The 144,179-nt window shown below is 44.8% G+C and overlaps 1 protein-coding gene across 1 annotated transcript; it reads left to right on the top strand.

Annotated features, from left to right (window-relative positions):
- The first annotated feature begins 50,768 nt into the window (after positions 1–50,768).
- Positions 50,769–123,130, top strand: LOC148148159 (putative G protein-coupled receptor 139). The gene is made up of 2 exons (XM_087993991.1): positions 50,769–50,874; positions 122,220–123,130. Exon 2 carries the CDS (start codon positions 122,297–122,299, stop codon positions 123,128–123,130), a length of 834 nt encoding a protein of 277 aa, XP_087850117.1. The 5' UTR covers positions 50,769–50,874; positions 122,220–122,296.
- The last annotated feature ends 21,049 nt before the right edge of the window (positions 123,131–144,179 follow it).

The raw sequence follows: 144,179 nt of genomic DNA, 5'->3' as shown, positions 1-144,179 counted from the left end.
GAAACTGCTTCCCCAGCGACACAGCTTGTTGTGCAGCACAATCTTCAGTCCTATTGCAGGAATGGTGTCAGGGCCCATTGCTTTTGTCATATCTGTTCAGCTGTTTCTTCATGTCATGTGCAGCAAATCGAATTGGTTGAAGACTGGCATCTGGGATTCTGTGGGCATCATGAGGAGGGTCAGGTGGATTATCGATTCAACACTTCTGGCTGAGGATGGTGCAGATACTACATCCTTGTCTTTTACACTGATGTACAGAGCTGGGGATATTTGTGGAGCCCTCTCCTCCAGTAACTTGTTTATTAATCCATCGACATTGATGACTGGATGTGGCTTGACTGCAGAGTTTCGATCTTATCTGTTTGTCTTGGGATCATTTCCCCCTCTCCACCAGATGGTAGTTCTGCTGTTTGTAATGTAACCAGTCAAGTGGGGTAGCTTTAATGGATTGTCATCAGGTTTAGATACACATGTTTCTGACTCTGGCATGTTCACCCAAACTCGGCACTGATCCATCACTCGGCTTGATGATAATGGTGGAGTGATGGATTATCCTGGGGGAATTGTGATTGAATGCAATTCTTCTGCAGCTGCTGCTGTGATCTAGGCATCACATGATAACCCAGTGTGAGATGCAATATCTGCAAATCAATTCTACTGACTTTCCCCCAGTTCACACCGAGACCCATTCACCCATCAGCCCTGTACTCAGTAACCTAACCTGGTTTCTGACGTGCGAACACATCCAGTTTCATAGTCTCATTCTGCTGAGGGTCTCACACTGACGTCACACCTCCAATTTGTTACATTACTCAGGTACTTTAAAATATTAATCTGAATCATTGTCTTTCCCGTAATACCATCTGCTGTGTTTGACGCGAATGTTTTTTTACCTCTGTTTTTTCTCTCTGACCTCAGTCGTGTCAGCGATGTCAGCCTTATGTTGTTTCAGAGCCAATGAACTTGTGCACTTTGCGTTTTTGTTCCCTTCCCAATGTACAGCACTCTGTGCTGGACAGGGCGTTTGAGCAGATTCGACACACGTCTATGGAAAATGTTCAAAAACAGAAATTGCTGAAGAAACTAAGCAGGTCTGGCTGCATCTTTTGGAGTGAAAGCTGAGTTCATCTTTCGGGTCCAGTGACCCTTCGACAAAGCTCACAGTTTCTACAGCAATTTATGCATTTTCATTTGCAGTATCCGTAGTTATTTGTTTAATTGAAAATTTGTGCTGTGCCTATTTATTTCTGGAGAAACTCAGCAGGTCTGCCAGCATCTGCAGAGACAGAGAAACAGAGCTAGCATTTCAAGTCCAGTGTGACACTTGTTCAGAACTGAAAATGATTTGAAACTGGGCATTTTAGTCACTTGCCAGAGGTGAGGGATAGGTGACAGGGAAATGAGGATGTGACAACAGATAACCAGGCTTTTAGCAGTGGTGAACGAGAAGATGATGCAAAATGAATTTAAATTAAGATGTGAATAGGGAAAAGGGGTTCTCTCTATGGAGTGCAAGATAAAGAAGCCACAACCACATAAGGTCATACGGAGGCCAGGAGGGAGAATGTTGAACATGTGGGAATTATATAGATCTGGCCAGGGATACATTTTCACTGTAGAGATCATCACCACCATCAGACAAAGGAATTCAGGTTCTTGACGTCTTATTGGCACTAGGAAGATTTTCAGGCTGCCTTATTATTGGAATATAAAGAAGAAAACAACTAACAGTATGAAGTTTGGGCTGAGTGCTGTTTACCTGTCACTTTTAATATTGTTTCAAATTTACAGTGCTGATCTTTAAATGTTTGTTCTTGAAGTTAATATCAGATGGAGTGTAGGAGGTTGAGGGGTGATATTATAGAAATTTATAAAATCAGGGGAGGCATGGACAGGGTGAAAAGCCAAGGTCTTTTCCACAGGATAGGAAAATTAAATCATAGAGCCATAGGTTTATGGTGGAAGAGGGAAAATTTAATGGGAGGAAGAGAGAACTTTTTTTATACACAGAGGGTGATGCGTTTATGGAATGAGCTGCCAGAGGAAGCCTGGCAGATGCAAGTACAGCTCTAACATTTGAAAGATATTTGGACAAACATATGAATGTGAACCGTTTGGAGGCATATGTGCCAAATGCAAGGAGATGGGAATAGTTTAGTTTGGAAAACGTGGCCTGCATGGACAAGTTGGACCAAAGATTGTGTTTGTATGCGATATGACTGTATGAATATAGAAAGCGAAGAAAAGGGAAGAAAAGATGTGATGTAAGCAAATTGGCAAGAAATATAAAAACAAGCAGCACGAGCTTTTACATGCATGTAAGAGGAGTTCAAGAGGTGTGTGTGATCTGTGGTATAAAGAAAGTCAGGCAAGTTTATTGAGGACATTTGGTGGGTGTGACTGGAGAACTAGATACAGGGAACAGACAGATAATTTGCATCAGTATTTTACATCGTCCCTCACAGATGAAGGTGCTGTAAATATTTCAATGGTATAAACAAAATGTAATAGGAGGGAAGATCGTGAACTGTCTCTAACAGAAGGAATAAAGCATTTCTCAAACAGATAAGAGCAAGGGTACACAGGTCATCAACAATTTAGAGCTGGTTTTAAAAGAAGTGGTCACAGAGTGGCTGTGGCACTGTGTGAAATACTCCATAATTCTGGATTAAAGGAGTGACCCAGTGAAACTTGAGACCCTCCAATCTGGCTCCTGTCTTCAAGAAACGAGCGAGACTGAAAGCAGGAACCACTTAGCCTAACCATTATTGCTGGGAATCTGTGAAAGTCTGTTATTAAGGAAGGGACTGCAGAACATTTAGAAAAGCTTCACACAGAGTCAGCATGGTCTTGTTAAAGGTGAACTACATTTTGCCTGTAAAATCATGCAAAGTTTTTCTGGAAATCCATGAGAATGTAACTAGTGGCCTTGAGAAAGGGGGACTGGTAGACATGAGGCTTTCCAGAGATTTTCCACAACATATCACTAAATAAATGTTCTTACGCAAGACAGAAGCTCATAGCATGATGGATAATGCATGAGCATTGGATGACACTTGGTAAACTCTTAGAAATCGGAGAGTCAGGACTCATTGACCTATATGAAAAAATGTATCGACTGGAGTACCACAAATATCAGTCCGATGGCAAGAGCTGCTTACAAGAGCTGCACTCAGCTCCTGGCGGCGGGAGCTGAGTTCAATATATATTCGAGTTTGAGGACGACACTGACAACCATAAGGCAGCTGTTATTAAATGGAGAGAACTCCCAAAAAAGGCGCAGTGCAACGGAGTGGTGTGTTTCTGTGTCTGAAACATAACGTCAGCATGTTGATGCAGAAATGTTGGTTCATGAGACTGGTTCCTGGGATGAAAGGATTGAATTATCGAATACATCAAAAATGCTGAGGCAATTATTCGTTGTGGTTTAAATGAATGAGGGTGTCATTACTAAAACGGACAAGATACAGAGGGGGCTTGACAAGGCCGGCATTGAGAATATGATTCCACACCAGGACAGAGTCTAGAACTCAGAGATGTAGATACAGAGTAAGGAATATCGATTTCAAACTGAGATGTAAAGAAATGTCTTCTTTCAGAAGGTAGTAAATGGCTGGAATTTCCTAACCCCGAGAGTTGGGGAGGTTTGGTCACTGATTGTATTTATTGATGGGTGGATTGGTTTGTGACATATCAGCGAGTTGAGGGATGCAAGGGGTTAGCAGGAAAGTGGAGTTGAGCCGTGGAGTTGATCAGCCATGTTCTTATTGAATGACAACGCAGGTTCCTATTTCTTACATTCTTATTATAATTGATTATTTTCCTGGAAATCATGATGTAAAATGTTTTTTTTGTTTGTTTTGTTTTTACATTACAGTGTGGAAACAGGCCCTTCGGCCCAACAAGTCCACACCGACCCGACGAAGCGCAACCCACCCATACCCCGACATTTACCCCTTACCTAACACTACGGACAATTTAGCATGGCCAATGCACCTAACCTGCACATCTTTGGACTGTGGGAGAAAACCGGAGCACCCGGAGGAAACCCACGCAGACACGGGGAGAACATGCAAATTCCACACAGTCAGTCGCCTGAGGCGGGAATTGAACCCGGGTCTCTGGAGCTGCGAGGCAGCAGTGCTAACCACTGTGCCACCGTGCCGCCCCCTGAATGTTACATTCAGAGACAGCAGAGGATTGTGTGAGTTGACCTTGTGTGGGACATGGGGGCTGTATTCAATGCGAATCTGAGCCTGTAACATGACCTACATCAGGATCAGAAGTTACAGAGAGGAGAAGCCTGCAAAGAGGGATTGGGGGAGAGGGGTCACTGCCTGACACAGCCTGGATTTTCTAATACATTTCCCAAACTACACCAAACCATCAGAGTGGTCTCAATCTGCTCCTTCACAGCAGGACCGAAGGGCTGAATGGAACATCAGAACAAATGGCTGACGGACACGACTGGGCCATTCAGCACTTTGACACTATTCCACCAGTCAATAAGGTCATGGTTAATCTCATTGTGTTCCCAGCTGCACTTTTCTCTGATTTCACAATGATCCCCGATTCACCTGTCTATGGAAAAACAGACAAAGTCAGACTCGATATAATATGAAGATTCAGCCCTCCCAATCTTCTGGGTGAGAGAATTGCTACTTGAATGAATTCCCACTTTGTGAATTTCTCCTTACTGCGGTTCTGACTGTGGTTGATGGTGTCACTGTTTCCATTTCTAATCCCACTCCTCCACTGCTCACAACAAATTTTAAATGTTAACAGGTTGGCGATATGGCCGATAATAAAGGTCTAAGACTGGGTCAGGTTCATTTATCAGAACAAGCCAGTTGGATTTCTTCATTCAGCTACAAGTAATTAACAGAACTAACTGAGGAGTATGATGGATATGTGGCTCGCACTGCGGCCGCACATCACCCAAGGAGATGGGTTCAATTCCAACCTCAGGTGAGTTTGAACATTCTTCACGTATCTCTGTGGGCTCCCTCCCAATGGTCCAGTTTCCTCCCAGATTACAAAGATGTGCAGCTTAGAGTGGATTGGCCATGCTCGATTGCTCATTGTTGAGAGAGCGTCCCCTTCATGGTAACCTCTGTCTGTGTGGGGGAATTGAACCTGCGCTGCTGGCCTCCCTCTGCATCACAAACCAGCCGTTCGACCAATTGAGTGGGAGACAGTGTAACTGTTACACACAGAAACAGGCACAGGCAAAGGGCAAGAGAAAATTTCATAACAAAGAAAATGGTACAATTCAGATAACGGTCAAGATAACAGCTGAGGATAAAAAGTTCTCTGCTCAAAATTGTGTTTCATAACGGAACAAGTATTTCGAAACAATGTTTGGCTGAATACAACAAAGTGAGACAAAGTGAAATAGCCAGAATTACTAATTGTGATTGGATATAAAATAAGTGCATTTTTATGCAGGAACCCAGGGGGTTGAATGACAGCAAGTCCCTGCACCTGAAAATGGGAATTCTTTGGAACACTATCTGGAATGTTCCATATTAAAAGTGTGAGTGTGTGTGTGTGTGAGAGAGAGAGAGAGAGGGAGACCGCAGATACTGCACTGAGCTGGGTGGTGAGCTCAGACCATGCTCAGGCCTCCTCTGGGAAAAGAATAGAGCCCCCTGTTCTAGCCCATCCACTAGGACCTCTGTACCCCTGTTGAAAAACCGTGGTGTTAGTTCCCCTTATCTGCCATCCTCTTGGTCAACAGTGCAGGGTGGCTCTAAGCTGAGGAATTATAACAGTGTTCCCATTGGCCTTTGAAAGATGTCATCAGTGTCAGTGATCATAGACTAGCCAGGGACATCGGTGCGATGGTGAGTCCCTCCAGCCATGTTGGGTTGGAGAATCGGGGTGGAATTGAATTTGAGGAACACTATGAGATTGAGTGGGTAGTTAATGAGGTGATTTCGATAAGATAGCACCATGAAACTAGTTCAGTCTCGGACAGACAATCCCTCTGTCACACTCAATAAAAATGTCACTGAGACAAACTATTATTAGATTCAGCCCAATGAGTCGAAGACTCTGCTGAACCCACACCCAGTTACAACGTTGCAGAACAAATGTTCATCTAAAACTCTCCCTCATCTATATTGACGCCAATATCCTCTTCACCTATCATTCCTAGGAATACTGGCTCATGTTGCAGGATGCTGTCGAAATGTGTTCATTTCAGCATTCTGAAACCTGTGATCTTACATGAAATTGTCGCTCAATCTCCCTTTCGTTTTTCTCCTCAAAGTCCTTTTGATTGTTGGTAGTTAAACTGATTTCCCCGCCACTTCTCTCTGGCAGGAAGTAGGGAATACGGACTAGGCAATTTCACTCAGAAACCGTTAAGATTTATTTTTATTATTTCACTGATAGTCTTTGCTAAAGAAGTTTAATATTATTACCCAGTCTGAACTCAGTGTGACTTCAGACCCACAACATCATTGTTGGCTCCATTTTGTCTTGACTAATGGCGGTGTAGTCAAAGACAATTAGTGATGGACAACAAATGTTGCCCTTGCCCGTGATGCTGGCATTCGGAGAAATGTGAAAGATGAAATAAACCAAGGAACGGTGAGACCTAGAGATCGAAAATAAAATTCTCCAGCATCGGAAAGTGTTGGAGAGTCTCGAAGGTATGGCAGCCTCTGGCAGGAGAAATGCAGATAACGGTTTGAGTCCAGTCACCCTGCCTCACAACTGAAAGCAAACAGGGAAATAATATTATTTATCCTGGTATCATGGATGGTTGGGTTGGGGAGAGAGGTGGGGCCATGTTTAAATTGAATGGATGGAGAAATGGCCAGAAAAAGAGAGAAAATGAAATGAAAAGTGAGCAAAGGGATTGCTGATGATGAACTGAAAGGAAAACAGAATGGCAAGTTATTCTCACGTTTCCCCGTTTTCCCATATTCCTGATTGTCGCGTCCATTTAGATTTGTCCCTGTTTAAAGTGAGTTAGGTTCCCTGTATCTCTCTTCTCTGAGTGTGATGATCAAATCCATCAGCAATGCTGGTGCTGCCCTTATAGTTGCTGAGATATAGAGAAAGGTAATGTTACATTGTCAACTGCTTCTTTGGAGAGAGGAACTCTTAATGTGGGAGTGTGCAGAGATGCAACGGCTTTCTCGGCCAGGAAGAGAAACTCAGGATTGGAAATAATTTTCAACACTGAGTGCGTGCACGTTCTGTGTGGGGAATTGATTTGTTCCTGTCATTGGAAAATCAGTGGAGTTTCTGTGGATGCTTATCTCGGGTTTGTATTGTCAGCTGCGGGGTCTGGTGACCCCACTCTATACACTGCATTTACAGAGTGTCTGGGTCCATGGTAAACAAATGGAGATGAGGCTCCACAGAAGGGAAGCTCTATAAATAGGGAGGTGCAGGACAGTGCATTATCTCTCCTGGGATTTCCCGGGACATTTGTCTAAGCTGGACCAGGTGTCAGGTATGAAGCCAGTTTGTTTCAAAATTGAGGTGGTCACTGAGCTGTGTCCCCTCCTTCAGTATACTGTGCAGCCTCACATACCAGTGACAGGACTGTGCTGATGCTCACCATGAATTAAACTGGATTAATTCTGGAACTTTCCAGGCAGGAGTGAGTAACATATCCATCATCACCGGAGTGCAGTCCTCCGATATATTCACTGGCTGACAGAACCCATCTGTCCCCTGAGAGCAATATATTGTGTCCATCTCCCTGAGGAAGGTACAGAAAGAAACTTCCAGAAACACAAGGGAACAGAGTGATTGGTGAAAATGGGGAACAGCAGGAAATTAGAATTAATAAAAGATACGTCTTTCAAAACCTCATTGAATTTAAGGTTGGTATATTTCTGCAACTGATGAGCTACATCACACAGTATTGAGGAGTGGCAGCAAAGCTAGTGAAAGAATTACTGATTATTCTTCAAAGCTGGTTAGATTCTGGAAAGGATCCTCCGGACTGGAAAGCAGCGATTGTAAACCTAAATGTTTAAAACAGGACGGAGAGAGCAAACCGCAAGCTAAACAGTGGTTAGCTTGATGTATGCTGTGAGAAAAACATTTTAACCTTTGTAAGGAATGTGACAACTCGACACTTGGAAAATAATGACATGATTCAGTCGAGTCAATCTCGACTCAGGAAAGGGAAATGATCTTGATCTTTGATAAACCTGCTGGATATTGTGGAGGTTGTCCGTTGTAACATCGACAATTGAGAACCAGTGGGAATGAAGTATTTGAATTCTCAGCAGACGTTTGTCATGGTTGAATACAGCTGAGTAGAGAATGTTAGAGTCTATGGATAGGTAGGTGTGGAATACACCGAATATATTAAAAGTTGGATAATCGAGAGAATGAAGAGAGTAGTATAATTATCTGGAGTGAAGGCTTTGGGGTATCAGAAGGATCAGTGTTTGGGCAATAGCTCTTCGCAAGATCTAAAATATTTCGGATATGAACAACACATATCATCATTCACATTTATGTTCATTAAATAGTGAGAGGTTGGGAAGTGCTGTTGTTGAAACAGACCTGGAAGTGCTTGGCCATAAGTTACAAACAGAATTTTTACGCAGCAGGAAGTAAATGATATGTGGCTGTTCATGCAAAATGATTAAAGTACCAGAGTAAATGTATCTTTCCCAATGGTAGTGTTTTGTTGAGAGACTGTTAGATGTATTGTGTACAGGTTTAATCAGCAAAGGGTTTTCACCAGACTAAACCCTGGCATGATGCTACCATGAGGAGAATGTGAAGAAACTTGTGCTTAATAAAGTGTGTTAAGGTGTTTGTGAGTTTATATTTTAAAAAGTGATGAACCACATTGAATGTTGAATGTACAAAATTGCTTTATGAGACCAATTAAAGGAATGCCCAGGCAAATTCACATTTCCTATGCATTGGACTGCAAATATATCCACTGTAAATATATTGGCTGGTGCCTGTTCTAGTCGAGGAGAGAGCTGCACGGTAACAGCATGTAGATTGTGGTTTTTGAGGGTGGTGGTGGTGGGAGGTTCAGCAGGTTACAGTATTGCAAACGGACAACGCAGCAGAATCATCTAGCCTGCGATAAGAAACAATGCATCATTCTCCCTCAATACTAACTTCACGAGAGCAATGGGTGATGGGAGATGCGACCAATAGCCAACGGTGCAAACATTCAGTCCAGTCCAGTAGTTTTTGTGAACTGAAGGAACCATACTGAAAGGGGTTAAATGGAGCTGTTTGTTCAGTGACTGTGAGTGATGCCATTCTCCATGGATCCTAGTTGTGTCACTGGATGTTTTCCGTCTCCTATTAGTAAGGGGCCTCTTGCAATGGTTTATGCCATTGTAGCGGCAGATGCATCAACTTCGACTCTCAAAGGGATCAGCAGCTGCAGAGACAGAAAAGGGAGATTTAAACATCTGAGAATAGTCTGGAATGATCCATTAATGGATCAGAATCTGAGAACATTAGCCTGGAATGCTGCAACAATGGACAGGAGTTTATCCGTTGGTCTTTTCTATTTTTCCTGGTCTTGGTCAACATTATCAGATCGGATAAATGGTGCACTGCTGATTATCCAGGCGGGTTACTATCCTATCCTCGCTATTGTTGGTATTCCTGGTAAGTTTCTTCATCTCTATCCATTTATTAATCTCTTCAAATATGGCGAACTTCGTTGCTATTTCTGTTATCTATATTTGACAAAGACGGAAACTATTGTCTTCAGTTTCAAATGCAACTTCCATTAATTACCCACAAATTTCAGAACCGCCCACACCCCCGCCCTCACAAACATCGGAGAACAAGACTGTCTACAATACCGAATATAAATAAATGAAATTCATTTATGTCTCGTTATTCAATCCATCACAAAACCTATCCACTACCAGCTCGATTATATGCCGAGTCACCATCTTGGCTTCAAACTGACGCTTAATAAAGCATTATCTATGCTTTGATAAAATTCAGACGTTATGGTTCCACTTCTCCTCTAAGCACTCTTTCAGTTGCAAATATTTCGATCACAACTTTGTTCTTGTCTCTAAAATAACTTAATGACACGAACAGTCTCTCAGAACAATAATGTCGGAAGAAATCTAATTCAGATGCATAGGTTATTACACAGAAAGACACTGTTCCACATCCTACCACAGACGATGTCAGAAAGTAAATACAAAAGGCAGGAATTGGAAATAACAACCAGCATTTTGTCTATATGTTTATCTATTTCACTGATGTCCTTTGGTAAATAGATCTTGTGTTCTTATCTGGTCTAGCTTAAGATTGATGTGAGACCCACAGCAATGTGCTTGGTTCTGTACTGACTGAAAGAATGACCTCGCAGTAAATGACATTTGATTCGGTCAACAAATACTGCCTCCTTGACTTGCCCGGACTTTTCCGACCTGCCCAGCTCCTTTCCACCTATCCACTCCACCCTCTCCTCCCTGACCTATCACCTTAATCTCCTCCCCCACTGACCTATTGTACTCGATGCTCCTCTCTCACCAGCCCACCCTTCTCTAGCTTATCTCTCACGCTTATCTCTCTGCCTTTATTCCTGATGAAGGGCTTTTGCCTGAAACGTCGATTTTGCCTGTCCTCGGATGCTGCCTGAACTGCTGTGCTCTTCGAGCACCACTAATCCAGAAAATGCTGCCCCTGTCAGCGATGCAGACATTCCAAGTAATAAAAAAATTAAAGGTTAAAGAAAGCAAAGAATGATGCAACCGATCAGAAACAATAACGAACGAGAAAGTGCCAGACAAACTGAACAGGTGTGGCAGCCCATCTACCACATCGAGTCGAGAGAAAAATAGAATTGGCAATTCGATTCTAATGACCATACATCAGAACTGAACACAGTTGGGAAATAGCGTGATTGATGTTGGTGACACCGACATCTGTTATGAAGGGGAGAAGGACTGAGTTGAATAGATGGAGAAAGACAGAGATAGAGAGAAAGAAGCAAACAAAGGGATTGTTGATGATCAGCTGGGATGGAAATAAAAAATGAAATTAAACCTTACTTATGTTTCTCCTGTTCCCATATTACTGATAATTATGACCATGTAAGGTATATGTCAAAGTTCCTGTTTAAAGTTATTTATGTCTGTTTTTCTCTCTTCCCTGAGTGGGATCATCTTCCTTTATTCATGAATGGGATGCTGGGCCAAGATTTAATTCCCTTTCCTCATTGTCCTTGAGAAAGTTTTGGTGAGCTGCCTTCCTGACCCACTGCAGTCCATGGGCTGTAAGTATTCAGTGCTGAGGTCCATGCGGTTTAATTTCTTTGAGGCTTTGAAGTGACTGATATAACTGAGTGGCTGGCTTGGCTATTTCAAATTGCAACTGAGAGTTAACCACATTGCTGTGGGTCTGGAGTTACATGTAAGCCCGACCAGCTGAAGATTGTAGATTTCCTTTCCTGAAGGGCATGAGGGTGCCAGGTAGGACAATCAACAATGGTTTCATTGTTCCATTTGATTCTTAATTCCTGATATTTTATTGAATTCAATTTCCCAACATTTGCCGTTGTGGGATTCGGATCCGGTGTCTGGGTCATTACCTTATTCCCTGGATTAATATTCGGAGACAATACAGCTAGATCATCGCCTCCTCAGTATCTCCCATCAACTCCAATGGCAACAGTGATGTTGTGGTTGGTCTGACTTTGCTTCATAAGGCAAATAAATGATTGGCAAAAAATGCCTTCCTTCGCATTTTGTATATATGAGAAGGCGAGATGATGGGAAGTCCTTTTGGTGAAAAGGAGCTGGATGTCCTTGATCATGGGGCACTAACAGAATTCATACAGAGCAGTCGGGTACTGGCAGGTGGGACTAGATTGGGATGGGATATCTGGTCGGCATGGACGGGTCGGACCGAAGAACCTGTTTCCATGCTGTGCATCTCTATGACTCTATGACTCAGCAAGTAATCAGCAGAATAAATGAGTAGGAGTGTTCATTACAAATGATTAAAGTATAAAAGTGACGACACCGTCCTCCAGTTGTGGAATGTACTTGAGACAGTATTTTTTTTTCATTTATAATCAATGATCTCCTCGCTACAGAGAGACGGTGCATTGAAGTTTCACCAGACTAATCCCTGCAGTAATGATACCATGAGGAGAGTGTGAAAGAAATGAGAGTTTAATCTGTAACGCTACAAAAAGAATGAAACGTGATTGCATTAACACTGGAGTGTTATGAATCAACACTCATTATTTCCAAAACAAAATACGGATAGCATTGGATATAACCTGTTTTCCATGATACGTGCCTTCACATTTGGACAAATGTATAGATAGGAAAGGTTTAGAAGGATATGGACCAAGCGCAGGGAAATGGGGTTTGCATGGATGGACATTTTGATCAGCATGAATCTGTTTGAGATAATGTGCCTGTCTCTGTGCTGTGGGATTCTATGACTCGATGATAGTTTACAGAGATCTATGGAGCCCCCATGTTGGTTGAGCGAGAGCTCCAGGTTCTGAATGAAGTCTCACCATCTGGATGTACAGTTGGTATGTGACCCTGTATTGAACGTCATGTTGTTCACAAATCTGTCATAAGATAGTATTAGCCATTCCCAACAGCTCTGACCTCCACTCAGAACACTAGCCTGTCTTCTCTGACTTCTTTTTTGCTAAAAGCTGTTCAGTGGCTCAAGTAGACTCTGTCCTTGATGTTTTTCAGAGGGTCACTAAAACGGGGTCAGGCTGCGATTAGTCTGGTTTGGTACAGACACGAAAGAGATTTTCAGAGGCCTTTCTTGTTTATATGTAAACAGACGAATCTACATGGCAAAGTTGTCATGCTTTCGATGTAACCTGTATAATGAACGGGGAGTGATCAGCTCTTTTAGCTGAGCTAGCTGAGTTGAGCTGACCTGACCTGTAACTTTGTGAATAACGTTTTTGTCTGATTTAACATCATCCTAGCTAAATTACTCCGGGTAATTTTCATTGGATAATAACCAAAACAAACTGTGAAGTTATGCTCAGGGCTGCTTGCTTAAGAATGTTTTGAGTAGTCAAGCCTCTTCCATAACAGACCCTGGTGGCTCATTGCTGGATTTTCAACAGCGAGTGGGAGGTGCTAGTGTCTTTAATTCGGGTATTAGTTTGATTGGGTTGACAAAGCTTCGAATAGTAATGGCTATTTCAGTCGCCAAACATTTCCTGGATGTGCATGCAGTGAGTTTGGAAATTTTACGAAAAGAGAATAAGACCAAGTTGCAAGAATTCGCTGAGAAGCTGGAATTGGAACTGACTGCTTCTGTGAGGAACGGAGAGATAATTACAGCAGTAGCTCGTCAATTAAACTTACTGGAGAAACCACCAGAATCTACAGAGATGGCAAGAATTCAGTTGCAAATGAAACATCTTGAGTTAACGTCGAGAGGTAAGGAAAGGGCAGCCAAAATGAAACATTTTACTTTCGATAAAATGCAGAAGGTGGTTGGGGGGTGGGGGGTGGAAGAGAGTAAAAAAATTGGCAAAAGAGAGAGCAACAGGGGAGAGAGAAAGAGACAGCTTTTGAATAGCAAAAACTGACACTTAGAAAGGAATGTCAGTGTAAAAGGCTGGAGATAACGGCTGAGGGTGCGCTTAATCTGGAAGAGAGTGAGGATGAGCAAGCCCCTGGTAGTCAGAAGCCGTGTGAGAATTTGTTTGTACATGTTCAAGCGTTGCCTCAATTGGATGAGAAGAATGTGATGCCCTTTTCACCTCATTTGAAAAGTTGGTTAAACAAATATAGTGGCGAGAGGCAATGTGGGTTTTGATGATCCAAACGAAACATGTAGGTAGGAATGGTGAGGTATTCACATCCCGATTAGAGGAGTTATCTGGGGAGTCTGAAGAGGTTAAAACAATTGTCTGCTTAGGCAACCTTTCAGGAATCTAATGATGATCCTGGTCAAACCTACACTGAGTTTGTAAGGATCAAACAGACTAATTTCGATAGCTGGATAAGAGCTTTAAAATTCAAGCAAAGCTATAATGCCCTTAGAGAGGTTAGTATTTGGAGAAATTCAAAAATTCACTACCTGCAAACCTCAGTGGAAGAGCAGAGAAGGTAAACAGCAAGGTTAGCTGCTGAAATGGCTGGTGATTATGAACTGGTACATAAACTTGGTTTGCTTTCCAGAACCAGTTCTGGTGTCTGAGGGACAAAAATTGGAGCAAAGAGATGTTCTCATGTACAAAGGGAAAGGTAGATCACAGTGTAGATCATAAGGATAATTTACTACTGTAATAAAGAAAACCTTGAGGGGGACAAAGAAGTTAAAATACTATGGTGTTTTCATTGTAATAAAGTGGGCCACACAAAATCACAGTGTTGGTGGGCTGGGATGTCGGATAACCAGACAAGCCTGGAAGTTTCGTTGAACTAATAACAAAAAGCATAGGGGGAGTTAGGCAACAGCCTCAGAGTGTACAAGATGATCAGTGGACGTGCTAAATCTGCGTAAAAACATCTACATGGAAGGATAAAGTTTATTCACATAGGCTAGGAGTAATTGGTAAGAAGGTTCCAATATTAATTGACACAGGATATTTTTAGTCTGTAATGCTGAGGGGTGAGGCTTTGTGCACTCTTGCGAGACTATTGCCAGAAAATGTGCTGGGAACAGGAATTCATAGTGAGACAAAAAGTGCTCAGTTATGTAAAGTGAGGCGAGGGAGTCCAGAGAAGAGTTGAGAATGTATGGTAAGAGTACTGGACCCTTAGCTCTCAGCTCCAGGAATGAAATTTGTCCTTGCAAATAATATAGCTGATTCACTGGTATGCGTGCTGCCTACTCTAGTTGAAAAGCCAGTGGAGATGCAGGCAACTGAAGACCTGGAGAATGTTTATCCAGGAATTTTCCCTGATTGCGTGATCAGAAGATCACAGATACACAGGTTTAAGCAGAATAAAGGCACAAATAAGAAAGCTGACGTAGAGTTATCTGAAAGTTTCTTTTTAATCAGATAAGTGGAACAGAGAAGGAGCAAGTGTGAAAACATGAAAGTATTAGCTCTGCTAAGCTGATTGAATTACAGCAGAAAGATGAGGAGTTACAAAAGTTATATCAAACGATATTTAGCAAGAAAGAGAATTATGTGTTATTACTTAGCAAATGATGTCTTAATGCGGATATGAACATCAGCACACACTGAAGCAGATCAGGCGTGGACAGAAATTCTTCAAATTGTTTTTCCTGTTGGGTATAGAAAGGAGGTGCTGCGAGTGGCACATGAGCTACCACTTGGAGATCATTTCGGGGTGAGGACATTATAGGCTGGTATACAAAGATATTTTCACTGGCCTAGACTACACAAAGATGTAGTTGAATATTTCCAGACGTCTCAAACATGTCACACAGACAGTAATAAAACCTGCAACTTTAATACCTATTCCAGCATTTGAGGAACCTTTCACAGGAGTGTTGATAGATTGTGTCGGTCCCCTACCTGAACCAAAAAGTGGGAATAAGTATTTATTAACAATAATGGATGTGTCGACTAGATTTCAGAGGCAGACCCATTATGCAGCATTACAGCTAAAAGAGTTGTAGAAAAAATGCTTATTTTTTAACTAGGTACGAACTACCAATAGAGATCCTGACAGACCAAACCTCACATCCGAACTATTCAAGGAGATGATGGATAACTTGGGAAGAAAACAATTCAAATCTACTGCATACTATTCGGAATCACAGGGAGCATTTGAGAGATGGCAGCAAACACTGAAGACCATGTTGAGGTTTTATGGCCAGGATTATCCAAATGATTGCGATTAGGAAATTCCTTTTGAACTATTTGTGATCACAGACGCACAGAATGAATCGACCAAACTCAGTCTATTTAAAATTAATTTGTGAGCATAATGTAAAAGGACCATTAACATTGGTTAAGGAGAAATTAATAAATCAGAATTCAGAGACCACCTATTTGCTTGATGTGTCACATTTTAGGGAACGATTAAATAGAGCTGGAGAGTTGGGTAGACAGCATTTAAAAGCATTTCAGCATATAATGAAACAGGAAGTGGATCAGAAACCATAAATTGGCAATTTTGCAATTGGGAGTAAAGTACTTGTGTTACTTCCAGTAACAGTTGAGCCTTGAAAAGCAGGTTTTAGTGTACCTTATCAAATTGGGAAGAAATTGAATGAGGTGAACAATTTGATACGGACTCCAGACAGGATGAAATCTCACAGAGTGTGTCATGTGAATATGCACAAAAGATATTTTGATAGGGAAGGCAAGCAAGAGGAGAAGGTGTTCATGTTTGCAGCACAGAAGAAAGAACCAAGTTCAGAGGATTGTGAATTGGACATTCCTCAAATTAAATTGAACAATGAGAAAGTTGTCAAAAATTGGGATAAATTACTGAGTTACCTGACACATAAAAAAAAGCAAAGTGACCTGAAATAGTTATTACTATCTTGTGGAGAGATATGCGGAAATAAACTGGGATGTACGAACATAATTGTGCATGATGTCGATACAGGAGATGCTGTTCTGATTAAGCAACATTCTTTTAGGTACGACTCTCCAAAATTGGCACAGGCTCAGAAGTAGATAGAGCGCACACTCCAAAATGTCATAATCAAAGTAAGTTATAGTGATTGGAGTTCGCATATAGTCATGGTGCCAAAGCCAGGTGGTTCCCAACGGTCATGTGTTGACTATCACAAAGTCAATGCCGTTACAAAGACTGATGTATATCCAATTCCATGTTTGGAGAATTGTGTCGGAAAAAGTGGGAGAAGCTACTTACATTTATAAGTTGGACTTGCTTAGAGGTTACTGGCACGGACCTCTATCAGAGAGAGCAAAGGCAGTTTCGGCTTTCATAACGCCAAATTGACTATATCAGTTCAAAGTTGTGGCATTTGGTATGTAAAACGATCCATCCACATTTCAGGGACTGATAATTAGGTCATTGCCGGATTACCCAACTATGTGGTGTACGTTGATGACCTCATGGTTTTTAATCATTCATGGAGGGAACATTTACAGCATTTATCAGACTTGTGCGATCAACTTCAGAAGGCAGGCTTGGTAGTAAACCCAGCTAAAAGTGAATTTGAGAAAGCCCAAGTCACGTTCCAGGGTCACGTTATTGGACATAGACAAATGGCCCCATGAGACAAGAAAACGAAAGTAGTTGGGGAATGTTCCATACCGTCGAAAAAAAGAAATATGTAATACTACGGTTTCTGGGATTGACAGGATTTTACCGAAAGTTTGTGCGAAACTTTCAGCAGTACGGCTGCTCCACTCACCAAATTGTCAAGGGCAAGAACTCTCAATGGACATAGAACTGTAAAAAGGCATTTTATAGCCTAAAAACTGTGTTAACTACTGCCCCCAGTATTAGCTACACTAGATTACACGAAGACTTTGAAGGTGGCTATCGTTGCCAGTGATGTGTGTATTGGTCCGGTGTTGGAGGATGATAAGGGAATAGAAAGACCCATCGGGTATTTTTCTGGGAAGTCGAACGTTCATCAGCAGAAATGTCCAACGGTGGAGAAAAAGACGTTGAACTTGATGTTGGCATTACACCATAACAGTGTTTATATTATCAGCAATGCATCTGAGACAATTGTATACACTGATCACAACACCCTTGACATTTGTTGAAAAAATTAAGGACAAAAATGTCAGACTGTTTAGATGGAGCTTCTTGTTGCAGCCATTCAATCTGACAGTTGTGCATGTGGAAGGTCGCGAAAGTGTGAAAGCTGAAGAGTTATTGAGACTCGAATGAGAAACGGAGGTGTTCGGTGGTGGGTGTACCGCAGCCTGAATTTGCATGGGTTTGTGCATGTTTGAATGTTTACAGTTAGCATAATGAGTCTGTCTGTTTTGAGACTACTGTCTGGGTTTGAAGAGTTAAAAATGCAGCCATCTTTTAGCATTGTTGATTATTTATTTTATTAGGATGAGACATGTCACAAAGCAAGTCCCTTTTTTGTCAAAAAGCTGTTCCTTGGTTCAAGGAGACTCTGTCCTTGGTTTCTTTCAGAGGGACAATAAAACGGGGCCAAGCTCCGATCAGTCTGGTTTGGTAAAGAGATGAAAAGGTTTTTTAGAGGCCTTTTGTTTACATGGAAACAGATGAGACTTCAGGCCAAAGTGGTCATTCTTTATAATTAACTGGTATAATGAATGGAGAACGGTGAGCTAATTTAGCTGAACGAGCTGAGATGAGCTGAGCTGAGCAGTTTTCAGTCGAGTTTTGAACTGGGAAGTTCAACTGGGAGCTGTGTGGAAACTCTCTCTCTTTTCTGACCTTCAATTTCAACCTGGAAGTTTGTGTTCCGTTTTGATTGGGAGTTTGATTATTGGGACAGATGTGTACGCTCGGAACAGCATAATTCAGTCTAGCTGAATAGGTTGAATTCTGTCATAATTATTTATTCTGTTCTTTGTGTTTCAGTGTGTAATTTTATGAATAAAGTATTTGTCTGTTTTAAAGTCTAATAGTCAACCTAACTAAATTACTCCGGGTAATTTTCATTGTACACTTACCGAAACAAATTGCAAAGGCATGCGCTGGGCTGCCTGCTTAAAAATGTTTTAAGTAGTCTCGCCGAGTCCATAACATCTCGGAGATGGACGATCCCTCCTTGGGAATTGATACAAACCAATCACTTTCCCTCCTCATGGTCAGCAAACCACGTTAACATAACACGTGAGTACAATTAGCAATGGAGCCAGGAGGAGCAACATGGAGCAGTCTGTCAGTGCAGTCCATGCCTCATTGGTATGTAGTGTTGCAGCAACAATGACATCCTCCTGTTTCAGTGTAACAGTTTGGAGGGGCTGAATGGCCTCTTCTGTTCATGTGTCAGTGTCTCGATGACTGAAAGTCTTCCTCCTGGCCAGAGGGAAGGCATTCAAGGACTTCAGTGGGAAAACCGTGGTTCCTGCCTACCAGCCCGTTGTGCTGACTAGACTCGATCTTCCTGAGTTATAGGAGACAAACGGAAGGCTGAAAGAACACTGCAAGCCAGGCAGCATCATGAACTTGGAAAGTCAACATTTCAGGAGTAAATATCCTTCAGAACTGGGTTGGGGGGTAAGGGGAGCTGCAGATAAAGAGGGAAGGGAGTGGTTGGAGTTGGGAGATCGGGGGATGGTAAGTTATGGATATGTAGACACAAGTGGTGGGTGAAACCTGGTTGGGCGTTGGGAGGGATGAATCTGGTTGGGAGCTGGAAGGTAGGGTCGTTAGGTGGAATGGAAGGCCTCCCAGTCACTTCCTATTTCAATTCTCTTTCGCAATCACTTTCCGACATGGCCAACCTTGGCCTCCTCCATTGCCACAATGAACCAAACCATAATTTCGAGAAACAAGATCTCATTTGTCACCTGTGCAGCCTACCCTCCTGGGAATCAATATTGAATTCTCTAATTTCAAATCACCTCCATTTCCAGGCCCTCTCCTCCCTTCCATTCCTCTGAGCATGCATTTGTCCAGCTACCAACTGGATTCAGCCCTCCCATCACCAAACCGCTGATACCTTTTACCTGTGTTCACTTATCCCTCAACTCGCCACTCTGCCTCCTCATCCCTCACCCACCCCTTTATCTATAGACCCCCTTTCTCCCACCCACAGTCCTGACGAAGGGTTATATCCAAGGCGTTCACTTCTCAACATCTTGATGCTGCCTTGCTTATTCTGTTCTTCCAGTTTCCTGCGTGTGTCTTTTGGATTCAAACACCTACTTTTTAAAAATTGTCTCCTTGTGTAATACGCAGGAATGAGTGAACGCATTGTGCCTCTTGTTATCCAACAGATCAGATGGGCTGAATGACTTTCTTATATTACTGTGAAACCAGCTAGAGTTGTTGAAGGAGTTCCTTTTTCTTTTAACCGTGGAAATGTTTAGTGTCCAGCAGTGCTTTTGATTCATGTTACTTGTACATTAACAACACAGGCTTGAATGTTGTCCAGATTTGATTCTTGAGTATCTTAGGAGGTGACTCTTTGTTCTGAACATTGTATAATCTTCACAGAACATCCCCACCACTGATCGTATGACAGAGAGAAAGACATTGATGAAGCAGCTGAAGATGTTTGTGCCGAAGGAGCTACCCTGAGGATTGTCCAAAGGGATATCCAGGGACTGGGAGGATTGATGTCCACCAGCCCCATTGTGTTCTGAATGATTCAACCAGTGGGGAGTTAACAACTGATTACCATCAAGTTAAATTTTGTTCAGTCTCCTTGACATCTTGCTCAATCAAATACTGCCATGATATCAGGGCCAGTCACTTTACGCTGTGTTCCTATCTTCTATCCATGTCAATAGGTCAAAGTATATGTGTGGGGAGTGTTTCCTTCTCTCAGGAAGTAGTGATGGTTGGGACCAGACAGTGGGGAGGCCAAATCAATGAAATGTTTGGGGGGCGCGAGTGGGTGTCAGTGGATTTTGTCCCGTCAGAGAGTCGAGGGCTACAAAGAATTGTGCATAAAAGAGAAATTGCGGCCGAGTGCAGATCAGCCCTGACTTACTGAATGGAAGGGCAGGTCTGAGGGGCTATGTAGCCTGGTTTTATTCCAATATACCTCATAGTCCAGTCACTTTGTGGCCTCTTCCATTTCCTGTGTTACTGACTTCAGGTAACTGAATAGACTGATCCTGTTGCTGTGTAACTGGATACAAGTGCTGCATGATCTGGTTACAGTTATATAGGCCCTAAGGGTTTATTGGCTTCATCCTATAATTGTATATCAGGCTCCAGGAGCTGAAAAGCTTCATTCTGTTCTGGTGCAACTGAAATCCATATTGACTAAATCAACTGCCCTTGGAGAAAGTGAGCACGGCAGATGCTAGAGATCACTGTCTAAAAGTTTGGCAATGGAAATACACAACAGGTCAGGCAGCATCAGAGGAACAGGAGAATCGATGTTTTGGGCGTTCCTGGTGAAGATCTCCTGCCCCTCGAATGCTGCCTGTCCTACTGTGCTTTTCCAGCACCACATGTTTTGACGTGTACTGCCCCACCTAGGTCAATCTTCCTGGTCACATCATCCAATTACTTTAAGAAAATTGTCAAGCACAAAATTCCTCTCACAAAGCCACAGATACTATTCCCAAATCAAAGCCTCTCTTTCGAAATGCATGTACATCTTATCCCTCAGAACCTTCTCAATTAACTTACCTACTACAGATGTTAAACCTACTGATCTGAAGTTCCAGGGCTTTTTTGTGCAGTTCTCCTTGAATAAGGGTACAACATTTGCTATCCTCCAGTCTTCCGGGACGTCAGCTGTGGTCAATGATGATCAAAATTATAGGCCAGGGTCCCCGCAAATTACAAAGTTATGAGAGGAATGGATAGGATAAATAGGCAAAGTCTTTTCCCTGGGGTCGGGGAGTCCAGAACTAGAGGGCATAGGTTTAGGGTGAGAGGGGCAAGATATAGAAGATACCTAAGGGGCAACTTTTTCACGCAGAGTGTGGTATGTATATAGAATAAGCTGCCAGAGGAAGTGGTGGAGGCTGGTACAATTGCAACATTTAAGAGGCATTTGGATGGGTATATGAATGGGCCGGGTGCTGGCAGGTGGGACTAGATTGGGTTGGGATATCTGGTCGGCATGGAAAGGTTGGACTGAAGGGTCTGTTTCCATGCTGTATATCTCAATGAGTCTATTTCTTTCTCCTCGGTAAACATAGAGTAGAAATATTCGTTGAGGACTTCACCCATCTCTTATTGTTCCATATATACTTAGCCACATTGGTTTTCGAGGGGTCCTATTTTCTCTCCAATTATTGCTTTTTCTTTTAAAATATTTAAAGTAACTTTTTGGATTCATCCTAATCTTCTCTGCCAAGGATCTTTCTTGCCCCCTTTTCACCCTACTGATTTCCTTCTTCAGTAAACTCCTGTATCTCTTATATATCTCCAGGGGTTCCCTTGATCCCAGCTGCCTGGACCTGGGTCACGCCCCAAGTTCGAACATGAATCTGAGGACCAGTTTTGTCCTTCCCCATAACTATTTGAAAACTAATAGAACTGTGGTTACTGGTCCCAAAGTGCTCGCCACTATCAACTCAGACATCTGTCATGCCCTATTTACTAAGAAAATTTCGAGTTTTGCCCCTTCCCGAGTAGGACACATTAAGCTGTCAGTCCTATCCATCATTTAGCCATGTTTCTGTAATGGATATAATATCCCAGTCCCACCTACATATCCACGCCCTGAGTTCATCGGCCTTACCTGTCAGCCCTCTTTCATTGAAACAGATGCCATTTAATCCAAAATGCATTGCTTTCTCTCTGTCGTTTTCCAGCCTAACCTTACTATTTCTGATTACTGTATCTCCTTCCACTTGCCTCCCTGCTCTTGAGGATACGACCATCTGCCATTCTAGTTTAAACCCTCCCTTGTAACCCTAGCAAAACTGGCCGCCAAGATATTGATTTCCCCTCCAGTGCATGTTTCGGACTATAATCTCCCTCTCAGGAGATTATCACTGTCAAGGTTTGTTTTTAAAATGTTTCTCCGAGCTCTCTGTAATCACGCTGCAGGACATCGTCCCAATTTCTACGGATATTATTTGTGCCAACGTGCATAATGATTTCTGGCTGCTCACCCTATCCATTGAGAATGTTCTGCAGCCACTTGGAGACATCCTGGACCCTAGCACCCGGGAGGTAACGCACCATCCTAGATTCCCGTTTGCGACCACAGAATCTCCGATCAGTTCCACTAACAATCGGCCCTCCTATCTTTAATGTCCTGTTTACCTTTCCCTTTCCCGCTGTGCCCCAGACCCAGTGGTAGTCCCACCAACCTGGCTACTGCTGCTTTCCCCTGAACGGACATCGCCCCCAACAATCCAAAATGGTCTACTTTCTTTCGAGGGGAATGGCCACAGGGGATTCCTGAACTACCTGCCTACTCCCTTTGCTATTCCTGGTGGTCACCCATCTACTCTCTGCCTGTAACATGACAGGAAGCAAGTAACGTCTGTTGGATTAAATTGTGTTTATTTAAATAAAACAGAACTGAAATGTAAGGCTAATGAACTCAGGACGATAAACGTTGGACTGGAATATTGCAGTCATTAAAAAAACCATAACTAGGGGCATGTCTATGAATTTGCCAGTATCTTGGATAACCCTGAGTGCATCCGAGATTAGATTACCTACAGTGTGTAAACAGGACCTTCGGTCCAACAGTCCGCACCGACCCACAGAAGAGCAGCCCACACAGACCCACCCCCGTACACGCAACACTACGGGTCATTTAGCATGACCAATTCACCTAACCTGCACATCTTTGGACTGTGGGAGGAAACCGGAGCATCCGGAGAAAACCCATGCAGACACGGGGAGAATGTGCAAACTCCACACAGACAGTTGCCTGAGGCAGGATTTGAACCCTGGTCGCTGGTGCTCTGAGGTAGCAGTGCTAACCCATGTGCCACCGTGCCGCCAAGCATCTCTCCCTAACACGGTCTCCCAGGAGCTGAAACACTGTGCAGTGCCCACACGTGGAGCCATCAGGGCCGGTGGAATTCTCCCAGAGCTACCACATCTCAGAAGAGGAGCTTGCGACTGCCCTAAATGCCATCTCGACTGCTGAAACAATAAAGGTAAAAGGACTTTATTTGAGTTTACCTGTACATTTTGCTGAGCTGGAACTGTCCAAACCTCTCGTGTCAAAGACTTCCTGCTTACTCATCTACCAAAGCAATGTCTCTCTACCCCTCCATATTTAAGTTTGGTCAGGGAATTAACGAGACACGACAGTGATGTAGTGTTTAGGGCTTTAGCACTCCTTTACACCTGGCCCCTGACTACCTGCTTCTCAGTGCAGGTCGCTGCTTGGCCTTGGAGGGTGTCTTGCTGAGGTCTTCCTTCTGGTAGTGGTGACTGTGTCGATGCAAATCCTCAACCCGACAGGCAATCCGTGTTATCGCAGTCCTCTTGTACTTTCTGTATATTAGTATCGCGTTTATGAATTCCTTGAATCCCTCGATTGCATTCCAAACACTGTCTCAGTCCATAGTGAGAGGTTGATGTTCTTGTGAATACTGGGCTATTGGAAAAGAACACCATTAGACATAGGGACAACAATATGTCTGTCCGCTCACTGAGTCTTCTTTTCCTTCAATTAGGTTATATTTATTTTGTTAATCCCCTATTCCACTTTCCTGTGATTTCCTATAACACTTGTATAAAAATCTGTCTGTCTCAGCCTTGAAGATATTTAATGATCCAGCCTCGACAGCCCTCCGAATTTTCTACAATTGTTTACCTTTCCCTGATGTGAGACTTGGTCTTTAATCTGGTGATTTTCCCCTCGATCTTGCATAAAATTCCAATTCTTCCTCAGCTCCTGTACCAATTTGCTTAAGGGTCAAACGGCAACTCTCCCTGAATCCAGGAACTGCTTCTCCAAACTGAAGACCGATTCGTAGGATGTGTTTAACATATTCTCTGTCTCTGTGAACAGGCTGTCCCCTTCGTCCCTCATACTCCCATTCTTTCCCGCGTTATCCTCTTCCCCTTAATAAACCAACAAAAATGAATTTGGATTCTCGCTAGTCTTACCCGCTAAAGTTTTATCACCCCTCCTTCTGCTCTTCCACTGATTTTTTCAGTTTAGCCCTACGCTTTCTATATTCTTTTAGGACCTTCATTGACCTGCTCAATTGGTACCTGCTTTAAGCTTCTCTTTCCTTTCTCATCCTGTTCGGAATTCGTGCCGAAATCTGAGGTTCTCTGGGTGTGTGTTCCTAAATTTTATCTTCGGTGTAACATGCTGGGCTGACACTGTCATCAATTCAATTTTAATCAAATGATCCCCAAACCCCGCCCCACCTTGTTCTGCTACAGTTTCACCCAGAAGCAACTGCACTTTGCCCACATCCGGTCATTTGATTACATAAAATCTGTCTCCCCAATGCAAAAAGCTCTTATTTTTCGAACATTTTTGGGGTCTTTTCCTTAGCAAAGTCAAAATGTGTGATATTTTCTGACTGGCTTCGTTCCCCACAGTGAGGCCCAGCACTACACTGCCCATTGTTGTATCTGCTCTATGTTGATATAAGAAGCTCTCTGGAATAAATTTCAAAACACCTGCCCTCTCTTAAAACGTTATCACTGCCCTAATGAATGTTTGGAATTGAAATGCCTGAATATAAAGATCCCATTATTGTTTTTACACACGTCAATAACTTGATTATATACCTGCTCCCGTAGTTTCCTTTATCAGGGGGTATATAATATATCTCTAGCAGTGTTTCTGCCATGGTTTTGATCCTGAGCTCTAACCACCAATACTCATTAGAAGATCCTTTTAAGATATCGTCCCTTCTTACGCCAGTAACTGACTCCGTAATTAATAAGGCAACACCATATCCTCTTTTCCCCTCTCTCCTATCCTGTCTATAGCTCTGGTACCACAGAATATTGAGTTGTCAGCCCCGACCTCCCTCAAACACATCTCTGTAATGGCAAAAAATGTCACACTTCTACATGTCACCTCGTTTCCTTATCATATCTGTCTGTCTGATAATATTACCAGCATTAAGGTAAAGCACATCCAACCTGGAATATATCACCGGAATTCTCTGTATCTCGGAGTTCTTCAGTCATTCATTGCTCGTTATCAACCTGTCCAATCATGAACCAAAACTGTAACTCTGGGACTGAATGAATATTTGTTAAATTTGAATTTCGTTTTTAGTAAATGTGTTCATCAAATGCAACTTTCCAGAACTGAACTTTCAGCTCCAGATACAACGAGTTTCTGCTGATTAGTTCCCTGCTCAGTGTGCAGAGGGGACAGCCCTCAGTAATGGAGAAAGTGAGGACGGCAGATCCTGGTGTTCACAGTAGAAAATTGTGGCGCTGGAAAAGCACAGCCAGTCAGGCTGCATCTGAGGAACAGCAGAATCAAAGCTTCCCATGTTTTCCATTCCATAATATACACGATATTGGGAACCATACTTGCTCAGGAAGGCAGCACTGTACAGAGCCCTGTAAAGGAAAGCAGTCAATCAGTTGTTTGGACAGTGAGTAAACAAGTTGAGGTGAAATACAGACTGATTGAAGTACAAACATAAAGATAGATAAATCCCTCGGCAAGAAAGGAAACACCCTAGGTTACGATAGGGAGAGAGTGAATAGATTTCTGTGTCTTTGGCGATGGTCTTTGCGTCTTCAGTCTCCATTTGAGTAGCGTCGGATGATTGGAGGGTGGCAAATGTTAGTCCCTTGTTCAGGCAAGGAAACAGGGATTTTCCTTAGAATGACAGACCAGTCAGTCTTACTTCAGTATTGGGCGAAGTATTGGAGGGGATTCTGAAAAATCACAGTTTGATTAGGAATAGTCAGCATGGCTTTGTGAGGGGCTGGTCATACCTCAAAATTCTGATTGGATTCTTTGAGGATCGGATTAAGCACACCGAAGAAGGTAGAGCAGTGAATGCCGAGTGCATGGATTTTAACAAGGTGCTTGATTAGCTTCCCCCTGGCAGTTTCATTCAGAAAGTAAGGAGGCATGGCATACAGGGACACCTATTTGTCTGGATACAGAATTGGCTAGCACATAGAAGACAGAGGGTTGTGGTAAATGGGAAGTATTCAGTGTGGAACTTGGTGAGCAGTGGTGTTCCGTATGGGACCTCTGCTGTTTGTGATTTTGATAAATGACTAGGATGACGAAGTGGAAGGGTAGGTTCGTAAGATTGATGATGTAATACAGTTTGGTGGAACTGTGGATAGTGTGGAGGGCTGTTGTAGTTTGCAACAGGACATTGACAGGATGCAGGACCCAGCTGCTAAGTGGCAGATAATGTTCAATATGGAAAAGTGGGATACGATTCATTTTGGAAGGTCGAATTTTAATGCAGAAAACAAGGTTAAAGGCAGGATTCTTACATTGTGAAGGAACGGGGGATCATATGATCCATAGCATATCTCCCACAAAGTTGCTACCCAGGTTTATAAGGTTGTTAAGAAGGTGTTTGATGTGTTCCTTAGCCGAGGGATTGAGTTTAAGAGCTGCGAGGTTATGCTGAAACTCTATGGAGCCGTGGTGAGACCACACTTAGAATATTGTGATCATTTCTGGTTACCTCGTTATAGGAAAGATATGGAAGCTTTGGTGAGGGTGCTGAGGAGATTTATCAAGATGCTGCCTGGACTGGAGGGCATGTCTTACAAAGAAAATTTGAGGGAGCTAGAGTGTTTTCCTCATTGGAACTAAGAAGAATGTTAAGTGACTTGACAAGGGTGTTCAGGATGATGAGAGGCATAGATAGAGTGGATAGCCAGAAACTCTCTGCCAGGGTGAAAATTGGTCTCGAGAGGGTATGATTTTAAGGCAGTTGGAGGAATGTTTAAGGAAGATGTTAGAGGTAAGTTATTTACACAGAGTGGTGTGTGTGTGTGCAATGAAGAGCTCGCAGTTGTAGTAAAGTCAGCTATACTAGGGATATTTAATTGGAAAGGCACATGAATGATAGTATAATGAAAGGTATGTAGGTTAGTCTGATCTTAGAATAGGGTAAAAAGTCGACAGAAAGTCAAAGGCCGAAGGGACTGCACAATGCTGCACTGAACTGCACTGTTCTATGTTTCCAGTTTCACCCAGCTTGTGGATTCTCATCAATTGTTGAATGTGTGAGGCAATGATGTGTGTGAGATCAGGAAGCTTTGGAGGGTGTAAGGCCAAAACCTCCAGTTATGGTGTGCATTGTTACAGTCACCTGAAAGCCAGTATAATATGTGTGGTTACTTAAACCAGACAGGATCCGCCAGTTCAGTTATTAATGTGATTTTTGGATTGCCGTTTGCTGATGGTTACTTCACATAAATTCTACTGTGTGAACACGTGTACTCTCTTGGCCAGGCTCTGACTGAAGATGAATTTTAAATCTTGGTTGCTGGTCAGCCATTAGTATTTAACCTGGACAACATTTGTACCTACACTGAGACCAGTGATAGTCTGTTGGCGGGTTCTCCCCCTGCCAAAGGTGAATTCCAAATTGTTTGTTTTGAAGTAATGTTTGACTGACTGCTCTGAACCAGGTTAGAAGCTCAAAGCACAGATTGTGGAACAGGCCACTGTGTCTCTCTGTATCACAGGCAGCTGTGAGGTCCAATAACACTGTAAATGATTTCAGATCTATTGGAAATAATTTTCAGCGTAGCTCATTGCAAGGTGTTGAGTTTACTGACCCGAACAATAATCGGATGATTACTATATTTCATGAATTGGGCAAAAAAAAAAGACGTGAACGATAATTATTCAACTGAACTATAATCTCTTAAATCAATTATGTTGATTCTATATTTAATGAACTAAATTATAAACTCATGTCAAGATTTTCTAACAGAAATAAAACACGTATATTTTATTTTATCCAAGAAAGAACATGACTCTTGTGGTGATCAGAATTAGATATTCAATGTCAGGATTCAAAACAATGTTTTGCCACTCCAATATTTTTAAAGTGGTTGGCTTCTGAATGATCACATGTTCTGAGTGAGCAAACGATTGAACATAGAAATAGAATTAGTGTTCGTATACATTTATATATAAACAACCAGTTTAATTTCTCACTGAAATTGCCAGCAATTTAAAAATGGCAATAATTCAACGTGGACTGTTAATATTAAACTAAATAAATGATTTGTGTTATCAAATTTTAGTGAATACTAATTTAAAAACTTCCAATTTTTAGAATGAATGATGTTTAATATGAAATGTGGAGACTGAAACAAAGCAACGAACATAATATCGTGTCAGTGAAAAGTCAGAGCTTTCCAAAGAGTTTTGTGACAAAGCAATGATATATTTGTTTTAGTAATTGGAATACAACATGTAAAATATTCATGTTTTGAGTAATAATTAGACTTCATAATGATGCTGACCTTGCAATACTTGCATTTTAAATGCTTATGCCACACCAAATAATCAGATATTTTTGAGCATTTACACAGTGAAATAATTGGATACTGACTTTTATTCACAGCTGGCACATGATAGAGTACAAAACTTTAAAGTACAGGAGGAGGCCATTGGCCATTATGTATGAATCAGTTCCAAAAATGTCTCTAAAGCACCCCCATTTGCCAGCCCTCTCTCTGTTGCCCGTTAAATTCCTAATTTCCAAATATATATATAGTTCTCTTTTGAATCTTCATCCACAATTTTCCCAGCCAGTCAATTCCAATTCGTAAATAAAGACGTTTTTCCTTATTTCACTCCTGGCTCTTTTGCTGACAACCTTGAAATTAGAATTCCTTGATGCTGTAATACAGTATTCTTTTTCTACTCAAGCAGAAAACTAGTCGCCAGGATATATGAACATCAACTAACTTCAAAATACATGATCCAACACTAATTTCTTACGTACTGATGAGTAAGTACGCCACTTTGACTAGGTCTGCATATCCATTCTAGGACAGGCCAAACAGAGACAAGCACATGAATTCCTAGACACATGGCATCCCAACCGGAACTCCATCAACAAACATATCAATTTTGACTCCATCTACCATCCTCTGAGAAAAAGGGCCAGAAATGACATCATCGACAAAGGAAGTTACGTTAACTACTCAAGGAAACTGAAACATTTAAATACAAAGTGGGAGATAACACCAGCACTTCACTGGAGGCTCTTTTACTGTGTACAGCCAATGGGACAAACTAGGAACTGCCATTAGCTATTGCTTCAGAATATATCTGCGTGTTCGTGGCTGCCACCACATAGAACAAATGAATGAAATTACGAGCCTGCACCACCAAGTGCATATCAAAGGCTTTTTAAAAATGTTTGTGAGATTACCTGATCAATCACCCGCCTATGAAGTGCATTCCAGACACATGTCACCACGGGCAGAGCGGCAGCTTAGTGGTTAGCACTTTTGCCTTAGCGCGCTGGGGACCCAAGTTTGATTCCAGCCTCGGGTGACTGCCTGTATGGATTTTGCACATTCTCCCCGTGTCCGCGTGGGTTTCGTCCAGGTACTCCGGTTTCCACCCACAATCCAAAGATGTGCAGGTTAAGTGAATTGGCCATGCTAAATTGCCGAATGTGTTCAGGGATGTGTAGGTTAGGTGCATTAGTCAGGGGTAAATATAGGAGAGACGTGTTTGGTTGGTTACTCTTTGGAGGGTCAGTGTGGATTTGTTGGGCCGAAGGGCCTGTTTCCACACATATTATATATTTTATATTCTATGTTTGTGCCACCCGCTCAGTTCAATACAGACTCCACAAATCCTCTCTCAATCCCCTACCTTTCACTTTAAGTATGTTGCCCTTTGTTTTTGACCCTTCGAGTAAAGGAAACAGCTGCTGTCTGTTCATCCTCTCCATACCCCTTATGCTCTTGTACACCTGTACCAGGTTCCCTCCTCAACCTTCCCTGCTGCAAAGAAAAAAGGAGCAAGTTTAACCCCCGCCCTTCAAAATTTGAGTACTCACTTTTCTTGTTAATTCAGATATGAATCATCTCACATTTATCAGTGTTAAACTTCACCGGCCATTAATCTGGATATAGAAAACATTTGTTTATATCGTCCTGTAGCCTAACCCTTTCGTCCTCACTGTGAAGCACCCAGCTAATGTTTGTGTCATCCCCAACATTAGTTACCATTCCACTGCCATCCATCTTCCACATTCTCACCATCATAATTTATGAATATCACAAACACACCTTGATTTCCTTCCTGTTCTCCACATGTTATTCACATGAGCAAAATTAAGAATTCCAGTCTCTTGTTGTTCTTATTTTGGGGAATTTACAGATTGATGTAGTTAACACCTATTATGAGTGTGCTGCAAATACCATTTTCGACACAAAGTTAAATTCACCTTTTACACTCTGTCCCTCAGCATGTCATATTCATAAAGCTTGTAACTAATTTAGGATGAAATACGGTTTGACAACTTGCATTGGAACATTAGCCTTTTGTGTGGCACTGTGCTTTGTAACAGTAGTCCGAACTGAAGACATTTTTAATCTGCAGGATGGACACAGACTCATTGCTTGAATCAGCTCATGTCATGAGGATAAATATTCAATTAAATTCTATGTTATGGACTACAGGATATTAAATCATATTCTCATGTCTACCTTGAATTGGGAGCAAATACATACTGTTAAAAAATTCAGAAATGTTGAGACACAACACCGGGGAGAAAAAAAAAGTCACATGCGTTTATGGAGATACAAAACTACAGAGTGAATGTACAATCTGATAAAGAATAAAATGATAGAAAAAGAAGGGCATCAAATCTTAATTTTCAATCGAATCATTTCCAATTTTCCTGAACAGTGGTGGTTTTCACCCAACCTCACCTTTCCAAAAACAATCTTTTCCCAGTCACTAAAACTTCATTAGCCATTCTTCCTCCCTTTCCTACTCTCTCTTTACACACCTACTACCCTTGCATTACCCCTTCTGCTGCCACATACACTTCCACTGATGATATCTCTTCACACCCTTCTACTGCCACTCCCACTGTAAGTTACACCAGTTCCTTAGTTACTCCCACTTCTACTGGTCATCCCTTACCCTTTTTGCTTTCCACTGAGGTGCTGGGCGCTTCTGGCTTCTGTGCTGCTATTGGTCATCAGTGAATGATGATATTTGGATGATCAATGACCAATAGGAACAGACAATAGTGTATGTATGTCATTGTCCAATGCAATGAATAGGGTGTTTTTTTCCCCATAGAGCGTGGAACATTTTTCTGTCTCTCTGTCACAGCGCTTAACAAAACAACCTCATCCCAAATAGGGCAAACCTCTCCTCAGAATCAGAAATCCAAGCAGCTGTTTGTCCTTAAACGTTGCGAGGACAGTGGCCACATTGTTCAAATATGCCGTGTTCTACCCTTTTTCTCTTTAGAATTTTAACTGTTTTCCAATGTCAGTTGAGGTGAAATCAGAGTAACTTCCCTTGCCATTAAAGTAGAATTTAACTCACGTATCATATTGACCCTCAGGCAACTGCGCTCAACGGGAATCAGAGGAAATTCTGTGCTGGTAATTTCCTGAATGAATAATGAAACCTTCCCTAGAGCTATTGGGAACTCTGCCTTTGCTAGTGCCTTCCAAAACCATGGATGGATTCGTCTTATTAATAACATCAAGATACATTCTATTTTCACAGTTTGGTCTACCATCTCAGAAACGTAAGACCTTGCTGGATGAGTGTCACCCCAATGAAATCAGAGCATTACAATAAGATAATGATTCCGATTATTTTCAATCATTTACTTTCTGAGGTCTGGTCGTGCGGTGTCGTTGTCACTGAGATCAACATTTTCTCTGTTCAACAGCATCACATCACATTGGCTCAAGTCTGCACTATTCCCCAATTCTACTTAATTCTCCAGCTCATTCGCCATGCTCACCAGATAAAAGATGCCGAAAAGATGGAATCACTTAGTGATGCCTATGAGCCTCTGGAACCTGCCACCCCACCCATGCCCTGCAATCTGAGTCCATCCCCTCCCACAAGCCCACCTCCCGTCGTGTATTCACTATCCCTCCTAACTGTTCACGCGCTAATGCTGAATGTTCTGTACTCAGAAAAGGTCTCATCTTTATCCCTCTGTGCCCCCACTTTAATGAATTCCAGGCATGACATAATGTTGAACTCCTCTTCCACCGTCTTCTCCTCGGTGTCCATTTCTTTGTGCAAGAGTGCACTCCCCATCCCATAGACCCTTCTCCCAGCACCAACACTCTCCCTTCACATGGACCCATTACTCTGGCGTTTACTTGAACTCAATCTGTTCATTGAGAATGCTGCATGTGAGTTTGGTTGTCTTAAATTCTCTGTAACCCCCTCACCTATCCAACCTATCACCCTCTGAACAGACTGTACGCTGTATGCTTCGATCCAGCCCTGACTATGTTCCTCAGCCTGTGCCGATAAGGGTGGTGCTGCTGGAGTCTGGTGGACTGACCTCTACATTTCAGAGGCTGAGTGCCAGCTTTCAGATACCTCCGCATATCAACTGCTTGTCCATAACCCTAAAATGGCACATCAGGTTATTTTATTAACTAAATCTGACCACATTTCATCTGGAGGTTCCCACGCACTTGCCCCCACCCCCACCCCGGCAAGCACACACACACTCACTCCCACCTAACAGTCCCACAGCTGATAGTTCCCTGATAGCAGAGTTCTCTTTTATCTCCTCCTGAAAATCCACAAACAGAACTGCCTGGGCAGACCCATTGCTTCAGCCTGCTCCTGCCATGCACACCTGGGCCCAACTTATACCTGTTCCTTCATGGGGTACGTAGACCATTCCTTGTTCCAGTTCTATTCCATCCCCCATCCACAACTCTTTATCCGATACGTAGATTTTATCATCGCTGCTGCTACTCTCTCTTGTCCAGAATTGGAAAAGTTTATCGTTTCCAATTTTCAACCCTCCCTCACTTTCACCTGGTCTACCTCTGACTCCTCCCTTCCTTTCCTCGACATCTATGCTTCTATTTCTGGGGATAGACCGGTCACTGATATTCAGTATTAACCCAGGTAGTCCCAACGCTACCTGGAGTATACATCCTCACACTCTGTTTCCTGCAAAGATTTCATTTCATTCTCCCAGTTCCCCCATCTCCACCGCATTGCTTCTGATGATGTCGTCTACAAAAATATGGCCTCTGAAATGTCCACCTTATTCCTCACCCGAGAATTCCCAGCACTGTTATCGACATAGCCCTCAACCAGTTCCAACCCATCTCCTACACTTCTACCCTCAGCCTCTTTCTTCCCTCCTGCAACAGCGTTAGAGTTCCCCTTGTTCTTACCTACCATCCCACCGGCATTCACATGCAGAGGATCATCAGTCCGCATTTCCCCCACCTCCAGCGAGATGCCACCACCAGACACATATTTGCGTCCTCTCTCTTTTCTGCCTTCTGAAGGGCCATTTCCTCCAGGACACACTGGTCCACTCTTCATTCACTCCCAACACCTCTCCCACCTCCCCCACTCCCCACCACAGGTCCACTTCACTTTCCCCTGCCGGAGGTGTTACATTTCCCATATACCTCCTCCCTCCTCACTATCCAAGGAGCCAAATATACCTCCCAAGTGAAGCAGCATCCTACAAACATTTCCCACAATCCGGTCTACTACATTCGCTGCTCACATTGTGGTCAGCCCTACATTGGGGAAACTAAAGGTAGACTGGGTGACCACTTCACAGAATATCCAAGAAGTACCTGTGCAAAAGACACTGTCTCAAAATGGTTTGGTCTCACAATGCAATACGTCATCGATATTTAGAGCCCTGTGAAACGTAGGAACTTTGTAAGTTCTCATTTAAATTTCATAACAAATTACTCGAGATTCAACAGATATAGCAGCTTTGCTAATATCGTTCAGATCAGTCGATTTGTCACAGTTCAGAAAGAAAACGTAATTGAGAGGTGGAAACTCAGCAGAGATACACATAATTAACCTTTGATTCCAATATGACTTTTTCAGAACAGTGTCACATCATTTTCGATATATTAAACTGTTTCTCTCTGTAGATACTTACTCATCTGTTGCGCTTCTCCACCTTTTTCTGTTTGTATTTCATGTTTCCGTATCACTATATTTCATGTTTCTTGACAGGGTTACATATAGTTATATATGGACAATGTCGTTCTTTTCTGTTCCTTTTATAATTGGTGTGTCTGTGACACCTGTGTTCGGGCCGAAATCTGTTTCTTCTTTAAGATTCAAAGGAAAAAAAAGAATATTTTTCTGAATATCCTGTAAATCTCATGAACTCCACTTTGTTTGAAAAGACATTTCAGAGCCAGCTGAAATTTCATGAGATATTAGGAATAGATAATTGATGATGGATCACTCTGTATCCTTCATTGAACTAGCTTGTCTACCCCTTTCCAAAGGCTTTGATTACATATCACAGAATTATTTACAGCACAAGTGGGGGAAACTCACCCATTGTCTCTTCCAGCTTGGAATGACTATATTTCCACTGTTAGTCTTCTGTATTGTACCCATAGCTCTTCACATTTTGTTATTCGTGTCTGCTTTTAATTGTAAGTATCCTGCCAGATATGAACAATAAGATCAATGTCAAACAAAAAAAAAAAACAGATCTTAGAGGTCAAGCTGAGCAGGTCTGGCAGTACCTGTGAAGAGAAATCAAAGTTAATGCTTCATGTCCAGTGACTCTACTCAATCTGTATACCCAAAGATTAAATGGTGTGTATATTAAATATTTCTCATTGTATTACATTTAAAATTATCCTGTTCAGATCACATTGTCATACAGCATTACATCTCCCTAATGTTGGCTATTTCTCTGTTTTGCATTAGATTTAATTCTGTCTGTCAGAAAGAGTGATGGTGACTGGGGAATATCATTGTACTCCCCATGCAGTCTCCGCAGCCACTGCCCCCATTCCGCCTTATCTCGCAGCCAATGTCATGTTCATTCGAACCTGACTCATTAATTCATAAATCTTAATGTATAAGTTCATTGTAATTATCACCTTTGGTTTTGGACTGAGGCCAAAATGTGTAAAATAAATACTGTTTTACAGCAAATAAAACTCCACTTAGAAGCTTGTCAATTTGTATAAATGAATTACTGAAGTATATTCTCTATGGAAGTTCCAAAGAGGAACATTCAGAGAAGTCCACACTTCCTGTCTATGTTCAGGGCAACTGTGCCCAGTGACACTCTGTTCGCTAGCGTTTGTTCCCGTGGAGGAGAAATCAGAACAGTAAAATCATCCTGATTGTGATTCTTTTGCGGGATGGATGGATTGGCGGAGAGATGGTTACAGCACAGTAAACAGACAACAGAGCAGAATCAGCTCGCCTACCAAAAAAGCATCCATCATTCTCCCTCACAACTGACTTCACTAGAGCAATTGGTGATGGGAGATTTGACCAATAGCAAACAATGTCAACATGTAGTTCACTCCAGTTATATTGTGAACTGAATGTCCTGTATAGAAAGCTGGGACTGTTTGCTCAGTGATTGTGATTAATGTCAGTCTCCATGCAATGTAACTGTGTCACTGGAAGGTTTCCCTCTCCTATTGGTGAGGGGCTTAATTCAGTGTGCTATCCCACTGTAGTTGCAGATGCATCAGCTCCAACAGTAACAGAGATCAACAGCTGTGTAGTCAGAGAGAGGACAGATCTGAATGTGAGAATTGCGGATTGGAACACTACAACAATGGAGAGGCGATTTTCCTTAAGTGTTTTCAAGATTTTGCCCTATTAGGAATTTCTATAATATCGGATATCAGCAGTGCTGATGATTATTCTGGGCGTGGTGGAGGGTGTGCTACTAATCTATTCTCGCTATTGTTGGTGTTCTCTACCTCTGTCCATTCATTAATCCCACAAACAAATTTGAACTTCGTTGCAATTTCTGTTATTTATATTTGTCAGAGAAAGAAGCTGTTGTCTTCAGTTTCAATTGCAGTCTCCATTCATTATCCATGAATTGCTGACCACTACCTCACAACCATCTGCAAACAAAACTGTTCACAACCTCGAGATCGCTTTTTACCCTGAACTGATTTATGTCTCGTGTTCTCTCTGTCAACAAACCTGTCCACTACCAGCTCCTAATATCCCCAATTTTCATCTCTGTGTCAGTGTTGTTGCTGAACAAACCATTGGATGCACGTTGGTAAAATTAAGACTTAATGTTTAAAGCTCTCTGCTGACCACTACTCCATTACAAATATTTCAATCAAAAAATTATTCTTGTCTCGGATCTTACTTCATGATTAGGACACTGTATGAATGTAGGAATGTCGCTGGATGAATTTCAGAAGCAAAGCTTATTAAACAAACAATATTGTTTCAAGTGATTTGTTTCAAGTCCAACCACAGCTGATGACAGAAATTAAATAAAAATGATAAGAATTGGAATGAAAGTGAATTTCACGAAAAACAACCACAAAAACAACCTTTTGTCTGAAAACCGTCCTGTTTCATTGATCACCTTCGGTAAAGAAATATAATGTTATTACCCGGTATGGGTTAAGTGAAACTTCAGACCCATGATAATGTGCTTGACATTATATTGGCTTGTCGAATGGCCTCAGAATCAGGGCAATTCGTGATGGTAACCAAATGCTGCCCTTGGCAGAGGTGCCAGCATCCCACGAAATAACAAAATTGAAGGTGAAATCAAATAAAGGAAAGTGCTGAAAATCTGAAATAATGGAAAGAAATGCAAAGAAACGAACAGAAATTGCTGGGGAACTTTTCTGAACTGAAAGGCAGCTGGAAAGGAATGTGATTAATACCTTTGACAGGGAAGTCTGCTTTGAAGGGGAGAAAAAATCAATACAGAAAGAGATACAGAAGAAAAAAGAGCAAACAAAGAGAATGATGATCAGCTGGGCTGGAAATAATATGTAAGATTTTTTCGCATACAAATTAGTGCTACTGCTCTTTACACCGTATCATAGGAACACTCTACTTACAGATAGGGGGGAAACTTGTATTAATCTAAGATAATGTTTAAATCGATTTGATACCCCTGTCTTCCCAGAGTGTGGTCATCTTCTTATATTCATTAATGGAATATGGGTATCACCGACTAAGCCAGCGTTAGTTCACTTTACCATAAGCCGTTGAGCCACTGTAGTCCACGTGTTTGATCTGATTTGATTGGATTTAATGTAGTCAAATGTACAATGGAAAGGATTGTTTTGCGAAGAGAGCAGGCACATGGTGGTAAACAAGGAAACAGAGATCATAGGGTACTTAGACAGAATGAGGCATGCAAGGTTACAGCTTCACAGGAAGTGGGCAAAGCAAGATCTAATTTAGCAAGATTAATATTCTATGAAAAGTTAGAGATGTCAATTCGTCAGTCGAATAATGGTTGGGAAGGAAGTTCTCCTGAGTATCCTGGTTCATGTTTCCAAGCCTCTGTGTCTCCTCCCTGTTGGAAGAGGTTGTAGGAGATCATTACCGGTTTGGGAGAGAACTTTGATGTTGCCAGCCTTTCTGCGACAATGACAAGTACAAATGGATGGACGGTTGTCTTCCGTGATGGTCTGGGCTGTTCACACAACCGTCTGTAGTTTCTTATGGTCTTGGGCAGAGCAGTAACCATGTAAGTCCATTATGCACGTGAATAGAAAGCTTTGAGTTGCCCGTATACTGAGCACTGGCAGACGGGCGGTTCCAAAATAGTTAGATGGAACAATTGGCTGTTAAATGGATACCCACGTTCTGGTTGCTGTATTGACAACAATTTAAATGTAACCGATAAACTTACATTATGTCCACGATTCCAAAACTCAGTTGAGTTAATTGTATTGCCAACATTGAACCAATGAGCCATCACCTGCGTCAAACTAATAGAGAAGCCATCAACATCACAATGCTGGAGAAAGAGACAGACACGAAGGGAAGGAGAGAGAGAACACAGCGAGGGAAACTGATGGACAATCTGGCAAAGAGAGATCGGAAAAAAACAAGGTAACAAAGAGTCACACGGGCTGGGAGCAAGGGAGATAATGTCATGGGAAGAAACAGAAGTCAGGGACAAGGAAAACACAAGGAAAGAGACAGTGTGAGAGAAACAGTGAAAGACAAAGTATACGGGGAGCTGGGGATAGAGTCACGGGGAGCTGGGGGGAATGGGAGAAACTGTGGATGAGGACCGGAGAGACCTGGGAGTGAGAACTGGTGGGAGCTGGAAGGAGGGAGGTCAGGATTTACTTTGATCTGTACCAAGGTGTTCAGGCAGATCATACTAAGCAAGGATGTACAGAACGATGGCTGTAAAACATATCTGAGAGGCAAATAGGTTGCGGTGCACATGGTGTGCACTGGGCGAGATCAACATGTACAAGATCAGCATTATCTGATATTAGAGTCCATTCATCAATCTAATAACAGCCAGGAAGAAGCTGTTACTGAACCAGCTGATCTATGTTTTCAAGCTGCTGTATCTTTTAGCCTGATGGAAGAGGTTGTGGGAGATCTTTACAGGCATATGATGGGTCTTTGATAATGTTAGAACTGAGAAAGTTCCAGGACATGAACAGGCCATTCGGCGGTCCAAACCTGCGTCGATCCAGATCCTCTATCTAATTCCGTTGTCTATTTTCGAAGGTCTGTATCCCTTTGCTCCCGGCCCATGCATGTATCTTTCCAGAAACATCTTAAATGGAGCACCACTGGTCATAGTTCTCTATTTTGAGAAACTCCCTTCTTCTACTACGCTTTGTCCCCTATTGCCCAGCCAGTTCTTTATCCTTGTAGCCAGCACACCCTGAACACTATGTGAGTTTACGTTCTCCATAACCCAACCATGGAAAAACTTATCAAATGCCTTCCTGAAGTCCATGTACATGACATGTACAGCCCCACCCTCATCAATCAACTTTGTCACTTCCTCAAAGACTTCTATTAAGTTGGTAAGACATGGATTTCCCTGCACAAAACCATGTTGCCTCTCACTGATAAGACCATTTCCATCCAAATGAGAATAGATTCTATCCCTCAGTATCTTCTCTCGCAGCTTCCGTACCCCTGATGACAGGCTCACTGGTCTATAATTAATTGGATTATTCATGCTACCCTTTTCAAACAAGGGGATTAGCAACGTTCCAGTCCTCCGGGACCTCAGTTGTGTTCACGGATGCTACAAAGATATCTGTTAAGGCCCCAGCTATTTCCTCTCTCCCTTCCCTCAGTAACCTGGGATAGATTTTGGCAGTCTTTCTGCGGCAACAAGCCGTGTAAATACAGTCAATGTTGGGAGATTGGAGTCCGTCATAGTCTGGGCTGTGAACACAACATTCTGAAGTTTCCTATGGTCCTGGGCTGAGCATTGATGTGTGAAGCCGTTACGCACCCGGACAGTACACTCACAATGGTGCATCTGTAGAAGTAGTACATGCTGAATTTCCTGAGCCACCTGAGGAAGGAGAGGCGTTGTTGAATCTTCTTTACGGTCACACCTATGCAAGAAGACCAGGGTAGGTTGTCAGTTATTGTCACTCCGAGGGAGCTGATGCTCTGCACTTCCTCAACCATTGATGTCGATGACGGCGTGTTCCTCTCCTTTCTTTCTGAAGTCAATTATCAGTTCCTTACTGTTGCCGAATTTGAGAGAGTTATTGCCATTACACCATGCCACCAAGTTCTCAATCTCCTTTTAGTATTCTGACTGATTGTAGTTTGATATCCGTCCTGATTTTGTGATGTCATCAGCGAACTTGTGGCTGGAATTTGACAACACAGCCGTGTGTGTACAGAGAGTTCTGTAGGGAGCTGAGGACACAGCCATGGGAGTACAGGGAGTACAGTAGGGGACTGAGGACACAACCATGGGAGTACAGGGGGTACAGTAGGGGGCTTAGGGCATAGCCGTGGATGTACAGGGAGTACAATAGGGGGCTGAGGGCCCAGATGTGGATGTACATGGAGTACGGTAGAGGGCTGATGGCACAGCTGTGGGTGTACAGGGAGTACAGTGGGGGGCTGAGGGCACATCTGTGTGTGCACAGGGAGTACAGTAGGGGGCTGAGGGCACAGCCATGGGAGTACAGGGAGTATAGTAGGGAACTGAGGAAACAGCCGTGGGTGTACAGGGAGTACAGTAGGGGGGTGAGGACACAGCCATGGGAGTAGAGTAGTGGGCTGAGGTCACAACCATGGGAGTACAGGGAGTATAGTAGGGAATTGAGGAAACAGCCGTGGTTGTACAGGGAGTACAGTAGGGGGCTGAGGGCACATCTGTGTGTGCACAGGGAGTACAGTAGGGGGCTGAGGGCACAGCCATGGGTATACAGGCAGTATAGTAGGAGGCTGAGAGCCAACCGTGCGTGTACAGGGAGTTGGTATGGACCTGAGGGCGTAGCTGCATGTAAACAGGGAGTACAGTAGGGGGCTGAGGACAGAGCCATGGGTATGCAGGGAGTACTGTACGGGGCTGAGGATACAGCCTTGGGTGTACAGGGAGTACAGTAGGAGTCTGAGGGCACAGTCATGGGTGTACAAGAAGTACAGTAGGGGGCTGAGGCACAGCTGTGGGTATACAGGGAGTACAGTAGGTGGTTGAGGGCATAGCCGTGGGAATGCAGGGAGTTCAGTAGGGGGCTGAGGATACTGCTGTGGGTCACAGGGAGTACAAGAGGGGGCTGAGAACACATCCTCTGGGAGTTCCAGCGTTGTGTTTTGTTGTGGAGAATGTGCAGAAACCTATCTTCACAGATTGTGGTCTGTGTGTCAGAAACCGGGGGATCCAGTTGCAGAGGGTGGAGCCATGATCAAGGTCACGGAGTATTGAGATAAATCTGGAGGGGATAATGATGTTGAAGGTGGAGCTGTAGTCAATGACCAGGGGTCTGGTGTAGGTATCCTAGTTGTCCAGATGTCCCAGTGATGAGGGCAGGACTCGGTATATGGCATCCGTTGTGGACCCGGCACATTATAGGCAGCAGGTCAGGCTGGGAGACTGGAGGTGATGTGGGCCACAACCAGCGTCTCAAAGCACTTCATGTTTATTGAGGTCAGAGCCACTGGGCGGTAGTCATTAAGGAACGTTGCATGTGCTTTCTCGCTTACAAGTATCATGGTGGGCTTCTTGAAGTGGATTGGGACTTCAGCTTCAGGAGGGAGAGGCTGAAGATGTTTGTGAATACCTCTGCCGGTTGGTCCTCACAGGATCTGAGTGCTCAGCCGGAAACTATCTCCAATCCTGTTGCTTTCCTTGACTTGTCCTGCAGGAAGACTGATCATGCCTGCAGTGTGACAGCGGGCACAGGTACATCCAAGGCTGTCAGGGCAGGTTTCATGCTGGCAGTCACACAGTCATTCATCATAGACATTCCCTCTACCACATCCCTCCGTCATCATCAACACACAGCGACATTGGTTGTTGTGAGCAGCACACAGTTAGTGTTGAGACAGAGTGACATCATTAAATTGGGATTGTGCGCCATCAAGTCCTTTGTCACCATAACGGGGTAAATTCACAACACATCGGGGACAGGGTGTGCTCCTACTTGGTGTCAGTGGTGCAGGGAGTGAAGATATTACAGGTATAATTCCAGTCAACTCACTGCTTGAACCTGAATGGAGTCAACCACCTTGAGTGCTGTGCCTTTTCAGTGGTGGACAGTCCTTAGGGAGTCAGGAAGTGCCATTTACATGAACCACCTGAACAAAGGATCTGAGGGCGTTTTTGCTAAGCTTGGAGAAGATACAGTGATGTTTGGATGGGCAGGCGATATTCATGAAGTGGGGAGGCTGCAGGAAAGCTTGGACAGTGGCTGATGGAATACAATATGGGAACGTGTGAGATTATGCACTTTGGTAGGCGAACTGGAGACAGACACTATGTTCTAATAGGATCCATTAAATCTGAAGCATAAAAAAGATTTTGAAGCACTCACCCTCTGTTATGGTTATTGTGCAGGTTTTTTAGGCAGTTAAGAAAGTAATTGCAATGTTAGCATTCATTTCATGGAACCTAGAATACAAGAGAGGAGGCATACCGATGAGAATGTAATGGGCAATGATCAGTCGGCATTTGGAATATTGGGAGCTATTTTGGGCGCTATCTCTGGGGAAAGATCAGTTGGTGTTGGAGGTGATCCATCCTGGGGATGGTGGCTTGTCATGAGCGGCAGTGTGTGTACTCGATGGAATTTAGAAGAATGGGAGGCGAGGCATCTGATAGAAACTGATTGATTACTGCAAAGATTGAGACAGTCAGTGTGTAGAAGATATGTCTAGTAGTTATAGAGACTATGACAAAATGGTACAGTTTCACAGTGAACGAATGGGCTGAATGGCCTCAATCTATATCAATATTTCATGCTCTTATGGTCATGTGGTCGATTATTCAGTGCAGAATTGTAAGTCTCTGAGCAGCTCTTGTAACCCTTGTATTTGTATGTTGATTTGACTTCACGTTCTGTTCAATGGTAACCCCTGTGAGATGGTCGATGGGAGGATTCAGTGTTGGCCAGTAGTCCATTAAACATTGAATATACACAGCTATCTGTGAGTCTCATCTGGCGGGAGTACATTGTCTCTCCGATGACAGTCATTTCCAGTCTGGTATTTTCGAAGGATCGATCCTGTTATGCCAGTGTTGTTGAATTTGACCAAACAAATGAAATTTTTCACAGCACATGGCAACAATATGTCATCGAACACTGAACACCCATCTAATAACAGAAACGTCTATAATTTTCTGTATAAGAAACACTGTTTTCCTGTTCGTGTTCAAGTCAGATAACCTGCTCCATCGAGATGCTCAACTTGGAACTATTTTTAATTTTTTTTTGGCTGCGGGCATCGCTGGATGGGCCCACCATTTCTTGTCTGTCCCTCGTTGCCTCCTTGAGAAAGTGGTGCTGAGCTGCCTTCTTGAACCGCTGCAGTCCACCTGCTGTGTGTTGACCCACAATGCTATGAAGGAGGGAATTCCAGGGTTTCTACCAGTAACAGTGAAGGAACGGCAACATATTTCCACATTAGGATGTTGATTGGTTCGGAAGTGAATGTATAGGTGGTGGCATTCCCATAAATATGCTGGCCTTGTCATTCCAGATGTAAGTATTCATGGAATTGGAAGATGCTGTCTGAGGATCTTTGGGGAATATCTGCATTGTGTCTTGTAGATAGCATACACTTCTGCTACTGGGCGACGGTGGTGGAGGGAGTGAATGATTGTGGATGTGATGCCTATGAAATGGACTGTTTTGTCCTGGATGGTGTCAAGCTCGTTTAATGTTGTTGGGTCTGCACTCATTCAGGCAAGTGGGAGAATTCCATCTCATTCCTGACTTGTGCCTTTTAGATGATCGACAGGCTTTAGGAAGTCAGGAGGTGAGTTACTCGCGCAGTATTCCTAGCCTCTGATTTGCTCTTATATTTATGTGGTGAGTCCAGTTGAGTTTCTGATCAATGATAACCCCCAGGATATTGATAGTGGAGAATTTAGTGATGGTAATGCTGCAAAATACCAAGTTGTTATATTGTTAATTATTGGTGATGGTCATTGTCTGGCATCTGTGTGGTGCAAATGTTACTTGCCACTTGTCGGTCCAAGCCTGGAGAGGGTCCAGATCTTGTAGCATTTTGGCATGGACTACTTCCATATCTGAGCATTTGCGAATGGTGCTGCACATTGTACAGTCAGTGTCGAATATCCACACGTCTGACCTTATGATGGCGTGAAGGACATTGATGAAACAACTGAAGATGCTTGGATTTAGGTCTCATCCGGAGAATCACTGAAGGTGTTGTCTTCTCTGATGATGAAATGTCTGATAATGAAACTTGCAGCTCAGCGAGCAAACCTACATCCACTTTATCCTGAGGGACTACTGCAGAAATGTTCTGGAGCTCAAATGACTGACTTCCAACAACAATGACCAACTTCCTATCTGTCAGGTATGACTCCAATAGTGGAGTATTGGTCGCCAATACCCTTTTTGCTCGGGTTTCGTGAAGCAACGTTTGAAAGAATGTAGCCTTGATGTCAAGGGCTGGAATTCAGCTCCTTTTTCGATGTTTGAACCAAGGCTGTAATGAGGTCAGCAGCTGAGTGTCACTGGTGGAACCCAAACTGTGTGTCACTGAGCAGGTTATTGCTGAGCAGGTGCTGCTTGATAGCACTGTTGATGTCCCCTTCCATCACTTTACAGATAATGGGGAGTAGACTGATGAGGTGGTATTTGGCTGGGTTGACTTTGTCCTGCTTTTTCTGTACAGAACACACTTGAGCAGTTTTTTTTTCCCCATTGTTGGTTTGTAACCATACTGGAACAGCTAGGCTAGGGGAGCGGGAAGTTCTGGAGCACAAGTCTTCAGGACTATTGTCAGCATGTCGTCAGGGCCCATAGCCTTTGCAGTATCCAGTGCCTTCAACCGTTTCTTGAGACCAGTCAATCGAATTTGCTGAATACCGCTATCTGTATTGATTGGGACCACGGGAGGAGACCGAAATGGATCATCCACTCGAAACTTCTGACTGAAGAATTCTGTGAAAGCTTCAGCCTTATATTTTGCACGGATATGCTGCGCCCTTCCTTCACTGTGGCTGGGGATATTTGTGGAGCCTCCTAATCCGGTGAGTTCTTTTATCATCTACCACCATTCACGATCAGATTGGCAGAACCACAGAGCTTAAATTAGATGCGTTGGTTCTGGGATTGCTTAGCTCTGTCTGCTCCTTGCTTTTTATGCTACTTGGCATGCAAAAGGTTCTCTTTGGAAGCTTCAGCAAATTAACATTTTATTTTTATGTATGCCTGGTTCTGCCCCTGGCTTGTACTCCTTCACTCCCTTTTGAACCAGGGTTAATCCTATTGGTTGATGGTAATGGTTGAGTGGGTGATATGCTGGGTATATGAGTTTACAAGTTTCAGGGACTCCCAGAGCATCTACCGCCCCACTGTATCGCACTGAGCTGCCTCCTGTGCTGGATCGTCCCTGCCTTTGGGACAGGACATATCCAGGGATGGTGATGGTGCTGTGTGGTTTATATCTGTAAGGTAAAATTCAGTGAGTCAGACTGTTATTTGACTTGTCTGTTAAAGAGTTTTCCGATTTTTGGCCCGAGTAATCATTTGTTAGTAAGGATGACTTTGCAGGTTCGACAATGATGTTTCTAACGTTCAATTTTCCGTTGTCCAGGTCAATACATCCGGTTTAATTTCTTTGAGATTTTGTAGCACATATGAATGACTCGCTAAACCATTTCAGGGGCGATTGAGAGTCAATCACATTGCTTTGGGTCTGGAGTCAACGGTCGCCAGTCCAGGTGAAGAATGGAGGATTCCTTCATTGAAGGATATCAGTGAACCACATGGATTTTTCTGACAATCGGCAACGATTTCATTCTCATAGGTAGATTCTTAATTCCAGGGATATTTTTAAATTATTGAATTGAATTTCCACCATCTGCAGTGGTGGGATTCGGACCTGGGTCCACAGAACCGGAGCTGATTTTCTGGATTGATAATCTCGCGGTAATACCATGGGGCCTACTTGGAACCACATGTTGTACTCAACTGCTATCCATTGTGTTTTTCTGTTTTTCTATCATTGTTATGTTATTCAGGAACCTCATCTTTCATTAAATCCTGATTGAAATACACGGTGATGAAAGTCATCCCGACTGCTCGAATTTGATTCTGTCTGTTTTGTTTGAATAGACATGTCAAGGCAGCTGCACATCAGAGAAGAACATGAAGAGATAATGGTAATTGTGCACTGTACCTGTCACTGGACCAGCGTGTCTGTCCAGACACCGAAAATACTTATTGTGGGTCAGAGAACCGCGAAATTATCATAGCACAAATGGGAGTCAGTCAGCCCATCGTGGGATCACAAGCTTTCCAACGGCCCAATTGGAGCTAGAGAGAGTGTGTGGAGATAAATTGTGTGAGAAAGAAAGTGAAGAGAGATAAATTGAGAGAGAATAGAAAGGGGAGCGACAAATTGAGTGGGAGATGAAAAGGGGTTAAATGAGGGTGAAGTTAGATAGATCAGAAGACAGCATGAAGGGGGGATAGGTATGGACAGACAGAAGTTAGAAATCTTATTTAGAAATACCTCTGGATTGCAAGCCCTTTGTCTGGGTGTCATACACTGTGAGCAGTGTGCTGATACTGGCTATCATCCCAGATCACTTATTCCCAATAATTTCACAGAGCTAGGTTACTGACAGATAAACAAAATCCATTCGGCCAATAGATTAGTATCATGGAGAAGATACATGGAGAAGAAAAATTGACTATGCCAAGAACAGCAGGAAATGATAACACCCCCTACTGTGTGAGAGACTGATCCAGAGAATCTCAGTCAGGTGGATCACTGACTGTCGTGGAAATTAAACTGACTGGACTTAGATGCTAACAAGAACAAAGAAAAAGCTTTATTTTTACCCACTGCATGGGGCCAATACACTTGGCAAAAACGCCTTGTGTATGGGCCCTGAACATAATTTACGTATTCCTTTTATGCTTTTCCAATCACACGCTCAAGGACAAGGGCTGGGAAACATTCGACTTCTTATTTTCTCATCCCCTTGCCATGGACATAACTGTCTTTATGTTTTCTCAGCTTTTTCTGCTGAATTCGATCGCTCGCCAGGCCAGGTTGAATGTTTAAAAAGCTGGGTGGTAGGCACAGTGTTGTCGCATGTTTATTCCCAAATAATTACTGGTCTGCTGCAAGGCATTACTGATAAATGGTGTCCATTTGTCATGACAAAGGCTTTCAGGGATGCCCCATCATGGAATTATTTCAGTTAGAAAAACCTAGGCACTGGCATCCTGTTTTGACATGGATAACGCTTCCAACCATTTGGAAAACATATCAACGATAATTAGACAATATACGTTCCCGCCGCTTGGAGTTAGTTCAAAGAAATCCATCTGTAAATGCTCAAAGTGTCTTTAGAATTGAGGGTTGCTGCTTGTCTAATCTGTAATCCCCTCCCCACATTATTAGTAGCACAGATAACACATCGTTCATAATATTTCTGGGATTAATGAGTAAATCCCTGAGTGTATCAGTGTGCCGAAATACTATTGTGCATCCCCCTTTTTAACACATGGTCCGTACTGTGTGTCAGTTTGGCATAGAATGTAAATAATGATTGTTGTAGACAGGCTTTATCATTAGGGCCAAAACACACCCCTCCCCTTTCTGCACACTGGCCTTGTCCACTCACGGTTCTCCTCGAGCGTTGCCTGTGACTGTAACTCCCGTTCGTCTGCTGTTGGGGTGCAAATAATTGTCATACACATGTCAAACTGATCACTTCGTGGCTGCTGTGTCTGCCGTCGCATTGCCTTAAGAAGTAGATTAGTTTTTTTTTGTGTCGGGTTCAAATTTACATACATAAATTGATTTGGGCAATAGGACCACTTCCAGGAGGTCAGAAATCAGGTCACGGTGTGTGATGGGCTTTCCGGTGGAGGTCAAGAAGTCTCTGTGTTTCTAAGGAGTTCCAAAATCATGTATAACCCCGAATGCATATCTGCTGTCGGTGCAAATATTCACTGTCCTTCTCTCAGCCAATTTGCATGCCTCAGTCAAGGCAAATGATGAGAACGGAATAATCCCACTTTGACTACCTCGTGGGTAGGCATTACAGCATATCCAACACATTTCTGGCCTGCCTCCTTGCTCCTGAATGTTGACCCTTCCACAAAAACCTCCATATTCGGGTTCTGACGTGGAGAATCCTGCACGTCTTGTCTAGGGCTGCAAATTTCATTTGTTACAGCAACACAATCATGTGGGTCTCCGTCTACTTCTGTGGGTAAAAGTCGAGCAGGGTAAAGGACGTTACATCTCTTTATTGTAACGTCGGGGGGCTTTTGGTCTGGGAGGGTAGCCGTCAATGTCAGGATCTGAAACAGATTAAGGCACTGTTCAGCTTCATTCGGTTGTTTTCTGTACATGCCTGCATGTGCTGTAGCGTTTGTATGGGTATTTGTTATGATATTTACTTGAGATTTCCTTTCTCTGATATCGGCCTCAGCCTTCCACATTTTATAAACGCTCCAATTTACAGGTTCTATTTTCCCCTTCCGTTTCTCCTACTCTCTCTCCTCCAACCGTGACCTCAGTACTTCCAACTGCCTTTTACTAAACCCACATTCCTTGATCCACAATTATAACTACTTTACAAACTCTGGGCCGTAATTATTTAACATATACTTGCATTATTGGTTGGCCATTCCAAGTCCTCTGTTAACCCTCTTTTTGTTTGGTCTTGCTGAAGCCTATTTTCAGCGTTATTAGAAAAGTGTTCAGCTCTTCACGTTGCCGTTATTTTTTAACATTTGACTTGCTTTTACCTCTGGCGGTCTCCTCTCGCATTAGGCGTGTCCGCCACAATCCCTTTTTTTATAAACCAAGAAATCACGTACCCGGTATGTCTTTGGCGAGTCAAACTCAGCCAGTGTTGGTTCCAAGTCTAAAACCACCTTAAACCTGCTGTCTCTTAACCACTCTACAGACGGCAATCCTTTCCCTTGGGTTTGCTCGAATACCGTGCGAGAGTTTCCAGAAACCTCTTCCTGATTCATTTATTCTCTTAGAAATTCTCTACGTAGGATTACTAAAGCGATGGCTCTTACCCCGACCCTATTCGATTCGAACCCCCAGCTATGGCGCAATCCACAGATTTGCAGTCCTCTCACGCAAAGGGGCCACTTCAGTGCTCGGGATGGTGTGAAGGACCTTGAAGGCGCTGCCGCCTGCGCCTCCTGGGAATCTTCACAATCTTACCTAAACGCGGGATCCTGGATGAGCCCCCACGTTTACTGTCATGAAATTGAACTGACTGGACTCAGATGCTAGCAAGAGCAAATAAAAAGCTTTATTTTTAACCACTGCAGGGAACCAATACACTTGGCAAAAAAACGCCTTGGGTTCGGACCTGATCAAAATTCATATATTCCTGTTATACTATTCTTATCACACGCTCAAGGACAAGGGCTGTGAAATATTCGAGTTCTTATTTTCTCATTCCTTTGCGTGGAAATAACTGTCGTTATGTTTTTTTTTTCTTTTTTGCTGAATTCGACTGCTCGCCAGACCAGGTTGAATGTTTAAAATGTTCAGCAAAGACAAGCTGTCTCCTCGACTGCAGAATTCAGCAAACTATTAGCAAAGTTCAGAAAAGTTTCAAATTTTTCATAGCATTCTCTTTCAGGTTTCACAGAAAATGTTAATTTTGTTAATTTTCCATTACACTGACAGAGGGGAAATCAGGATCTCAGCTGTGGATCAAATAATGATTGATAAATATTGCACACCACTTCCATAGTTATGTTATCCACATTTCAATTTAAAAAGCTACATATCAGGAGTGCATTTTAACAACCTATCCCTTTGTAGTTTGCATATTTGTTTGCAAATCATTTTGTCTCTGAATTTTGTCTCGCATAAATGCATTTCATTAATATTGTCACTGTTAATACTTCATTGTAGATGTATTCTTGAATCTGTTCTTCATATGAGTTATAAACAGTAACGTTCGAATGCTATTAATTGGGGAACATCATTGTTCCTCTGCCAGGACTGAACAGCCATGTCCCCGAATCCTCTCCATCTTCTCTCTTTTCCCCACAATATAAATGAAGTTCAGTAAGTGATACATCGTCACAGTTTCTTTACATCGATAACATCAACAACATGACCCACACCAACCCTCTCCGATTCGGGAATAACAATCTGAATATTGCAATGACTGATCTGCAGTTACAGGATTTGTTTCTCCATTTATGAGCAGAGAAGCATGTTTATGTTCTGTTAAACCTCTGGCATTATTTCCATATCCAAGGCAGACTAAATGATTACACACAATCAATCTTCCATCTTCAACATTCCTTCCTTCAGTCACACTCACATATCACGCCCAGAATGCACGAATGTTCAAAGTTATTTTGAATTTTAATGAAACAGTATTGAATTGAAAGGGATGAACTGAGCTGTTTATTCAGCGTTTGTGATTATGTCAGTCTCCATGGATCCTTTGCGTCCCTAGAGAGTTTCTCTCTTCTATGAATAAGGAATGCTTTCAGTGTTTTATCCCATCGTATGAGCGTGAGGATCACCTACACCAGTAACAGGGAACTGCTGCTTCTGAGAGAGATCAGAAACTGATAGCATTAGACTAGAATGTTCCAACACTGGATCAGAATCTGTGAACATTAGAATGAAAATTTCCAACAATGGACAGAGGTTTATCCGATGGTCTTTTCTGGCTTTCTCAGCCTTGGATATCTTTAGCATCGTGGATTGAAGATGTACTGATCGTTATTCAAGCTAGTTACTATCCTATCCTTGCTATAGTTGGTGTTTCTGGTAAGTCACTCGAGCGGTCTAGTGAAACGGTCTGAACTGAATTGATGTTCATGATATGTAAATTTTGGAAAGGTGCTAGTCAACGTTTTCATTTCCAATAAAAGATTCAATTCTTAGAAATTATAACTAGCAAATTACTCAATACAAATTTCTCACCAATATGTGAGGAAGAAACAGACTGTTCTCAATTTCCTTGATTAATTTTCTCCTGCACAGTTTACATCTCCATACCCTCCGCACTCACCAGTCATTTCCAGTACCACCATTATGACGTCCAATCTACTCCTCAGTCTCAGTGCAACTCCTAAATAAACCATACTTTGTGCATTTGTTAATTCTGGATACAGCTGTTTCAAGGCTCTTCTTACTCCAAGTCCATTGCAAAATAATTTGAGATGTTTAACTTGTTCTCGGTACAAAATCTGAAAGATGGGAAGACAGTGTATGGTGTCACACAATTGGCTAGTAATCTAGAGCCAGAGAATAATAATCTGTTGATATCGGCTTGCCTCATGCTCATTAGAGAAAGCAGTGGGTCATCCTTCCCTGGTCAGGTCTCTATGCGACTGCAAACCCACAGCACTGTGTTTTACTATTTACTGTGATGTGGAACACCTGAACTAACAATTCAGTTCAAGATCGGCATAAGATGCTGGCCTGATCAGGTCTGCACACATCCCGTGATGGCAGATCAAAAGGAAAGATACCTCCCTTCCTCTGCCTCTATCCTAAATTCCTGCAGCTGATTCCCATTCAGGTAGGTGGCCATTCACTGTTTTAGATGGATTCTTTGTGATTGAGTCTCTCGCCGAGAGTGATGTCCATCTCGATAGGCCCCTCCTGTGGTCGCTTTACTGATGCTGACCTACAGATGTAAGGATGTTTTAAATTTTTAATCAGTGACAGTGCATCGTAATTGAATAGTTTTCTATTTCACGGAAAAGAAACGGAGCCAGCTAAGTGAGGGAAAGGAATTATTGCGAAGAAACCTGAGAGTGTTGTTGAGGCAGTATTTGGGTCATTGTGAGCAGATTTTCTCTCCTTCATAAGGTGTGAGCTCCTTACCACAGGAGAATGAAGAGGGGTTCCAACAGATTAACCTTTGGGAGTGATTGAGTGGGATGGACAATCACTCCTTATATTTTAAACAGACAATGAGAAGGTAGTAGATTCCATGAATATTGTTTCACTCAGGATGCATGATGTTGGATAGTTTAAGTGCTTGGGACGATGTTGCGCCCTTCCACCCCAACCCGCACTTTCCACGGTGATTGACAGAGACAGAGACTTCCAGGTTTAGAATAAACCCTCCCCACATTAATACAGGGCAGTGGGTGTGTGATCATGCACTGAATATCATATTATCCACCACCCTGACAGCAGACATAATACTTTCATTCTAAAACAGTTAACTATTCCCAACAGCTACTGACATTCATGAAGAACATGAATCCATCTTCTCAGAGATGCAAGTTGCCTCCTTGAGGATTAAACCATAAGTCGATAAGACAAAGAAGCAGACATTAGGCCAGTTAGCCCATCGAGTCTGCTCCGCCATTCAATCATCGCTGACAGTTTTCTCTGACCCACTCTCCGACCATCTCCTTGTACCTCTTGATCCCCTGGATAAGCAAATATTACCATTGTCCTGGCAATATGTGGCAATAAATTTCAAAGATTCGCCATTCTCTGGTTAAAGACATTTCTCCTTATCACTGTTCTAAAAGGTGTTCCCTTTCATCTAAGGCTGTGTTCTCGGGTCCTCGTCCAATGGAAACATCTTATCATTATCCACTCTATCCAGGTCATTCAGTATTTTGCATGCTTCCGTTACAATCCCTCTCATCCTTCTAAACTTTACTGAGTATAGACCCAGACTCCTCAAACATGCCTCATACGATAAGCTTTTCATTTCTACGACCATTCTCGTGAAGATCTTGTGAACACACTCCAGACTCAGTACATCCTTCCTGAGAAATGGGGCTCAAAATTACGTACAATACTCCAAATGTGGTATGACCAGAGATGTAAACAACCTATTTTATATACAATTCATCTCGTAATAAATGTCATCAATAATAAATGCATTTGCCCTCCTAACTACTGCCTCAATCTGCAAGCTTACCTTGACAGACCCCTGCACGAGAACTCCCAAGTCCCTTTGCACTTCAGATTTCTGAACTTTCTCCCCATTTAGAAAATAGACCCTGCCTCTATTGTTCGTGCCAAAGTTCACGACTTCATACTTTCCAACATTGGAATGCATTTGCCACTCTCTTTGCATGTCAAAATCTTTCTTCAGCCTCTCCACCTCCTCAATACGACCTGTCCATTTGCCTATCTTTTCATCATCTGCAAACTTAGCCAGAGTGCCCTCAATTCCCTTATCTAGATTGTTAACGTAACGAGTAAAAAGTTACTTTGCTTTTATATTTTGTTTTCATGCTATACCTGACTTCCCTAGTCAGCCACGGTTGCCGCATCCTTCCTATACCCAGCTCCTCTTTTTCCTCAGGATAAATCTCTGCTGTATCCTGAATTACTCAAAAATCTCCTGTCATTGCTGTTGAAAGGCCTTTCCTGCTCTCCCCGTCTCCCAGTCAATCATACCCAGCTCCTCCCTCATGTCTCTGTAATTGTTTTTATTCAGCTGTCATACTGTTGCTTCTGATTCTAACTTCTCCATCTGAAATTGCAGTGTAAATTCAATCATATTATGATCATTGCCTCCTATGATTTCCTTCACCTTAAGCTCCCCTGATCTCCTATGCCGACACAAGCTGCTCCAAAAAGCCATCTCATACAAATTCCACAAATTCCTTTTATTGCGAACCACTACCACTCTGAAATCCCAGTCCACCTGCATAATAAAATCCCACGTGATCACTGTAATTTTATCTTTCCTGCAGATCTTTCCAGTTCCTGGTGTATCTTGCACCCCAGCTCCCTGTACATAACTCCAACTGCATTTTTTTCACCTTTTTGATTCCTCAATTGCACCGACACAGTTTCTACACCAACTAACCTTACTTCATTTCTTATTATTAATCATTGATTCAATTCCATTCTTAATAATTAGACAACTCTATCTCTCTGCCCACCTGCATATATTTTCGGCAGGATGAATATCCTTGAATATTCAACTCCCAATCCTGATCCTCTTGCAGCGATATCACTGTAAAACCCGCTATGTCGTACCTGCCAATTTGTACATGAGTCACAAGCGTGTTTCCCTTATTCCTTATACTGCATGCATTACGATATAGTAGTTCAGTCCTGTATTACCGGTCGCTCTTCTCATTGTCATGTTTGTTTGTCCAGTCGTTGCTACCTACGCGGAGCCTGACCACTGGATCATTCCCCTCCTGCTCCAAGTTCTGCAACCTAGATGAGATATCCCAAACCCGAGCAACAAGTAGGCAACCCAAGCTTCAGAACTTTCCATCCCGATCACGGAGAACAGTATCTATGCCTCTAACTATCCTATCCCCAATTATCCATCATTGGGCTGCATGGTGGCACAGCAAAGCTGCCTCACAGTGCTGGGGACTCGGTTCAATTCCAATCTTTGGGCGCTCTCTGTGTGGACTGTGCACATTCTTCCTGTGTCTGGATTGGGAAAATTAACTCTTTTCTCTCTCCACAGTATGTCTCTGTGTTTGCTTCGGATTTCTAACAATACAGTATTTTTGCTTTTGTTCGATGGAGAAATGCAGCAAATGCGACAGGTTTTTGCAAAAGCAGCCGTGGTTCGCGGGTTCCTCTGAGTGTTTAGGAATGTTGCCCGGCCACCTTTACGAGTGCAGTGCTCCTGGATGTCCACTCCATCTCTTTCAGTCCCTCAGTCCATCGTCACTACATGCAGTCTTTCCTTGTGCCACCCCTGGGACTCCCCACACTGGATTGCCGGGCACTGGATACTCCTTTCACAGGACTGTGCACACAACAACACTGGGCACTTTCTGACCCGCTGTGGATGCTGGGCAAAAACCCTGCGATTGAAAGGAACAGAATAACTCGAATCCAATTGAGTAGCAAAGCTGAGTAAACAGGTTGAATGACATCCATCTGCTCTGACATTTTCTAATCTTCTTTTTATCCTCATTCTTCTGCAAACAGATGGTCAATATGTATGCCTTGTCAAACAGGTTTGGTGGCGGGGATAGATATCAGATCCAGTGGTCATTGGATGATTCAGTGGTCTCACGTTCCTGATGTCACACTTACGTTTTTTATTATGAAGCCTTTCCACTTTAAAGAAAATGCCTTGTTGGAGTTGTGTTGAAAGGATATTTGAATTTTGGAGACATTTGGAGACAAGGGGACATAAATTTAAGGTGAAGGATGTAAGGTATAGGGGGGATGTCAGAGATAGGCTCTTTACCCAGAGAGTGGTGGGGGCATGGAATGCACTGCCTGTGGGAGTGGCAGGGTCAGAATCATTGGTGACCTTTAAGTGGCAATTGGATAGGTACATGGATGGGTGCTTAAGCTCGGACAAATGTTCGACACAACATCGTGGGCCGAAGGGCCTGTTCTGTGCTGTATTGTTCTATGTTTTCTATGTTCTACATTACAATATGTCACGTGTGAGTGAGATTAGAAATAGGAAGATAGCACAATTGACTACACTGCCTAAGAGCTGATAGGGGAGGCAGCACTTCTGATATGTGGATCATTAGGATTCCCGGGTCGATAGGATATGCACAAGAAGGACGAGATGGACCAGTCAGCAATCTCCAATTTGTGGATCATTGTGGTTCCCGGATCGGTAGGACCTAAACAAGAAGGAAAGGACAGATCCGAACTGGCAGCAATCTCTTGGCAGGCAGGATTGTCATTGTCCCTTAGGATGGTTTAAACTAGTATGTGGCGGGGGTGGGTGTGGGTGGGGGGCTGGGGGCGGGGGGAGGCGTGTGGTGAACCACAGCAGTAGCTTCACATTTACAGTGACTGAGGAGGAGTTGTAGATTAATATCAGTACAGCTAAGACCAACTGCAAGCAGAGGTACTGAACACAGTGGATCTGGCAGTCTGAAGTGTGCTGATGTTAATGTGAGGACTCTGTTTGTTTGGACAGATATTTCGAGATTCCTGCATGTCAGAAAACAGGAAGAGATAACGGTGAATTGTGCGATGTGTCCTTCAGTGGATCAGCTTGTCTCTCCAGGCAGCTCAAGTGTTTATTTTGGGTCAGTGAAATTCAGAATTAATATAGCATAGAGGAGGCCAATCAGCCCACCATGCGTCCACTAGCTCTCCAACTTGACCACTTGAAAATAAAGAGAATGATCGGTGATAGGCTGAGAGGGAGAGAGAGGAATAATCAGAGAGAAAGAAAGTGAAGTGAAATAAACAGAGTGGCGAGAAAATGGAACAAAGAATGAGTGAGAGCAACGGATGTCAGACGAGTGTGAAGTAATCAGGAGGCCGCATGAGGAGAAATACACAGAATTTCATTTCCAAACTCTCAGAGACTGCAAGCGCTTTGTCTGGTGCCATACCCTGTGATACTGGCTGTCATCCCAGATCATTTACCGCCAATGACATCACAGAGCTGAGTTGCTGACAGCTAATCAGTATCCAATAGACCAATAGATTGGCTCCAGAGAGAAGGTGGATTAATTTAAATATTCTGGGCTAACATCAACTTGTAACCCGTCTCGACAGTGTGTGAGAGACAGGGCGAGAGAATCTCAGTGATGGGGATTACTGACAGACGGGAAACCAGGATCTCAGCTGCGGGTCAAATAATGATTGACAAAGTTTGCACATCACTTCCATGGTTTTGTAATTCACATTTAAATTTACATAGCACCACATAGTAAGTGTATTTTAACCACCTTGTCTCTTTGTAGTTTTCATATTTTGGTATGTACACAAAAGTTTATTTTGCCCCTGTGTTTTGTGTTGAATAAATCAATTTTATTACGGAGGAAGAAAAGACCTGTTCCGATGGGACAGTCATCATCTGAACCGTGCTGGGACCAGAGTCCGAGTGAATCCGAACTAGGACTGTAGCACATATATTTCAATTGATTAGGAGTGTGTGTGTGCGGGGTGGGGCTTCAGTTACAGGGTTTAATTAGAAAAGCCGAATTAAAAGAGGAGATAAGAGTACAGAACTCAGGAGAGGTTATTAAAATCTCCAGCACAGACACAATTAGGATAGAGCATCTCGAAATGTTTAACAATCAAACTTCAAGCAAACTGGTCAAATGAATGATGAGATGGAAATGTGTTGCTGGAGAAGCGCAGCAGGTCAGGCAGCATCTAGGGAACAGGAGAATCGATGTTTCGGGCATTAGCCCTTCTTCAGGAATGAAGAAGGGCTAATGCCCGAAACGTCGATTCCCCTGTTCCCTAGATGCTGCCTGACCTGCTGCGCTTCTCCAGCAACACATTTCCATCTCTGATCTCCAGCATCTGCAGACCTCATTTTCTCTGGTCAAATGAATGGCATGACATGAGGTACAGTTAATACAGGACTGACCATATTATATCTGAATGCATGCTGTACAAGGAATAAGGTAAATCAGCTTGTGGCACAGATTGAAATCGGCAGGTATGAGGTGATGGGCATCACGGAGAAGTGGCTGCAAGGGGATCAGGATATTTAAGGACATTATTCCTATTGAAAAGAGAGGCAAGTGGGCAGAGGGAGTGAATATGTATTATTAGTAAGAAATGAAATTAAATCAATAGTAAGAAAGGAAGTAAGGTCAGATAGTCCAGAATCTGCGTGGGTGGAACTGAGGAACCACAAAGGTAAGACAACCACAGTTGGAGTTTTGTACAGGGCTCCAAAACATAGTCAGGAGCTGGGGCAGAAGATACACTAGGAGATAGAAAAGATGTGTAGGAAAGGCAAAATACAGTGATCGTGGGTGATTTCGATATGCAGGCAGATTGGGAAAATCAGTTTAGTAGTGGATCGCAAGAAAAGAAATTACAGGAATGTCTATGCGATGTCTTTTTTTTGCAGAAGCTTGTGGTAGAGCCCACTCGGGACAGATGATACTGGATCTAATGACGCAGGCTAGATAAGGAAGCTTAAAGTGAAGGGAAACTTCGGAAGCAGTGATCAGAACATGGTTGAATGTATTCTGCAATTTGAGAGAGAGAAGATATAATCAGAGGTAAGAGTATTTCAGCTGAATAAAGGCAACTACAGAGGCATAAGGGAGAAGCTGTATAGGATTGACTGGGAGCGGCGTCCAGCAAGAAAGGCAGGAGTGCAGCAATGGCAGGAGATTCCAAGATTAATTCAGGAGACACTGCAGAGATTCATGCTGAGGAATAGAGGCATGGTGCAGGGTGGATGAGGCAACTAGGGCTGACGAGGGAAGTCAGGGATTGTATCGAAGCAAAAGGACAAGCATATAATGTGGTGAAGGGCAGTGGGAAACTAGAGAATTGGGAAACTTACAAAGATCAACAGAAGGTAAGAAAAAAAAGGAAGGAGAATATTAAATGTAGTGGTAAGCTAACCAGTAATATAAAGGAGACTGTAAGAGGTTCATTAGATAGATAAAGTGCAAAAGAGAGGTAAAAGTGAATATGGGCCACTGGAAAATGATGTTGGAGAGACAGTAGTGGGAAACAAAGAAACTAATGAGGAACTTCGCATGGTGGAAGACATGAGTAATTTCCCAAAAAATGAACAGAGTGAGAGGGCAGAGCTGAGTATGGTGGCTATCATCAAGAAGAACATGTTAGAAAACTGAATGGCCTGAATGTGGATAAATAATCTGGACCAGGTGGACTACACCCCAGCATTGTAAGAGAGATAGCTGAAGAGGTAGTGCAAGCGTAACTAGTAAACTTTCAGGAATGACTAAAATCAGGAAAGGGCCAAATGGCTGGAAAATGTCGAACATGACACTCCGTTTAATAAGGGAGTTAGGCAGAAGATGGACAATTACAGACTGATTAGCCGAACCTTAGTTGTGGGTAACGTCCTGAAATCCATCTGAAGGATGGGACTTCTGAATACTTGGAGGTCTTTGGTAAAGTAGGACAGCGTCAGCATGGTTTCTTCAAGGGGACATCTGGCCTGACAACCCTGCTAGAATACATTGAGGGAATAGCGAGCAGATTAGACCAAGGAGAACCAATAGATGTTATCCACTTGTTCCTCAAGAATCCTTTGACAACGTGCCACACAGAAGGCTACTGAGAAAGATAAGGTCCCATGGTGTTAGAGACAAGCTGCTAGCATGGATAGAAGAATGGCTGTCTGACAGAAAGCAGAGAGATTTTATTTTCTTCTTTAACCTGCAGAAATGTCACACGAGGGTTGATATCTTCCCCATCCCTGCAGCAATCTTAGATTTGGTGGCATCCTGCACAATTGGGAATATTACCATTTCTGACCATGAAGCAGTATACTTATTGATTAAGATGAAGGGCAATATGACAGATTCGAGACACTGGTGAATCTATCCCTTTATTCTTAAGGCTAGTTAGTTCATTGAGTATTTCTGCATTGTATTCAGATCTTTCTTAGCCATTAATTCAGATTCAACCAGTAGCCATCCATTCAATGGGAAATTGCTAAGGCTTATGCCAAAGGAATAATTATTCATTAGGATCCAGCAGAAGGGGGAGCAGGAACGCTGGCTTGAGGCACAGCTGAGGGCAGCCGAGAGGGCATACTGTGATAGTCCCTCAGTGGCTAAGCTGCAGAGGATCACAACGCTTCGGTCTACTGTGAATTCCACGCTCACACACACAGCCAAGAAGGAACTTACTTTTGCAAAACAAAGGCTGTTTGAACATGTTGTTAAGCCAGGCAGGTATTTAGCCTATCTTGCCAGGAAAACGAGCGCATCTCTCAAGCCATTACCTGACTTAGGGAAGGTACTGGGATCCTTACCTTTGATTCCAAAAAGATTAATGCAGCCTGTCCGAGATTTTTCTCCAAATTATTTCAGACTGAACATTTTGAGGATAGATGGATTAAGATGGAGTCATTTTTCAAGAACCTGGGTCTTCCAGGAGTAACCCCGAATAAGTGTTTTGCCTTAATGCACCATTGTCAGCGCAGGAGGGTGTGAAGCAGCTTTAGAATGTAAAGGCACACGGTCCTGACGGATTTCCGAGTGAAGTTTTAAAATAATGTATAAACCTATTGTCAGGGCTGATGTTCTGTCACTCATACAGTCAGGAATCCCTCCCTCGATCCTTAGGAGAGGCTCATATCTCTCTGATGATGAAGAAAGTAAGACCCTGGAGGATTGTGCTTCTTACACTCCAATCTCACTTTTAAATGTTGGTTTCAAAATCCTGTCTGAGACCCGTGCATTAAGGCTGGAAACTTTGTTGCATTCCGTTGCCAAAGAGGACCAACAGGCTTTATAAAGGGCCGCAGATCTTCCTACAATGTTAAGAATTTAATCAATATGATCCAAGAGTCTCAAAAACAATCTGCCCAGGGATTATTGATCACTTGAGATGAGGGAAGGCATTTTATTGGGTTGAGTGGCTGGATCTCTTCTGTACATTAGAACGGTTTGGTCTACGCAAAGTTTTTATCAAGTGAGTGAGGGTCATTTACCGCGATTCTCTGGCTGCAGTTCTCACTAATGGTGTGCCAACCAGTAATATTAATATTTCTCCAGGCAGCCGACAAGGTTGACATCTTTCATCATTGTAGTTTACGTTGGTGATTGAGCCACTGGCCGCCATCCGTAAGGATGTCAACATATCTGCGCCAGAAGTAGGACAGAAGTCATGTAAGATTACTGTGGGGATATAGGTAAAGTAGTGTTATTTCTGCAATTATAATTACTTATGCAAGGTAAATGAACTCAAACCAGTGTGTAATTTTTTTCAGTCAAGAGCTGAGTCAACTAGAATGCAAACTATGTGGAGGAAATGCATAATTGTTTTTGTATTAGCTAAAATTGTATGCAAGAATGAAACGTGACTGCAAAACAATGGTAGATGTTACAGACAAATAGATAAGGTGCTGTGAGGATGTGGGTTAACTACTTGCACAAGCAGTAGTTATAAGCTTCTGTTTCCCACTTTTACAGAAACACAGGAACAAACCCCAATTAAAAGGTCATAAGGATCAGTATGGTTGGGGAAAGCACAGATGGAGGGAGTAGATAATGGTGATGAAAGGATATACCTAACAATGGGCCACAGCGGGATGTGGTCAAACGGCCTTGTGCGGCCAGAAATAAGCATTTTGGTACAGACAAGGCCCGATAAGGCAAGAGATAAACACGAGTAATGGGTGCCGGTCTTAGAGAAGTGGAAGATGTAAACGGGGAGGAGCAATGGGATAAAAAAGGAACCAAATTACATAAATATCGTGTATTCATTGAATTCAGTGTGTGTGTGTGTCACTGCCTTGTAGACAGTGGACATCGCACTCTCTTGCAAGGGTAAAATAAATGACACTACTGAATCAGATCTTGTCTAGGACTGAAATTATTGAACTGAGTGAGCTTTGTTTCTCACAATTACATTGTATGCAGATGATTGTCTTCTGTTTTTGTCAAATCCCGTAATTTCGGTAGTTCATGTGATGCAATGCGTTAATTCACTTGTTGCCTTTCTGGGCGATAAGATTAATTTTACAAAGTTGGAGGCCATACCTATGGAAGTTCTTAGGGAAATAACTGATACTGAGGGCAAATCTTGATTTCCTTTTAAATGGTCACTGGGGTGGTTTCCCTGTTTCAGTATCTTCATTATATCTGTCTTTGATCATTTTTTTTTAACATGAACTGTGACCATTTATTTGACAAAATTAAACCAAGTTGGGAGGCATTTCCAATCTCCTGTCGAGGTCGGATAGCTGTTATTAAAATGAATGTCCTTCCTCATATCCTACCACCCGTGTGAATGCTTTCTTTGATGTTTCCCAGACAGATATTTTAGAAACACAATGGCTCTTTTAGCTTTTATATTTGGTACCATAAGCGATTCTTTATCAAGCTAACAAAATTGCAACTGCTCCACAGATTGTGGGGAGTTGATCTCCCCAATTAAAAGCTATCAATTAAGCTCTTTTATCATCCTATGTTAGTGCCTGGGCCGCTGAGGACTCGGCGTCAATACGGCTAGACATTGAGCCCTCTCAGACAAAGTGAACCCTTATTAATCTGTTGTTCTTAGATAAAATGACAACATTTGTGGAGGAGTGTTAATAAATAATGATTATCAATACTGTTAAAACTTTAAGGGCAATGCGTCAGATCGAGGGCAATACAGCCAAAACCACGTTTCTTACCCCTTAAATTGGTATACCGGGTTGTCAACTGGGGAACATGGATTCCAGGTTTAAACTGTGGACAGCGAGGGGGTACCTTGCTTGGGTGATTTAGAATTGGTAGAATCCCTACAGTGTGGATACAAGCCCTTGGAACTCTGAAGAGTAACCCACCAAACCCATTCCCCTACCATCCTATATTGATCCTGACTGATGTCTGAACTTACAGATCCTGGAACACTATGAGCGATTTATCAGTTGCCGATTCATCTAACCTGCACATCTTTATGACTGTGCGAGGAAAACTACGCAGACACAGTTGAGAATATACTAACTCCACACAGCCAGTCACCCAAGACTGGATCCAAATCCGTGATCCTGGTGCGGTGAGTCAGCAGTGCAAACCACTGAGCCACCACGTGTTACGTGAGGGAGAAACAATGATACCATTTGATCAAATAACTCGTAAATATGGACTACCTGGTAGGGACTTCTTATGTTTTTTTTTTCCAGATTAGAGATTTGATTTTAAAAACACACACTTTTAACAGACTCATCCAGATCCAATACAGAGAAGTGGGTACATATTGCTAAGGATACACTCTTTGTTAGTACCCTTTATCATTTGTTGCAGAGTGTCCCCTCAGACAAGACTGTGCAGCTTCGTGACGTCTGGGCGAGAGAGTTGGGGGGTATAGATCTCTTTGGAGACATGGGAGGATGTTTGTGAAAATGCTCGAAGGATTTTGATCTGTAATGGGACCCATTCCATGCAGTTGAAAATTCTTCTGTCACCGGATTTTCTCACAAAATTCAGTGTGGGATTATCTTCAGCATGTCCTAAATGCAGAATGACTAGAGGCACTCTTACTCATTGCATGTGGTCCTGCTGAAGGCTTCGTATATATTGGATCACTGTGTTAGGTGTGCTAGAGTGGGTCTTGGGGACCGAATTGGAGGTGGACACGGTTTCTCTTTTCCTGCGCCTGCCCAGATTATCTTACGCAGATGCACATGGGAAAAAAAAAATACATCCTTACTTTCTGTGCTCGGAAAAAAATATTCTGTTGTGTTGGATGTCTGAAACTCCGAGGGCCTGTTGGGTCTTTGTAAGCTCATCATGGAGAATATCCATTTGGACGTTCTCACCAGTATGGTGCACAAAAACAGAGATTAATACAAGTAATAGAGTCATAGAGATGTACAGCATGGAAACACACCCTTCAATCCAACCCATCCATGCTGACCACATATCCCAAACCAATCTAGTCCCACCTTCCAGCACCCGGCCCATAACACTCCAAACCCTTCCTATTCATATACTTATCCAAATGCCTCTTAAGTGTTCTACTTGCACCAGCCTCCACCACTTCACCTGGCAGCTCATCCCATACACGTACCATCCTCTGTGTGAAATAGTTGCCCCATAGGGATCTTTTGTATCTTTCCCCTCTCACCCTAAAACTATATCCTCCACTTCTGGACTCCCTGACCCCAGGAAAAAGACTTTACCAATTTACCCTATCCATGGCCCTAATAATTTTGAAAACCTCTATAATGTCACCCCTCAGCATCAGATGCTCCAGCGAAAACAGCCCCAGCCTATTCAGCCTCTCTCTATAGCTCAAATCCTCTAACCTTGGCAACATCCTTGTAAGTCTTTTCTGAACCCTTTCAAATTTCACAACATCTTTCCATTAGGAAGGAGAGCAGAATTGCACGCAATACTCCAACTGTGGCCTAACCAATGTCCTGTACAGCTGCAACATGATCTTTCAACTCCTGCACTCAATACTCTGACCAATAAAGGAAAGCATACCAAGCGCCTTCTTCACTATCCTATCTACCTGCGACTCCACTTTCAAGGAGCTATGAACCTGCACTCCAAGGTCTCTTTGTTCAGCAACACTCCCTGGGACCTGACCATTAAGTGTATTAGTCGTGCTAAATTTGCTTTCCGAAAATGCAGCACCTCGCATTTATCTCAATTAAACTCCATCTGCCACTTCTCAGCCCATTGGCCAATCTGGTCGAGATCCTGTTGCAATCTGAGGTAACCCATTTCACTGTCCACTGTACCTCCAATTTTGGTGTCATCTGCAAACTTACTAACTGTACCTCTTATGGTCGCATCCAAATCATTCATGTCAATGACAAAAAGTAGTGAATCCAGCACCGATCCTTGTGGCATTCCACTGGTCACAGGCCTCCAGTCTGAAAAACAACCCTCCACCATCACCCTCTGTCTTCTACCTTTGAGCCAGTTCTGTATCCAAATGTCTAGTTCTTCCTGTATTACATGAGATCTAACCTGGCTAATCAGTCTCCCATTGGGAACCTTGTCGAAACCTTTACTGAAGTCCATATAGATAACATCTACCCCTCTGCCCTCATCAATGCTCTTTGTTACTTCCTCAAAAAACTCAATCAAGTTTGTAAGACATGATTTCCCATGCACAAAGCCATGTTGACTATCCCTAATCAGTCCTTGCCTTTCCAAATGCATGCACATCCTGTCCCTCAGGATTCCCTCCAACAACTTGCCCACCATCAAAGTCAGGCTCACTGGTCTATAGATCCCTGGCTTGTCCTTACCACCCTTGTTAAACAGTGGCACTACGTTAGCCAACCTCCAGTCTTCCAGCACCTCACCAGTGACTATCCATATTATAAATATCTCAGCATGAGGCCCAGCAATCACTTCTCTAGCTTCCCACAGAGTTCTAGGGTATACCTGATCAGGTACTGGGGATTTATCCATCTTTACCCGTTTTAAGACATCCAGCACTTCCTCCTCTGTAATATGGACATTTTGCAAGGTGTCACTATCTGTTTCCCGACATCTTATATCTTCCATATCCTTTTCTCCAGTAAATAATGATGCAAAATACTCGTTTAGTACCTCCCCCATACTTGCTGTGCAAGGAAAAATATTCTGTTGTGCTGGATTTCTGAACACCCCCCCCCCCCGCCCCACCCCGGGTCTGTTGGGTTGTCGTAAGCTCGTCATGGAGAATATCCCTTTGGACTTTCTCACCAGTATGGTGCACCAAAAAGCGGAGATTTATATAAGATATGGCAACCCTTTCTGGATTATCGCGATACAGGCTGATCTGCCAATCGAAAAAAGGGATTTTATATAGCCATGACGATATTGTCTAATTAATCTAATATGAAGAATTGTGAACATATGAATGTGTATTAGTTAATGCTCTCGAAGAACAAGAGCTATCGTTTTGTTATTCTGAGCCGTATTATTTATTTACTATTTATTGTTTGTTTTTATTTTTTCTTCTGTCCATTAAGAGACTTTAAATTGTTTTGTATGTGCATGCACATGGGTGTAATTTTGTTCAGTTATTTGAGTTGTTTTGTTATTGGTTTAATTTAATAATAAGGATCTGTTTTTCAGTAAAAAAAAATTAAAAAATTAAAATGGTAACTTTTGATAGAATAGAGTCCCAAAGAACTCTCATTAGATAGACCCCCCATGGTGGTTTACGCTGAATGTCACCACACCTCAGGTGATGGGGTGAGGTTGAGAAAGCATCCCCTTCATGGTAACCTCAGTCAGTGCGGGGAATTGAACCTGTGCTGGTGGCCTACCTCTGTATCACAAACCAACCATCCAGCCAACTGAGTGGGAGACTGTGTAACTGTTACACACAGAATCAGTCACAGACAAAGAGCAAGAGAAACTTTCATGACAAGAAAAAAAGTATATTTGAGATAACGGTCATGATAACGGCTGAGGATAAAAACGTTCTCTGCTAGAAATTGTATTTTACTATGAGAAAAGTGTTTGGAAGCTGTCTTTGGCTGAAGACAATAAGGTGAGACAAGTGAAATAACTTAATGATAATTGTGATTGGATATCGATAACCATAAAATAAGTGCATGTTTTTGATTCGTCTGTGGAAAGCATCCTGACTATTGTAAGAATTTATAAAGCAGATGAAATATATTGTTAGGAGAGTCCGTCCCCTTGGGAAAATGCCTTCGGAACACATGCTAGAAGAAACACGGGGTAAAAAGCTTCTGAGAATCATCTGCTTGCTAACAGGAAGCTGGGGGTTGAATGACTGAAAGTTCCTGTAACATGGAGCTGAGAAAACCATCACATCACCCCCAAACGTATTGAATGTTGGAGCATGTTTGAATGGCCTCATCATGAATTTTAACTGTGTGTGATTGGAAAAACGTACATCTCTACTCCATCCTCTTAGGAACTGGGGAACTGTCGCTTTACTGAAACTGGGAATACGTTGGAACATTATCTGAAACATTCCATAATTGGCATTCTCCAGAATATTCTATAACTGTGTGGGGGGCATTAGAAATGCAAGAGAGAAACAGAGGGAAGGTGCTGCATGCAGTAGTGAGATTGGTGGAGCATGAGCCTTGTTCGGGGGTCCGTGCTATAACAGATACACAGTGAGTGTGAGGGAGCAGAGAGAATACGGTGACCCTTATCCTGACAGAGTGGGGAAGATTATTGATGCTTGTCCTGTTTTGCTGGACATTTCTTCAAACCACAGATACTGCACTGAGGTGGGTGGTGAGCTCAGACCAGGCTCGGTGGGTCTGGTGGTGTGATCCCTCTGGGAAGAGATTGGTTCCCCTCTGTACTAGCCCATCCACCAGGACCTCCGTGCCCCTGTAAAGAAACCGTGGTGTAATTGCCCCTTATCTGGCATGCTCATGGCAAACTGTGCAGGGCAGTTCCAAACTGAGAAAGCTCAACCGTGTGACCATTGGCGTTTTAAAGATGACCCCAGTGTCAGGGATCAATGAATATCCAGGGGCTCCAGGCGATGGTGAGTACCTCCAGTCGTGATGGTTGGGAGAATCAGTCTGGCATTGTATGAGAGGGACACCATAGAGTGGGGTGGGTAGTTAATGAGATGGATTTGGGAAGATAGCACCAGGAAACTAGCTCTGTCTCATGCAGACAACCCCTCTGTCACACTCAATGAAAATGTCACTGCGACAGTTTTTTTGTTAGATTCAGCCCAGTGAGGCGAAGACTCTGCTGTCCTCACTCCCAGTTACAAAGCTACAGAACAAATGCTCATCCAAAACTCTCCATCGCCTGAACGTACAGCAATATCCCTTTCACTCATAATTCTTCGTAATACTGACATGTGTTGCATGATACTATCGAAAAATCTTCATTTCAACATTCTGAAACCTGTGAATATATCTTTCTCAGTCTCCTCCACTCTGCCTTCACTCCAAAACACACTCATGTACAGTCATACTGCATGAGACTTCCAGTATGACTGGCCATTTGGCCCAGCTGGTCCATGCCAACCAAAATGTCCATCCACACTCACCCCATTCCCCTGTCCTTGCTCTGTATCCCTCTAATCCTTACGCATCTGTGTATTTGTCCAAATGCCTTTTCAATGTTGTTATTGTACCCACCTCAATCACTTCCACTGGCAGCTCAGTCCATATGCGTATCACACTCTGTCTCATAAAGTTGCCCCTCAGGTTCCTTTTTAATATATATTTTTTCCTTTCCAAATATTAATGGATGTCCTCTAGTCCTTGATTCCACAACCTTGGGAAAATATTTGAAATATTCACCACCTGCACGACTCTCATGATTTTATAAGTGTTACACTTCTACAAGAACACTCTCAGTTCCTACGCTGTAAAGAAATAAGTTCTAACCTGTCCAACCTCTGCCTATAACTTAGAGCCTTTCGCCAGGAAACATCATTGTAAATTTCTTCTACACTCTTTCTCGTTCAATAATATCCTTTCCAGAGCAAGGTGAACAAAACTGAACACAATACTCCAACTGCAGCCATAACAACATCCTGTACAACTGCAACATAACATCCCAACTTCTAAACTCAATGTGCTGATGTAGGCCAATGTGCCAACAGCCTTCTTCATTGTCCTGTGTATCTGTTACTCAAATTTCAGACAACCGTGCACCTGATCTCCAACGTCCTTTTGTTCCACTACACTCCTTAAGACCCTCTCATTCATCATTAAACTCCTACCTGGATTTGACTTTCCAAAATGCAAGACGTCACACTTACCTATATTAAACTCCATTTCTTATTTCTCAGCCCACTTCCCCAGCTGATCAACGTACTGTTGCAATTTCTGATAATGTTCCTCACTGTAAATGATGCCTCCTAATTTCGAATCATCTGCAAACTTACTAACCTTGCGTTGTGCACTCTGGTCCAAATTATTGGTATAAGATAACGAACAGCAATGGGCTCAGGACCGACCACTGAGGCACTCCACTAGTCACAGGCCTCCAGTCCGACAAGCATACATTCACCATAGCCATTTGCTTCATAACATCAAATCAATTGTGTCGCAAATTTGCCAGTTTACATTAGAGTCCATGCAATCTAAGCTTCCAGAGCTGCCTCCCATGTGGAACCTTATCAAAGGCCTTACTGAAATCCATATAGACGATGTCCACCACCCTGCCCTTGTCAACCTTCCTGGTCACTTCCTCAAAAACTCGAACAAAATTTGTAAGGCATGATCTGCCATGCACAAAGCTGTGCTGACTGCTCCAAGTCAAACTCTGTCTTTCCAAATGCATGCATATCTTTTATCTCAGAACCTTCTCAAGCGGTTTACCGAAAATAGATGTGAAGCCTACTGGTCTAAATTTCCCAGGCATTTATTTGCAGCCCTTCTTGAATAAGGGCACATTTGTTACCGCCCAGTCTTCCGGGTCCTTGGCCCCTTAACTGTTTTATCTCGCCTTTTGCAGTGCTCTTGGATATATCTGTTCAGGACCAAGAGACTTATCTGACTTTATGATTTCTAATATGTCCATCAGCACCTCTAATGTGATATGGACTGTACCAAGATATGACAATTAACCTCCCAAAGGTCACAGGTCTTCATGTCTTTCTTCATGATAAAAACAGAAGGTGAATTGAGGAACTCAAGCATCTCTTGAGGTTTTACACATGCGTGCCCATTTTGGATTGTAAGAAGTCCTATTCTCTCTCTAGTTGTTCTTTTTCTTTACTATACTGAATTTGGATTCACATTAACCTGCTCAGCCAAGGCTATCTCATACCCCCGTTTCGCCTTGCTGATTTCCTTCTTCACTAAACTCCTGTATCCCCTGTGTAACTCCAGGGATTCCCTTGGTCCCAGCTGATTGTACGTGAGCCACGCCTCCTTTTTTTGGTGGTCAGAGATTCAAGATCTCTTGGCATCCAGGGTTATCTCTTCCAGCTTCACTTTCCCTTCAGCCTCACAGGAACATGTAGACCTTCAACTCGAGCTATCTCACTTTTGAAGCTCTCCCACTTGCCCGAGATCCTTTTACCTGGAAACAAACTACTCCAATCATCCTCTGCAATCCCCTGTCTAATTCCAACAAAATACACCTTGCCCCAACTTAGAACTGAATCCGTGGACCAATTTTGTCCCTACCATAACTATTTTAAAATTATACAGCTCTAGTCACTTTTCCCAAAATGCTCCCCCACTTTACCTCCGTCACCTATCCTACCCTATTTCCCAAAAGTAAGTCGAGTTTGTCCCTTCCCCAGTAGAAGCCTCGATATATTGCTTGTGGAAACTTTCCTGAACACACTTAACAAATTACTTTCCATAAAAGGTCATAACCATCTGGAAGTCCCAGTCTATGTGAAGAAAATTAAAATCACCTATAATGACAACCCTATTGCTCCTGCAAGTCTCGCCAGTCTCCCTGCATATTTGTTCCTCTAATTCCCATTGATTATTTGGAGGCCTATATTGCAACCACTATAACATCACCATCCCCCTCTTACTTCTTTGCACCGTTCACAAAACCTTATTGGATATTATCTCAGTTATTTCATCTTTAAATACTAGAGAGATATTCGCCTTAATCAGAACTATTTGTATTTAAATTGTTTCTATTTACATCTCTTCCTTGCAGTGACTTTCACATTCACAGCATCCCTTGTCAAGGCACAGTGGAGATATGGAGCTGCAAATGGATTGTAGCTGCACATCCTGTCACTTTCAGCATTGGTTACATGTTTCTCCGCACTGGGCAGTGATCTAATTCAGTGTTCCCGAACAATGCAACAGTCTGGGTTTATATATGAATGAACAGTGCGGACTGCAAAGCTCCCCACACTGAACATTTAGTCCAGGATTATAGATCAAGCATTGGTGTGGGCTGCATAGAGTTTCACTGTGGACATAGCTGGGTTGCATACAGCAGTGCACTAGCCAGATTTACACAGTGCTCCATCCTGAATATGTAATGCATGGCTATGCGAGTTGGATTGTGAATGTGAGAGTACTAAACATCTGACAATACCTTGATTTTGTGTTTTCATTCTTGTGATTGGACCCTCAAATATTATCCAGTTAGACCCATCCTTCTGAATGAGTCATGTGGAGTGTTGTTACATCACCTGAGTCTGCAACATGACCAACAAATGGAGCAGAGGCTGCAGAGAGGGGAGTCTCCGTAAAATGGAATGAGGGAATCATAATCAGATCAGCCGTGGTCTCAGTGAATGGTGGGGCAGGATTGAATGGACCACGAATGCAACTTATTCATATATTTCTGTTTGTTCCAAGCAAACTCCCCTTCTCTCCCAGTGTCCCATACTGTTGGGGAGTGAGTCACGTCCTGCTGTCCTTGCATAACAGTACGCTGGGGCCTCACTAACCTCCAGATTTCCCTGTGTCCCAGTTTCGAGCTCTGAGGGACTCTCTCCAGTCTCTGTGTCCCAGTCTCAAGTAGTTGAATGACTGCCTCTTGTTCCTGTGTCCCAACCTTGGCAGCTGAGTGACTGCCTCCTGATCCAAGGTTTGCGAAAGTAGACGTCCTCCTCCTACTACTGACTGACAGGCTCCAATAGCTGTGTGCTGACATGATGCTCCTGGGGAATGGAGCTGAGGGCCGAATGGCTTCCCTTGACTAAAAGCCTTTCTCCTGTTTCTGTAAAACACTATCAAAATCTGAATGATGTATTTTGTATTTTACTCTCAGCAATTGAGCAAACAAGCTGGCTGACAGAATTCAGAAGCTGAATAGCCTCCTCCTGTTCCTGTGTTATACACTCAAGAGGCAATAGAGTCTCGGACATGTACAGCACAGAAAAAGACCTTTCGGTCTGATCATCAATACCGACCAAATATCCTAAATAAATCTCGTCCCCCTTGACAGCACTTGGCCCATCTCCCTCTAAACACTTCCAATGCATGCATCCGTCCAACTGCATTTTAAATGGTGTAACTGTACCTGCCTCCACCACCTCTTTTGGCTGTTCAATCCAAACACACAGCAGTCTCTGTGTGAAAATGTTGTCCCTCATGTCCCTTTTTAAATCTTTCTCCTCTCACCTTAAACCTTTGTATTCTAATTATGGACTCACCTATCCTGTGAAAAGACGTTGACTGTTTGCCTTATCTGTGCCCCTCCTGATTTTATAAACTCCTTTAAGGTTCCCCCTCAGCCTCAACACTTGAATATAGTCCCAGCCTATTCAAACTCTCCTTGTAACTCTAACCCTCCAACACCTGCAACATTCTTTTAAATCTCTTCTGCACCCTTTCAAGTTTGACAACATCTTTCCGACAGCAGGGAGACCAGAATTAAAGGCAGTATTACAAAAGTAGCCAAACCAATGTCCTGGACAGGTGCAACATGTCATGAAAATGTTTAGACACAAAGCCCGCACCAATAAAGTGAAGATCACCAAGTGCCTTCTTCACTGCGCTGTCTACCTGTGACGGCACTTTCAAGGAACGGAGAACCTGCACCACCAGGTGACACAGTAGCTCAGTGACTAGCATTGCTGCTTCAGAGCGCAGCGAGCTGGGTTTAACTCCATCCTTGAATGACGGCCTGTGTAGAGTTTGCACATTCTCCCCGTGTCTGCATGAGTTTCCTCCGGATGTCATGTTTTCCTCCGGCAGCATAAAGATATACAGATAAGGGTAGATTGGCCACGCTAAAGTACCCAGGGATATGTAGGATTAGCCATGGGAAATGCAGGCTCAGAGTGATAGGGTCGGGGTTTATCCAATGGGATATTGTTTCGAGTTTCGGTGTGGCATTGATGGGTTGAATAGGCTGTTTCCTCATTGTAGCGATTCGATCATTTCTATGGAGTTCTCCTTGATTGGCAGCTTTTGACAGGACCCTACCTATATGTCTTGCCTTAATTTATCTTGCTAAAGTGCAACATCTTACATTTATCTAAAATAAATCCCATCTGCCACTCCTCGGTTCACCTAAGCAAAGTCCCATTATAGTCTGAGAGATCATTCTTCACTGTCGACTACAGTCGACCATACTTCATATACTCAAATGCAAATGATTTGTATAAGTGGCAAAAGGCAGTGGACCCACTATTGATATTTGCAGCACGCCACTGGTCACAGGTCTCCAAGTTTAATGAACAAATATCCACTGTCACATCCTGACTCCAATATTCAAGAAAAAATTGGATCTAAATGGGGAGCCCTCCCTGGATTCCAGTCTAACCTTGTTAACCAGGCGACCTAGAACAGTTTTGTTTTCTTACTGAATTCCATGAAGACAACATCCACTGTCCTGCCTTCATCAATCATCTTCATCACTTCCTCAAAAAATTCTACCGAGTCAGTGAGACGTGATCTCCAATGTACAAAGTCCTCTTCAGTCCTTATTTTTCCAAATGCATATGCATCCTTTCCCTCAAAATCCCCTCCAACAATTTAGTCACCATTGACGTCAGGCTCAGCGATCTATAGTTACCTGCTTTTTCCTTACTTTCTTAAGTAATGACACAACATTAGCAGTCCTCCAGTCTTTTGACACTTCACCTGTGGAAATAAATGTTACAAATATATCAGCAAAATGCTGAGCCATCTCTTTCCTAGCTTCCCACAAACGTCTGGGATACAACTGATCAGGTCCCGGAGATTTGTTCACCTTTATGTGTTTTAAAATGTCCAACACCTCCTTGTAATATAAACACTTTTCAAGATATCACTACATATTTTTTCATTCTCTCGCTCTTGTAACTCTTCGGTATTAAATACTGAGAAAAAATACTTGTTTCGTATCCCACCCATCTCCTGTGGTTCCACACATTGGTAGCCTTACTGATCTTTAAGCTTCCCTATTCTCTTCCGAGTTAATCTTTTGCCATTAAAGGATTTGTAGAATTTCTTCAATGCCTCATTAACCCTATTTCTAAAGCCATCTCACGTCCACATTTTTCTGGCTTGATTTCCCCGTTGACTATACACGTACTGCCCTTATACTCCTCTCAGGATTCACTTGATCTCAGCTCTGTTAACCTGACATATGCCTCCTTCCTTACCTTGACCAGAGCATCAATATATATAGCCATTCAGCACTCTCTGCACCCACCAGCCTTGTCCCTCTCACTAACAGAAACACATTGGCTCTGGACTCTCTGAAACCAAGTTTTGATGGCCTTGCATTTTCCAACCATCCCTTTACCTGTGAATAGGGTATTCCAATCAGCCTGTCACAGGGCTCGCCTAACACTTTCAAAATTGGCCTTATTCAAAGTTTGAACTTTAATGTTTACATCGGGTCTTTCCTATTCCAAAACTAATTTAAAACTAATATTTTGCGTAACAGGCTTGAAAGTTAAATAAACACTTCCTGCCCCTTCCTAACAGGCTAGAGAGGCTGAATGGTCCCCTCGTGGCCCTCTGTAATAGACTGGAAAGGCTGAATGGATTCCTCCTGTTCCTATGTAACAGACCCGAGACATTAAATGCCACAGCAACCCGTGGATTACGAGCAGCCGTTAAACTGTATCTGATGGAGGTCCATCCCTTCTCAGTTACAGTAACACAACCAACACAATGTACTCCAGGTGCCCTCTCAGTAACACCTCATACAGCTGCAGCGACACATCTCTTTGTGTTGAATGATTCTGTTGGCAAAATGTACCAATATTCTAGATTTCCACCTTTTCAAGTAGAACCAGCCGAATATGGGCTAAATGGCCTTCTCTTCTCCCTCTGTAAGAGGCCCACAGGGACAGAATTGCTTCGGCCTGTTGCTGAGCAGCAATCTCAATGCTCTGTCTCAAGGTTATGAAAGGATTTGATATTAGGGCACTTAAACCAGGAGGAGCCTCACACTGGTCAATACCTTTGTGTTAAGGTATCTTGAAACTTGCCCACTCGACTTTTTTTATGCAACAGATCTGTCATTTTATAACTGCCTCTTTTCATAAACAGAGTGGAACATATATAGACAACTGCAGTTTTCTGTTAATACTGTCATATGCAAAGTACAAAAAGATTTTAAAGATTTATGGTCTATCCCTCAGCAACCCTCACCCATTCCATCCAAACCCAGTAAATGTTCCCTTTCATACTGATATGAAAAGTGATGTGTGGAACTGGTTAATTGAGCCTGTTTGTTCAGTCATGATTTGGAGATGCCGGTGTTGGACTGGGGGTGTACAAAGTTAAAAATCACACAACACCAGGTTATAGTCCAGCAGGTTTAATTGGAAGCACAGGAGCTTTCGGAGTGCCGCTCCTTCATCAGGTGATAGTGGAGGGTACAATTCTAAGGCACAGAATTTATAGCAAAAATTTACAGTGTAATGTAACTGAAATTATACATTGAAAAATACCTTGATTGTTCAGTCTTTTGACTGTTCGAATACCATGATAGTTTCACTTATTTCTTGTGTGAATCACAATACCCTTTTTAAAAAAAAAGTTGCATTCTCAGGTTAACTGTAGTATTGACTGTTACCTAGACAATATATTGAAGGTGTTAGCCCCCTGTGTTCTCTTGTCTATGCGATGATGTTTAGATTGATTCTAATTTGAAAAGTGAGAATATAGAGTTTACATGAAATCATGCAGTTTTTGAACTCAGAGTTTTACATGAATTCATGCAATTTTTGAGCAAAGTACAATGTAACTCGGCAAGTACAAATACACCCCACAAAACATATGTGTGCATGAAGGTCGTCTGTTTGTGTGTTTCTGTGTGGGTGTTTTTCTGGGTTGAGGGTTGTGAGTGTGAGAGGGAGTGTATATGTGTATAGTGGTGTAGAGTGTCTTAAGTCTGTGAGGGGTACATATGTGAGTGTGGTAGTCAGTGTGCGTGTCTGGGTGGGGGCTGTGAGTGTCTGTAAGAGAGAGTGTATATGTGTGTGCATGAGTGTAGAGTGGTCTAAGTCTCTGAGCGGATGCCTGTGTGAGTGTGTGTGCCTGTAAGGGTGTGTGGGAGTGTCTGTGTGCGTGTCTGTGTATATGTGTTCCCGTGTGTATGTTTGTGTATAGGAGTGCCTGTGTATATGTGCGTGTAGTGGTGTCTGTGTCTGTGTGTGTATAGTGCAATGGTGGTCACCTGTAATGTGACATGAACCCAAGATCCCGGTTGAGGCCCTCCCTATGGGTACCGAAATTAGCTGTCAGCCTCTGCTCGGCCACTTTTCGCTGCGACGTGTCCGGAAGTCCGCCTTGGAAGATGGTCACCATAAGGTCCGAGGTTGAAGATCCTGGACCACTGAAGTGTTCCCCAACTGGGCGGGAACACTCCTGTCTGTTGATTGTTGTGCGGTGCCCATTCATCCCATTGCTCTGTTTCCCAGTGTTTGTTAAGTGACTGTGATTCATGCCAATATCCATAAATTCCAATTATCCCAGTGGAGGGTTTTAATGATAAATGGGCGCCGTTCAATGTGTTATCCCATAACATGAGCGGGAGCATCACCGAGAGCACTGATAGGGAGCAGCAGATCCAGAGAGAGGGGGAGGAGAGATCAGAATCTGAGAACATTAGACTGGAATGTTCCAACAATGGATCAGAATTTGAGAACATTAGACTGGAATGTTCCAAAAATGGATCAGAATCTGGGATCATTGGACTGGCATGTTCCAACAATAGACAGAAGTTTATCCGATTATGTTTGGTATCTTTCTGCATTTTGTTGGTGGCCATTATCATTGCGGATCTATTACGCTCTTCTCATTATTCAATATATTTATTATCCCTTCCAGACTATCGTTGGTGTTCCTGGTAAATGTCACTGTCCAGATTTGTTTTTCTATAAACCAGCTATGACTGTATTACTGTTCTTTCATATAGTCTACACCTCTTGTCGCTATTATTTTCCTGCTGAAACTCTCAATCCAGATATTCACTCGACAGACCACTACTAACTACATCAATGAACGTGTTTAATTACTGTCTCCCTGTCTGCTCTGGCAGTGTTACTCATGGGTCTCTATGTTGACCTACTCAGCTCCAGCGTAGAACTACAACTTATTGTATCATGGCCTTTGTTATTTAAATATTAACAGCATGGAGGTCACTCTCTACTGTTCTGGTTACAAACTTCACTTCCTTCCACTGTTTCCATCCCATCCCTGGCCAATATCTGCAGCTGAAGCAGACAAGTCAGAACTGTGGGTGATCCCTTTGACTATGAGCTCTTTCTTCACACCATTCCCTGGACATTTCTAACTTGAAATATTCACCACTCCTGAATATATCTCGCTGGTTTATTCCATATGGTTTTTGAACCTTGAGCTATGAAATACAGTCTTAAGGAAACCAATAATTTGCTACTGACACTCCCGGCTTCAAACCTGCCGAAGCAAATCTGATTCGAACTCACACCAAACTCCCATCCATGTGCACGCCGATATATATTGCTGTTGTGTCTGGCATGCCTTTATTTTAACATTCTCAAACACTTCATCTGTCCATGAAACTTCTCTCGTTCTCTCTGTTGATTAACAAAAAGCCTGCCAGTTGTTCGTATTTAAAATAGTTTCCTCCATGTGCGTTCCTTCTCAAACAATGAGTTTCCGCTGATCTGACAATGCCTTTATGCAATGTTCTATTTCTTGTAATTTTACTTTCGAAGGTCTCACTTCTCCAGTTAATTCCACTGCCATGTCTTTTTCCCTATATTTCCTCAACATCTTTTCATTTAATTAACTGCCTGTTTCTGTCTTGAATGTGAATCTCTCTGTCCCTCTGTATCTTTCCCTGACCTCGGGTTTTGGCTCCCTGGTATATCGATTGCTGGCATTGTGTAGCTCAGAAGCAATGAAATGGTGTGTGTCAAGCTGTTGTTCACTTCCCGGTATGTCCCATGTGATGGTCCATGGACAGGCGTGTTTCAGAAGTTATGAGACACATCCTTGTAACTTGGACTGTACCTGTGTTTGCCCCTCTCAGGTGATCTTGCTGTTAGTAACACGAGGAAGCCCCTTGAGTAAAGGAACAGTCATTTAAATTATGTGGCAATGCTTTCACTTTTTTTTAAAGAAAATGTTACTTTCTCCTTTTTTTAGTAAGAGGTCTTAAAGGCCAAAGTGCCTACTGAAAACGGCTCAACTCAAAAACGTATGAGGCTTTTATGTCTTTTTTTAATAAATAGTAGTAACAATGGCCAGCTGGCACAGACCAGGATTGATAGTGTTTTCCTTGTATCTGTAACAGTTACCAGGTGCTTGGGTCCCAGAAGGGTTGGTAGTTTTAATAAATTATCCCTAGCTGTTATTCTCTCTGAAACCTCACTTGATACAGTTTCCTCCTGGACTGGAGAACTGTATGCAAGAATGTATGTCTGAATGCTCATTTTTGCCAAGGGATGTGTTTAGGTAATGTTAGTATATTGGAACAGTTCATTTGTAGCAGGTTCTGTGTCCATCATTCAGTTAAGGTTTCCAATAGCTAAGTTATTCTAATTTCCTCTTCATTTTGTATGGATTTTCATTAGAGTGTTTAAATATAGTGTGTTTTGCCTAATGGTGAGTGGTTTGACGAGTGGAATCACATCTGGGACATCCAATTCCCATCTACCTTGTTATTAAGGAAAGGTTGACATCCAAGCTACCTTCTTAAAATAGTTTGATGCAGTCTAGTTGGTCTATAGCAAACTGGGGTCTCTTGTCTGGTTCTAAATCGGTAATTGCGTTTAGAATTACAATCCCTACAGCGTGCAAACAGGTTATTTGACCCAACAAGTCTACATCCGACCCTCCGAGGAGTAACCTATCCAGACCCATTCCTCTACACTATTATTACACATTTACCCTCACTCAGGCATCTAACCCACACATCCCTGAAAACTATGAAATGCATGAAACCCTGAAAACATGGCCAATTCAGCTGACATGCACGTCTTTGGGTTGTGTGAGGAAATCACAGCATCCAGTATAAGCTCATGCAGGCACTGGAATGTACGCACCAGGAGGCTATTGGGCTCAAAGATCGCGTATGGTAGTTGTCAGTGTCTTTGGTTCCAGATGTTGAATTCGGTTGGTTTAAACAGTGTTTTATGTATAAAGATTATTTCAGTCACTAAGAGTTCTCTGTGTGTGGAAGAAGTAAAGTTTTACAAAAGATAATGAAGGCAAAGCTGTAGGAATTGACAGATAAGCTGGCGTTCGGGTTGCGATTGTCTGTGAGAAAATGAGAGATAATTACAGCTGTAGCTCAGCAATTACATTTGGTGGAACCACCATCAGACTCTTTAGAAATGGCTCGAATTCAATTTCAAATGAGGCAGCTTGAACATGAGAAGGAATTGAAACAGTTTGAATTATGATGAAAAGTCGAAATTAAAGAAAAGGAAATGAAGAAGAAAGAGAGAAAAAGAGAGAAGAAAAGCAGAGAGTTTCAACTTCAAAAGTTAGGAATGGAAAGTGGACATGGAAGGCGGTGATTAAGGTAGACAGTAGGCTGGATGAGGAAGTTAGTGAGGATGAGCAACCCTATAGTACCTAAAGGCCTGATGTCGATATGTTTAGATACATCCAGGCATTATCTAAATTTGATGAGAAGGATGGGGGAGCCTTTTTAATTTCATTTGAGAAAGTGGCTTAACAAATGCAGTGCCCAGTGACCATGTGGATTTAGTTGATCCAAACAAAGCTGATAGATATTTGTATCCCTATCGGAGGAGGTATCTGAGGAGTATGAGGAGATGTAGAAAACCATCTGAAGTGCATGCGAGCTCGTGCCAGAAGCCAACAGACTGCGTTTCAGGAATCTAAAAAAAGTGTCCCTGGTTAAACACACATTAACTTTGAAAGAATCAAAAAATAATAATTTTGAAAGGTGGGTAAAGGTATTAAAAACTGAGCAAACCAATGACACTCTTAGAGAGAAGCTCAACAATTCACTTCCTGCAGTCGTTAGAACTCGTGTGGAAGAGCAGAGAGTTAAACTGCCAAGATTAGAAGCTGAAATGGCAGCTGATGATGATTTAGTTCAGAAATCCAAGTTTGGTTTCTGTGAGGGATTGAGAAGAATGTGCAAGATCTTCTTAAACCATATCCCTGTGAGAGTAAGATTTATTGGCATAGGCCAGGAGAAGCCGGCAAAGAGGTTACAGCATTAAGAGGCACAGAAGCATATAATTCTTTCATGCTGAGACATGAGGAATTATGTCATTCAGAAGGAGTATTGGAGAGATGAGAAGTGATCCATTATGTAACGTGTCGTTGGACTGTCCGGTGGAAACATCAACAGATTTATTCCACAATGGGGAAGGGAGCCTTGAGCTTGACGTTGGCGTTACAACATTTCAGCATTTAAATTGTGAATAACATACAAGAGACATTTTTTTTCCACTGATCGTGACCCCTTAAAGTTTTTGGAGAGGTTTGGGGAGAATAATACGAGTCTGTTTCGATTGAGCTTATTATTGCTGCCTTTCAATTTGAAATTATACAGTTGACAGGGCGAGAAAACCTAAGTTTTGACACATTGTAGAGACTTGGATGAAGAAAGACAAAGGCATTCTGTGGCAGGAGTAAAATGAATGAAATCGAATCTAGTTGTGAACATTTGTATGCTCAGAGTCAATGTAATATATGTTCATTCCAGTCTACTAATAGTGGAAGATTAGGCGGTCTAAAATGAAGCCATTTCTGTATATTGATGGATCAGTTTATTGATGGTGGAGTTGTGTGTATGCTATGACTGTAAAAAGGTGATTTTCTCTTGGGTTATTTTTTTGAAGAGAGGTTTTAAAGGCAAAGATGCAGAACTACTGTCTGAAAACAGTTTAAGTAAATAAGTGAGAAAGCCTTTAGGTTTCATTAAAACATTGATAAAAATGGAAGGGCAGTGGCCAGTTCTCCCAGACCAGGTTTTCTCGCTTTGTTTTGAGCTGCAGCATTGAGAAGCTGCTGGGCATCCCAGAAGTGTTGGAAGTGTCAATACATGATCCCTAGCTGCTTTTCTCCCTGAGATCTCTGTTGATGTTATTTCCTCCTGGATTGGAAAACTGCTGTAAGGATCTGAATACATTTGAATATATCTTTGTGCCAAGCGGTGTAAACCAAGAAGGTATGGTGTCTATTGTTTGTGTAAGTGTTCCAACATATAAGCCATCCCGAATTTTTCTTTCCTTTGATTGTATTTTAACTAAAGTATTTGAATAGATTATATTTTGCTTAATGTCGAGTAGTTTGACCAGTCACAACATATCTGGAAAGCACACTTCACATCTATATTCAAAATAAGGAAAGGTTTGGGTCTAAGCAGCCTTCTTACAATATTTTGCGGGGATCTGGTCTGGTTCACAACACTTGTAGCCGAGGGGTTTCTGACTGACTCCTGTTATTAAAAATTTAGTGGGGTGGCTGGGGATGGTTTGCTGGAGGTTGTGCACTGAGCTGCCTCAGACATTCAGGGAGACCTGAGGATTTAGTGACCCAATTCGAGATGGAGCATGAGGACTGTATTTTCAGCATGTGAGTCTGCAACATGAACAACAAATGGAGCAGAGGCTGCAGAGAGGGGAAGCTCTGAAACCACGGAGTGAGTGTGTGTGGTGAAAGGGATCTGCTGTATCCACATCGGGTTTTCCAGGAACAGCTTCCCAAGCTACACTTGACTCAGGAGCAGAGTGTAAGGGGCCCTGACTGAACAAGGAGCTGGTCACAGAGCGGTGTCACCTCCTTCAACACGACCTGCAGCTTCACACCAGGGGGAAGGACGGTGCTGCTAGTGGCTGTTAGGGTCACTGTTTCATTCAGCTTCAATGATCCAGAACTTTCCAGGCAGGACTAGGTGACATATCCATCATTTCCCAGTATCTCAACATCAATGTCACCAGTCGGTGAAGGAGTATATATATGGTGGATGAGGTATATAGATTGTTTCTCCCTCAGCAGGGAGCTGCCGGGTGTATACAGTATAGTGGAATTCCCGATGGTGTACACGGCATCTGCAGGGTATCCATGTCAATGGGGAGAGGTAGAGGAACTGAAGGAGTTCGCTCTCTATTAATGTTACAGTGTGCCCATCACAGTGCACCATATTGGTGAATACCCACGATCCTGGCAGCAGTCATGGCCTCTTCATTCAGAAGCAGTCAGCCATTCCCATCGTCATCGGGTCTCCACGTAGAAAGAAATGAATATATCTTGGATAAAGGCCGTCCCCTTGATGCACGTTTCAAAACACCATCGCCACCACCAATCAACCACATCAAAGTATTCCATGTGTACGGAGAACAATAGGGTCACTTGCAGCGTCTGGGAGCAGACGATCAGGGATGGAGCAAAACCTCCCATGTCTGAACGGGTCTGAGTGAATCCCTCCAGTACACAGTATCATTAAGTCCCGTAATCCCTCTCCATTTCAGTAACATATTGCTTTCCATTATTCCTGTAAATGAAATGACAGGTTATATCATGTTAAATTCCACCTGCCAAACTATTATCTATTATCTTTACCCCTCTGAATCTATTTGCAGACTCTCCACCTTCTCTTGGTAATTTAATCTCTTGCTTACCACAGCGACATCACTAAACTCAGCATCTGTATATCTGTTCAATTACTCTTCATAAGACAAACACTTCAAATATGGAATCAATCTAATGAAGCTCTTCTGAATTGCCTCCAATGGAAATACCTCATTCTGCAGTACACCCAAACTGTACTCCAGTTGCAGCCTCACTAATGCCTTGCATAGCTACACCAACACTCCCTACCTTTCTACTCTATCCTTTTATAAATAACCACCGAAATTATGCTTGCAGTTCTCATTACTAGCAGTACCAGCAGGCAGGTTTTCTATGATATGCAAACAGACACCCAGATCCCTCTGCACCTAAGCACTTTGAACTTTCTCTCCATTTAGATAACAATTTGTCTTTCTATCACACTGGCCAACTTGAATAGCCCCATATTTATTCACTTTAATTTTCCTTGCCAAATGTTGGCCCGTTCACCCAACCTATCCATATAGTTTTAAAATCTCTTGCATCATCATTCCGAAGTAATTTCCCACCAATGTTAGTGTCATCTGAAAATGTGGCATCGTATTTTCTATCCCATCAACCGAGTACAGTAATAACATCGATCGCAAATGGTTGAGGCATGAGAACTGAAATCAATGGCACCCCACAAATTGCATTTGCCAGAAGAATATGACACACTTATTCCATCTGACTCCATTTTGTTGGATAACCAATCCTCCATCCAAGCGAACTAATTACTCCTAGACTCCATGTTGTCTCATCTTACCAGTTACTCTTTGGAGAAGCGACATATCCGATGCCTTCAGGAAGACGAGATATGTTCTATCTCCAGGATTCCCACGATCCACATTGTTTGTGACATATTCAAATAACTCAACCAAATAATTGAAACACGATTTAGCCTTCATAAAACCGTGTTGACTCTGACGAATTGTGGTTTAAGTTTGCAAATGTCCTGAACAATGGATTCTAAAAATTTGCCTTAAATTACAATAGTTTATTGTTGCACTTTAGTCCCTAATGTATGCCATTATTACAAGTTCTTCCCTTTCGAAAACCTTTACGTTTACTTTGAATTCCTGTTTAATGGGCACAAGACTTTAAGAGATCTGCTCCAATTGCTGTGTAAGATCCATGTGTGACTGAATGGAGTCATCATCCTGCTGGTGTATAATATCGATGGGCTGACGTCTTTCTGGTGTTCCCATGTTGCCATCTCCAAGGCCAGAATGACCTCCTCCTGTTGATGCTTTAGAGGATTGGGAGATTATGGAATCTTCCTGTTGCTGTGTAACATTTTGAGGGGCTGATGGGTCTTCTCATACTTCGCCATAACAGGTGGATATACTGAACGGTCTCCTCATGTATCCTGGAGATGGGACCGAGGGATTGATTGATCTTCTCTTCTTCACATACAACAATCACGTGTCTAAATTACCTCTTCCTTTCTCATGAAATAAGTCTCAGGTAGTTTTTATCGTATCCAATTCCCTTGCAATAGGCTCGGTGGGTCTGAATGGCCTCCTGTTATCCCAGTGTAACAATCTCCAGCCAATGTGTGACCTCTTCCAGTTCCGATGTTACAGACATGAGGAGGCTGAATGGACTGTCCTGTTGCTGTTTAACAGGATACTGGTGCAGCATAGGCTGGAGTGGCTGATTGGCCTCCTTCTGTCAGTGTATATCAGGCTCCAGGGGTTGAATAGCCTCGTTCTGTTTTGGTGTAACAGGTTTGAAGGTCTGAATATCCTCCTGTTGTTCCTGTGTAACATGCTGGAGAACGGAATGGATTCCTCCACTATCTGTGTAATTCACTTCACATGTTGAATCCTTCTGTCATCTATGTTCAAATAAGATCATCTTCAATTCTTGTAAATTCCAATGCCTACTGGGTCAACCTGATCATCCTTTCATTATAAGTTAGCACCTTCATTGCAGGAATGAGTTGAGGGAACCATCTCTGAGCTGCGTCCAATTTAAAACATCCTTTCTTCATTGAAGAGGTTAAATCTGTACACACTACTCCAGATGTGATCTCACTAAGACCCTGTACAGCAGCAGCAACACTTTACCAGCCTGCTTTAAGGTTCCCACCCAGCTCAGAGCTGTCTCAGCTCTCTGGGGGAATACAGAGCATCGTTGGAAGATCATTGTCCTTCTCTACTCCATCAGCAAAATGGGAGATCTGGAGAAATTAAAGTTTGAGAAGATCATAAATGATGTGGTGAGATGATCTCTACCATTCATCTCCCCAGAGCCCACGTCGCTCACATTCCAATGTATCTTGTGGGCGGCAGGGTGGCACAGTGGTTAGCACTGCTGCCTCACAGCCCCCGAGACCCAGATTCAATTCCTGCCTCAGGCGACTGACTGTGTGGAGTTTACACGTTCTCCCCGTGTCTGCGTGGGTTTCCTCCGTGTGCTCCGGTTTCCTCCCACAGTCCAACGATGTGCAGGTCAGGTGAATTGGCCAGACTAAATTGCCCGTAGTGTTAGGTAAGGGGTAAATGTAGGGGTATGGGTGGGTTTCGCTTCGGCGGGGCAGTGTGGACTTGTTGGGCTGAAGAGCCTGTTTACACACTGTAATGTAATGTAATGTAATGTAATCTAATCTAATCTAGCAAGGTGGAGCGCAAAATCAGCAAGGAGCAGCAAACATTGATGGGAGTTACATATCAATGTGAAAGCTGTTATATATCAAAGTGAAAGCTGCAATACAAATGCTGGACATGTTATAAAACAGGAAATGAAATATACACATTTGTGGCTACTGCAGTAATAATGTACTGTTTACATTATATCTAAACTGTGTTAACCCAATGGAATGCTGATGCTGGGAAAAATGGATTTCATGAGCCCGTGCGAAATCGTTTGCGTTAACATTACGTCGAGCACTGAGCTCGAGATCAGGTTATTTAGGAATTGGTGTTGAGTGATCAGAAGAGCTAATTGAAACTGGAAAGGACCTTTTTGGAACAGTGACCACAATGTATTGGTTTTCTTTTATGCTGTTTGAGTACACGGCAGTTTTTGTTTTATTTGAAGTAACCGTTATAAATCTGAGTCATGCAAGCCAACGAGGTGTGAGGAGAAAATGGGGACTGCAGATGCTGGAGATCAGAGTCGAAGAGTGTGGTGCTGGAAAAGCACAGTCAGGCAGCATACTAAGAGAAGATAAATCGATGTTTCGAGCTTAAGCCCTTCATCAGGAAAGAAGCATATGGGCCAAGGAGGCTGAGAGAAAAATGAGAAGGGGGTGCGACGGGGGAGGTAGCTGGGATTGAGATAGGTAGATGAAGGTGAGGTTGAAAGTGATAGGTGATTAAGGGAGACAGAACGCCTCATCCGCTGCAATCAGTAAACCCAATGTGGTCTTCTCTATATTGGAGAGGCAGGAGGTCAACTTGTGGATCATTTCAGCGAACATCTCTGGGACAGCCACACTGAACAACTCCATCGCCTTTTGGCTGACCACTTTAAATCCCCTTCCCACTCTGCCAAGGACATGAGGGCACTGGGCCTGCTCTATCGCCAAACCCAAGCCACCAGAAGCCTGGAGGAAGAAAGCCTCATCTTCTGTCTTGGGACCTTCCAAACGCAGGGGCTCATAGTGGATTTCTCCATTTCCTCTAATCCCACCTTATCCTACTCCAAACTTCCAAGTTAGCACCGCTCTTTTGAATGTTCCTATGTGTCCACCTTCCTCCCTATCAATCTGGTTCACCCTCACTATCACCCAGTGATAGTCCTCTCCGACTATCACTGAGAACCCCACCTTCATCTACCTATTAGATAAAAGGAGGTAGCTTAGAAAAATGTCAAGTGTTGCAGTAAGCCAGTGGATTCAGAGAAATTTAGGACCCAGCAAAGGATGACCAAGAAACTGAGAAGAAAATCAAAATGAGAAAAAGCGTGCAAACGAAAGAAAAATATAAAAACTGCTAAAAAGCGTCTATTAATGTATGAAAAAAAATAAAAACAAGGTCAAATGTGGAACAGTTGGTGCGCGTTCAGGATAATTTATTGCAGAGAACAGATAAATTGCAGGGAAAGGAAACAGTTTCTTTGTGTCCATCTTCATGTAAGAATGTCCAGAAATTCTCCCAGAAATACCAAGTGACCATGGGACTTGTGTAATTAAAGTCTAAGATCATTCTTATCTTTGAAAAGAAAGTTGGATTGTGTATTTATAAATCTGACAGACGAGATGCACATCATACAAGAATTTCAGAGGAAGCAGCAATAGACATGTTGATTGCATCGAGGATTTTCACTTTATTTTCCGACACATTCCCGAAAGTCATTTAGCCAATCTGGATAAGGCAAAGGTTATAAATATTATCCAACAGTTTAAGAAAGGCTGAAGGTGGAGTGTGGTGATCTACAGACCAGTTATCTTGTCATCCACAGTCAAGTATCTGTTGGACTCGATGACAAAGAACATGCTACTAGATATTTAGAAGGCAATAACATAACTGGGGAGTGTGAAAATGTACCGATGAAAGGAAAACCAGAAGTGGCAAACATATTTTTGGAATGGTTTGAAGATGATTCTTGTGGACATAGGCAATGAACAACCAATGTATAACGTAAAGTTGGATATTCAGGAGCTTTTTTTAAAGAACTCACACAGCAAGTTAATAATAAAAATTAAAGCGAGAGGTATTGGGAAGAACATATGCAAGTGGGAAAGTAAAAATTAGGTTTACAGTCATGTGAATGTAATTGGAAGATAGAGGATGTCGTGCACCAGTTGCATCGAGTGTTCATGAGACAGCACTTAGAGTATTGTGTACCGTTCGGAGTCCCAATCTAAGAAAGAACATATTGACTACAGAGGAACTGCAAAAGGTATTATCCAGATTAATCCGTAAAATGGCAAGATTGTCTGACTGGGCACCTCAGCCTGTAATCTTGAGTTTCAAAAGATGATAGGTGATTGTAGTGAATCTTAGAAACATCGAAAGGACTGAATAACAGAGGGACATGAAGAAGTACAAGTAGGCGAGATAAGGGAGAATCCCACGATATTCTACACGGACAAGTAGAACAGAATAATCAGCAAACAGTTAGTGTCCATTAGACACCAAAGGGGCAATCTGTGTGTCAAGCTGGAGAACATTGATGGATTGTTACATGAGACCTTCACATCTATTTTACTTGGGAGAAGGAGGAGGCAGGTACAGAATTCAAAAATATGGACTGGGAAGCTCTTGAACAGATTGATGTAAAATACGAGCAGGAATTTGAGGCTTTGTTCTGTCCAAATTTGGACCAATCTCCATGTCTGAATGAGTTGTATTACAGGCGGCTGTTGGGGTCAAAAGAGGAAAGACACTGACTGAATATTTTAATTAGATTCTGACCATAGGGGAGGTACCAGAGAACTAGACAACTGATAATACGATTCCACTTCACAGTAAGGGTGGGAGACATAGACCAGGGAACTATAGACGAGCGAGTATTAGATCAGTGTTAAGGAAACTACTGGATAAAATATGTAAGGAGAAAATCGAACTCCAATCAGAGTTGCAAGGTTTGATCAGGGATAATCATCATGACTTTATCAGGAGGAAGTCACATCCAATGGATTTGATTGAATTAGTTTGAGGAGGTAGATTATTTAGTTTTGTAGGAAGGCCTTTGACAAATTTCCACCTGGGAAACTGAAAAATAAAGTAAAATCTCACAATATGATGGATAACTTGGCAAGTTACAACGAAAATTGTCTTAGTAGCAGGCGACAGAGGGTGGTGGGAGAAGGCTGTTTGTGTGACTGGAAACCAGTGTCCCCTGGTGTACCACAGAGATCAGTGTTGTGTCCCTTATTGTTTGTGTTATTCATAATAAAATATAGATCTAATTGTGGAGGGGTGCTAGGTGGAGAGTGGGGGAGGTGTGATAAGTAAGTGTATGTTTGACATAAAGATTGGCTGAGTGGTTAGCAGTGAGGGGGAAGGCCTTAAGTTTACAGGAAGATGCAGATGGAATGATCAGATGGGCAGAACAATGGCAGATGGAATGTAACCCTGATAAATATAAGGTGATGCACTTTGGGAGATGGAACCAGGCAGGGGAGGACTCAATGAATGGCAGCACACTGGGAAGCTCAGATTGTGCTTCTCCACACATCCCTGAATGTGACTGGACAGGTTAATGCTTAAAAATGTGTTTCTGGAAAAGCGCAGCAGGTCAGGCAGCATCAAAGAAACAGGAAAATCGATGTTTCGGGCAGATTCCTGAAGAAGGCTTATGCCCGAAACGTTGATTCTCCTGCTCCTTTGATGCTGCCTGACCTGCTGCGCATTTCCAGCAACACATGTTTTAAGCTCTAATCTCCAGCATCTGTATTCCTCACTTTCTTCTGGACAGGTTAATGGACTAGTTAAGAATTGGACCTTGGGTGTAGCGTTTCCTAATCAGGATGTAGATTATAAGAGCAATACAGGGCTTTGGTTCGGCAAAAATGGAGTACTGTATGTAGCTCCGGGAACCACATTCCAGGAAGGATGTGATTGTACTGGAGAGGGTGCAAAGGTGATTCACCAGGATGTTCCCTGGAATGGATCATATCAGCTATGGAGAGAGGCTGGATAAGCTCGGGTTGTTTATTCTGGAGCAGCGAAAGCTGAGGAGTCAGTGATTCAGAAGGATAAGTTTATAAGCGACACGGACAGGGTGGATAGGCAGCAGCTGTTCCTTTTAGTCAGTGGGTCAAGTACAAAGGAGCACATTTTTAAAGTGTGGGCGGCACGGTGGCACAGTGGCACAGTGGTTAGCACTGCTGCCTCACAGCGCCAGAGACCCGGGTTCAATTCCCGCCTCAGGTGACTGACTGTGTGGAGTTTGCACATTCTGGCTGCGTGGGTTTCCTCCCACAGTCTAAAGATGTGCAGGTCAGGTGAATTGGCCATGCTAAATTGCCCGTAGTGTTAGGTTAGGGGTATAGGTGGGTTGCGCTTCGGCGGGTCGGTGTGGACTTGTTGGGCCGAAGGGCCTGTTTCCACACTGTAATGTAATCTAAAGTGAAGAGTTTGAGGTTCAGAGATGATTTAAACATTTTTCCACCTCGAGGTCTGGGGTTCGGGGATTACTTCCTGAGAGGGGAATGATCACCTCACAATCGTTAAAAAGTACTTGGACGAGCACTTGGAAGTGTCATAATTTTCCAGGCTATGGGCCTGCTGTAGGAAAGTGGGACTAGTATAGATCCTGCTGCATTTCTGTTGGCACAGAGTCTATGCTCCTGTGAGTATATGGTGTGGAAGGTCAATTATTGAGCAGTTTAAGGCAGGAATTGATGGATTTCTGAAGAGTTATATTCATAAGGGTTATCAGAGTGAACTGTATTAGCCTGTTAAATTATGTCAATGTGAGAAATATGAGAAAACAAGTGCAGTTTCCTTACAGTTTGAAACCAGAGAATGGAGAATGGGGAACAGGGAAATGGCAGAACTATGAAGCCACTACTTCAGTTCTGTCTTCACAAAACTTTCTAACAATACAAGGAAAACCAAGTCTGGTGTAGGAAAATGGTAGAGTACATAGAACATAGAACATCGTAAGTAAATGGTTTAGCAGAAATTATTGTGGCTGAAAGTAATGGTCATAGACAACACCAACATAGATTTATGAAGTGGGAATTATGTTTGAGAAACAAACTGGGAGACAAATGAAAGAGAAGCAATGGATAAAAAAACATTTTGATTTTTAGAAAAATGTTGGTAAAGCTCCAAGCCCAATTTGCAAAATCAAATCTGAGTGGATTGGGGCTAATATATGGACATGTTTCTAGAATGGGACAGCTGGCAGGAAACAGTGAATCGAAATAAACAGACTCGACAAGTAATAGCCTGACATTTTCTGAAAGGTATGATTCGGTGAGTATGACTATGTCCGAGACTCCCCATTACCTGCCCCAGATATCTCCTGTCTCATCAGCAGGACGGACACAGCAGACGTGGCGGCACAGTGGGATACAGTTGGAAGGGAATTGCTCTTGGAGTCCTCAACAGTGACTCCGTATCCCATGAAGTCTCATGGCATTAGTTTGCACATGGGAAAGGAAACCTCCTGCTGATTACCATGTACCAGCCTCTCTCAACTGATGACTCAGTACTCCTCCATGCTGACCAATACTTGGAGGAAGCACTGAGGGTAGCACGTACGCAGGATGTACTCTGGGTGGGGGATTTCAATGTTCACTACCAACAGTATCTCAGCTACAGCATCACTGATCGAGCTGGCCGGGTCCTAAAGGACATAACTGGCGGCAGGTGGTGAAGGAACCAACAAGAGGAAAATACATACTCGACCACAGCCTTACTAATCTGCCAGTTGCAGAAGTATCTGTCCATGACAGTATCGGTAAGAGTGACCACCGCATAGTCATTGTGGAGATAAAGTCACACCTGCACATTGAGAATAACCTCCACCAATTTGGCAGGTCCTATCACGGTGCTTAATAGGGCAGACTTCGAACAGATCTAGCAGCTCAAATCTGGGTGTCCATAAGGTGCTGTGGGTCATCAATAGCAGTGGAATTGTACTCCCGCATAACCTCATGGCCTGGCATATCCCCCTCGCAACAATTACCATAAATCCAGAGGATCAAGCTTGGTTCAATGGAGTGTGCAGGACGGCAGGAGCAGCACCAGGCATACCTGACAATGAGGTGTCAGCCTGGTGAAGCCACCAAACAGGACTACCTGTGCGCCAAACAGCATAAGTTGGAAGTGATAGACAGAGCTAAGTGATCCCACAAGCAACGGTTCAGATCTAAGCTCTGCAGTCGTCCCACATCTAGTCGAGAAACATTGGGGACAATTAAACAATTCACTGGAGGAAGAGATTCCACAAATAACCCCTTCCTCCATGATGAAAGAGCCCAGCACTTCAGTGTATAAGATAAGGCTGATGCATTCGCAACAATCTTCAGTCAGAAATGCTGAGTGGATGATCCTCCAGTTGTCCACAGCGATTCAGTTACCAGTCATCAGCCAATTTGATTCAGTCCACGCGATATCCAGAAATGATTGGAGATACTGGATACTCCATAGGGTCCATAATCTGACAATATTCTGGCAATAGTACTGAATACTTGTACTCCATAACTTGCCACTCCCCTAGCCAAACTGTATCAATACAGTTACAACAATGGCTTTCCCCGATTATGTAGAAAATTGCCAAAGTATCTCCTGTATATAAAAAGCAAAACAAATCCAATCCGGCCAATTACCACCCCATCAGTCTATTCTCGATCATCAGTAAAGTGGTGGAAGATCTCAGTGCTTTTAAGCAGCACCTGCTCAGCAATAACCTGCTCAATGACGACCAGTTTGGGCTCCAGCAGGGCCACTCAGCTCCTGACCTCATTACCGTGGTTCAAACATGGACAAAACAGCTTAATTACAGAGGTGGGGTGAGAGTGACAGCCCTTTAAGTCAAGGCTGCCTTCTACCAAGTGTAATATCAAGGGGCGTGAACAAAACTGGAATCAATGGGTATCAGAAGCAAACTCCCCGCTGGTTAGAATCGTATCTGACACGTAGGAAGGTGGTCATGGTTGATAAAGGTCAGTCAACTCAGCTCCAAGTCTGCAGGAGTCCCTCGAGCAGTGGCCGAAAACTTCTTCAGGGCTGCTTCATCAATGACCTTCCTTCCATTTTAAGATCAGAAGTGGGGATGTTCGCCAATGATTGTACAATGTTCTGCAACATTTGTGGCTCGTCAGATACTGAAGCAGTCCATGATCAAATACGACAAGATCTGGACAGTATCCAGGCTGACAAGTGGCAAGTAATATTCAGGCCACACAAATGCTAGACCATGACCATCACCAATAAATACAATCTAACCTGCCCCTTGGCATTCAATGGTGTTACTATCACTGAATCCCCCAGAATCAAAGTCCTGGTGGGTAATCATTTCTCAGAAACTCACTGGTCTCACCACATAAACACAATAACTACAAGAGCAAGTCAGGAGCTAGGAATACTGTGGCGAGTAACTCACATCCTGATTTCCAAAAGTCTGTCCATCATCTACAATGCATAAGTCAGAAGTGTGATAGAAGACTCCCAATTTGCCTTGATGAGTACAGCCCCAAAAACACTCAAGAAGCTTTATACCATCCAGGACAAAGCAACCAGTTTCATTGTCCCTATATCCACAATGCTCCACCATCAACGCTCAGCAGCAGCGGTGTTTTACTATCTATATGCTGCAGTGAAATGATTCATCAAAGATCCTCAGAGACCATCTTCCCAACACACGATCACGTCCATCTAGAAGGACAAGGGCTGCAGATGTATGGAAGTACTATCATCTTTAGGTTCCCTCCAAGCCATTCACCATCCTGACTTGGAAATACATCACCGCTCCTTCATAGTCGCTGGGTCAGAATCCCGGAATTCCCGCCCTAATGGCATTGGAGGTCAACAGCAGCAGGTGGACTGCAGCGTACAACAAAGCAGCTCACCACCACCTTCTCAAGGGCAACTAGGATCAGGTAATAAATGCTGGCCCAGCCAGTGACACCCAGATTCACGAAATAAATAAATAGAAATTAACAGAGGAAGGTTGCTGAGGTGTCGCAGGGATCGGTGCTTGGGGCCCAGCTGTTCACAATACCCATTAAATATTGGGTTGCTGGAATCAGATACAATATATCCCAGCCTGCTGACAGCACTAACGGATGTGGGATTGTCAGTGGGTGAGGAGGATGTAAAAAAGCACCGAGAAGACTAAGACAAGTAGAGTGAATGGGCAAATACGTGACAGAGAGAGAACAATGTGGAGAGAGGTGACGGTGTGCCCTTTGGTGGAAACGATAAATTGGCAGCCGACCATTTGAAAAGGGTTGGTTGAAACATGTTGATTTACAAAGGGACGTATGCTCCTTTTTGTTGTTTCCTTCTGCATGAACCTCTGAGGCCCCTGCAGCGCAGTGAGTCCTGCAACCAGAAGTCAGTAGTGGGCATGGCATTGGCACGCTGCCAGTGTATATACAACCAGCAAGTGGGGAGCTATAACATTGAAAAGGATCTGGATCTCCTTGTACACCAGTCACTGAAAGCAATATTGCAGGAAAGAAAGCAGGAGAGAAGATAAATGGTGTGCTGACCTTCATTTCAGGGGGATGTGAGTCCAGGAGAAATTGTGTCTTACTGTAGCTGTACAGGGACTTGGTGAGACATCATCTCAAACATTGTGCAGTATTGTGGACAGTTCTCATCTCCATACCGAAATAAAGGACAAACCTGACATTGACAGAGAGCAGTGAAGGATGACCGGACTGATATCTGGGATGGCGAGCTTGCTGTGGGAACAGAGTTTGTGGTGACTGAGCCAGTATTCCATGGGGTTTGGGAAAATGAGTGGAGAAATCAGTGAAATGTACAAAACTCTGACAGGGTGAGACAGATTGGAAGCAGGGATGATAATTCCCCTGGCTGGTACAGGCAGGTCACTCTGCATTGAGATGCGAATAAATGCCTGTACTCACTGACTGAGGAACCTGGGGAATTCGCTCGCACCTGGAAACCAAGACACTGATTATAAATATGGATTCAGAGACAGTAAAGGGATGATGGGAGAGCAAGAGTACGGTGTGGAAATGAAGGGCCAACCATTATTACATTGAGTTGGGTAGCAAACTCGATGGACCAAATGTACTCCTGCACCGCCTATTTTATAGCTTCCCAAGGTTACTCACATTAACGGATATGTATATCGTGTGGGGCAAGTGCATTGAGGAGATTTTATCCATGAACTAGAATGGGGAGGCTCAATGTGTTGCATGACCTACTCCTTTCCCAATGTTTCTGTGCAGTCTGTGGGAAAGCTTGGTAAATGTTGTCACAAGCTCTCAGATGTTAGGAAGGGGGAATCTGCAGGGTCGACAGGAGTGTGTTCCCATTCCCTTTTCCGACACTGATGCTGAGGCCGGATGTTCTGTCCGGTTTCATCCTTTCAGACCTCGGAGTAGTTTGATACAAATGAGTGCATTGATTGACCGTTTCAGAGACCATTGAAATGTTTATCACATGTCAGGGTCTTTGGAGTCAGTTTTAGGCCAGCCCAGAAAATCACGGGAGGTTCACTTCGTAAAAGTACATTGGAGAAGGAAATTCTGTATCCATATTGGCGTCAAGGTCACTGTTACTGACACCAGATTTTAGATCTCGATATTTTATTAATTGCTTTTAACTTCCAACCGCTGCCAGAGTATTAGCCTGGTCTGGATTAGTAATCCAGTGAGATTTCCACAGCACTATCTCCACATGGGGATCTATCGGAAACCACACTGAACAGGTTACTTCTGTGCTGCTTGACATTCTGTCCCACCAATTTGGCTGTTATGATGGGACTGAGGGGGTAGTAATTGGTCAGTTTGTAATATTTCCCGTCTTAGTGGACAGGACACAGCTGAATAATTTTCCACATTGCTAGGAAGATGTCAGGTTTGGAGCTGGAATGAAACAGCTTCCCCAGGGACACGGCTTGTTACACAGCACAAGTCTTCAGTCCCATTGCAGGAATGGAGTCAGGACCCATTGTCTGTGTCGTATCTACTGTGTTCAGCTGTTTCTTCATGTCACGTGCAGCGAATCAGATTGGCTGAAGACTGCCATCTGTGATTTTGTTGGCATCATGATGAGGGTGAGGTGTATCAGCGACTCAACACTTCTGGCAGAGGATGGTGCAGATAAAACATCCTTCTCTTATACACTGATGTGAAGGTCTGTTCCATTAATTATGATGGGGATGTTTGTGGAACCCTCTCCTCCAGTCTTTTGTTTAATTGTCCATCACCATTTATGACTGACTGTGGCAGAACTGCAGAGCTTCGTTCAGATCTGTTGGTCAAGTCTGGTAGCTTTAATGAGTTAGCATCAGGTTAAGGTTCATGTGATTCTGACTCTGACATGTTCACCCACACTCGTCACTGAGCCATAGATGGTGTTCATGGTAATGACAGACTGAGGTGTCATCCTGGCGAAAAGTTACAGGTTGTGGTTGAATGCTGTTCTGCTTCGCCTGCTGCTGTGGTCTACAGCACTACATAAATACGCAGTTTCGAGCTGCAATATCTGCAATGCAATTCTGCTGTCTGTTCCCCAATTCTCAGAGACCCATTCACCCATCAGCCCTGCACTCAGTGACCTAACCTGGTTTCTGATGTGGAAATACTTCCATTTTCAAACTCTCATTCTGCTGAGGGTCTGTCTCCCCAGGTCTTGCTTCCAATCTGACACATTCCACAAAAACATTTAACTGATCTTAATTTAAATGTTTAATTCAAATGTTTAATTCAGCTGAATCTTTTTCTTTGCGAAATGCCATCTTCTGTGTTTAAAGTGAATGTGTTTCCTCTGTTTCTCTCCGTGACCATGATTAACATCCCTGTAGACAATAGACCATAGGTGCAGGAGTAGGCTATTCTGCCCTTCGAGCCTGCACCACCATTCAATATGATCATGGCTGATCATCCTTAATCAGTATCCTGTTCCTGCCTTATTTCCATAACCCTTGATTCCACTATCCCTCAGAACTCTATCCAACTCTTTCTTAAATGAATCTGGAGACTGGGCCGCCGCTGCCCTCTGGGGCAGAGTATTTCACACAGCCACCACTCTCTGGGTGAAGACGTTTCTCCACATCTCTGTCCCAAATGGTCTACCCCATATTTTTAAGCTGTGTCCTGCCTCCAGAGTGTCCAATCCTTTAATAATCTTACATGTCTCAATCAGATCCCCGCACAGTCTTCTAAACTCAAGAGTATACAAGCCCAGTCGCTCCAGTCTTTCAGCGTAAGGTAGTCCCTCATTCCAGGAATTGAACCTGTGAACCTACGCTGTACTCCCTCAATAGCCAGAATGTACTTCCTCAAATTTGGAGACCAGAACTGCACACAATACTCCAGGTGTGGTCTCACCAGGGCCCTGTACAGCTGCAGAAGAACCTCTTTGCTTTTGCACTCAATGCCTCTTGTTATGAAGGCCAGCAATGTATTAGCCTTCTTCACTACCTGCTGTACCTCCATGCTTACCTTCATTGATTGGTGTATATGAACACCCAGGTCTCTTTGTACTGCCCATTTACCTAAATTGATTCCATTGAGGGACTATTCTGCCTTCCTATTCTTGCCACCAAAGTGGATAACCATACATTTATCCAAATTAAACTGCATCTGCCATGCATCTGCCCACTCAACTAACCTGTTCAGGTCACCCTGTAATCTCCTAACATCGTCCTCACATTTCACCCTGTCACCCAGCTTAGTATCTAAGCAAATTTGCTAATGTTATTACTAATACCATCTTCTATATCATTAATATATATTGTAAAAAGCTGCGGTCCCAGCACTGATCCCTGCGATACCCATTGGTTACTGCCTGCCATTCCAAAATAGAGCTGTTTATCACTACTCTTTGTTTCCTGTCAGCCAACCAACTTTCAGTCCAAGTTAGTACTTTGCCCCCAATACCATGCGCCCTAATTTTGCTCACTAACCTCCTCTGTGGGACTTCATCAAAAGCTTTCTGAAAGTCCAGGTACACTACATCTACTGGATCTCCCATGTCCATCTTCAGAGTTACATCCTCAAAAAAATCCAGAAGATTAGTCAAGCATGATTTCCCCTTCATAAATCCATGCTGACTCTGACCTATCCTGTTACTACTATCCAGATGTGTCGTAATGTCATCCTTTATAATCGACTCCAGCACCTTTCCCAACACTGATGTCAGACTAACTTGTTTATAATTTCCTGCTTTCTCTCTCCCACCTTTCTTAAAAAGTGGTCCAACATTAGTCACCCTTCAATCCACAGGAACTGATCCCGAATCTATCGAACTCTGGAAAACAATTACCAACGCATCCACGATTTCTCGAGCCACCTCCTTCAGTACCCGGGTTCTAGACCATCAGGACCCGGGGACTTATCAACCTTCAGACCTAACAGTCTCTCCAACACCAATTCCTGGCAAATATAAATTCCCTTAAGTTCAGATCCTTCAGCCACTGTTACCTCAGGGATTGTTTGTGTCTTGCCCAGTGAACACAGATCCGAAGTACCAATTCAATTCTTCTGCCATTACTTTGTTCCCCGGAATATATTCCCCTGTTTCTGTCTTCAATGGCCCAATTTTAGTCTTAACTATTTCGTTTTTTTGCCTTTCACATATATAAAAAAGCTTTTACTATCCTCCTTTATATTTTTGGCCAGTTAACTTCGTACCTCATTTTTTTTTCTCTGCATGTTTCCTTCTTAGTAATCCTCTGTTGTTCTTTAAAAGCTTCCCAGTCCTCCCTTTTCCCACTTATCTTTGCTGTGTTATACTTTTTCTGTTTTAACTTTATATGTTTCTTAACTTCCCTCGTCAGCCACGGCCACCCATGACTCCTCCTAGGATCTTTCTTCCTTTTTGGAATGAAATGATCCTGCATCTTCTGCATTATACACTGACGTATCTGCCATTGTTCTTCCACTGTCATCCCTGCTAAGGTATTGCACCATTGAACTTTGGTCAGCTCCTCCCTCATAGCTCCATTATTCCCTTTATTCAACAGAAATATTGTCACTTCCGATTGTACCCTCTCCCTCTCAAATTGCAGATTGAAACTTATTGGATTATGGTCACTACTTCCCAATGGTTCCTTCGCTTCGAGGTCACTGATCAATTCTGGTTCGTTGCACAATACCAGATCCAGCATTGCCTTCTCCCTGGTCGGCTCCAGCACCAGCTCTTCTAAGAATCCACCTCGGAGGCACTCCACAAAGTCTCTTTCTTGGGGTCCAATACAATCCTGATTCTCCCGGTCTACCTGCATGTTGAAATCCCCAATAACAACTGTAGTATTATCTTTGTGACAGGCCAATTTCAGCTCCTGATTTCACTTATATCCGACATCCAGACTACTGTTTGGGGGCCTGTAGATAACTCCCAAGAGGGTCTTTTTACGCTTAGAATTTCTCAGCTCTATGCACACTGACTCTACATCCCCTGACTCTAGGTTCCCCCTGCACAAGGGACTGAATATCACCTCTTACCAACAGGACCATCCCACCCCCTCTGCCCGTCAGTCTCTCCTTGAATATTCATTTTGCAAGCACTGCCCACTTGAAGTCACGTCTCAGTTATCACCAGAATATGGTATCTGCCAATTTTCAAAAGAGCCTCAAGATCATTCATCTTATTTTTAATGCTTCATGCATTCATATTTAAAGTATTTTTTAATTTGTTACTGCCCTCACTCTTCTCATCAACTCCTATTTCACGCAACCTGACAGTATGATCCCTTTTTGCGTTTTCTGCTTTATTGATACAGTTGTCTTTCTTGACTTCCCTTGTTCTAACTTTCCATTCAATTTCCTTCTTAAACATCCAGTTTGTCCCCTCCACCCTCCCCCCCTACTTAGTTTAAACGCAGCTGTGTGGCAGTAGCAAACTTGCCTGCCAAAATGCTGGTCTCCAACCTATTAAGGTGCAAACTGTCTCTATTGTATAATTAATGCAAGAATTTAAATCCTTGCTTCCTGCACCAGTTCCTCAGCCACACGTTCAAGTCCATTGTTTAACTGTTTCTGCCCTCATTAGACTGAGGAACTGGAAACAAACCGGAGATAACCACCCTGGACATCCTGCTTTTCAGCCTTCTTCCTAGTTCTCCGAAGTCCCGCTGTAGTATGTTCCTCCTGTTCTTCCCAACATCATTTGTGCCGACATGTACCACCACGTTTGGCTCTTCACCTTCGTCCTTGAGGATTTCCTGCACTCTGTCTGTGATGTCTTTAACCCTGGCACCAGGAAGGCAACACACTATCCTTTAGTCCCGCCTGCTGCCACAAAACCCCGTCAGTTCCTCTCACTGTGGAGTCCCCTATTACCACGGCTCTGTGCGATGTCCGACTCTACCGCTCTGTCACCACGGCAACTTTTGATTGACAGACCTGGCCACCTCGCGGAATGGCAGTGTCATCTGTCTCTACTGATTCCAAAAGATTCAACTTGTTCCTGACAGGTACTTCCCCCGGAGTCTCTTGCACCTGTCTCCTCTCTGCCTTCCTCATCGTCTGCTCGCTTCTGCTCTCTTCTGGTATGGTCGGTGTAATAACCTCACTGAAGGTCTTGCCCAGAAAGATATCGTTCTCTCGGATGAGCCGAAGGTCCTCGAGTTCTTTCATCAGTGCTGCAACATGCTCGGTCAGTAGCTGAACGTGCACACACTTTCCACACATATACGAGCCAGACACACCAGAGTCGTTGACCTCCCACATCAAGCACGTAGCGCACTGAACCAGCTGGGCAATCATGTCTTCACCCTCTTCAACTGTGGCGCAATCACTTCACTCAACCTCCTTGTCAAAGACTTCTGAGCAAAAGCCTCACTCTTCACTCCACAGGAACTTCCTTGGACCCTGTAGTGTCAGTGATGCAAGCCTTATGTAGTTTCAGAGCCAATGAATTCTCTGGATTCCCAATCATCTTCACCACATTGTATGTTTTCTCTTTTGGTTTGAGCCCTTATCACTCACACTGCCTTGTCCTCCCATGAGTATGTTTCATCTTCTTGGGGTTGCATTTCTGGTATTATCTTCCAACGTATCCCCAGAAACTCCTGCCATTGCTGCTCCATGCTCTTTCCTGCTCAGCTCCCCTTCCAATTAAGTCTGGTCAGCTCCTCCCACATGTCTTTGTAGTTACATTGCTTAATTGTAACCACATTACATCTTGAAGAGAACATTAGATATAAACTGGAAGGAGGAGTTTTGAGAGATGGGCCACGAAGAATAATTGATGGATTTCTTACGAAGATGCAAAGGGAGAACGAGAGAGAGGATATAGATATGGAGATGTGGAAAATGAGAAAACTACATTATCGAAAGAAGTAGATGTATATCCCTCAATGTTTTGGCAATTCCTGTGTGCTGTGGTCCTTTGTAGAGTGCACGTACAGCAGAGTAATATGTTCAAATGCTGGGTCTGATGCCAGAACCTTTCCTCCAATAATATGACAGACACTAACTTTGGAAAGAAACCAGCAGGCCAACATATTGAATTCCCGGTAGAAAGGGGATTAACTAAAATAAGTTGGGACACGAGAAGCAAGAATTTATAATACACATCCTGATAAGAATGAGACTAGAGTTGGGAATATCAGAAAGGGGGGAACGTTGAGAGGAAGGGAAGGTATCACTTCAGGTGAGGATCAAATAATGTCTTAATGCTTTATAAATTTTGTACATCATGTGCATCATTTTCCGTTAACTGTACTTCCGTTGCTCATTCGGAATGTGTTGTACACATATGAAAAGTTTTATTTATCTGAACACACACTGATTAAACAGTGTATATAAAATCAGTTTTCCTCCATTTCAAACTGTCCTGTTGTCGTGCTAGTAGGACAAATGAACACCAGCTGGCCATCAAAAGACATGACTCACTATCACAAAGAAGGACACCACATTGACTGTGACAACACACACTTCCTAGGACAAAGCCACGCACGAAACTTCTGAGAGGCATGACATTCTAGCCAGAAGTACATCAATACACACATCAATTTAGATCCTATCTACCTTCTCTTGAAAAAAACTGGAAATAGCATCATGCACCTTTAGAAACCAAGACCTATAAATAGAAAGACAGGACATACTAACAGTGTGTCACCAGAGACTCTCCCTGATGATGTTACTTAGTCATGGTAACGAAAAATCTGAAATCAAGCCTTCAGGCTCAGCGAGCTCACATACATACTTATAAATGGTTATTTTTCTCTTAATAGTGGAATTTGGGACTTCTCTGTCATTCATCTTTTAACAGATTACGTGACGAGCTGAGCTTTTCTGGCTGTGTGGTTTTAATTAACAGAGGGGTTAGACATCGACATCATAACGGTTTGAGGGCTTGTTGTATGGGACTTGAACAGATTTGGGGTACAAAAGGTTCCAGCAGATTCCATCAATTGGCAGTTAGTGACGTAGATCTTCAAATAAAACAGGTGAGAAAATTTATTTAATTTTGTTTCCTTGTGGTTGGTTAAATTAAAAGAAATGGATTTTAACATTACTAAAGAGGTTCTGAGGTTTGAAGACGATTCACAAGTTTGCCGACAATGTTTAGAAAGACATAGGAAGGGCATACTTTTAGAATTAACATGTAGATTAGAATTGGGTTTCACCGGGGACAAAAGCTATCACCATAATGGAGTTGGTCAAGCACTTTGTTGTATCAGAGAAGCAGGAAACTGCAGTCGAGTTGGAAAAAAACTTAAATTGCAAGTGGGATAACTGGTGTTAGAAGATAAAGAGACACAGAAAGAGAGAGAGAAGATAGAGAAAGAGAAAGAGAGAAAAAAGGAAGAGAGGGAGAATTTGAAATTCAGAAGTTTGGAATTAGATAAGAAAGTTAAATTAGCAGGATGAGGATGAAGGGAGAACGTCGGGATGTATACAACTAAGTTAATACGTTGCCATATTTCGGTGAGAAAAATGCCAAAACCTTTTTTATTTCTTTGGAAAATTGGCTCGGCAGATGGCGTGTCCAGTGAATCTGTGGGTAATGCTAGTTCAGACTAAGATGGTTGACACAGCTTGAGAGGTATGTGTAGTTCTGTCACATGAGGGAACAATAGATTACGCAGATGTCAAACGGGCTATTTTGAGTGCTCATGAATTGGTGATAGAAGAATATAGACAGCGGTTCAGAAATATAGAGACGGAACCAGGTCAGACTTATAATGAGTTTGAAAGAATTAATCACAGTCATTTTGATAAATGGGTGCAGGTCTTAAAAATAGATAAGACCTGTGAGACCCGATGGGAGATTATTCTGCTGGACGAGTTTAAAAGCTCACTTCCAGAGATGGTAAGATTTCATGTGAAAGAACAGGAAGTTCAAGAAGTGAGAAGCGCAGCAGAAATGGCAGTTAAGTATGCATTGGTGCATGAGATGAAATTTAGCTTCTGAGAGGATTTTCATGCTGTGAGTGAGAGAAAATCCTACACTACAAAAGATAGAGTAAAGTACACTGGCAATAGTTTACCACAGGTGGAAAAAAGCCCAAAGTGTTTGAAAGGAAGTGAAAGATCTCAAGTCTCGCTATAACGTAGTGGAACACATATAATTACAGTACCAATGGTTTAAGAAGGGCACTGGGAAAACTGTTTTCCCTGCAGGAAACTGGGACACACAGTGCTGGGCGTTGAAGGAAGACACTTTGGGAAAAGATGTGGTAAAAGAGTTTAAGCCAGTGGCATTAGTGAACCTGGTAAAGGAGACCCCAAGTAGAGCCGAGGAGCCTCAGGAGAGTGCACGGCCGAGGCAGGGGCTGTGTATAGAGTCAGTGCCTGATCTCTATAAAGAATTTGACTCTGTAAGTAAACCCACTAAGAAAAAATGGGGTGTGGAGGGAGGACAAGAAGTTATAATTTTGCATGAAATGGGATCTGTTCAGTTTCTAATAGTTGAGAAGTGAGGAGCTGGAAAGGCCCAACAGATCAGGCAGCATCTGAAGAGAAGGACAATTCACGTATCAGGCATAAACTCATCGTCAGGAATATGGCGGGGGGACAAGGGGGCTGAAAGATAAATAGGAGGGTAGGAGCTGGGCTGGCGGGAGGGTCACTGGGAGGGTGATAGGAAGATGTAGGTGGGAGTGTTAGTGATATTTCAGAGGGGAGGGTGGAGTGTATAGATGGGATGGAAGATGGACAGTTAGAACAACTCAAGAGGGCAGTGCTAATTTGAAGGGTTGGATCTGGGATGAGGTAGGGGGAAGGGCGATTTGGAAATTGGTGAAGTCAACGTTGATGCTGTATAGTTTGACGGTTTCAGCTGTCCTACCACCTATCCCCTTCACCCTCCTCTCCGACCTATCATCATCAGATCCCACCTATATCAACCCATCGCCTTCCACGCTACCTTCCACCCAGCTCCACCCCCAACCTCCTATTTAATTCTCTGCCACTTCCCCCTTCCTTGCCTCCCACTTTCCTAATGAAGGACTTATGCCTGAAACGTCAACTTTACTGCCCCTCAGATGCTGCCTGACCTGCTGTGCTTTTCCAGCCCCACACTTTTCAACTCTAATCTCCAGCATCTGCAGTCCTCACTTTCCCTCCGCCTCTAATAGTAAGAGATGGAAATATTTTCACTCTTTCTGACATGTCATTCAACAGCGTGATAATTTGTGAATTGGGGACAGAAATTAAGCATTCCCTTGTGTAACATTAGGTGGAGTGCCAAATCAAGATTGGGGAAATAACAATGAGAGTGAGTGAGAGAGTGTCAGTTCCAGGAATACAGTTTATTCTTGGGAATGATTTAGCAGGATCCAAGGTGGGAGTGGCACCCCTTGTGGTGGAGAAGCAAAAGTAAGACAAGGGAACTGGGGAATTAAAATAAAAATACCCAGGGATTTTTCCAGACTATCAAGTAAAAAGATCCCACTGTCATACGTTACAACAGGAAGGAAAACCGAAAGAAAAAGCCAAAGGAGTTGATGCATGGAAGACTCAGGCTAAAGCATTTCTAGTGGCTGGAATGCACAAGGACATGGTTAATTTTTGTTGTACATGTCATACATTCCAAATAGTAGGTACGTCACGGGCAGTAATAAAACCAGCAGCTTTGTTGCCAATTCCTGTATTCGAAGAACCTTTCACGTAGGTTATGATCAATTGTGGAGCTCTCCTTTCTAAAATAATAGTGGAAACCAATATCTGCTGATCATAATGGATGTGTCTACCCGATTTCCATGGATAATTCCATTATGGGGTGTTAAGGCAAAAAGGGAGGTAGAGAAGTTGGTAGATACGTTTACTCACTGTGGGCTACGTAGTGTGATTCAGTCAGACCAAGGATCTCATTTTACCAATCATTTGTTAAAGGACGTCATGGATAGCTTCGGCACACAGCAGTTTAAATCAAGTGCATCGCATCCCGAATCCCAGAGGGCCTTGGAAAGTTGGCATTAGACACTGAAGACAATATTAACAGCGTACTGACAGAATTACCCGAATGATTGGAATAAAGGCGTCTCATTATATTGTTTGTCATTAGAGATGGCGCAAATAAATCTACTCACTTTCCATCCATTGAGTTAATATTCGTACATGCACTGAGAGGTCATTTGAAATTAATTAAATATAAATAGGCAGGACCAAAGTCATACTTGGATTATGTATCTGAGGTGAGGGAGAAATTAGATGGAGTAGGTCAGTTAGTTAAACAGCACCTGAAGTGGGCACAGGAGAGAGTGAAACAGGTGGCAGATTAAAAACTTTGCCGATTTCCCGTGGGGATGACGTATTAGTATTGCCACCAGTGGTAGGAAATCCTTTCAAAGTCAGGTTTAGTGGCCCCTTTCAAATTAAAAAAATGTTGAGTCAGTTAAACTATTTGGTAAAGATACCGGATATGACAAGAATGTCATGTGAATGTTATGTGAATGAATAATGCTCCAGATACATTGAAGACTCTGGAACAGAGTTGTGGCCAAATGAACAAATTGTGCAGTTTATTTGTATGATGTAATGATCTTTAGCAAGTGATTTAAAACTCACATGTTACAGTTGGCAGGACATGTTGAACGATTACAAGAAGCAAACTAGGTAATAAACTTAAAGAAAACAGAATTCGCGAAATCAGAGGTGACGTTGTTGGGACATTACATTGGACATGGAAGGTTGACCCCATGGAACACAAAGCCGAAGGGTTTTGAGAAATTTCCACAACCATCCTCGAAGAAAGAGGTGCTTCGATATTTGGAACTGAGTGGATTCTATCGGAAGTTTGTTGCAAACTTCAACAGCGTATTGGCACCACTAATGGATTTACTGAAGAAGATCACAGAACTGTGGTGGACAGAACAATGCCAGGTGGCATTTGAGAATTTTAGAGCAGGATTAATCACCGCACCAGTTTTAGCTATACCAAATATTTTGAAACCCTTTGAAATTATGTTAGATGCTCGGGATATAGGGGTCGGAGATGTATTGATGCAGAAAGATGATGGATGGAATTGAATGGCCAATTGGCTACTTGTTGAAAAAACTCAATATTCACCAGAAAAAAATATATAAAATCTCCATTATTGAACAAGAATGATTAAGTTTCACACTGGCCTGACAATATTTTAATGTGTATATGACAAACAAATTGTCGGAGATGGTTGTGGATAACGACAAACCCTCGCATTTTTTGAATATTTAAAGGCCAGAATATGAGAATATCTAATTGGAATCCTATCTTACCGACATTAAATTTATTAAATGTACATGCTGTGGGTCCTACAATGTGGTAGCAGATGTGTTATCGCAGACTTAAAGGAAAAAGTTTAGTTGAGGATTTGACTTATTGCAGTGTTATATTTTTGTGCAGAATTAATATGAATGGTGTAACTGAGATTAATACTCTTGTAATTCATAATAATGGGATTAAGAATTAGAGGAAAAGAAATGAAGCCATCTTTTCATCCTGCTGTTTCATGTGTTTTTTTTCTGAAGAGGGGACATGTTATGAAGCCGAAAGCATGTCCGGTCACTTCAAGACAGAACGGGTTTTGCTGAATGAAAATACAGCCACAGATGCCTGCTAAAGATCAGCCTATTCCATATGTCATCATTAGCTGGGAAATGGATACCTGAGTTTTGGTTGCTGTTTTGACAACAATTCAAATGCAACCAAAGAGTTTAAATAACGCTCAGGATACAAGAAGCCAACGAAATTTGAATATTATTGTTTGGACACCTGGAAAAAAATCAATTTGTGAGAATTACTGTATCATGGGAAGTATATAAATTCAGCATTTTGAACATTAGAGGGAGAGCCACTGCCATCCAATAGCAGAGTAACTGCTGTAGAGCAGGAGTGCTAACTGGCCATCTCAAACATTTTCTATCAATGATGCATGTCCATTTAAAAGCTACTTGCAATAAAAAAAATGACCCAGGGAGATCAGCAGCTGGAAGAGTGAACACAGCAGGGAAGATGGATTCTGTGTGCGTTTGAGATTGTAATGTTTAATATGTGAGTAATTCGACGAGCATATTTATACAGAGTTGGAGTCAGATAGTAAGTAGCTAAGAAAAGAGGGGCTTGTATTTGTGAATAGTTTTTGTTTAGTTTTCACTATTAAAGTTAAGAAACTAACTTGTTATTTTTTGTTTAAATAGTGGAATGTAGGAGATCTGTGTCGCTCATATTTTAACAGTTTACGAGGTGAGGCGAGCTTTTCTGGGTGTTTGATTTTAATTAATTGAGGGGTTCCACTCCACCTTGTAAATGCCCATGCACACTCACCCCATTTCCCTGCAGCTGGCCCATATCCTTCCAGTCCTTTCCTATCCACATGTTTATCCAAATGCGTTTGAAATGTTGTTAATGTACCCCCCACCAACCACATCTGCTGGCAGCTCATCCACGTACCATCCTCTGTATAAAGAAGCGGCCCCTCAGGTTCCCTTTTATTCCTTCCCCTTTAACCTTAAACTGATCCCATCCAGTCGTTGATTCTCTACACCTTGGAAAAAGGCTGAGAACATTAACCCTATCCATATCCCTCGTGATCTTATACAGCTCTAGAAGGACTCCCTCAGTCTCCTACACGCTAAAGAAAATGTCCTAGCTTGTCCAAACTCTCCCTATAACTCAGACCATTGGGTCCTGGCAACGTCTTTGTAAATTTCTTCTGCACTCATTCTAATGTAATAATATGCTTCCTATAACAACGTGACAAAACTGAACACATTACTCCAAGTGCGGCCTTTCCAAAGTCCTGGGTAACTGCAAAATCAATTCCCAACTTCTATACTTAATATCCTGCCTGATGAAGGCCAATGTTCCAAAAGCCTTCTTCAGTGCCCTGTCTGCCTTTGACTCCACTCATAGAGAAATATGTACACCTGAACACCAAGGTCTCTCTACTCACTACACCCCTTAAGACCCTTCCATTCACCATGAAACCCCTACGTTGATTTATGTTTCCAAAATGCAAGACCTCACACTTCTGTATTAAATTCTAATTGCCATTTCTCGGCCCACTTCCCCACCTGATTTAGGGCCTGCTGCAATTTCTGATAAACTTCCTCACTGATCATGCTCCCACTTACTTGAGTGTCATCTACAAACTTACTAATCATACCTTGTACATGCTCAACCAAATCATAGATAACAAGCAGCAATGGACCCAGCCTCCAGTCTGACAAACATCCTTCCACTCAACCCTCTGCTTCCTACCAACAAGCCAACTGTGTTTCCAATTGGTCAGTCCCCCCAGCATTCCACGTGATGGGAACTTCCTGACCAGCCTGCCATGTGGAAACTTATCAAAGTCTTACTGAAATCCATAGCGGCCACGCCTGCCACTCTGCCCTCGTCAACTTTCTTGGTCTCTTCATTAAAGAACTGTAACAAATTTGGGAAGCATGATCTCTCACTCACAAGTCTATGCTGACTGCTCTGAATCAATCCCTGTGTACGTAATGGGTGCAGATAATGGTACGTTGTCCTTCACTGTAAGATGATTCGAGTACATAAGTAAAGCCATCTTCCTGCTGTTGCAGAGCCTTGCTGAGAGAGTATTTGGGGTACTCTCTACAGAGTTGATCTCCTTTGTAAGGAATGATGTCCTTACCACAGACACGGATGATGGTAACATGAGATTAGAGTGAAGACGCTGAGTGTTTAATCGGTAGAGCTGTGAGAGATGAAGAAATGGTGATGCCGAAACACGAGGAAATAAGTGATCACTTATTTCCAAAAGAGACATTGATAGGGTGAGAAATTCCATACTTTACCCAGGATTAATTGGTTTGATTTTTTGCCACGTGTACCTCAGTACAGGGAAACATTTCATATATGAGCAGTGGAGGCAGGTCATAGGAAGCATGGCTGTACAGGTCATAGGGAGAAAATAAACTTGGACAGAGAAAGTCATACAGGTTACACCGAACAGGACATGAACTAGACAAGGTCAACATGAATAATATCATCATTATTTGAACTTAGAGAGTCCATGCATCAGTCTATCGTGACTTTCCTAATAGTTTATATGCCTTGATGAACTCTCCCCACATTATTGTGCAGTCGGCGTGTGAACCCGTACTGAACCTCAGGTTGCTCACAAACCCCAAAAGCAGCCACAATACCTTCCATCTGAAACAGGTAGCCATTCCCACCAACTTCCGCTCGACAGAGAGAACACCAGTCTGTCTTCTCGGAGATGAAATATGCCTTCTTGAGATTTCACACAAGACATATAGCTTCCCTGCTCACCACTAGAAAACCACGTTAAAGTCCCACGTATGTATCATGAGCCAGGAGGAACAATGTGGAGCAGTCTGTCTGTACAGCCTCTGCCCCACTTGTTCATCATGTCAGAGCATCAATTAGGAGACAGTGAGGACTGCCGATGCTGGAGATTGGAATAGAGAATGGATTGCTGGAAAAACACAGCAGGTCAGGCAGCATCCGAGGAGCGGGAGAATTGATGTTTCGGGCATAAGCCATTCATCAGGAATCAGCATCAATTATCTCATTCTGTCCCTGTGTAAGTGCGTTGAGGGGGAATGGACTCTTCCTGTTCCTGTATAAGTGGCTCAAGGGGCTGAATGGCGTCATCCTATTGTTGTGTCAATGAATCAACGGACTGAATGACTTCTTCCTCGTCCAATTGGACAAGGCCAAGGGCCGGATTGGGTTACCCCTGGTTCCTGTTTGCCAGCTCGATGTACTGACAGGTGTGATGATGCTGCAGCTTTAAGAGGTTACTTTGTCCTGGTTTCTTTTAAGAGAGAGATTGAGCGATAGTTACCAAGCTGGCTAGTTAAGACCACTGGAGTAAACAGCTAGGGAGGCCTTGGGTTTGTTTTAATGCAGCCTGAATAGGTGTGGCCAGCTCTCACAGATTAGGATCTCTGGGTTTTGGTTTCTCAGTAACATCAGAAACTAATGGGGTCAACACAGGGTTGGAAGCTTCAGTGACTACCTCCTAGCTGCTACTCTGTCTGAATTTTCTCTTGATGCTGTTTTTAATTCCTGGATTGGAGAAATATTTGTGACAATCTGTGTCTGAATATCCCTTTTTGCCAAGGGTTGTGTTTATGCGATTTTCCTATATTGGAACAGTTCATTAGGAATAGTTCCTAGATCTATTATTCTGTCAACTTTGCAATAGAATTATGTTATTCTAAATTCCCGTTTATTGGTTTCATTTTATCTTCCGTGTTTAAATAAATGGTATTTTGCTTCTCACTAAATAGTTTGACCATTCACATTGCATCTGGAACAGACAGTTTACATTTCCTTTGAAATATGAAAATATTAGAGTCTAGGCGATTGCCATCAAATACTTTCGAGGGGCTCTGGTGTGGTCCATCACACTATACTCCCTCTCTTCCTGAGTAATAGGCTGGAGGCACTGAATGGGCTGTCGCTGTTCTTCTCCAATTGTGTCAATGGGCTGAATGGCTTCCTCATATTCCTGTGAAACCAGCGTGAGGTGCTGAATGAACTCTTGTTTTACTGTGGAAATGTGCAGTGTCAGGCAGTGCTGTTACATGAATGTTACAGGCACTTTAACAGAACAAACCTGAGTGGTGTCTGGGTTTTGCTGCACATGGACAGAGACCAGTTCAGGAGCTGAGTGGGCACAAAATGTTCTGAACATTGTGGAATCTTCAGTGACCATCCCCACTTCTGATCTTATGGTGCGGAGGGTGGGGGCGGGGAGACATTGATAAAGCAGCTGAAGATGTTTGTGAAGAGGAAGCTACCCTGAGGATCTCCCACAGAGCTGACCCAGGACTGAGATGATGAGCATCTTCCTTTGTGCCATTTTTGACTCCAAACAATGGAGAGTTTACTCTGATTCCCATCAAGTCCAGTTTTGTTAAGCTCCATGATGTCAACAGAAGGCAACCAATGCCTTGATATCAGGGCCAGTCATTTTTACCTGAACTCTTGTGTCAGCCTCTTTTGTTCATATCAAGAGGCCATGGTATAGGAGCAGCAAGTGTTTTCTTCAAACAGGTGGGATTGAATGTCAGGATTTCTGTCCTCAAGAGTGTTCGGGGAGCTAGCTGACTGAAAGTATTTGAAGAGGAGGTCGATGGACATTGACCTGTCAGAGAGTTGAGGGCAATGAAGAATTGGGTACGGAAGAGGATTTGAGACCAAGAGCAGATCAGTCATGATCTTAGTGAAGGGCAAGGCAGGCTTGGGGAGTGAACGACCTGCCCCTGTTTTTGATGTTCTCCCATTCTGTTATTGGAAAGTTAGTGGGTGTCATTGACATAAATGTGCAATTGCTGAACATGCAGTCAGGAGGCCAGAGGATTTTGTGACACATCTCTGGGTGAGGTATGGGGGCTATATTCACAGTGAATCTGGGTCTATACATGATCAACAAATGAAACACAAGTTTCAGAGACCGGTAGCTCAGTAAAGAGAGAGACGGGCCACTTTCATACCCCACCTGGATTCTTCAATTACATTTCCCAAATCACTTCAAAGCATGTGACAGCCTTGAAGGGCTGAATGGTCTCCTCCATTTCTGTGCATCAGGTTATAGATGAAAGTAGCCTCCAACTGTACCTGTCTAGCAGATTTGAGGACCTGAATGGAACACAGAAACATGGGATTGAGGAGCAGGAGTGGGGCATTAGATACTTTGACCCTTCTCCACCAGGCACCGATATTGTGCCTGATCAAGTTGTGGTCTCAGTCCCACTTTCCTGTCTGTGTCCAATTATCTGTCACTCACTTCCCTGTCAAATAAATAACTAACACAGCTTTCAGTCCATGTGAACATAGAGGCGCAATAAAAACTTCCAGTGAAGAGAATTCCCACTTGAATTTTTCGTCATTCCTCTTTTCGAATCAGAGAGTCACGCAGAACAGAAACAGGCCCGTTAATCCAATCTGTTCACTCCGATCAGATACCAAATCTGATTTAATCCCATTTGCCAGCATTTGGCCAATATCCCTCCTGTGATTGTACCTGCCTGGACCACTTCCTCTGGCAACAATTTCTGTACACACAAAACTCTCTGTCTGAAACATTTATCTTCCTGTCCCTTCTAAATCATTCGCACTCTCCCGTATCTTGGGATCAGAACGTGGCTATTCAGAATATCCATACATCTGATGTCACCACTCAACCTCTAACACTCCTGGGGGAACGATCTCAACCTAATCAACCTCTCCCCGACGCTCACACCTCCAGTCCTGGAACATCCACATCAATCTTTTCTGCAGACAACCAGTTGCACGCAGTATTCTTAAAGTGGCCTCACCAACATCCTGGGAGAGTTGAATTTGGCTGAATTCCCTTTGCTTTAGCCAGTGAGGAGATTCCAGTGAATTCTGGTTAGGGAATCATCTAATAGGTAGCACGGTGGTTAGCACTGCTGCCTCACAGCACCAGAGACTCGGGTTCGATTCCAGCCTTAGGTGACTGTCAGTGTGGAGTTTGCACATTCTCCCCGTGTCTGAGTGAGCTTCTAATGGGTGCTCCTCCAGTTTCCTACCATAGATGCAACATGCCCCCACAACTCCTATACTCAATGCTCTTACTGATGAAGGCAAATGTGTACTGCACCACTGTCTACCTACGACTCCACTTTCAAGGAACAAAGTACCTGCAGCCCTGTGTCCCTTTCTTCCACAACACTCCCCAGGACCTTACTATCAAGTGTATAATTTCTGCCCTGATTTGCCTTCCCAAAATACAAAACCTCGCATTTATTTAAATTACATTTCATCTCTCACTCCTTGCCCCTTTGTACCATTTAATTGTGGTCTCGTTGTACTCTGAGATAATCTACTACACCACCTTTCTGATGTCATCTGGAAACTTACTAACTATGGCGCCAATGTTCACATCCAAACCCTTGATATAAATGATGAAATTCAGTGAACTCAGTCCTGATTCTTACAGCACACTGCTGCTCACAGGCTTCCAATCAGAAAATTACCCTCTTCCTTCAAGCCAATTACGACTCGCTTCCCCTGTATCCCAAATGACCGAACCTTACTCATCTGTCTACCAATCGGAATGTTATGAACACCTTGCTGAGGTTCACATAGACAATATTTACCAAACTGCCTTCATCAATCTTCTTTGTCACCTCTTCATAAAACTCAACCAAAATAATGAGACATGATTTCCCATGCAGAAAGACAGGTTGACTACCCTGATCAGCCCTTGCCTTCCCAAATGTATGTCAATCCTGGCCCTCAGAATCCCCTCCAACAACTTACCCACCACTGACATCAGGCGAATTGGTCTATAGTTCCCCGGCTTTTTGGGTCTCTGTTTCCTTTTCTAGTCCCACTGCTCCACTGCTCACAACAAATGTTAAATGTAACCAGGTCGGTGATATGATCGATGATATCGGTCTGAGACTGGGTCAGGGACAGTTTTAGCAACAAGTCAGGCTAGTTTATTTAACACATTTATGATCCACAGCAATGTTACTCAAACTATGATGGAAAGATGAATGGAAAAGTGATCGGGTATTGCAAATATATCATCGATAGTTCCATGATTAAAACACACACACACGCGCGCGCGCGCATACACACACAGACACAAACACGCACGCGCGCGCGCACACACACACACAGACACACACACAAACCGGTTAACAAAATCTCTGCAATTTTAATTTGAAAGACCTTTGTCCAAATATTAGTGTAACTCATGACAAAAGTAAAAATTCAGATTGTCCAAAATGTTATTCTGCTTCTGAAAATATTCTACCCACACACAAGCTGCTGACAATGGGATTTCATCCTGAGAGAGTTGGATTTGGCTTAATTCCCTTTGCTTTAGGCGGTGAGTAGATTCTAATGAATTCTGGTCAGGGACCATCCAAAGGGTGGCACGGTGGTTAGCACTGCTGCCTCACAGCACCAGGGACTTGGGGTCGATTCCAGTCTTGGGTGACTGTCTGTGTGGAGTTTGCACATTCTCCCTGTATCTGTGTGAGCTTCTAATGGGTGTTCCATATTCCTACCACAGCTCAAACTGTGGAGGTTAGGTGGATTGGTCATGCGAAATTGTCTGTAGTCAGGGATTTCTAGGTTAGGTGCATTAGTCAGGGGTAAATGTAGGGGAAAGGGTTGGGAATGTTGGTGTGGACTTGTTGGGCCGAAGGGCCTGCAGGGATTCTATAAAAATAAGAATGGTCACAATGACTGTAGAGCTTTATTTTTAGCTTGCACGCATTGCTGTGACGAGGAACAATGAAAGAGAGATACTGCAATAGGCCATTCCTTCTCAGGCAGATTACATTTCCTCTCTCTCTGAGCTGAATCATACAGTAATGTCATCCTCTCCCAAACTGGACCATGTGAGGTCTCCTTTTACATTGTCCAAACTATGTCTCCATCACATTCCCTGTTCCATGTCGGTGCAACATTGCTGCCGTCATGCACAAAGCCATACCCTGAGCAGAACTATGTTTACATGGCCCTGCGCTATTAAAAATAAAATGTTTAATTTATTCAGAATACCTGTGTTAAAATGAATGCAGTTTTTAAAGAAATACAGAAATTGCTGTAAAAGCTCGGCAAGTCTGTCAGCATCCAGATGCCTTTTACATGCTGTATTTGTACCAGCCTCCAGCACTTCCTCTGTCAGCTCATTCCATACACACACCACCCTCTGAGTGAAAAGGTGCCCTTTAGGCCTCTTCAAAAACTTTCCTGTCTCACTTTCCACCAATGCCCTCTAGTTCTGGACACCCCTAATCGGGAGAAAACCCTGACGACTCACTCTATCCATGACCATTCTGATTTTATAAACCGCTACTGCTGCGAAATGTCACTCCAATCAGCACAAATAGCTGCAGTTTCAGTCATCCTGGGCCTAAATTCTGAAATTCAATACTGACACCTCTTCCTTCTCCAGCAAGTCACAATTTTAAATGCATTTTAATCAGTTTGTTCAGATATATCCTGAGACACTTCTGTGGGATTTACACCTAGACCTTTGTGCCCGGAAGTAAGGGCACTGGCATCACTCAGCAATACCCACAAAGCTGTAACATTATTCTCCTGTGTGATTGTTCATCAGCCTGTTCTGACATACTGTGACATACCTCTGCAACAGGCAGGACTTGAATCCAGTCCTTCTAGTCCAGAGCTAGGAACACTACCACACAAGTTCAGGAATTTGAATCAAATCCAGAGTTCTGGCTCAGAGGCAGGGACACTACCCACTACACTACCATACCCAGATTTTGGGTCATATTTGAGTGCCCGCTTTCAGCTCGGTGTGGATTTATTATAATCAGGTTACCATTACTGAACTACACAAAACACTTTGTATTGTTAAACAAATGCAAGATATTTGTCTCAACTGAAGGATATTGAGTGTACGTGCTACATCGAAATTAACTGTGAACAACTTTAATCGCTATTATCTGTAGCCTGCAATATTAGGGAAAGAAATCCTGCAGACACACTCTGCCCAATGAAGGGTCTCAAATGGATATTTATTACTGAACACCAGAGATCAATGAAGAGCTTAATTTCTGGTCCCACAACACCGATCAGTATTACCCACTTCTAACGTGCGACTACCCTCTTCCTAAAACCATGAAATGATATCAGGCCGGTGATGACTGTCCAGCCTCTCCTTCCCACCTACTGTGTCTGCAATCTGTCCCTCCTCCCCCTAATCACACAAGGCAAACCAAGCTCAGGGTCTTTGTGAAAATCAAGGCCGGAGTGTGCAGGCCTCCTGGAGAGGGATGGGTATTTTAAAATTGAAGGGGGGGAGTGAGGTGGTTGTAATATCACACATTGGGCTGAGGGGTGGCTGATGGAGTTTAGTTTGGATTAATGTGAGGTATGGGATTTGGTAAATCAAAGAAGAGTAGGACCTATAAATTAAAAGTAGGATCTTTGGCAGTGTTGTAATACAGACACCTAGGCCGTCAGGTTTAATTCTTTAAAATTTGAATCTCATATAGATAATGTGGTTAAGAAGGTGCTTAACACACTTGGCTTCATAGGTCAGACCTTTGAGTATTGGAATTGGGGCGTTATGTTGAGGTTGTATTGGACATTGGTAAGGCCCCTTCTGGAATACTGTGTCTAGTCTGGTCATCCTGCCCGCTAATTCCATCGGCACACCATCCTCTGGGTGAAGAAGCTGCCCCTTAGGTCACTTTTAAATGCTCCCTTCTCACCTTAAGCCTATGTCCTCTAGTATTGTGCTCCCGCACCCTTAGAAAATACCTTCGCGATTCACTTGGATATTATTGACCTTGATATTATTAAGCTGGAGAGGGTTCAGTAGAGATTAACCTGGTTGTTGCTGGGAATGGAGAGATTGAGCTATAAAGAGAGATTGGGTAGGCTGGGACGTTTTTCACTGGAGAGGATGAGATTAATTTTACAGAGGTTTATAAAATAATGAGGGGCACAGATAAGCTGAAGGGCTGATGTCATTTCCCTAGAGTTGAGAATTCAAAACTGAGGGATATTTTAAGGTGCGAGGAAAAAGATTTCCAAAAGTCATGAGAGGTAATTATTTTAGACAGAATCTGGCTTGTGTGTGGAATGAACTTCCAGAGGAAGTGGTGAAAGCAGGGACAGTTATAATGTTTAAAGGACATTTAGAACAGTCCATTTATAAGACATCAGTTTGGATGGTGCTGTGAGCAGCTGCCCTCGCCCTCGCCCTCTCTGAATGAATCCCTGTTGGTTTTCACCCTCTGCCAATGCCTGTGCAGTGGTGTGGGGAGGTCAGCAGAGGGTGGCATTGCATCACTTTAAGCACCACAGAGACTGCCAGACCTGCCCCACACAGAGACACACAGATACAGACACCGGAATGGTTCGGGCATTGCGTGAAACTCATCTGGTAACTTAAACTACACATAAAGAAATGCTCAATTTGCCTTGTAAACTATTAAAATATGAGTGACAGATCTGCCAAATTCCACTGTTTAAATAAAAGCATCAATTTATTTTTTCACTCTGAAATTGAACATTTTACATCAACTGTTCACAACTCTGGGACCCTCTTCCTCTTAAATGCTTATTACCCGACTCCAGCTCTACAGTAATATACTGTGTCTGGGTCTGCCATCCTCTCATATCTCAGGTGCTTGTAAGCTCTCAGTTCAGAACAGCATTCACCCTCTCTTAAGGTACAGGACACACTTTCAACTTCATCCCATTATACCCTGATGAATATCGATAAGTGGGACCGATCCGGATTTCTCTTGTTCTGTGGATTGTCAATATTTCATCTACCCTGTCTCGTATGGGTCAGGACTTTTGTTGCTCCTTTGACAGCATGTCATTATTCGACTCTGCCCGTGGGACTATAGCAGTATTTCACTTGCTCATACTCGTGAGTATGGGGCAGGATTTCAGTTGTTTCGTGGGGACTGTGAGGCTATAACAATCTCAGTGTTTGTAGATGGCACCGAACCTGGAAGAACTCTGAAGTCTATGGAGGATAGTGTGGAACTCTAACAGGACAGTGACACGTTGGTGTAGTGTTCAGGTTGATGGCAGCTGGGGATCAGTGCAGAGCAGTTTGTGGTGATACACTTTGGTAGGAAAGACAATGAAAGACAGTTTAAAACAGGCTGTGCCATTATAAAGGGGGTACAGGAGCAGAGAGCGCTGGGTGTATATGAGCACAGATTATTGAAGATGTCAGGACAGGTGTGGAGAGCAGTAACTATCACAGATTAGTTTCAGTATCTGAGCTGTTTACAGGGGGAGGTGTAGGAGCGAGCCTCCGTGCTCCCTTCCTGGGAGGTGGTGGTGATGATGTGTTGTGAGCCCACCCTCTTGCCCACCGAGACCGTGGGGTTTCCATTTGTACCAGCTCGACACAAAAGGGAGATGGCATCAGGGCCACGGCTTCTAGGTTATGCCGGGGGGAAACGGAGCTGGCAGTGGGTGTAAAGTGAGAATTGCCCTTCACTGAACATTGCTCCTTACTCGGTCGGTGGGACGTGGATGTTTCAGCATCTCCACACGAGGCATCCCGGTCCTCTCCGGCTCGTACCAGGGTCCTCCCCACATGGCGGGGGGAGGGGGTGAGGGAGTGGATATCGGGCACTCCACCGCCCGGCTTGGCCCTTCCCGTGCTATTCCAGGCTGTTTCTCTTGGAATGGAGGAAGGGAGGGAGGGAGTGGGAGGCCCTGCTGTTAGTGCTGGTGTAGGTGGGGGTTGGGGGAGGTATGGTGGGGTGTCCGAAGGGAGTCAGTCCACAGTGTTGTATCTATGCAGGGGGTAAAGTGGATGGAGACAGAGAGAGAGAGAAGGTGCTGCATGCAGCAATGAGAGTGGTGGAGCAGGAACCTAGTTTGAGGGTTGGTGGCATAACAGGTATAAAGTGAGTGTGAGGGAGCAGAGAGAATACGGTGACCCTTATCCTGATAGAGCAGAGAAGGTTATTGATGCTTGTCCTGCATTGCTGGACATTTCCTCAGACCGCAGATAGTGCACTGAGCTGGGTGGGGAGCTCAGACCATGCTCGGTGGGTCTGGTGGTGTGCCCCCCACTCTAGGAAGAGAATGGCCCCCTCTGTACTAGGCCCTCCACCAGGAGCTCCGTGTTCCTGTCGACAAACCGTGGTGTAATTGCCCAATACCTGCCATGCTCGGAGTAAACTGTGCAGGGCAACTCCAAACGGAGAAAGGTCAAACATGTGCACATTGGCCTTTTAAAGATGGCACCAATGCCAGGGATCAGAGAATATCCAGGGGCATCCGGGCGATGGTGAGTTACTGCGGCCATGATGGGTGGGAGAATCGGGCTGGTATTGAATGAGAGGGACACCATAGGGTGGGCTGGGCAGTTAATGAGGTGAGTCCGATACGATAGCACCAGGAAACTAGCTCAGCCTCGTGTGGACAATCCCTCTGTCACACTCAAGGAAAATCAAACAAAGAGAAATTATTGTTAGAATCTGCCCAATGAGTCACAGATTCGGTTGAAACTAATTCCAGTTACAAAGATGCAGAACAAATGCTCATCTGACTTCACACCAATATCCCTTTTTCCCATCTTTCCTGGGAAGACAGGCTCATGTTACAGGATGTTATCGAAGTGTCTACACTTCAGCATTCTGAAACCTGGGAACACATCCTTCCATGACACTTTCTCTCAGTCTCCCCGTCTCTGTCTATACCCCAAACGCATCGCATGTGGTGAGATTTAAAGTGATTCGCCCGCCATCTCTCTCGGGCAGTGATGTTCACACCCATAGCACCCCCTTGTCATGGCACGATGGAGAGATGGAGCTGGAAATGGATGGGAGCTACCCATCCCGTCACTTCCAGCATGGGCTGCAAGTTTCCCCACGCTGGGCAGTGATTTATCACAGTGTTACTGAGCAATGCACTGGGGCGATGTACACAGCTTTACATGCTGCGAGGGTAACTGCTCCTGGGTTACAGATCAATGCACTGGGGTGGTGTACACAGTCCTACACGGTGGGAGGGTAACTGCTCCTGGTTTACAGATCAATGTACTGGGGTGGTGCACACAGTCCTACATGCTGGGAGGGTAACTGCTCCTGGTTTACAGATCAATGCACTGGGGTGGTGCACACAGCCCTACATGCTGGGAGGGTAACTGCTCTTAGGTTACAGATCAATGCACTGGTTTGGGGTACACAGCCCTACATGCTGGGAGGGTAACTGCTCCTGGTAACAGATCAATGCACTGGGGGGAGGGTACAGAGTCGTACATGCTGGGAGGGTAACTGCTGCTGGTTACAGATCAATGTACTGGGGTGGGGTACACAGTCCTACACGGTGGGAGGGTAACTGCTCCTGGTTACAGATCAATGCACTGGGGTGGTGTACACAGTCCTACATGGTGGGAGGGTAACTGCTCCTGGTTACAGATCAATGCACTGGGGTGGTGTACACAGTCCTACATGCTGGGAGGGTAACTGCTCCTGGTTACAGATCAATGCCCTGGTTTGGTGTACACAGTCTTACAGGGTGGGAGGATAACTGCTCCTGGTTACAGATCAATGTACTGGGGTGGTGTACACAGCCCTACATGCTGTGAGGGTAACTGCTCCTGGTTACAGATCAATGCACTGGGGTGGCGTACACAGTCCTACATGCTGGGAGGGTAACTGCTCCTGTTTACAGATCAATGCACTGGGGTGGGGTACACAGTCCTACACGGTGGGAGGGTAACTGCTCCTGGTTACAGATCAATGCACTGGGGTGGTGTACACAGCCCTAGACGGTGGGAGGGTAACTGCTCCTGGTTTACAGATCAATGTACTGGGGTGGTGCACACAGTCCTACATGCTGGGAGGGTAACTGCTCCTGGTTTACAGATCAATGCACTGGGGTGGTGCACACAGCCCTACATGCTGGGAGGGTAACTGCTCTTAGGTTACAGATCAATGCACTGGTTTGGGGTACACAGCCCTACATGCTGGGAGGGTAACTGCTCCTGGTAACAGATCAATGCACTGGGGGGAGGGTACACAGTCGTACATGCTGGGAGGGTAACTGCTGCTGGTTACAGATCAATGTACTGGGGTGGGGTACACAGTCCTACACGGTGGGAGGGTAACTGCTCCTGGTTACAGATCAATGCACTGGGGTGGTGTACACAGCCCTAGACGGTGGGAGGGTAACTGCTCCTGGTTACAGATCAATGCACTGGGGTGGGGTACACAGTCCTACATGGTGGGTGGGTAACTGCTCCTGGTTACAGATCAATGCACTGGGGTGGTGTACGCAGTCCTACATGCTGGGAGGGTAACTGCTCCTGGTTACAGATCAATGTACTGGGGTGGGGTACACAGTCCTACATGCTGGGAGGGTAACTGCTCCTGGTTACAGATCAATGTACTGGGGTGGGGTACACAATCCTACATGTTGGGAGGGTAACTGCTCCTGGTTACATATCAATGCACTGGGGTGGTGTACACAGCCCTACACGGTGGGAGGGTAACTGCTCCTGGTTACAGATCAATGCACTGGGGTGGTGTACACAGTCCTACATGGTGGGAGGGTAACTGCTCCTGGTTACAGTTCAATGCACTGGGGTGGTGTACACAGTCCTACATGGTGGGAGGGTAACTGCTCCTGTTTACAGATCAATGTACTGGGGTGTGGTACACAGTCCTACATGTTGGGAGGGTAACTGCTCCTGGTTACAGATCAATGCACTGGGGTGGTGTACACAGTCCTACATGCTGGGAGGGTAACTGCTCATGGTTACAGATCAATGTACTGCGGTGGGGTACACAGTCCTACATGCTGGGAGGGTAACTGCTCCTGGTTACAGATCAATGTACTGGGGTGGGGTATAGAGTCCTACATGGTGGGAGGGTAACTGCTCCTGGTTACAGATCAATGCACTGGGGTGGTGTACACAGTCCTACATGGTGGGAGGGTAACTGCTCCTGGTTACAGATCAATGCACTGGGGTGGTGTACACAGTCCTACATGGTGGGAGGGTAACTGCTCCTGGTTACAGATCAATGTACTGGGGTTGGGTACACAGTCCTACATGTTGGGAGGGTAACTGCTCCTGGTTACAGATCAATGTACTGGGGTGGGGTACACAGTCCTACATGTTGGGAGGGTAACTGCTCCTGGTTACAGATCAATGCACTGGGGTGGTGTACACAGTCCTACATGCTGGGAGGGTAACTGCTCCTGGTTACAGATCAATGCACTGGGGTGTGGTACACAGTCCTACACGGTGGGAGGGTAACTGCTCCTGGTTACAGATCAATGCACTGGGGTGGTGTACACAGCCCTACACGGTGGGAGGGTAACTACTCCTGGTTACAGATCAATGTACTGGGGTGGGGTACACAGTCCTACATGCTGGGAGGGTAACTGCTCCTGTTTACAGATCAATGTACTGGGGTGTGGTACCCAGTCCTACATGTTGGGAGGGTAACTGCTCCTGGTTTACAGATCAATGTACTGGGGTTGGGTACACAGCCCTACATGTTGGGAGGGTAACTGCTCCTGGCTTATAGATTAATTCACGGGTGATCACTGCGCAGGTCGCTGTGCTGGTCAGACTATCTGGTTGAGTTTTACAGATAATGCCCTGCTGTGATCTGCACAGCTCACTGCCCTGGACAGATATATGGTCTGGGTTTATAGACCAATGCCCTGATCTGATCTGCGCAGTGTTCCACTCTGGACAGATCGCTGCGTTGTATTGACCAGTGCAATGGATGAATCTGGACAGATTGCTGGGTTGTACTGAGAAGGACACTGGCCTGGTCTGCACAGTGTTCCACGGTGAACAGATATCTCCTCTGGCTTTATGGGGTCTGGGCTGGTCCTGGGAGGTGGATTGAGAATGTGGTATATCTAAACATTTCAGTTGATCTGGCAATGCCTTTAGTTCCCATTCCTGTGATTGGACCCTCAGTCTCTCATCCCATTAATGTTACAGTGTGCCCAGGCACAGTATGTCATGTTGGTGGGGTGGGTAGGGGGGAAAGGTGATGCACAGGTCAAGGAGTTCCCCGGAACGTTCTGTCCCTGTCATTCTATAACTGACATTCCCCAGAGCGTTCTGTCCCCGACATTCTATAACTGGCACTCCCCGGAACGTTCTGTCCCCGACATTCTATAACTGGCATTCCCCGGAACGTTCTGTCCCTGACATTCTATAACTGGCATTCCCCGGAACGTTCTGTCCCTGACATTCTATAACCGACATTCCTCTGAACGTTCTGTCCCTGACATTCTATAACTGACATTCCCCGGAACGTTCTGTCCCCGACATTCTATAACTGGCATTCCCCGGAACGTTCTGTCCCTGACATTGTTTGTGAACGGCCGGACGTCAGTGAATTGAACAAACGATAAGATCCCGAGGGAAGAGATCCCTTTCCAGGGAGAAGGAGACACTGTTCCAAAGACTCCTCAGGCAGTTAAAGGGGGGAATACGTTTTCCCTGCGTTTACATTTCTTCCCGTCACAGGATCGACCATAATTTAGACCGAAATACAGAAATTCCCAAACTCCGTTTGTCTTCAGGAAACTGGGACAGAATCCTTCAGGACAGCAACGTTTCCAACCTCCGTATTAGGAAGTGGGAAGGAGTGACCTGTGTCTGGTCTCGAGTGATCGAGTGTGTTGGAATGTTCTAGAAACCATCTGTCCTTCTGGATGTGTCTCTGTGTGTTTGGGGAGGGAGGGTTTCTTGTGGTTTATGTCACATTTTTGTCAGTAATGCCGACCTTCCCATTTGTTATTCCAGCTCCGATTATTTTAATAAATCCCTGAATACAGGGACACATTTGAAAATCTCACTGGGTCCCCGATCAAACGGGTCCCTTTGCCTCCAGGCTGATGGATAATGGGTTTGTTTTCCTTCCTCACAGTTAGCGTCGTGACCATCTACGTCCTGCTTTATAAAGATTGTGGATTGTCTCCATGTGTCAGACGTTACCTGGGGGCCATGGCAGTGGCGGATCTCCTGGTCATTATCCTCGACCTGATCCTGAGACACATTCCCATTGTTTATGAGGAACAGTTTTATTTCCTGAAGGACTCCGTCCCCGTGTGTAATATCCACGCAGTCCTGCTTTATGCAGCCACTGACTGCTCTGTCTGGTTCACTGTCACTTTCACCTTTGATCGGTTTGTGGCCATTTGTTGTCAGAAGCTGAAAAGTAAATATTGCAGTGAGAAGACGGCGGCTGTGGTTCTGGGAGCAGTGACTGTGCTGAGCTGTTTAAAGAACATTTCCTGGTATTTTATGCTCACGGCTCGGTATTGGCTGGGGAACACCCCCTGGTTTTGTTCTGTAACAGACGCTGTTTATTCCTCCAGTGTCTGGGTCACAATCGAGTTCCTCCACCACATTCTAACCCCGTGTGTCCCATTTCTCCTGATTCTTCTGCTCAATGTTCTCACCGTCAGACACATTGTAGTAACCAGCAGAGCCCGCAGGAGACTCCGCGCTCACACCAATGGGGACGCTCAGTCTGACACTGAAATGAGAAACCGAAAAAAATCCATCATTTTACTGTTTGTGATCTCGGCCAATTTCATCCTGTTATGGTCAACGTTCATGCTGTTTTCTATGTGGGCCCGGTTATATGATTTTGGGTATGACTCTGTGTATCTCGATTGGTTTGTGCAGGAATTGGGCTTCATGCTGCAGCTCCTCAGTTGCTGCACAAACACCGCGATTTATGCCGTGACCCAGACTAAGTTCAGGCAGCAGCTGAAGAATGTGCTGAAATATCCCTTCACCCAAATCCATCCATCCATCAAATTTCCTCATTAATCAATCCATCCGGGATTTTCTCATTTCAGTTCAGTGTTTCAGCGATGGAGCAGCCTGTCGCTATGGTAACAGACTGAGGGTAGCGCTGGGTTGTCCATCCTTATCCCACAGGGAGGTTACAGGGAAATATTTCAATGTTTCTCACAACTTAGGGTCCAGTGAGAAAAGGCACCATCCCACTGACTGTATCCATCACTGCCATTTGTAAACAATAAAAGTGTTGATTAAAGCGTGCCGAGCAGCAGTGACCGATGTTGTTGTGCGTCTTTGTGTTGAAGACGCTGAGCTGGAGAGAGACAGACTCAGCCCCAGGTCCTGGTCCTCAGGGAAGGGGAGGACACCGCGCCCTGAGCTCAGGAGCTGGGTTTAACTCCCTCTGTCCTTACTTTCCCTTCTGGGTCTCCCACTCCAACGTGGCTCTCAGCAGAATTCACCTTGCTCCCTTTGTCCCTCTCCCTCCATATATCCCTCCCACTCTCACACTGCACTGCTATTTCTCTCTCCTTTTCCCATTTACACACTCAGTTCCACTCTCCTTGCCTTCCCAAATCTCATTCACTCTCTCTCCATCTTGCAATCATAACCTCCCAATGTTACTGTCTTCCTCGAATCATTCGGTGCTGGGGGAACAGAAGAGGGTTGTTGATCTTCAGGCCGATGTTAGGGAACAGAGATTGGGACGAAATGTCAGGCCATTGCCAGGGCAACAGTATGGAGCTTGGGCTAAACGCCATTGCTCGGGGACATAGTGGGTGTGGGAACACGAGCCATTACTAGGGGGTAACAGGTGGAGTGGCACTGTAGTATGTGGCAGAGACTGGTACAACAGGATATCACAAACAGAACACATTGTGTGGGACATACCGTCTGTTACTCAGGGAATAGAATGGGAATGGGGTTAAAGGCCATTTAGAGGGGATCAACTGGGTCGGTGTTCACAGGCAGGAGCTCAGTTTAAGGTGTGTGAGGAGTGCGATGGTGGGAGACTGCGTGGGTGTGTGAGCGTGATGCTGGGGGAGTGTGCGAGGAAGGGAGCGTGATGGTGGGGGAATGTGTGGGGGAGTGAGTGTGATGCTGGGCGACTGTGCAGGAGAGTGAACGTGACGGTAGGGGAGTGTGTGGTAGAATGGGGGATTATGTAGGGGTGAGCGTGAAAGTGAGGGTGGTGTGGTGCAGTGTGTGGAGGTGAGCGTGATGGTGGGGATTGTGTGGGGCAGTGTGGGTGAAGGTGGTGTAGTGTGTGGGGGTGAGCATGACGGTGAGGGTGCTGTGGACCAGTGTGTGTGAGTATGGTGGAGTGTGTGGGTGAGAGTGTGACGGTGAGGGTGGTGTGGGGCAGTGTGTATGATGGTGGTGGAGCGTGTGGGGGTGAGTGTGACGGTGAGGGTGGTGTGGTGCAGTATGTGTGAGGATGGTGGTTTCTGATGGGGTGAGCGTGACGGTGAGTGTGGTGTGGGGCAGTGTGTGTGATGGTGGTGGAGAGTATGGTGGTGAGCGTGATGGTGAGAGTGGTGGGGGGGCAGTGTGTGTGATGGTATGGAGTGCGTGGGGGTGGGCGTGACGGTGAGGGTGGTGGTAGCAGTGCGTGTGATGGTGGTGGAGTGTGTGGGGGTGAGCGTGACGGTGGGGGTGGTGTGAGGCAGTGTGTGTGAGTGTGGTGGAGTGTGTGGGGGTGAGCGTGACGGTGAGGGTGGTGTGGGGCAGTGAGTGTGATGGTGGTGGAGAGTGTGGATGTGAGCGTGACAGTGGGGGTGGTGTGGGGCAGTATGTCTGAGTTTGGTGGAGTGTGTGGGGGTGAGCGCGATGGTGGGGGTGGTGTGGGGCAGTGTGTGTGAGGCAGTGTGTGTGAGGGTGGAGGAGTGTGTGGGGGTGAGCGTGATGGTGGGGGTGGTGTGGGGCAGTATGTGAGTTAGGTGGAGTGTGTGGTGGTGAGTGTGACGGTGAGGGTGATGTGGGGCTGTGAGTCTAATGGTGGTGGAGAGTGTGGGGGTGAGCGTGACGGTTGAAGTAGTGTGGTGCATTGTGTGACGTAGTGAGTGTGAGTTGGTCAGGGTGTTGGTGATGGAGTGAGTGTGAAGGGTCAGGGTGACGGTGATGGAGTGAGTGTGAGGGGGTCAGGGTGTCTGTGATGGAATGAGTGTGAGGGGGTCAGTGTGACGGTGTTGGAGTGAGTGCGAGGGGGTCAGGATGACGGTGATGGAGTGAGTGTGGGGGGTCTGGGTGATGGTGATCGAGTGAGTATGAGGCGGTCTGGGTGACGGTGAGGGAGTGTGTGTGAGGGGGTCAGAGTGACGGTGAAGGAGTGAGAGTGAGGGGGTCAGTGTGACCGTGATGGAGTGAGTGTGATGGGATAGCTGTGACGGTGATTGAGTAAGTGTGAAGGGGTCAGTGTGACTGTGATCACGTGAGTGTGCAGTGGTCAGGTTGACGGTGATGGTGTGAGTGTGAGGGGTTCATGGTGATGGTGATGGAGCGAATGTGAGGGGGTCAGGGTGACTGTGATTAAGTGGGTGTGATGGTATCAGTGTGACGATGAAGGAGCGAGTGTGAGGGGTTCACCGTGACAGTGATGGTGCGAGTGTGAGGAGGTCAAGGTCATGGTGATGGAGCGAGTGTGAGGGGGTCAGTGGGACTGTTATGGATTGAGTGCGAGGGGATTAATGTGAAGTTGATGGAGTGAGTGCGAGAGGGGCAGGATGATGATGATGGAGCGAGTGTGAGGGGGTCAGTGGGACTGTTATGGATTGAGTGTGAGGGGGTCATGGTGACGGTTATGGAGTGAGTGTGAGGGGGTCAGTATGATGGAGATGGAGTGTGAGTGTGAGGGGGTCAGTGTGATGGTGATGGAGTGAGTGTGAGGGGGTCAGTGTGATGGTGATGGAGTGAGTGTGAGGGGGCCAGGGTGACGGTGATGGAGTGAGTGTGAGGGGATCAGAGTGACGGTAATGGAGAGAGTGTGAGGGGGTCAGTGTGATGGGGAAGGAGTGAGTGTGAGCGGGTCAGGGTGACGATGATGGAGTGAGTGTGAGGGGGTCAGTGTGATGGGGATGGAGTGAGTGTGAGGGGGTCAGGGAGACGGTGAAGTTGCCGAGTGGGAGGGGGTCAGGGTGACGGTGATGGAGTGAGTGTGAGGGGGTAAAAGTGACGAAGAAGGAGTGAGTGTGAGGGGGTCAGGGTGATGGTGATGGAGTGTGTCTGAGGGGGTCAGTGTGACAGTAATGGAGTGAGTGTGTGGGAGTCAGTGTGACGGTGATGGAGCGAGTGTGAGTGGGTCAGTGTAACGCTGATGGAGGAAGTGTGATGGGGTCAATGTGACAGTAATTAGTGCATCTGAGGGGGTTAGAGTGAGGGTATTGGAGTGAGTGTGAGGGGATCAGTTGGACGGTGATGGAGTGAGTGTGAGTGTGTCAGTGTGATGCTGATGGAGTGAGTTTCATGGAGTCAGTGTGACGGAGATTGAGTGAGTGTGAGGGTGTCAGAGTGACGGTTAAGGAGTGAGTGTGAGGGGGTCAGGGTGACGGTGATGGAGTGAGTGTGAGGGGTCAGGGGGACGGTGATGGAGTGAGTGTGAGGGGATCAGGGTGCCGGTGATGGAGTGAGTGTGAGGGGGTCAGTGTGACGGTGATGGAGTGACTGTGAGGGGGTCTGGGTGACGGTGATGGAGTGAGTGTGAGGGGGGCAGGGTGACGTTGAGGTTGTGAATGTGAGGGGCTCAGTATGTAGGTGATGGAGTGAGTGTGAGAGGGTCAGTTTGACAGTGATGGAGTGAGTGTGAGGGGGTCAAGATGACAGTGATGGAGTCAGTGTGAGGGGTTCAGGATGACGGCGACCGAGTGAGTGTGAGGGGTTCAGTGTGACTGTAATCACGCAAGTGTGAGGGGGTCAGGGAGACGGTGATGGAGTGAGTGCGAGGGGGTGAGAATGACGGTGATGGAGTGAGTGTGAGGGGGTCAAAGTGACAGAGAAGGAGTGAGTGTGTCGGGGTCAGGGTGACGGTGACTGAGTGAGTGTGAGGGGTTCAGTGTGACTGTAATCACGTGAGTGTGAGGTGGTCAGGGAGACGATGATGGAGTGAGAGTGAGGGGGTCACGGTGACGGTGATGGAGCGAGTGTGTCGGGGTTAGGGTGACGGTGATGGATGAGTGTGAGAGGGTCACTGTGACGGTGATGGAGTGAATGTGAGGGGGTCACTTTGACTGTGATGGCGTGAGTGTGAGGTTTTCAGGGTGACGGAGATGGAGTGAGTCTGAGCGGATCAGGGTGTTGACGGAGTGAGTGCGAGTGGGTCAGAGTGACGGTGATGGACACTCACGCCATCACTGTCACATGACCCGTTCACACTCACTCCATCACCGTCACCATGACCCCTTCACACTCACTCCATCACCGTCACCCTGACCCCTCACACTCACTCCATCACAGTCACACTGACCCCTTTACACTCATTCTATCACCGTCACAGTGACCCTCTCACACTCATCCATCACCATCACACTAATCCCCTCACACTCACTCCACGACCATCAAACGGTCAACCTCACACTCACTCCTTCACTGCCACACTGATCCCCTCACACTCAGTCCATCACCGTCACACTGATCCCCTCATACTCACTCCATGAATGTCACACTGATCCCTCACACTTCACTCCATCACTCCCAGATCCCTTTGTACTTTGGCTTTATGAATTTTCTCAACGTTTAGAAAGTAGTCCATGCTTGTATTCTTTTTTCCAAAGTGCAAGACCTCGCATTTGCTCACATTGAATTCCATCAGCCATTTCCTGGACCACTCTCCCAAACTGTCCAGATCCTTCTGCAGCCTCCCCACTTCCTCAGTATTACCTGCCTGTCCAACTAACTTTGTATCATCGGAAAACTTCGCTAGAATGCCCCCAGTCCCTTCATCCAGACCATTAATATATGCCGTGAACAGCTACGGCCCCAACACTGAACCCTGCAGGATACCGCTTGTCACCTGCTTCCATTCCGAAAAAGAAACTTTTATCCCAACTCTCTGCCTTCTGTCAGACAGCCAATCCTCAATCCATACCAGTAGCTCACCTCGAACACCATGGGCCCTCACCTTGCTCAGCAGCCTCCTGTGTGGCGTCTTTTAGAAGTCTCGATAGACCACATCCTCTGGGTATCCCCGGTCTAACCTACTTGTCACCTCTTCAAAGAATTCCAACAGGTTTGTCAGGCACGACCTCCCCTTACTAAATCCATGTTGACTTGTTCTAATCCGACTCTGCTCTTCCAAGAATTTAGAAATCTCATCCTTAATGATGGAGTTTAGAATTTTACCAACAACTGAGGTTAGGATAATTGGCCTATAATTTTCCATCTTTTGCCTTGATCCTTTCTTGAACAACGGGGTTACAACAGCGATCTTCCAATCATCCGGGACTTTCCCTGACTCCAGTGACTTTTGAAAGATCTCAACCAACGCCACCGCTATTTCCTCAGCCACCTCCCTCAGAACTCTAGGATATATCCCATCGGGGCCAGGAGATTTATCAATTTTAAGACCTTTTAGCTTTTCAAGCACTTTTTCTTTTGTAATGGCAACCATACTCAACCCAGCCCCCAGACTCCCTTTTATTGTTGGGACATTACTCATGTCTTCCACTGTGAAAACTTGTTAGGTTCTCCTGCTATTTCCTTATCTCCCATCACGAGACTTCCAGCATCAGTTTGAAGTGGCCCAATATCTACTTTTGCCTGTCGCTTGTTTCATATGTATTGAAACTCACTGCATCACCGTCATCCTGACCCTCTCGCACTCACTCCACCAACTTCACCATGACTCCCTCACACTCACCCAATCTCTATCACACTGACCCCCTCACACTCACTCCATCACCATCACCATGTCCCCTCAAACTCACTGCATCACCGTCATCCTGACCCTCTCGCACTCACTCCATCAACTTCACCCTGACTCATTCACACTCGCTCCATCAGAGTCACCCTGACCCCCTCACACTCACTCCACCACCGTCACCCTGACGCCTTCACACTCACGGGATCACAGTCAAACTGACCCCCTCACACTTACTCCATCACCATCCCGCTGACGCCCTCACACCGACTCTATCACTGTCATCCTGACCCCATCACACTAACTCCATCACCATCATTCTGACCCCCTCACACTCACTCCATCACCGTCACCCTGACCCCCACACACTCACTCCATCACCGTCACCCTGACCCCCTCACACTCACTCCATCATCGTCAGTCTGACCCCCTCACACTCACGCCATCTGCGTCACACTGACCCCCTCACACTCAGTCTATCATTGTCAACCTGACCCTCTCACACTCTCTCCATCACTATCACACTGATCCCCTCACACTCACTCCTTCTCCATCACTTTGACCCCCTCACACTCACTCCATCACCGTCAGCCTGACCCCCTCACACTCACCCAATCACCGTCACCGTGACCCCCTCACACTCACTCCATCACCATCGCACTGACCCCCTCACATTCACTCCATCAGCCTGACCCCCTCATACTCACTCCATCACTGTCACGCTAACCCCCTCAAACTCACTCCGTCACTGTCACCCTGACCCCCTCACACTCACTCCACCACCGTCACACTGATTCCCCTCACACTCACTACATCACTGTCATACTGACACACTCATGCTCACTCCATCACCGTCACTCTGTCATCCTCACACCCGCTCCATCACCATCACACTGAACCCCTCACACTCAGTCTATCACTGTCAACCTGACCCTCTCACACTCTCTCCATCACTATCACACTGATCCCCTCACACTCACTCCATCACCGTCACCCTGACCCCCTCACACTCACTCTATCACTGTAACCCTGACCCATTCACACTCACTCCATCACCGTCACACTGAACCCCTCACACTCACTACATCACCGTCACCCTGACACCCTCACACTCACTCCATCACCGTCACACTGATCCCCTCAGTCACTACATCACCGTCACCCTGACACCCTCACACTCACTCCATCACCGTAACCCTGACACCCTCACACTCACTCCATCACCGTCAAACTGATCCCCTCACACTCACTCTATCACTGTAACCCTGACCCACTCACACTCACTCCATCACCGTCATTCTGTTGCCCTCTCAATCACTCTATCACAGTCACCTTGAAACAATCAGACTTCTCTATCACCATCACCATCACCCCCTCCAACACAGTGTATCACCATCACCCAGACCCCCTCACACTCACTCCATCAATGTCACCCTGACCCCCTCATACTCACTCCATCACCGTCACACTGATCCCCTCACACTCACTACATCACCATCACCCTGACACCCTCACACTCACTACATCACCGTCACCCTGACACCCTCACACTCACTCCATCACCGTAACCCTGACACCCTCACACTCACTCCATCTCCGTCACGATGACCCACTCACACTCACTCCATCACCGTCATTCTGTTGCCCTCTCAATCACTCTATCACAGTCACCTTGAAACAATCAGACTTCTCTATCACCATCACCATCACCCCCTCCAACACAGTGTATCACCATCACCCAGACCCCCTCACACTCACTCCATCACTGTCACCCTGACCCCCTCATACTCACTCCATCACCGTCACACTGATCCCCTCACACTCACTACATCACCATCACCCTGACACCCTCACACTCACTACATCACCGTCACCCTGACACCCTCACACTCACTCCATCACCGTAACCCTGACACCCTCACACTCACTCCATCTCCGTCACGATGACCCACTCACACTCACTCCATCACCGTCATTCTGTTGCCCTCTCAATCACTCTATCACAGTCACCTTGAAACAATCAGACTTCTCTATCACCATCACCATCACCCCCTCCAACACAGTGTAGCACCATCACCCGGGCCCCCTCACACTCACTCCATCACTGCCACCCTGACCCCCTCACACTCACTCCATCACCGTCACAATGACCTCCTCACACTCATTGTATCAACGTCACCCTGACCCCCTCACACTCACTGTATCGTCATCAGCCTGACCCCCTCATACTCACGCCCTCACTGTCACCCTGACCCCCTCACACTCACTTCATCACCGTCTCAGTGACACCATCACACTCACTCCACCACTGGCACCTTGATCCCCTCGCACTAACTCCATCACCATCATTCTGATCCCATCACGCTCACTCCATCACTATCACCCTGACACCCTCACGCTCATTCCATCACTGACACACTCACCCCCTCAAACTCACTCCATCACTGTCACCTTGTCCCCCTCGCACTCACTCATCACCGTCAATCTGGACCCCTCACACTCACTCCATCACCGTCACCCTGACCCTCTCACACACAGTACATCACCGTCACACTGACCCCCTCACACTCACTCCATTACCCTCACCCTGACCCCCTCACACTCACTCCATTACAATCACCCTGACCCCCTGACACTCGCTCCATCACTGTCACCCTGACCTCCTCGCACTCACTCCATCACCGTCAACCGGGACCCCTCACACTCACTACATCAGCGTCACCCAGACACTCTCACACTCACTCCATCACCGTCACACTGAAACCCTCACACTCACTCCATCACCGTCGCCCTAACCGCCTCACACTTACTCCATCACAGTCACCCTGACTCCCACACACTCACCCTATCACCGTCATCCTGACCTCCATTACACTCACTCAATCACAGTCACGCTGACTCCCTCACACTCACTCCTTCACCGTCACACTGACCCCCTCACACTCACTCAATCACCGTCACCCTGACCCCCTCACACTCACTCCTTCACCGTCACCCTGACCCCCTCACATTCTCTCCCTCATTGTCACGCTGACCCCCTCACACTTACTCCCTCACTGTCACGCTGACCCCCTCACACTTACTCCGTCAACATCACCCTGACCCCCTCACATTCACTCCATCACTATCACCCTGACCCCCTCACACTCCATCACTGTCACACTCACCCCCTCAAACTCACTCCATCACTTTCACCTTGTCCCCCTCGCACTGACTCCTTCACCGTCAACTTGGACCCCTCACACTCTCTCCATCACAATCACCCTGACAACCTCACCCTCACTCAATCACTGTCACCCTGACCTCCATCACACTCACTCCATCATGGTCACATTGGTCCCCTCACATTCGCTCCATTACCATCACCCTGACCTCCTCGCAATCACTCCATCACTGTCACCCTGAACCCCTCACACTCACTCTGTCACCATCACCCTGACCCCCCTCACTCACTCCATCACCATCGCACTGACCCACTCACACTCACAAAATCACCGTCACTCTGACCCCCCCACTATCACGCCATCATCATCAGACTGACCCCCTCTCACTCACTCCCTCACTGTCACGCTGACCCCCTCACACTCACTCCATCGCTGTCACACTGACCCTCTCACACTCACTCCATCACCGTCACACTGACCCTCTCACACTCACTCCATCACCGTCACACTGACCCCCTCACACTCATTCCTTCTCCATCACACGGGGCCACTCACGCTCACTCCATCACGGTCACCCTGACCCCCTCACACTCACTCTATCACCGTCACGCTCACCTCCACACTCTCCACCAACATCACACGCACTGCTCCACCCACCCCCACTGTCACACTAACCCCCCACACACCACCACCATCACACACACTGCCCAACACCATCCTCACCGTCATGCTCACGCCCACACACTCCACCATCATTACACACACTGCTCCAAAACATTTACCACCGTCACGCTCACCCCCACACACTCATCCACCATCACACACACTGCCCCAAAACACCCACACCATCACGCTCACCCCAACACACTCCACCACCATCACACGCACTGCCCCACACCACCCCCACTGTCACACTAACCCCCGCACACTCCACCACCATCACACACACTGCCCCACACCACCCTCACCGTCACGCTCACTCCCACACACTCCACCACCATCACACACACCACTCCACACCATGCTCACCGTCACACTCACACCCCCACACACCACCACCATTACACACACTGCCCAACACCAGCCTCACCATCACGCTTACCCCCACACACTCCACTACCATCACACATACTGCCCCGCTCCACACACACCGTCACGCTCACCCCCGCAACACACCACCACTATCACACACACTTCCCCACACCACACCAACCGTGACACTCACCCCCACACCCTCCACCACCACGACACACTCTGCCCCACAAAACCCTCACTGTCACGCTCACCTCCAGACACTCCACCACCCTCACACACAATGTCCCACACTACCACACCGTCACGCACACCCCAAAACACGCCACAACCATCACACACAATGCCCCACAGAGCCCCACCGTCACGCTCACCCTCACACACTCAAACACAATCACACACACTGTCCCACCCCACCCCCACCGTCATGCTCACCCCCATACACTCCACCACGATCACACGCACTGCCCAACACCAGCCTCACCATCACTCTCACCACCACACACTCCACCACCATTACACACATTGCCCCACACCACCCTTTCAGTCATGCTCACCACCACACACTCCACCACCATTACACACACACGCCACACACCACCTTCACCATCACGTTCACCTCCACACACTCCACCACCATCACAGACACTGCCCCAGACCACTTTCACCGTCACACCCTCACCCACACACTCCACCACTATTACACACACTGCGCCATACTACACCCAACGTCATGCTCAGTAAACACACACTCCACCACCATCACATACACAGTCCCACAACACCCCCAACGTCACTCTCACCTCCACACCCTCCACCATCACACACACTGCCCCACACGATCCCAACCGTCATGCTCACCCCCACACACTCCACCAGTATCACACGCACTGCCCCACACCACCCCCACTGTCACACTAAACCCCTCACACTCCACACCATCACACACACTGCCCCCACCCACCCCACCACCATTACACACACACACCCACACCACCCCCACCGTCACACTCACCCTATACACTCCACCAAACTGACACACACTGTCCTACTCCACCCCCACTGACATGCTCACCACCACACACTCCACCACCACCAAACACACTGCCCCACACCACCCTCACCGTCACTCTCACCCCCACACACTCCACCACCACACACTCTGCCCCACACCACCCCCACCGTCACGCTCACCCCATACACTCCACCACCACCACACACACTGCCCCACACCACCCTCACCGTCGCGCTCACCCCTCCACACTCCACCACCATCATACGCACTGCCGCACACCACCATCACCGTCATGCTCACCCCCACACACTCCACCAACATCACATACATTGCCACAAACCACCCTCACACGCACCACCACACTCTCCACCTACATCACACACACTGCCCCACACCAACCCCAACATCAAGGTCACCTCCACACTCTCCACGACCATCGCACACACCGCCCCACACCATCCTCACCGTCACGCTCACCCCCACACACTCCACCATCACACACACTGCCCCACATCACCCTTTCCATCACGCTCACACCATACTCTCCACCACCATCACACACACTGCCCCACACCATCCTCACCGTAACGCTCACCCCCATTCACTCCACCACCATCAAACACTGCGCCATACCACCCCCACCGTCACTCTCACCTCTGCACACACCACCACCATCACACACACTGTCCCACACCACCCCCATGTCATTCTCACCTCCACACACTCCACCACCATCACAGACACTGCCCCAGACCACTTTCACTGTCACACCCTCACCCACACACTCCACCACTATTACACACACTGCGCCATACTACACCCACCGTCATGCTCAGTACACATACACTCCACCACCATCACATACACAGTCCCACAACACCCCCAACATCACTCTCACCTCCACACACACCACCAGCATCACACATACGGTCCCAGACCACCCTCACCGTCACACTCACCTCCACACCCTCCACCACCATCACACACACAGCCCCACACAATCCCAAACGTCATGCTCACCCCCACACACTCCACCAGTATCACACACACTGCCCCACACCACCCCCACTGTCACACTCAACCCCGCACTCACCACCACCCTCACACATACTGCCCAACATCACCCACACCGTCATGCTCACCCCCTCACACTCCACCACCATCACACACACTGCCCCACACATCCCACCACCATCACAAACACACCACACACACCATCATGATGATCCCAACACACGGCACCAACATCACACACACTGCCCCACACCACCCCCACCGTCACGCTCACCCCCACACATTCCACCAACATCACACACTGCCCCACACCACGCTGACACACAATGCCCCACACCAGCCCCACCCTCACGCTCACCCCCACACACTCCACCACCATCACACACACAGCCCCACACCACCCCCACCGTCACGCACACCCCATACACTTCACCATCCTCACACACACTGTCCCACCACACCCCTAATGTCATGCTCACCCCCACACACTCCACCACCGTCATGCACACTGCCCAAAACCACCGTCACGGTCACCCACAGTCACTCCACCACCATCACTCACACTGTCCAACACCACCCTCACCATCACGCTCACCCCCACACACTCCGCCACCCTCACACATACAGCCTCAAACCATCGCCACCATCATGCTGACACCCCACACCCCACCACTATCATACACACAAAGCCCCACACCAACCCCACCATCACACACTCCTCCGCAAAGTCCACCCCATCACACACACGCTGTCCTACTCCACTCCCACCGTCACGATCACCCACGCCAAGCATCACCACTATCACACACACTGCCCCACACCGCCCTCACCGTCACGCTCACCCCTATACACTCCACCACCGCCACACACTCTGCCCCACCCCACCCCCACCGTCACGCTCACCCCATACACTTCACCAACCTCACACACACTGTCCTACTCCACCCCCACTGACATGCTCACCACCACACACTCCACCACCACCACACACACTGCCCCACAGCAACCTCACCGTCACGCTCACCCCCACACACTCCACCACCACCAGACACTGCCCCACACCACCCCCACCGTCACGCTCACCCCATACACTCCACCAACCTCACACACACTGTCCTACTCCACCCCCACTGATATGCTCACCACCACATACTCCACCACTACCAAACACACTGCCCCACAACACCCTCACCGTCACGCTCACCCCTACACACTCTACCACCATCATACGCACAGCCCCACACCACCCTCACCGACACGCTCACCCCCACACACTCCACCACCATCACACACACTGCACCACACCATCCTCACCGTCACGCTCGCCCCCACACACTCCACCACCATCACACACACTGCCCCACACCACCCTTTCCGTCACACTCACCCCATACTCTGCACCACCATCACACACACTGCCCCACACCATCCTCACCGTCACGCTCACCCCATACACTCCACCACCATCAAACACTGCGCCATACCACCCCCAACGTCACTCTCACCTCCACACACACCACCACAATCACACGCACTGCCCCACACCACCCCCACCATCACGTTCACCTCCTCACACACTCCACCACGATCACACACACTGCCCCACAACACACCCACCATCACGCTCACCTTCAAACACACCAGCACCATCACACACACTGCCCTACACCATCCCCACCGTCACGCTCGCCACCACACACTCCACCATCATCATACACACTACCCCACACCACCCTCAGCGTCACGCTCACCCCCACACACTCCACCACCATCACAAACACTGCCCCACACCATCCTCACCATCAAGCTCACCACCACACACTCCACCACCATCACAAACACTGCCCCACACCATCCTCACCATCAAGGTCACCACCACACCCTCCACCACCATCACACGCACTGCCCCACAACACACCCACCGTCACGCTCACCTTCAAACAAACCAGCACCATCACACACACTGCTCCACACAATCCCCACCGTCAAGCTCAACCCCACATACTCCACCACCATCACACGCACTGCCCCACACCACCTCCACTGTCACACTAACCCCCACACACACCACCACCATCACACACACTGCCCAACACCACCTTCACCATCACGCTCACCCCCACACACTCCACCATCCTCACACACACAGCCTCAATCCACACCCACCGTCATGCTCACACCCCCACACCCCACCACTATCTTACAAACAAAGCCCCACACCAACACCACTATCACGCTCACCTCCGCAAATTCCACCACCATGACGTACACACTGTCCCACTCCACCCCCACCGTCACGCTCACCCACGCCAAATGCCATCACTATTATACACACTGCCCCACACCACTCCTAATGTCACGCTCACCCCCACACACTCCCCCAAACTCATATACACTGCCACACACCACCCCTACTGACACACCCACCCCCCAGACAATCCACCAACATCACACACTCTGCCCCACACCACCCCCACCATCAAGCTCACCCCCTCACACTCCACCACCAACACACACACACACTGCCCCACACACAATCCACCACCATCACACACACGCGCACACCACACCCCCGTCACGCTGACCCCCACACACGGCACCAACATCACACACACTGCTCCACACCACCCCCACCGTCACGCTCACACCCACACATTCCAGCAACATAACACACTGCCCCACACCACCCACACACACTGCCCCACACCAGCACCCCCCTCACGCTCACCCCCACACATTCCACCACCATCACAAGCACTCACCGTCACGCTCACCCCTATACACTCCACCACCATCACACACACAATGCCCAACACCATCCTCACCATCACGCTCACCCCCACACACTCCACCACCATCACACACACAGCCTCACGCCACCCCCACCGTCATGCTCACTCCCACACTCTCTACCACCATCACACACACTGCCACACACCACCGTCAGTGTCACGCTCACCCCCACACACTCCTCCACCATCATACGCACTGCCCCACATCACCCTCACTGTCACGCTCACCCGCACACCCTCCACCACCATCACACACACTGCCCCACACGATCCCAACCGTCATGCTCACCCCCACACATTCCACCAGTATCACACACACTGCCCCACACCACCCCCACTGTCACACTAAACCCCGCACACACCACCACCATCACACACACTGCACCAAACACACCCCACCACCATCACAAATACACCACACACACCGCCATGCTGTCCCCAACACACGGTACCAACATCACACACACTGCCCCAAACCACCCCTATCGTCATGCTCATCCCCACACATTTCACCAACATCACACACTACGGTGGGGAGGAGGTACGATGGGAGGTGGGAGACAGAGGGGAGAGACCGAGAGCGGAGGGTGACCGTTATTTTGTAGATTACAACGCAACCCTGTTCCTGTTTTCTCCCTACCCCCTTCAATCTCTCTGAAGGGCTCAGCACAAGTGCACAGTCCTTGGAAAGTAGAGCTTCAGGGTGATCAAGTGCTGAAGGTTGCATTTGGGACGCTGACCTTTATTGGTCTGTGTACTTATCAATAAATTGACCTAGGTTCAATTCTACTGTCTGGATTCATGTCTGTGGCCACAGACACACCTGTCTCTGACCCTGACTACTGGATCCCCTGTCACTATAGCTCTGCCATTCTCCTTCTTGCAGTTCTGTGCAGCGGAGCTATCTGTGGTGTCATGTCATCATCTGTTGCTGATTTCCCCTGAGACCCCAATCCACCTGTTCCCCACTTGTAGAATCCCAAGTGGTGCACAATATCTGTCTGAGAAGGGGAACGATAACTGGGGAGTCCTGCACTTCCTTCCTGAGCCTTTTACTTGATCTGCTGGTCACCCATTCCCTTTCTGCCTGTGTAACCCTCACCTGCAGTGTGACTAACTCACTAAACGTGCTGTCCATAATATTCTCAGTCTTGCTCCACAGTGAGTCCACTCTCAGCTCCTGGTCTGAAAAGCAGTTTCCCAGTAGTTGCACATGGGCACTCTTCCTGCACACATAGCCGTCACGGACACTGGAAGCGTCCCTTATTTCCCATATTTTGCAAGAGGAGCACACCACTGGTCTGAGGTATGCTGTCACAACGTCTTTCTAGTTTCAGCTGGTTACTCCCATTAAGAAAATTTAAATGACCTAGCGACCTTCCTTCACTTCAAACATTTCCATTATAATCAAAAGCCCGATCTTTACTTAAGACGACATTTTACACTTTTAAAAACTGTTAAAAAAAACTCAGCAGGTATCGCTTACAACTTGGCTGTTCCCATTGGGAACATGTGAATTTCTGAATGGCCTGAACTAAAACTGAAGCTGAGGTTCACCTTCTTCCTGTCTCACCTCGCTCTGTTTACACCCAACTCCAAAACACTCTCATTGAGCCAAGCAGCCCTCACAGTGCAGCCCTGTCATTTTCATTGTCTGCTCATACCTACACTGCCCTCAGCCTCCTGTACTGTTCCAGTGTGTCTCAATGGGAGCTCAAGAACAGCATCTCATCTTTCAATTCAGCCCTTTGTAACCCCAGAGTCAACATGGACTTCAGCAGTTTCTGAATGAACAGACAGTTGTGAGAACCTGGAACATTTCACCTGAAATGGTGATGGAATTTGAGTCCACAAGGAATTTTATTGAGAAGTTTTAAAGCAATTGAAAATAAGGAGTTTACAGGCTAACATCATGAAGTGGGTGATTGGGTCTAAATCTGACAGTTCCTAGAAAGAGACGAGGTATAATTTGGATAAATCTGTTGTCCCTCTCAGTCCAATATCTCCTTCCACATCTGCAGGGCCCAGAATTTAGCACAAACCCCAAGGGTGATAAGGGTGATCCAACCACAGTTTGAACATCTTTCTTCTTTTTGCTTGAAAAAAAGATACTTGCACACAGACAGAACAGACACAACTTTCACCTTCCACAGTTTAATGTCAATGGTATTCAGATCCTGATGACCCTGCTGATGATAGAAAATTGATTTTGAGATCCCTGTCTCAATTATTCTCAATTAATATCCTATAAAACGAATTAACAAAACAAAACTCACAGTCAGTGCAGGCTGAACAGTAAAGACAAATATTTCTCTTGGTATGTGTTTGATGTGTAAATGCTCCTCTTCAAAACAGCCGCTCCCACCCAGGAAGAGGACATGTCCATGCCCCAAATAAAGATGGTGGCCATAACCCAGGACCAATCACCGCCTGAGGGCCACAGCCATTTTCCCTTTTGCTGTAAACGTGGGACCAAGAGTTTCTAATTCAGGCCTAACTACCTGTACAGGGTGTAATTAAACCCTCCCAGTCTAAACTGGATCCAACTCCCCTTTCCCGTTTCCTCTTCCTGCACACACCAAGGATCATTCTAGGTCCAGTGACCCTTCCTCAGAACCGATGGCAGCTGGGAAAATTAGAATACTACAGTGTGGAAATAGGCCATTCGGCCCAACAAGTCAACATCCACCCTCTGAAGAGTTTCTCAACCAAACCCATCCCCCGACCCTATTATTCTACACTTCCCCTGACTAATGCACCTAACCTATACATACCTGAACACTACGAGAAATTCTGCTTGGCCAATTCACCGAACCTGCATACCTTTGGACTGCAGGAAATAGGGGTATAAAGAGTAGATAATAGGTGAGGTCAGTGCCCAAAAGAAAGAGTAACATTTGGAAAGACAAAGGAGTGGATAACAATCTGGTGGGAGGGTGCTTGCCTGTTAATGAAGGGCACAGGAACCCGTGTCTGGCAGCATCTCAGTGGAGGTGGTGGAAATGGCAGCTGATGATCTCCGTTCTGCTACAAAAAAGACGCTGAACTTCCAGCTGCCTGCTACTTTAACACACGAGTCTGTTCCCTGGCCAACATCTATCTCATGCTTACTGCAGTGTTCCAGTGAAGCTTGATGCAAGCTGGCAGAACACTCCAGGACATACCAAAACACCCCGTATTTCAAGGACTACACTTTCCCTTCCCGTGTGGTCAACAACACTCTCCAGTCCATCCCCTCCACTTCCCACACCTCTGACATTGAACCACACTCTCCAACTGCAACAAGGATAGAACCCCCAAGTCCTCACCTTCCACCCAGATACAATGTATCATCCTCCGCAATGCCACCACCTACAATCAGATCCCACCAGATATATTTCCCTCTCCATTCCTTTCAGCAATCCACAGAGACGATTCCCTGTGAATTCCCAGTCAGATCCATCCACCCTCCACTCCCAGCACCTTCACTTGCCAATGCAAGAGGTGTAAAACCTGTGCCCACATCTCCCCCTCACCCCCAAAGGACTCTTCCGCATCCAGCAGAGATTTTCCAGCACATCCAAACACCTCACCTATTACGGCCTTTGATTTCGATGTGGTCTCCTCTCCACTGGGGAGTCAGGACACCAACTTGTGGAATGTTTCAGGGAACATTTCTGGGACACATCCACCAACCAACCCAACCATCCTGTGGCCGACCACTTCATCTTCCCCACCCATTCCGCCAAGGGCATGCAAGTCCTGGGCTGCCTCCACCACCAATCCCAGACACCTGATGCCTGGAGGAAGAAAACCTCATCTTCCACATTGGGACTCTTTAACCACAGAATCAAGGTTTCCTCATTCCCCCTCCCTTACCTTATCCCAGATCCAACCCTCCAACTCGACACCACCCTCTAAAACTGTCCCACCTGTCCATCTCCCTTTCCAATTATCCACTCCACCATCTCTCCATTACCCTCCACCGACATCTACCTATTGCCTTCCTAGCTCCCTTCCCACCAACCCCACACATCCCTCTTATTTGTCTCTCAGCCCTCTTACTACACCCCTCCCCCTCCAATCCCGGCATTCCTGATGAAAGGTTTATGCCCAAAACTCTTGCTCCTGGGATGCTACCTGACCTGCTGTGCTTTTCCAGCGCCACACTTTAACGCAAGCTGGAAGAACAACACGTCATCTTCCACTTGGCGACCCTGCACACCTCTATTCCCAGTATCAAATTCAATAATTTTAGGTCCTGAACTCTTCAATGTCCTAGCGCCCTAGCCTCTTAACCCACACACCAGTGCTTGTTAACATATAGCCTGCCACTACACACTACCTATGCTTCGCCACTAACAGTCCCCATAAACAGCTATTTACCCTCCCCCTCCAATGCCCCCATCTCTTTCTTTGGACTCTATCAGCACCAATCATTTACTCCTTCACTCCAACCTTCTGCATATAAACTGACATTTCTTTTCAGTCGCATCAGTTCTGAGGAAGGGTCAGCGGATCCAAAATGTTAACTCTGATTTCTCTTCACAATTGCTGCCAGACCTGCTGAGCTTTACCAGTACCTTTTGGTTGTTGTGTGAGATTTATAGCATCCGCAGTTCTTTTGGTTCTAATTTAGCAGGAATTTCTAATTCAGATCTAGCCGCCTAAAACCGTGTTTATAAACACTCCCAGTCCACACAAACACAATTTCTCTCCCAGTCTCTTTCACTCCCTTCACACTCACTGAGTGCACCCCCACACAGTGACAATGCACCTGCACAGTTCATGGTCACGTGTTGGCCCACTGGACCCACCCCTCATTCACTCCCATTGTCTGGAGGATCACACCAACTCTCCTATTGGCCTGAAGCTGCCATCAATCACCCGGGCCCCATTGTGACACAGTTGTGCGCTCCTCCCAGAATTATTGGAGGCTGAAGGGTGACCTTATTGAGGTTTATAAAATCATGAGGGGCACGGGTAGGATAAATAGACAATGTCTTTTCCCTGGGGTGGGGGAGTCCAGAACTAGAGGGCATAGGTTTAATGTGAGAGGGGAAAGATTTAAAAGGGATCAGAGGGTTAACATTTTTCACAGCAGGTGGTGCGTGTATGGAATCTTCTGTCAGGGGAAGTGGTGGAGGTTACTACAATTAGATCATTTAGCATCTGGATGGGTATATGTATTGGAAGGATGTAGTTGGATGTGTGCCAAGTGTTGGCAAATGGGACGAGATTAGGTTAGGACATCTCGTCAGCATGGACTAGTTTGACCAAAGGGGTTGTTTTCATGCTGTACATCTCTATGGCTCTGCACGAGAAGGAGCTTCAACATTCAGTGAAAGGGGGCAGTATCATAGAGTAGAGGGACTGGGGGCTATTCATCCCATTGGGGCTGTCCTCTCTCCCTCTGGAGATGGTGCCAGTCTGTCCCAACTCACCTCCCATTTGCCTGGATTCCTCCAAATCCTTCCTTAAAAGAAGCTAAATTGCAAATTTATTTTGACAATAATTACTGAATCTGCATCCAGCTGTCGTTCAAACTGATCCACATGCTTAGAACTTACGGAATAAAATAATGTTCACATTTTTAACCTGCATTATTTGCCGATTACTTGAAAGCAGTTACTAAAAATGATGACGTTAATAATTTCTCCCTCTGTCTCTCTATAAATTAAATATCTTGGAAAGAAATCTGCTCTTGGTTGAAATCACTGCTTAACCTTCCGAGCTCCAAGGAGAATTATCCGACCTTCTCCTAACTCTCCACATAGAGATGACCTCATGGTTCCGGAACTCGATCCCACTATTAAGAAAAGCTAAAACACTGTATGCCTTCTAAACAACCCCGTCTACCTGGGTGGCAACTTTCAAGGATCTGTGTATTTGGACACTGAGATCTCTCTGCTCATCTACACTACCAAGAATCATACCATTAGCCTAGTACTTTGCACTCAAGTTACTCCGACCAAAGTGAATCACCTCACACTTGTGCGCATTAATCTCCATTTGCCAGCTCTCAGCCCAGCTCTGCAGCTTATCCAAGTCTCTCTGTAACGTAGAGCATCCTTCGTCACTATCCACAACTCCACCGACCTTAGTGTTGTCTGGAAAAATATACTAACCCACCCTTCTACCCCCTCATCGAGGTCGTTTATGAAAATGACGAACAGCAGTGGACACAACACTGACCCATGCGGTATACTACTGGCAACTGGACTCCAGA

Source organism: Chiloscyllium plagiosum, unplaced genomic scaffold, assembly GCF_037043375.1.
Source record: "Chiloscyllium plagiosum isolate Xiang-an unplaced genomic scaffold, Cpla_swu_hap1 HiC_scaffold_14, whole genome shotgun sequence".
In the NCBI taxonomy this organism is placed as follows: Eukaryota; Metazoa; Chordata; class Chondrichthyes; order Orectolobiformes; family Hemiscylliidae; genus Chiloscyllium; species Chiloscyllium plagiosum.
Note: the sequence above shows the minus strand (reverse complement) of the source record. Positions and strands in the feature narration are given on the sequence as shown.

What these genes read in the sequence shown, in the direction of transcription:
- LOC148148159 (XM_087993991.1), top strand. Translation starts at nt 122,297, where the DNA reads ATGGCAGTGGCGGATCTCCTGGTCATTATCCTCGACCTGATCCTGAGA.